This window comes from Nicotiana tomentosiformis, chromosome 5 (assembly GCF_000390325.3).
Source record: "Nicotiana tomentosiformis chromosome 5, ASM39032v3, whole genome shotgun sequence".
Lineage (NCBI taxonomy): Eukaryota > Viridiplantae > Streptophyta > Magnoliopsida > Solanales > Solanaceae > Nicotiana > Nicotiana tomentosiformis.
Window position 1 is genome coordinate 654,996 of NC_090816.1, and position 144,179 is coordinate 799,174.

The 144,179-nt window shown below is 38.6% G+C and overlaps 6 protein-coding genes and 1 non-coding gene across 9 annotated transcripts; 2 read left to right on the forward strand and 5 right to left on the reverse strand.

Moving 5' to 3' along the window:
- Window positions 1-17,366: 17,366 nt before the first annotated feature.
- On the reverse strand, window positions 17,367-26,004 carry LOC104101371 (probable protein S-acyltransferase 12). The gene is made up of 7 exons (XM_018772490.3): window positions 25,550-26,004; window positions 21,388-21,640; window positions 20,734-20,825; window positions 18,509-18,635; window positions 18,341-18,426; window positions 18,123-18,188; window positions 17,367-17,814 (listed from the first exon to the last, which is right to left on the reverse strand). Exons 1-7 carry the CDS (start codon window positions 25,724-25,726, stop codon window positions 17,698-17,700), a joined length of 918 nt encoding a protein of 305 aa, XP_018628006.1. The 5' UTR covers window positions 25,727-26,004; the 3' UTR covers window positions 17,367-17,697.
- Window positions 26,005-46,196: 20,192 nt separating this feature from the next.
- Window positions 46,197-49,495, forward strand: LOC104095361 (probable polygalacturonase). 2 transcript variants are annotated; one of them, XM_009601485.4, is made up of 6 exons: window positions 46,197-46,347; window positions 47,236-47,586; window positions 48,053-48,173; window positions 48,281-48,455; window positions 48,537-48,607; window positions 48,712-49,495. In XM_009601485.4, exons 1-6 carry the CDS (start codon window positions 46,312-46,314, stop codon window positions 49,416-49,418), a joined length of 1,461 nt encoding a protein of 486 aa, XP_009599780.1. In that variant the 5' UTR covers window positions 46,197-46,311; the 3' UTR covers window positions 49,419-49,495. The 2 variants fall into 2 exon arrangements, with proteins under 2 accessions (XP_009599780.1, XP_033511832.1); XM_033655941.2 differs by lacking the exon at window positions 46,197-46,347 and adding an exon at window positions 46,404-46,635.
- A 10,989-nt stretch (window positions 49,496-60,484) lies between these two features.
- On the reverse strand, window positions 60,485-64,886 carry LOC104119155 (mitogen-activated protein kinase homolog MMK2-like). Its single transcript, XM_009630584.4, has 6 exons — window positions 64,540-64,886; window positions 63,229-63,358; window positions 61,762-61,899; window positions 61,256-61,588; window positions 60,949-61,132; window positions 60,485-60,840 (listed from the first exon to the last, which is right to left on the reverse strand). The coding sequence occupies exons 1-6, from the start codon at window positions 64,704-64,706 to the stop codon at window positions 60,668-60,670; spliced, it is 1,125 nt and encodes a 374-aa protein (XP_009628879.1). The 5' UTR covers window positions 64,707-64,886; the 3' UTR covers window positions 60,485-60,667.
- A 1,525-nt stretch (window positions 64,887-66,411) lies between these two features.
- LOC104119154 (CAAX prenyl protease 1 homolog) lies at window positions 66,412-86,859 on the reverse strand. Of its 2 annotated transcripts, XR_691365.4 has the most exons (15): window positions 86,711-86,859; window positions 85,356-85,503; window positions 85,167-85,251; window positions 84,989-85,084; window positions 74,227-74,292; window positions 73,995-74,093; window positions 73,656-73,769; window positions 73,439-73,549; window positions 71,977-72,039; window positions 70,539-70,631; window positions 68,630-68,743; window positions 67,543-67,614; window positions 67,382-67,447; window positions 66,928-67,124; window positions 66,412-66,805 (listed from the first exon to the last, which is right to left on the reverse strand). XR_691365.4 is itself a non-coding variant. In XM_009630583.4 (14 exons), exons 1-14 carry the CDS (start codon window positions 86,739-86,741, stop codon window positions 67,008-67,010), a joined length of 1,275 nt encoding a protein of 424 aa, XP_009628878.1. In that variant the 5' UTR covers window positions 86,742-86,859; the 3' UTR covers window positions 66,620-67,007. The 2 variants fall into 2 exon arrangements, 1 of the variants encoding a protein (XP_009628878.1); XM_009630583.4 differs by having other exon boundaries at window positions 66,620-67,124.
- Window positions 86,860-87,854: 995 nt separating this feature from the next.
- On the forward strand, window positions 87,855-92,172 carry LOC104119153 (AT-rich interactive domain-containing protein 1-like). The gene is made up of 2 exons (XM_009630581.4): window positions 87,855-89,584; window positions 91,131-92,172. Exons 1-2 carry the CDS (start codon window positions 88,202-88,204, stop codon window positions 91,992-91,994), a joined length of 2,247 nt encoding a protein of 748 aa, XP_009628876.2. The 5' UTR covers window positions 87,855-88,201; the 3' UTR covers window positions 91,995-92,172.
- A 358-nt stretch (window positions 92,173-92,530) lies between these two features.
- On the reverse strand, window positions 92,531-96,808 carry LOC104119152 (rRNA 2'-O-methyltransferase fibrillarin 1-like). Its single transcript, XM_009630580.3, has 7 exons — window positions 96,659-96,808; window positions 96,060-96,382; window positions 95,857-95,952; window positions 95,658-95,735; window positions 95,190-95,366; window positions 93,516-93,584; window positions 92,531-92,983 (listed from the first exon to the last, which is right to left on the reverse strand). The coding sequence occupies exons 1-7, from the start codon at window positions 96,672-96,674 to the stop codon at window positions 92,807-92,809; spliced, it is 936 nt and encodes a 311-aa protein (XP_009628875.1). The 5' UTR covers window positions 96,675-96,808; the 3' UTR covers window positions 92,531-92,806.
- A 166-nt stretch (window positions 96,809-96,974) lies between these two features.
- TRNAY-GUA (transfer RNA tyrosine (anticodon GUA)) lies at window positions 96,975-97,060 on the reverse strand. The gene is given in 2 exon segments: window positions 96,975-97,010; window positions 97,024-97,060. It is a non-coding gene; the product is annotated as a tRNA-Tyr (tRNA).
- Window positions 97,061-144,179: the final 47,119 nt, after the last annotated feature.

Below are 144,179 nucleotides of genomic sequence, written 5' to 3' on the forward strand. Positions count from 1 at the left end.
TTCTACAAAGATATTCCCTCATGTTTTCTTGATACAAAAATTAGGGGAAGAGTTTTTTTTTTAAATGTAATTTACTTCTAGGTAGATATGGTCCTTTCGGGAAGAAATGAAACCGTAATGTTATTGTCTGATAATGTTTCTTGTAGATGCATATTGGTCATATAGAAATTTAAAGTTATTATTTGTGCCAATATATACATTCTGGTTTACCAATATTTTGTTATATTTTATTGATAAGAGTGTTCTTAGCTTTCTACACACACATATATATAGTTATACGTTTGTGATTTACAATGACAATTTATACCATCTTGAAATATTTGTACTATTTTGTATGAAATACACGTGCAAGGCAATACCCATTAATAGTTGGATGATCTTTTTAACCTTCAATCTATAATATTCTTTTCACTATTAGTGTACAAAAATGTAAATAATGTGTATTTCAATGTTTACGGTGGAATAAGGAATCGTAAGTTATCTATTGGCAAGACAACAAATGGATCCGTATTTATCTTGTACAGTAAATGTCACGACCCGAAATTTCCACCGTCGGGACCGTGATGACGCATAACATTTCACTTGCTAGGCAAGCCAACGTTAGAGAATTCATTAAACCAATTCTTATCCCATTCAGTAAATAACAACAAATTAACTAAGGTGAAATATAATAAGTGCGGAATAATATAAAAACTGCATTAATTACTACCACCTGGATCTGGAGTCACAATTCACGAGCATTCTAGAATTCACTACAAGTAATAGTCTGAGAGAAATACAATTGTTTGAATGAAAGAAACAGTAAAACAGAAGAGATAGACGGGGACTTCAAGGTCTGTGAACGCCGACAGATCTACCTTGAGTCTCCGTATAGCAGGTCCAACAGCTAAAGTCTCGATCAACCCGAACCGGTACCAAAATCTGCACAGAAAGTGCAGAGTGCAGTATCAGTACAACCGACCCCATATACTGGTAAGTGTCGAGCCTAACCTCGACGAAGTAGTAACGAGGCTAAGGCAAGGCACCTACAAATCAACCTGTACAGTTTAACAATGTATGTACAAATAACAGAAATGAAGAATTAGACAAGAGATATCAGGAGGGGAAAACATGCTAGGGGAAATACGAGATAAAGAACTACAGCAGAATGATAACTAGAACAACCAATATATTATGAATCAACAGGAACACGAATACAGTAAAGGAAAAATGTACGGCATCACCCTTCGTGCTTTTACTCTCAACCTCACCATAAAAATTAATAGAAACGGCATGAAATCACCCTTCGTGCATTAACTCTCATATCATGGCACGGCATCACCCTCCGTGCATTAACACTCACAATATGGCACGGCATCACTCTTTGTGTATTAACACTCACAATATGACATGGCATCACCCTTCGTGCTTTTACACTCACAATATGGCACAGCATCACTCTTCGTGTATTAACACTCTCCCTTACCATAATGCAATGCATAAATAATAACAGGGAGATAGAATAATAAGTACAAGCCTTACTTCAACATTTGGTTCCACAATATTAATCTCAACTTTAAAATAAATACTCAATTATCACCAGAAAATCCGTAAACATGATAAGAACGATCAATTTAACAACACTAGTATAAGCACGTAGCAATTAGGCATAAGAAAAGAGACAGTATAAGAAAAATGGAAGAAACATGGAAAACAGGTAAATTGACGGCGCATAAGTACTCGTCACCTCACATATACGCCGCTCACATGAATTTTACATAGCAAATAGTCTAAGGTTCCTAATTTCCTCAAGTCAGGGTTAGACACAACACTTACCTTGCTCCGAAGGCCACTTAATTCTCAATCAGACCTTTTCCTCTAGAATTCACCTCCAAACCACACGTATCTATTCAGAAAAATGACTCAATAATATCAAATATTGCTAAAGGAATCAATTATATTGCATAAATTAAATTTCTCAAATTTTCCTCCAAAAACTTAAAAATCGATCCTAGGCCCCCTTGGTCAAAACACGAGGTTCAGATCAAAATTCATTTACCCATTCACCCCCGAGCCCGGATATATAATTGGTTTTGGAATCCGAACTCAAATTGAGGTCTAAATCCCCAAATTTCCGAAATCCCTAGTTTCTATCCTAACCCCTAATTCTACCATGAAAGCTCTAGATTTTAGGTTGATAATTCAAAAAAAGGTAATGGCCAATTCTAGATTGGGGAAAAAAATAACTCGTGAAAATCACCTCTAGTCCGTTTGGTTTTTGAGAAAATAAAATAAATGGCCAATTCCCAATTTTGGATTCTGTTAAGTGCTGGGCGACAATGTTCATCGCGTTCGCGAAGGGTATAGGCTGCCAAGCCTTTGCGTTTGCGAGACCTTGTTCGTGTTCGCGTAGGCTACCACCCTGACCTTCGCGTTCACGAGACATCACTCGCATTCGCGAGAATTCACTGGCATTCGTGATGAAGGAAAGACTAACTCTCCCCCCCCCCCCCAAGTGCCTAACACTATGCGTTTGCAATGAGCTTGTCGCGTTCGCGAAGGGTAACGCCCCCATTGCTTCGCATTCGCGTTTAAGCCTTCGCTTTTGTGACGAAGAAAATTACAGCCTCATCAGTTTACTCTTCGCGTTTGTGGGAGTACCTTTGCGAACGCGAAGAAGGACATGCCAGAATACCTGCTGCAGCAAAATACCAGATTTTCCCAAGTTCAAAATATTCCGTGGCCTATCCGAAACTCACCTGAGCCATTGGGGCTCCAAACCAAACATGCACACAAGTCTAAAAATATCATACGAACTTGCTCGTGCAATCAAATTGCCAAAATAATACCTAGAACTACGAATTTAATACCAAATCAAATAAAATTCTCAAGAATACTTTAAAATTACTATCTTCTCAACTGGACGTCCGATCACGTCAAATCAACTCCGTTTCTCACCAAATTTCACTGATAAGTCATAAATATTATAATGAACCTGTACCGGGCTCCAGAATCAAAATACGGACCCAGTGCTAACAATGCCAAACATCAATCTATTCCTAAAAATATTAGATTTTCAAACTTTTAAGTTTCATCAAAAATTCATAACTCGAGCTAGGGACCTCCGAATTCGATTCCGGGCATACGCTCATGTCCCATAATTCGATACGGACCCATCGAGATCGTCAAAACACGAATCCTGACACATTTACCAAAAATATTGACCGAAGTCAACACAACTGAAGTTTTTAGGCAAAAATTCTTATTTTCTTCAATTTTTAACATAAAATCTTTTCGGAAACACGCCCGGACTGTGCACGCAAATTGAGGAGGGTAAAATGGGATTTTTAAGGCTTAAGAGCACAGAATTGAGTTCTAAAATATAAGATGACCTTTTGGGTTATCACATTCTCCATCTCTAAAACAATCGTTCGTCCTCGAAAGGACATAGAAAAATGCCTAAGCTGGTGAAAAGGTGGGGATATCTACTCCTCATATCAGACTCGGACTCCCAAGTAGCTGCCTCAACAGGCTGACCTCTCCACTGCACTCGAACCAAAGGGTAACTCTTTGATCTCAACTAGCAAACTTGCCGGGCTAGAATAGCCACCGGCTCCTCCTCGTAAGTCAAATCCTTGTCCAACTGGACAGAGCTGAAATCTAACACATGGCACGAATCGCCGTGATACTTTCGAAGCACGGACACGTGGAATACCGGATGAACAGCTGCTAAACTAGGTGGCAACGCAAGCCTGTAAGCCACCTCTCTTACCCTCTCTAGAATCTCAAAGGGTCCGATATACCTAGGGCTCAACTTGCCTTTCTTTCCAAACTTCATTACACCCTTAATGGGTGATACCAGAAGTAACACTCTCTCCCCAACCATGAATATAACATCACAAACTTTGCGGTCCAAATAACTCTTCTGCCTGGACTGAGCTATGCGAATTCGATCTTGAATAATCTTGACCTTATCCGAGGCATCATGTACTACGTCTGTGCCCAACAACCGAGCCTCCCCCGACTCGGACCACCCAACTGGAGACCGATACCGCCTACCATATAATGCCTCATAGGGAGCTATCTGCATGCTTGACTGGTAGCCGTTGTTGTAGGCAAACTCTGCAAAGGGCAAGAAATGATCTCATGATCCTCCGAAGTCTATAACACATGCGCGGGCATATCCTCCAAGATCTGAATAGTGCGCTCGGACTGCCCGTTCGTCTGAGGATGGAATGTTTTGCTCAAATCAACTCGCGTACCTAACTCACACTGTACTGCCCTCCAGAAGTGCGAGGTGAACTGTGTACCTCGATCAAAAATGATAGACATGGGCACACCGTGAAGACGGACAGTCTCATGAATGTAAATCTCTACCAACCGCTCTGAAGAATAGGTAACTGCCACAGGAATGAAGTGTGTTGACTTGGTCAGCCTATCCACAATGACCCAAACTACATCGAACTTCATTTGAGTCTGTGGGAGTCCAACAACAAAATCCATAGTGATACGCTCCCACTTCCACTCAGGAATCTCTATCTTCTGAAGCAAACCACCAGGTCTCTGATGCTCACAATTTACCTGCTGGAAATTTAGACACCGAGATACATTGCAACTATGTCTTTCTTCATTTGCCTCCACTAATAAAGCTGCTGCAAGTCCTGATACATCTTAGTGGCGCCTGAGTGAATAAAATACTAGGAACTGTGGGCCTCCTCAAGAATCAACTCACGAAGTCCATCCACATTAGGCACACAAATACGACCCTGCATCCTCAAAACTCCATCATCTCCAATAGTGATCTCCTTGGCACCACCGTGCCGTACTGTTTCTCTAAGGACAAGTAAATGAGGATCGTCATCCTGCCGATCTCTGATACGCTCAAACAAAGAAGACCGAGCAACTGTACAAGCTAGAACACGGTTGGGCTCAGAAACATCCAACCTCACGAACTGATTGGCAATGGCTTGAACATCCAATGCAAGCGGTCTCTCACCAACAGGAATATAAGCAAGGCTACCCATACTAGCTGACTTTTTACTCAAAGCATCGGCCACCACATTGGTCTTCCCGGGATGATACAATATGGTGATATCATAGTCTTTCAATAGATCCAACCACCTCCTCTGCCTCAAATTGAGTTCTTTCTGCTTGAATAAATATTGCAAGCTCCGATGATCCGTGAATACCTCTCATGACACACCATAAAGATAGTGCATCCAAATCTTCAGTGTGTGAACAATGGCTGCCAGCTCTGAATCATGAACAGGGTAATTCTTCTCGTGAACCTTCAACTGCCTCGAAGCATATGCAATAACCTTGCCACCCTGCATCAATTCCTCACCAAGACCAATACGAGATGCGTCACAATATATTATATAAGATCCTGAACATGTGGGTAACACCAATACCGGTGCCGAAGTCAAATTTATCTTGAGCTTCTGGAAGCTCGCCTCACACTCGTTTGACCACCTGAACGGGGCACCCTTCTGGGTCAACCTGGTCAATAGGGCTGCTATGGATGAAAACCCCTCCACAAATCGACGGTAGTACCCCGCCAAACCCAAGAAACTACGGATCTCTATAGCTGATGTGGGTCTAGGCCAGTTCTGGACTGCCTCAATCTTCTTAGGATCCACCTGAATACCCTGTGCTGATACAATGTGACCCAAGAAAGCAACTGAACTCAACCAAAACTTGCATTTTGAGAACTTAGCATATAACTGGCTATCTTTCGGAGTCTGAAGAACGATCCAAAGGTGCTGCTCATGCTCCTCTCGGCTGTGGGAGTATACCAAGATATCATCAATAAACACAATCACAAAGGAATCCAAGTAGGGCTTGAACAACCGGTTCTTCAAATCCATAAATGATGTTGTTGCATTTGTCATCCCAAATGACATAACTAGAAACTCGTAATGCCCATACCGAGTCCGGAAAGTTGTGTTAGGGGCATCGGATGCCCTAATACTCAACTGATGGTAGCCAAATCTCAAATCAATCTTTGAAAGCACCTAGGCACCCTGAAGCTGATCAAATAAATCATCAATCCTCGACATTGGATACATGTTCTTGATGGTGACTTTGTTCAACTGCCGATAATCTATGCACATCCTCATCGATCCATCTTTCTTCTTCACAAACAACACAGGTGCACCCCAGGGTGAGACACTAGATCTAATGAAGCCCTTATCAAGCAAATCTTGCAATTGTTCCTTCAATCCTTTCAACTCTGGCGGCGCCATGCGGTATGGCGGAATGGAAATGGGCTAAGTGCCCGGAGCCAAATCAATGCAGAAATCAATGTCCCTATCAGGTGGAATCCCCGTAGGTCTGCAGGAAACACTTCTGGAAACTCACGAACAATTGGCACTGAATCCATGGAAGGAACCTCCGCACTAGAATCACGGACATAACCAAATAAGCTAGACACCCCTTCTCGACCATATGCCGAGGCTTCATATAAGAGATAACCCTACTGGTAGAATGGACAAGAGTCCATCTCCACTCTAATCGAGGCAACCCCTGCAAGGCTAAGGTCACCGTCTTAGGGTGACAATCTAATATAGCATGATAGGGTGACAACCAATCCATACCCAGTATGACATCAAAATCAACCATATCGAAAAGTAGAAGATCTACACGAGTCTCAAGACTCCCAATGGTGACCACACATAAACAATAAACACAATCTACAACAATAGCATCCCCCAATAGTGTGGACACATACACAGGAGCACTCAGAGAATCACGAGGCACAACAAAATATGAAGCAAAATAGGATGATACATAGGAGTAAGTAGACACCGGATCAAATATAACTGAAGCATCTCTACTGCAAACTAAAATAGTATATATTATAACAGTGTCAGAAGACTCAGCCTCAGGCATGATAGGGAAAGCATAACATTGAGGCTGGGCCGCACCACCCTGAACTACGTCCCTAAGACTGCCTCTAACCGGCTGTTCTCCACCTCTAACGGCCTGACCTCCACCTCTAACAGTCTGGCCTCTACCTCTGGCTGCCTAACCCCTGCCTCTGGCTGGCTGAGCAGGTGGCGCAGCAACTGGTGTCGGAACCATGGCACGAGAACTCTGATGCTGTGAGCTACCCGTTGCCCGAGGGCAAAGTCTAGCAATGTGCCTCGGATCACCACAAGTATAACATAACCTCGGCTGTTGTGACTGTTAACCCTGAAACTAACCATGTCGACCTGAATAACAACTCTGATAACTCTAGAGTGGAGGTGCACTAATAGGAGCTGGTGGTGCACTGTAGGCTAGCTGGTTGAAATAATGCATCTAAGGGCCACGACCACCTGAGGCACAGTGGGATTCCTGGAGTGCTGAATGAAACGGCATGGGAGGATGGCCTCTACCAAAAGTGCCCCTGCCTCTAGATGAGGCACCACTGAACTCACCGGAATAACGAGGTCTCTTGTCAGACCCCTGAAAAGAAATCTCACTCCCAGTTTCCTTAACCATCTGCAATCTGATAGGTTGAGCAAGTCTATCAATAAACCTCCTCACTCTCTCCCTCTCAGTGGAAATCAGAAGAATATCATGACGGGCCAAATCTACAAAATGGGTCTCATACTGAGTAACAGTGAGAATGCCCTGCTAGAGACGCTGAAACTGACGGCGACACTCCTCTCTCAATGTGATAGGAAAAAACTTCTCTATGAAGAGCTGAGAGAACTGGTCCTAAGTAAGAGCAGGCGACCTAGCTAGTCTGGTCAACAAATAATCTCTCCACCATTTCTTGGCGGAACCAGTCATCTGAAATGCAGCAAAATCGACCCCATGGGTTTAGGTTTAATTTTCTTCAAATTTGTCTAGGTTAGTGTTATTTTTACAATAATATGTTTGAATTTTCGTTGTTATTGTTGTTTCGTTAGTTTTAAGTTTGATTTTCGTACTGTTAGTTTTAAAATATTTGTGGTATTTTAACATTTACGATTTTTTTTATCTGTTTAGTAGTTCGTCTTATTTCTAAAAATTTTGTCACTTTGTTATTAGTTTTATGTTGTAATGTTGTAATCGTTTCGTAATTTGTTTTGATAAGTATATTATATGATGTATGAGCTTTATTATATACTAAAGTTCTTTTATTTTGAAAATACTGCTTTTAATGATAATTTTTAGCTGTTTTTTTTGTTTTTGTTTTTTGCATGTTGTATTTGATTATGTTTTAAGGATAAACAAACAAAAGTATTTGTTTATGGAGTTTTATTTTTGTAATAAATTTGGTGTAGTATATTTATACGGGAAATATATCTTCTGAAGGCTTGTTTCCCAGTATTTTATAATGGATGGTTTTTGATTATGTTTTTTGTTTATGGAGTTTTGTAATAATTTTTATCCAGTATATTATACGGGAAGTCTGTCATCTGAATGTTTGTCCTCCAGTATGTTATACTGGATGATTATTATAATATATGTGAGTTTTGTTTGATTCCAGTATATTTTATGGGAATTCTTGTAATGACCCAGTCAGTCGTTTTAAATGTTGTAGCCCCATTCCCCTATTTACTGCTCATTCTATACTTTATAACTGATATATGACTTGCCGGAGTAATTGGTTTAGGTCCGGTGAGGCTTTGGAATGCCGACTTATATGAAAACGACCCCGGAATAAAATTTTGATGATTCCATCAGCTCCGTATGGTGATTTTGGGCTTAGGAGTGTGTTCGGCATTTTATTTGAAAGTCCGTAGTTAAATTAGGCTTGAAATGGCTAAAATAAGAAATTTAAATTAGGAAGTTTTAATCGGGGAGTTGACTTTTTGATATCGGGATAGGAATCCAGTTTTGAAAATTTTTATTGCTCCGTTACGCCATTTATGACTTGTGTGAAAAGTTTGAGGTCAATCGGACTTGATTTAATATGTTTCGGCATCGAATGTAGAAGTTAGAAATTCTTATGTTTCATTAAGCTTGAATTGGGGTGTGAATTGCGATTTTAGCATTTTTTGATGTAATTTGAGGTTTCAAATAAGTTCGTATGATGTTTTAGGACTTGTTGGTGTATTTAGTTGAGGTCCCACGGGCCTCGGGTGAGTTTCGGATGGTTAACGGATCAAAATTTTGACTTAAACAGATGCCGCAAAAGCTGCTCTAATTTTCTTCTGCTGGAAATACAGGATCGAAGCCCGGAAATGGAGCCCAGGATCGACGCCCGGAGTCGAAGGCCAGGATCGAGGCCAAGGTCGATGGCCAGGATCTAAGCCAGGATAGAGGGACATGATCGAAGGCTCAGGATCGAGGGCCATAATCGATGCTCAAGATCGAGGGCCATGATCGAAGTCTCAAGATCGAGGGCCATGATCGAAGTCCAGAATCGAGGGCCATGATCGAGGCCTAGGATCGAGGCAGGACTGAGGGCTGCCTAGACAGAATTATAAAACGGGGGATTTTGTCCCATTTGCCATTTTTGACGAATTGGACCTTGAGGAGAGGCGATTTTTGATAGATTTTCAAGGAAAAATATTTGGGTAAGTGATTCTAACTCGGATTTGGTCAATATACACGAATATATTTTCACTATTTAATTAGTGTATTGAGATGGAAATTTGGGAAAATTTTAGAAATCTCATAGAAACGAATTTTTGAGATTTCAGTGTCGATTCGGAGTCGGATTTGAGTGAAACTGGTATGGTTGGACTCGTAATTGAATGGGTTGTCGGATTTTGTGAGTTTCTCTAGATTCCGAGATGTGGACCCCACAGGCGATCTTTGAGTTAATTTCGGGTTTTTGTTGAAAAATGTAGTATTTTCTTATGAAATGGATTCCTATAATATTTGTTGATTGCATCGAATTATTTTGGCTAGATTCGAGCCATTCAGAGCTGGATAATCGAGGAAAAGGCCTACTAGTGGATTAAATTGGAGCAAGTCGAGGTAAGTGACTTGTCTAACCTTGTGTGGGGGGAATTTTCCCTAAGATTGGTATTGATGTGATAATTTTAATGTGATGAAAGTCGTGTACACGAGGTGACGGATGTGTACACGGGCTAAATATGAAAAATTATGTTTTAAATTGTGAAGATCACTGTTGCATATTAATTAAATTATTAATCTTGTTATATTCTCCCTCATTGATCTGATTTATATATATTAAATTTGCTTGACTTTCTCCTGCTAATTGTTTTTACATGTTTAGATGAAACTTGGTTTCTTTTATTCTGTGCATTATTTGAAGGTGGAATTTCTTTAATTTAAATATTATTAATATGAAGTATTTGAGATTTTAAATTTGGAACTGAGGCAACGTATATATAAAAAAAATTAAATATTATTTTTGCTGAGTTATTTATTCCTAAATATTTTGTGAGATTTTGTACTCATTGTGATTGAGCCGTGAATACCCTGTTGTGGAAAGTATTGTTGATGCTGTTTATTTTGGAAAATTGAAATATTTGGGCACTTGAGGTGCAAATTATGATATATTGTGATATTGATACACATGCGCTAGTATAAGGTCTGGGTGTTGAAACGTATGCGGTGAGATAAGGGTGGCTTGATACCCGTGGCTAGTAGGGGAACTACTAGAAGTAATGCGGTGTGATAAGGGTGGCTAAAACGCGGGATGCTATTTCGGAAAAATATTTTTCTTTAAAATTAAATGTGAAGGCTCCCGCGGTGATATAAGAAAATGAGATATTGTGAATTTATTTATGATTTGGGACTACGAGGTGGTACCTCGGGAGTGCCCTTGTTGATATTGATTTATGGCCGCAGTTGCCTTTGATTATTATTGTGATTTTCTTAAAGTTGAAAAGAATTCTATTTTGTTTTCACGAGGTATTATTTGCCATTATTTTGCGTAGTTAATTGGTGACATACTACTTACTTGATTCATTTCCATTGCCATTTTATTTTTATTATATTGTTAAATATTTCACCTTGTCTTTTATTATTCCACTAGGGACTGACCTGACCTCGTCACTACTCTACCGAGGTTAGGCTTGGCACTTAATGGGTACCGTTGTGGTGTACTTATACTACGCTTCTGCACATATTTTTGTGCAGATCCATGTACATCCTACCAGTCCAGATATCAGTGAGCTACCTGTGTACGGAGACTTCGAGGTATATCTGCCAGCATCCGCAGACTCCGGAGTCCTCTTCTATTATTATTATGATGCTTCCTTATTTTACTTAGACCATGATATATATAGATACATTGAGGATAAATTCTTAAAAGCTTGTGACTTATTCCTACTAGGTTAGGGAGTTGAAATTGTTAACTTACAGTTTTTATTTATTTGACTGTTAAGGATTAAATTTCAGTTATATTCTGCATTGATAGGCTTACCTAGTCTTAGAAACTAGGTGCCATCACGACATTCCTACGGAGGAAATTTGGGCCAGAGCACCTGCATGAGCTGCTGCAGCAGAGCCACCAGTAGCTCCAGTTGGAGAATAGGCACCTGAGACGCCTGTTACAACTCCTGCACTTCAGGACACCCTTGCCCAGTGTTTTAGCATGTTTGGCACTCTAGCTCAGGCAAGGTTGATTCCACTTGCTCCTGCCACATCTCAGGCCGGGGGAGGAGCACAGACTCCCGCCTCCCGTACCCCAGAGTCATGGGCCCAGGTTGACCATGCACCAGAGGTTATACCAGTGCAGTCAGTTATCTCATTTCGGCCCGAGGCTAGGGCAACAATTTCAGGGGGGGCAGCTCAGGCTCGATAGGTACAAAAAGTTTCATCCTCCCACTTTCAGCGGTTTAGCTTCAGAGGATGCTCAGGGTTTTCTAGAGGAATGTCACCGTATCCTCCGTACTATGGGTATTGTGGATTCCAGTGGGGTTTCTTTCATGACATTTCAGCTTAGAGGAGCAACTTACCAGTGGTGGCGGGCATATGAGTTGGATAGTCCGGCTGAGGCAGCTTCACTTACTTGGACTCAATTTTCAGATATGTTCTTAAATGAGTATGTTCCTTAGAGTCTTAGAGATGCATGGCGCATAGAGTTTGAGCAGATGCGCCAGGTTTCTATGACTGTGTCGGAATATGCGGTCTGATTCAGTGATTTAGCTAGGCATGCACCATCCTTAGTTGCTACTGTTCGAGAGTGGGTTCGCAAATTTATTGAGGGTCTCCACCCTAGTATCAGATTCAGTATGGCCCGAGAGCTAGAGATGGACATCACATACCAATAGGTGGTGTCAATTTCTAGGAGATTGGAAGGTATGCGGATCCTGGAGAGGGAAGCTAAGAGACCTAGAGATTCTGGCAGATATAATAATTCTCGTGCCCCAACTGCAACCCGTCATAGTAGAGGTTATGTGACCCGTCTTATTCATTCAGCACTTCCAGCTTCCAGTGGTATTCCGGCTACTCCCAAACCTCAGGTTCCATATTATGCACCGCCAGTGTCTTCTGTACCTCCTGTACGGGGTGCCTTCAGCGGGCAGTCTAGTCGATCAGGCCCGAGCCAGTCCCAGCAGCCACATCCTCTGAGGGCTTGTTTTAAGTGTGGTGATACTCTTCACATCATGAGGGATTTCCCCAGACTTAGGAGGGGTGCACCTCCACAAATTTCTCATGCCCCACCCATTCCACAGGGCCCTCAGGCTTCTCAGGACATGATTACTGCACAAGTTGCCACTCTACCTGCACAACCAGCTAGAGGTGGAGGTCGGACAGGTAGAGGTTGCCCTAGTAGGGGAGGCCAGGCCAAATATTATGCCCTTCTTACTAGGACAGAGGTTGTTGCATCCGATTCTGTTATCACACATTTTTAGTACGTTATGTCAGAGAGATCCATCAGTCTTATTTGATCCACTCTCCACTTATTCTTATGTGTCATCTTATTTTACCCCGTATTTTGGCGTATCTATGAATCCTTGAGTTCTTCTATTTATGTATCTACACCCGTAGCTGAATCTATTATTGTGGACCATGTGTATCGGTCGTGTTTAACTGTTATCAGTGGTTTTGAGACCAGGGCTGATTAATTATTGCTCAGTATGGTAGATTTCGATATTATTTTGGGCATGGACTGGTTGTGGACCTATCACTCTATTCTTAATTATTACGCCAAGACAGTGACGTTGGCTATGCCAGGTCTACCGTGGCTAGAGTGGAGAGGTACCTCGGATCATGTTCCTAGCAGGGTTGTTTCATTTCGTAAAGCTCAACGAATGGATAAGAAGGGGTGCGATGTGTATCTGTCCTATGTGAGAGATGTTAGTATTGATACTCCTACCGTGGAGTCAGTTCCAGTAGTAAGGGATTTTCCTGATGTATTTCCAGTGGATCTTTCGGGTACGCCACCCGATAGAGATATTGACTTTGGCATTGATTTGTTACCAGGCACTCAGCCCATTTTTATTCCACCATATCGTATGGCCCCAGCAGAGTTGAAAGAATTAAAATAACAGTTACATGAGTTGCTTGATAAGGGCTTCATTCGGCCCAGTGTATCACCTTGGGGTGCTCCTGTCTTATTTGTGAAGAAGAATGATGGTTCTATGCGGATGTGTTTCGATTACCGCCAGTAGAAGCTGTTGCCCTAACTTCGGGCTGAGCTGGAGCTACCGACTGCATTGGTACAATCTCTGGAACCTGGTCGACCTGAACCCGCTGCTCTGGAGTACCGGCGACGGGAGTCTGTGCTCCTCCCTCGGCCTGAGATGTGGCAGGAGAAAGTGGAATCAATCCAGCCTGAGCTAAGGTGCTGAACATGCTCAGAAACTGGGCTAGAGTCTCCTGGAAGGCTGGTGCAGAAACAGGTGCCTCAGGTGTCTGCCCTCCAGTTGGAGCTACTGGGGGCTCCTCTGTAGTAGCTCGTGCGGGAGCTCTTGCTGCACCACATGGACGTCCTCGGCCTCTACCCCTGCCCCGATCTCTCGCGACTCTATCAGGGGGCGCGGGTGTCTGGTTATCAGATCCGCTTGTACGTGTCCTCACCATCTATGAGAGAATAGAATACAGAAGTTCAGAATGTTTTTGAAGTCAACAATTTTTGCACGACAAGGAATCAAAGTAGTGAAATTTTCCTAACAGTTCCATAGCCTCCCGAAGATAAGAACAGATGTCTCTGTACCGATCCGCGAGACTTTAATAAACCGACTTGTGACTCATGACACCTATGAACCTAGAGCTATGATACCAACTTGTCACGACCCAATTTCCCCTCTGTATGACGTCGTGACGACACCTAGTCTCTATGACTAGGTAAGCCTAACATTTTGTGGAATAAATGAAATGAAAACAAAAATTTAACAACTAATTGTATCAATAACACTATAACTGAGTACCATGCCATTTTGCATGTACAATAACCAACTCCTCAATATACTACACAGCATTCCCAAAATCCGGAACATCGTGAATCATAAACTATAGGAGAAAAATTTAGTGTTTCTATACATCAGAGTCTATCAAAAGAAAATACAGAAGATAATGGACATAGGGAAGAGTAAAAGGAGACTTAGAGGTCTTCGGACGCGGTAGATATACCTTGAAGTTTCCAAAGCTATCTCGGCTCACTGATAGTGCGGCTGATAAGGAGTACCTAGATCTGCACATGAAAAACATGTGCAGAAGAGTAGCATGAGTACACCACAATCGGTACCCAGTAAGTGCCAAGCCTAACCTCGGTCGAGTAGTGACGAGGTCAGGTCAGGGCTCTACTAGTATATATATAATAACACAAGATAGAATGAAATACCGCAGTAAAATAAAGACTGAAATTTAACAAGAATGAAATCATAGAAGACAATAGCTCAGTACACAGAGATAACAACAGGGGATTTTCCGAGATACTGTCTCGTAGTCCCAACGAAAATGTGCAGAACAAGGTGATCTCCCGGAATACCGTTCCGTAGTCCCAAAGTAATTATGTAGTACAGGGGGATCTCCCGGAATACCGTTCTGTAGTCCCAAAGTAAATATGCAGTACATGGGGATCTCCCGAAAATACCGTTCTGTAGTCCCAAAGTAAATATACAGTACAAGGGGATATCGCGGAATACCGCTCTGTAGTCCCAGAGTAAATATGAAGCCAAACAATAGAATTCAATAGTTACGGCACGAAATTCTACAATTCAACCTAAGTACCAGTTAAGGAAAGACATGTAAATTCACTAAACATGTTGCACGTAGTTCAAGTAAATAGTTAGGGCAAGTAGTCATGCTATTCTAATCTAGCAGGATACTACACATGCTGATGAAACTCAAATAAGAATGAAATCAGGTTATTACTTAGTAGAAAAATCAGATATTTACACAATTAGCTCGTGTACGTACTCGTCCCCTCACGTACACGGCATTCATATATCAAAAATAGTACAAATCCTAAGGGGATTTCCGCCATACAAGGTTAGGCAAGCCACTTACCTCGAACCAAGCTCAATCAATCGGTAACAATGTCTTTTCCACAAATATCTGACACTGAATGGCCCAAATCTAGCCAAAATTAATTACATATCATAAATACAACTATAATAGACTAATCTAATTAATAAAATCGAGATTTTAATAAAAATTCTGAAATCCGTCTTAAAAAGTCGACTCGGGCCCACGTCTCGAAATCGGGTAAAAGTCACAGAATACGAACACTCATTCACTCACGAGTTCACTCGTACCAAAATTATCCAAATCCGATGTATAAATCCCAATCAAAACTCAGAAATTCGGTTAGGGAACTTTTCCCCCATTTTACCAACTTTTCAATCCAAATCTGAAATTAAATGGAGGAAACAACTATAAATTAATGAAATATAACCAAAGACGAGTTAGGAATCGTTACACCAAAGCTCTCTCTGAAAGTCCCTCGAATAATCGCCAATTTCCGAGCTCCCAAGTCCAAAAATAAAAAAATAAATCAAACCCTCGATTTTCCCTCTTTTCTGCCCAGAAATCTCGCTTCTGTGAGCCTTCAACCGCACCTGCGTACCGCACCTGCGTAAATTCCATCGCAAGTGTGAAATCACTTAAGGGGGACTGAGTCTGCATCTGCGAACAAGGGCCTCTTCTGCTAGCCCGCATCTGCGCTCCACTTCCGCTTCTGCACGTCCGCTACTGCAGATCTATGGCCGCACCTGCGGTCCCAGCTGGACAGGGTCAAAACCGCTTCTACGGCTCATGTCGACCGATCAAAGTACGTAGGTGCAGCAGCTCACACTACTAGAAATTCGGCAAAAACCGACCAATGTCGACCGATCAAAAAATTGACCAAAGATGGTCGGTTTTTTAAAATATTTTATTTTTTAATTTGTTTTTACGAAACCGACCAAAGTTTGGCGCAAAAATACAGGAAGCTATTTTTGAGTCCCGCGAAATTTATTTTTTGAGAAACCGACCAACTTTGGTTGGTTTTTCAATTAAAATAAATAAAAATTGATATTAAAAAAATGACCAAAATTGGTTGGTTAATTCGGCAGATATTAATTAACAAATGTCCAACATATTATACTGGCGTTTTATTCTGCATCATTTTATATTATTTTTTTGTGGTTTTGAATTAAAGATATCTCCAATACTATAGCATATGTTATTTTTTAAAGAACGGCATAAATTACTTGAAATTAAATTACATTTATATATTATACAATTAAGAACAGAATAAACGTTTCTCATATAAAATTTATAATAATATCAGAACATTGCAGATTAACGCATTGAGAAAATTCTAGATTATCACAGATGAAAGCATTGAGATGAAACCAGAAAATTAGAAGAATCAGAAAAATAATTGAGAGCTTACTTCAATCTGTAGATTACGCTGCAAGATTCTGCTGAAAACAGAGTGTGAGGTCGTGTTGCGCAAATTTATAAATATAGTAGGGTCATTTAGTCAATAACACATTCCCGTACTAATTTAGTGGCTAAATAAGGTTGACTTTTGTTTATGTGGCTAAATTTGATTGACCAGGCGTAAAAAGGGCTAGTTGTGAATTTTTCGTACAGCTGAAAATAAACGTGCAACGCATGTTCACAGAGACTAGTTACCTTAATTTATGGGAAGCACAAAATGATAGATGGCCGCTTGTCAGATAATAATGAGTTCAAATTTGTATAGTATCTAGCAAATCATATCATATTCCTTCTCATATATAAATCCTACATAAAAGAAAAGAGCAAAGACAATTATGAAAAAATTATTCAGTAAATCTATCAAGCTAGCAACAAGATGAAATTAGGGATGGCAAATGGGACGGAAGCGGTTTCGCCTTAACCTCCAAAATTTTCAACCCGCACCGCTTAGGCCCATGTAAGTTTTTTCACATTGACTAGTACATATTCAGTAATTAAGTTTGATTATGTCACCATTTTTAATATTTTTATTGTGTTTTCGTTATATGTTAGACCGGAATATCGCCATCTCAAGGAAACTTCACCTTGTAAATCTATCAGATTGAGAAGAGGGTACATGAGCAAACCTACACAGCATACATTAGAGGCTTAAATTAGAGTGTCCCGTCATTCTAGATACAGTACAATCCAATATTGATCATCCCATTATCAATATCTCCGATGTTACCACCACCGACAACTTAGGCTTTCACACAAAAACGTATTTCAGGATTACGTTACAGAACGTTTACATATACATAGACAAGTACAACCCACAAGCTCCTAATGAGAATTTGAAAATATCAATCAATGAATTGATGGTACTAGGAAACTGCCTACTCCTAACATCTGTTGTTGCATTGTCTTATGTAATGGACCAAAGTTCTATGTACGTCCCTGTATAAGAACTCATTCTTCAGTGTCTGAACGTGTCGGGAATTCCACTCCATAGAGTGCCGGTATGTTCTCCAAATCTTTCTTCGAGAACAATGGCAAAAACCATAATGCCTTATTAGCGCCAAAAACCTTTTAAAAAACAACCATTAGAAAACAATATTGGTCAAACCAAGGCACTCTCAGCAATTGCCTAAACAGTTCAACTACACCAATAACCAACAAATATCATTGATGGTAGAAATAATATCATACTCACTTAATAACACGACTCTCGTATTATAAATATTATAATTGACTGTTTATTGCATGATTGAAGAAATTATTCTTCAAGGTCTTAAACCTTTCCGGTCGCCTATAATTCCTGCTGCCATTGCTTAGAAGCCACTAAAAAGATGCATTATTAAAGCAAAAATAGAGGAGCGGCTTATGCATATCACCTGTTCAAAATTCCTTTTCCAGCCAAGGTCATACTTCCAGTGCACAGTTTTTTTCTTCTCATAAACCTAGAACACAGACAGACGAGGCAACTATAAGGTTACTACGAAAGGAAACATATTTCCTTTTTTCCTATCTATTTCTTGTCAATTTCATTCCTAGAGTTGAAGGAGAAGCATTAAAGTTGACATATAATGGACAATAACAACGTTTGACATACCTCCACTGAAGTGGTGTTGCTTGAGAGCAGAGATGCATGCATAATTACAAAACAAAGAAGACTGAGTGAAAAGGCTAGATTCAGAACTGCATCAACGTCAAATCTGTAAGAAACAAAGGAAATCATAACAATCAAGACTAAGTCATTAAGATAGTAGAGACTGCTTACCAAAGGCTAGAAAAACGACTGCAATGTTGTCCGGCGAGAATGAATGATTCTTGGCTTGTCGAAAGAATTTTATAAAACTGGGTAGCAGCACCAGAGTGTCCAATGTTGTTGTCAAAAATGTGTACATCTGCATAGATACTCAAATGCACAAGCTTAGTAAAGCACAATATAGATATCAGAGTGATAACTGATGACTTCAAGAAACTCTTTCCCACCAACAAGAAAAGAAACAGATATATAGGAGTGTACTTAGAAGCACGGAAATCAAACACTATGTCATCTAATTGACTCATATTTAGATCCAACATAAGCAAGTGACAGACACAAGCACACTCATATCCAAATGGACAAACACGAGTCTGCCATGTTGTTTTGATTTATTAAATTTTAGATACATGTAAGTCTATTTTGGCATCCGTGTCTCTGGTTTCGGAGACATGTCCAGAAAGGAGATACCAGGAGGACAATACCAAGTTCAAGCTATGTTGTTTTTGCAGTGCCATCTTGACACTTGCCTTGATAATATTGACTTATCAAAAAAATACCAAGTGCAAGATATGAATTTCGGAAAAAAACAGTTCATTCTTGTGTAATAATTGAAACTTATAAACACAATTCCGTAACCATGTAATCAACTCCTCAAAGCCATAGGATCTAAAAGAAGAAGAAAGCAAAAAAGAAAGTGCTGTTTAGCTTCCTCTCCTCCACCCCATTCCGTCCAAACCAGAGATTTCCTAAAACCCATACTTGTTTACTCTATTTGTGGACGAGTAAACTAATAGTACAGAGAAATGTTTCCTCCTACATGCTATTTGAATATAATATTATGTTAATAGCCAACTAGTCAATAAAAAGTTGTTAATACGAGGAAGCACCCAAGAAAACAGGGGTTTTAAGATAAGTAAAAGCATGGCATAATATACATATACCACAAGTTTGGCCGTATAAGAACAAAAGAATAAGTGAGATTTGATGCGATAATGGCATCTAAATTTAGACAATTCAAGTATCTATACACAATCTTCTAGGATGATGTAATTGTAACACACGATAAAATAGGATGGTTGAAATTGAGGAGTCCTATGAATACAATATTATAATGAGTGAACATTGGATCTAAGGCCCAACATATCCTCAAGATTAGAGTTGTAAAACTACCAATATTAAGATAGATGTGTGATCATACATGATTGGACAAGATGAACATGCTTACATAAGACAGCGGATGCAAATAGCACAAATAAAGGATTAAATTAGAAGTCATTTGAGATGATTTTGCTTCTCCTCCTTAGACATACAATGCACCGATATACTCCGACACTGTTGAAGGTGCTCAAATAGGACATAGTGAATCTAAAATTAAACTGAAGGAAGTTGATTTAAAAGATATACAAACTCTAGAAATCAATGCCGCTAAGAACAGAACTCAAAGGAAAGAAAGGATCTATATAGGTGATACCAACTAATTGAGATTAAAGAAAAAATATTTTGTTCCTACACTAAGATTATGTCCATTTGTTTACCAAAACGTGTTGGTCTAATTAGAGAATTGCATGTCGGTAATGCAACCGTGTCAGATTTATTGAACCTCTACTTATTGGAAACTGTGATTTAGTGAACCTCAACTTTAAGAAAAGACGCAATTTGCCTTAAAGACAAATTATGTACTGGTATTGAAAAGGACTGGGCCCGAAAGAGCAGAGTGGATATATGGATTTATATGACCAACTCCAATTGGTTTGTAATTGTGAATTGCAGTTGATTGAATGAGACAAATTGGCTTCTGTGCACTTACTACTTATTTGCAAGGTTAGAAAAGATACTCTTTTCAAGTTGTCTTATCGAAACTTTCCTCGTGCTCAAAAGTCAAGATAGCTTTAAAATTCATGAAAAGATCTTAGGGTCGATTTAGGTCACCAAGAGTGAAGTAGGCAAAGCCATGTAGAGGGAAAAGAAAGGCTCAAAATGGAGATAAGCAAGTGTTCAAAGTCACATCGAATTTCAATCTAAGATACCGTTATTTAACGAACGAAACATAACAACAGCGACAACAGCAAAAAATAATAACAAGAAGGCGGCGGCGGCTTTGGATTCCGCATATTTTGGCTATGAACATTTTCAGGACCACATTCACAGGCAAGAAAAGGTTGCAGGTATATATCTACTTGATTTTTCTGAAAAAAGCATTACACAAAAGCAAAAAGTATACAAAACTAACTCCATACCACAAAAAGGAGGAAAAACTTGTAGTTGCGGGACCCCACACAGTTGACAACCCATATGCAGTGATGATCCATCTTAAGAACACATCTTTGACCTACAGGACATGACAGAATTTCCAGTTCAGCAGATATCTGTTTTAGGTCTCATATAAGTGCCTAATTTCTGCAAATTGAGATACGCCATGATAGCCATAGAACAAAAGATCTTAAGGATAAATTAATGCAAATAATCATGTGACACTTCTAAGGCATGGTGCAGAGAGATAGAAATCACCATGCTTACTACTTCATGGCAAAATATACATACCCAAAATTAACCAGACTTTGACAGGAGAACTGCTTAAGAATATAGAGAAGAGATATGAAAACAACAATAAACCTTTCATCTCACACCCAACATGCCAGATAAGGATTAAGATAAAGATCTTAGGGGGCATTGCTCCAGCATGTGCAACTCCTTTGGGCTAGAGGCAGAAAATGGATAAAACAGTAACAAACACGCACGGTATAAATGGGTATGGGTGAAGATTTATACAACTCACATATAATCCATTTACCCACCTTGTCACCTATACCTCGACTGAAGGCAAGAGGATAACTTTATCTGGGCAATCGTAATTTGGATATAAGCATATAGTTAATTAGACTAGCACGTACAAACAGAACAATGATGACAACGAGGTGGCTTGCCATTTTGGCATTGACTGCAATAGCCTCTGAACTGTGACTGTCTTCTTTCTATCTGGTCAGTTGATACTGTTGGAGTAGGGTTCTCGATTGATGCATAATCAGTTAAAGCAACAGAGTTACCCTCCTCTATGTTCTGCTCAGATACTAGTTTCCAGTTTTCAGGGACCGAACCAGGGTCCTGAATTACTACCTTAATATAGCTCCACATTAGCAATACAAGCTGCAAGATGAATTACAGGTTTATATTAGGCTACTGAATCAAAGGTACAATCCTCAAAAGAAAATGATGCCTTCTCTAGGAAGTTTCCTGGTAATTGTGTACCAAGTCAAAAGTATAAAAGTAGGTATTGTTCCTGCGAATTTTCTATTTCAATAAGTGCAATTCATGTTTGCAACGTACAAATGATCTGCAACTCCAGACATATCAAAATTAGCAAAAGTGCAGTTTCTACATGATAAGGAAATGTCTGAGTCATGTATTTCATGAATCTCATGAACACAGCAAAACGGTAGTTTCTGAACAAATACAGAATGGTGGAGCCATGTTTATTAATGAATCTTTCGGACATGATAGGCAAAGCAAAGTTTCATTATAACATGGATCTTGAGTCTGGTAAATAGAACGACAAGAATTTATAAAGGAGTCGCGACAGCTCAGCAAAGTTACATCAAGTACTACATACTGCAGCCTGCAGGTTTGGAGAAGTGTGAATTAGATGGGAATTCTCAAAAGACATGAAGGCAAGTAGATATTCGCCAATGCTGCTGTATGCTTCAGATCTTAACAAGAATGCTAAGCATTTAGTCATCATTGTCTCATCAATCTCTTTGAGCAGTAAGGAATTATAGTTTCACTTCTCTCTTTACATGTTCTATGAGTTACATGAGCAGGCAAGCTAAGGAAGTGGGAGATTGTCTATCTACCTCATGCTTGAGTCACTAAAAGTAGCCACTACTCTTGCAAATGATATGCAAGACTTTGACTAGTTAGTAATATCATAGATAATCACAACTGGCATGACAGAAAAATTTAAGGACCAAATCTGGGCACTTGCTCAAATACTCTAACCCTTAAACTGCTAAAATTCCATGCTAGAAAAAATGACTTGTTTTCCAGTTTCAGTTTGGTCTATACCTTTCCTTTCCAGCTTGTAGGAAGATAATGGCTGACTCCGCTCAATGATAAATCTTCCCAAATATATCCTTCAATCCATTTTCCTTGATGGGATTACCTTTCAAATTTCTCTTGATTTTTTATATGACAGTCTTTCATCTACACAAGTTCGGATTGTCACACACTTTTACTACCTTTTCACATAAGTAAAAGTTTTAGCAATAGCAACAACCAGCACTATTCAGGAAAAAATGTGTATCCATTTTTCATGATATTACGCATGGATAAGGTATATCATGGCGAATTCTTTAGAAAAGTGTGGCTTCCACATTGGAACCTGACAAGTGAAACCCACAAGACACGATATAGAACTGTGATTTATATCTTCTTAATCTCCTGTTAGTCTACCGCCCAACGCCAAAAGAGTTCTTGTACTCTCAAGAAAATAGAGGAAAACTAATTAAGAGAGAAACAGTTTTGAATTGATTGTAGATACTATACCAGAGAGTTCATTATATCAGAGTTTAGCTACTAGAGGTACGGTAAATATAGACTACATTAATAACAAAGTTATTCGATAACAGAAATAACCTAAACGCTGAGATTCCTCATTATGACAGAATTAGGAGAATACTATTAACCTAAACAAGTGAACGAATCTAAAAAATTCTAACAACAAACAACAACATACCCAGTATATTCCCACAAGTGGGGTCTGGGGAGGGTGGTGAGTACGCAGACCTTACCCCTACCTTGTGCAGGTAGAGAGGTTGTTTCCGAGAGACCCTCGGGCTCAGTTAGGGGAATCTAGAAAATTCTAACATATAATTAAATTCATTCTCTTGACTTTCGACATGCCCCACAAATTCAAGGTAGTATAGCAACTTGAGTTTGCAAATCAAAACCGAAAAGACAAATCAAGTATGTCGGAAAAAGTTATTATTGAAGGAACAATGATCTGAATAGCATTGCCAGAACATTGCTGTTGGAATAGTGCACGCATTGGTGTCAAAGGCAAAAAGCATCAAAAGCCCCAAGGTCTGCAAGTCTTTAAGCACTTCAGTGAAGGAAGGCACAAATGAAGAGAAAGTAAAGAATCTTATATGCAATGTAAGAAAAATTACTCACTCTATTCCATTTTATATCACGCTCTTTCTTTTTAATTTTTTCTAAAAAGAATTATCTTTCTATATTTATTTATTTTTGAAAAGGTAACATTTGTATATAAATAATAAGACTACATAGAAACTGTGGAGTCATCCATAATTACAAGGTGAAACATAGGAGAAGCTCTCCTAATCCTTTTTCTTCTCATAAGGATTCTAATAAATCAAAAATAGATTCATGCTTTTCTAAGTATTCTCCTTTACACCAAAAAAATACAAGGTAGCACACCTATGGGAAGAAGAATAACTTGGTTAGGCACCCAAGGGTGTGGCCTCGCAGTCAATAACCGGAATGACTATAGGATATCAGGGTTCAAATCTCACCTAAAGCAAAAATGCTAGATGATTTCTTTCCACCTGTATGGACAGACTTCCCTTGTACATGTGCTATAAGGAGATAGCAGGCACCCCATGGATTAGTCGACGCGCACACAAGATGGCCCGAACATCATCGTTTTGCATCCAGCGGCGGGGACAAACATTTGATTTCCCAGTTAATGAAGGCTCTTCTGGACAAAAATTTCCAATATTTTAGCTTGAAGAGATACAGATGCTTCAATCATTGTTACTGTATCATAGGGGTCTTGAAGCTGCTTTCCAGAAGGGGTATACTCCAGCCAAGAGTTCTCAAATTTTCCAAGTATATTTGCAAATAAAGGAGGATAAAACGACTCCATCTGGTGAGTAACCTATGAGTTGTCGTCTATATAGCTGGAGTAGATCTCCCATTCTTTCTCGTGAGAATCTAGAGACATTAAAGTCACCACCCAAGTTATAACCATAGTCCTTCAGTACAGAAAGCTCAAACCTAGTCTTTCTATTCATTTCTAGCATTTCGTCCATATGCATCCGAGAAATCATTGAGAAATAATAAACAATATTTGAGAGAACAACAGAGATAAGAGTGACAACCACTTAAAATATCTTTACACGACCACCATCATTTATCTCATAGAATTAGGATTCCTCCACTTCTGTTAGTGGTCGGTAGGGAAAATAAACACCACCCAGCTTCACTTTGCCCAATGAATCTCCCCTTCCATTCTTCCATCTTAGATCTTTAAACCCCTCCCATTCTAGCTTACAATTTTATCTCCATTTGTCAACAATTAGATATGCCCTTCCTCTACTCCTATCACCCCATATCCGTAGATGATGTAGAAGCCTAGCTTCTTCAATTCTTTCTATTCCTAATCCAACATACAGTTTTTCCATGTATTAAGCTGTCTCAAATAAAGCTCACATTCTTATAAAGAAGCTTCTACCTCATATTATAGAACACCAAATGAAACACATATTAGCAAACTTTTATGCAACAATCCATTTAACCTTTCTTTCTTAATCTCTACTAATCAAAGGGAGTTATCCAATTTGGAGGCGAAGGATAACACAAAATGTTACCTGGTTTCACTGCTCCACTTGAAGAAATTTTTTTTCTTCGTACAATCTCTGAATAGCAATGAACTTAATTGTCACCCCAACATATTCTTGGTAACGGCAAAGAGTAAACATTGGCAACTTTGGTCCAAGTAGTAGAGTAACATTAGTTCAGATTGAGATGGAGATAGGAAGAAGGAACAATTATAACATGAAGAGCTATAAGATCTCCTGTAGGGTCCAGGTTTCGTAATTGATATCAATCCAATAAAGATTCTAAGTCTCATCTTAATGTGGTGTTAGAGCCAGTTGAATATTGGGATAGAGATAGGGACAAGAATAATTTAATTAATAGCGCACCCTCGCTATCTCCTTCCCATACTACCTTGCAATTCATTACTAGCCTTTTCCATAGTCCAACTACAAACATATCTATGCTCATAAGTAAAGGCAAAAGATAAGATGAACTTACAAGAATATGAAAGGTGAGGAAAGACAAGAAGGAGGTGAAGCTGCGAGTGTGAAGGAGGTGGGGAGCCAAGGTAAGAAGGACAACAGCATAATAGGAGAGAGCGACAATAGCGAAAACGATGAGGATCATGAAATAGCCCAGGACTTTGAGTCCCGAACATAGCCTGAAAGGGTTCATTGCAGGAGGCACAAGTTGTAGAACGGGCAAGGACGCCCTTCTGGATCGAGCTGGGAACAGGCGTCTCCAGTTATGGGAAGCCAGCTCGAAATAGTGAGAACGCCGGTCACCGAGATTATCGACCGGCCGAGAGGAGATTAATCTATCTCTGTCGGTGTGTTTTACTTTTACCACATCGAAATACACAGTCTCTCCTGTGTCTCAGATTGTTTAAAAATTTGACTCAACTTTGCCTTAGTCCAGGAAGAAGAATTTTTAATTTTTTATAATATGTGATTAGATCAAGGAAAAAGAATTAGATTGACGAACCCAAAAAAAGGGGGGGTAGAACGAATAAAACCAAAAAATAGAGGGCGAATACACATTTGACGTGAGCAAGCAAGAAATCATTACAATAATTAAGCTAGCGTTTGGCCATAGATTCTCAAATTTGTTCTGAAAAATTTAATTTGGGTGAAGTTTGGTTTGAACATAAAAATGTGTTTGGTCATCCGTTTTCAAAACATATTTTACAAATTTATTTTGGCAAAACATAAAACATGACTTATACCCACAAGTTCTAAAAACTATCACAAATACCCAATAGTACCATTATCAATAACACTCATTATATTATCGCAAACCATAGTCCTCAACATAAATAAATTTAATACAAATTTATTATTTTTATAATAAACTACATGATACACTATCAGATGACCGAGAAAACGAAGCAACATTGTTACAAAATAATAAATGGTGGGCTCTTTTATAAAATACAAAAGTTTGGGACAATTTTTAAAAAATTGTATTAGTGATATTTTGGACCATTAGCTGGTTTTGGGATTTAGGATTTTGCCAAAATGTAGGCAAAATCTATGGCCAAACATGCATTTACCAAATAAAACCCAAATTTATTTTGACAAAAATTATGGCCAAACGAGTCCTAAGTATAATATGAAAAGAAGAAAGGAGGAATTTTTGCCGATAGGATGGACTACAAAAAGAATTATGGCTCTAAATCGCCCAAAAAAAAAGAGAAACGGTCATGATAAAGCGATTGACTATTGTTTATTATGTCAATTTTTATGGGCACGCAAAAAATTTAGGAGATTCGGGGTCGGTCGCCCAAATTCATGCAGATGACGTGGACTATAGCACACGAGAATTTGGAAATCATCTTAAATTCCTATTTATGACCCTAGAACACCCAAAATAAGGAATGGTCATCGCGGAACAATGGCCATTGTTCATTAGGTCATTTTTTATAGACCCGCAAAATTTTAGAAGATTCGGAGTCGGTCGCCCGAACTAATACAAATGGCGTGGAGTGGACTATAGCAGATGAAATCTGTGAATCGTCCTGAATTCTCGTTTTATGGCCCTAAAATGCTTGAAAACGAGGACCATCCATAGTGAAACGATAACTATTAGTCATTAGGCCTTTTTTTGGGGCTCGCAAAATTTAAGGAGATTCGGAGTCGATCGTATGAATTCATGCATATGGTGTGGACTATAATACATGAAAATCTGGGAATCGTCCTAAATTCCCGTTTTATGGCCCTAAAATGCCAAAAAGTGAGAAACGATCATGGCAAAATAATGACTATTGTTCATTAGGTCATTTTTTATGGGCACTGCAAATTTTTAGGAGATTTGGAGTCGATCACCCGAATTCATGCAGATGACGTGGACTATGCACACAAAAATTTGGGAATCGTCCTGAATTCCTGTTTATAGCCTTATAATGTCACAAAATGAGGAACGGTCATGGCGAAGCGATGACTATTGATCATTAGATATTTTTTATGGACCCATAAAAATTTAAGAGATTCGGGGCCGGTTGTCCGAATTCATGCAGATAGCGTGGATTATAGCACACGAAAATATGAGAATCGTCTTGGATTCTTGTTTTTAGCTCTAAAATACCAAAAATCGAGGAACAGTCATGGCGAAGTGATGACTATAGTTTATTAGGTCATTTTTACGGGCCCGCAAAAATTTAGGAAATTTGGAGCCGGTCTCCCGAATTTATGTAGATGGTGTGGATTTTAGTACATGAAAATATGGAAATTGTCCTAATTTCCTGCTCTATGGCCCTAAAACGCCAAAAATTGAGGAACAAGCATGGCGAAGCAATGACTATTGTTCATTTGGTCATTTTTTATGGGCACGTAAAATTTTAGGAGATTCGGGGCTAGTCAACCGAATTCATGCAGATCTCGTGGACTATAACATACGATAATCTGGTAATCGTCCCGAATTTCTATTTTCTGACTCTAAAATGCTGAAAACGAAGAATGGACATGGCGAAGCGATATCTTTGTTTATTAGGACATTTTTTATGGGCCCACAAAACTTTAGAATATTCGGAGCCAGTCGCCCGAATTCATACAGATGGTGTGGACTATAGCACGCGAAAATTTGGAAATCGTCTTGAATTCCTATTTTATGGCCCTTAGACGCCAAAAAATAAGGAACAATCGTGACGAAGCAATGACTATTGTTCATTAGGTTGTTCCTAATTGGCCCGCAAAATTTTAAAAAATTCGGGGTCGGTCACCGAAATTCGCATATAGCTTGGACTATAGCACGCGAAAATCTGGGAATCGTCCATCCCTTGCCCGTTTTCCTCTCCCATGCATCCAATGCCCACAACCAATAAGAATTCTTCTAACCGCTTTCCTAGCATCTTCTCATTAGTCACTAAAGATTTTCCTCAATTACCCTTTAAGTTCTAGATATTTACCCTTTTAGCTTACTTTACCCCTCCCCTTCTAGCATCTTCCTCTTTTACCCTTTTCTTTTATCTTTTACTATGATTGACCTTAAAGAGGACTTGGGTCAAATATAAAGAGGCCATGAACCTAGGCTTGGTTGACATCTACCCGTCCTAGGAGCCCATACTACACTATCAATTCATCCCATTCTAGACTATAAATTCCTCTAGGCATGTTTCTCAAACAAACAAGTCTCATCCTTCTACAATACAGTCAGAAACGAAACCTAAAATCCAAATCAATACTCTTAAACTAAGGACCAATACCAAATTAACATAATTAAGCTAAACATAGACTGACACTTAAGCAAAACAAAAATATCTAAAAGCAACAACCTAAATAGACTTAATTAGACAAGCAACTAATTGGAATTAACGAACTAATATGGAATTAACTATCAATATAAAATACAGGAAATCAAAGGGGGAGGGGGAGTGGGGAGGGGGGAAGAGAGTTATACCATTCAAGGGCCTATCTTGCCAAAAGGGGTGGATCCTGGCAAGCGGAGACCGATTGCACGGGAGTACCCACCTTGAACTTTAGGATCCAGTAGGTGTTGATGTACAAGCGGACATTGCGAGCTGAATTCAGAAAAACCAAACTCGAGTTGGAGGTCAGAAAAGGGAAGGTCTTACAGTAGGGGGTAAGTATTTTGGTTGTTAAAGGCCATTGTTACATAATCATTTGCTTGATTTTGTCAATCGGCCAGTGGTACATGTAACAATGGCTTTTGATAGCCAAATGAAAGGTCATGGAGGCGGACTTAGTTAAAAATCATGAAACCCTAGCTGACAGGGGTCAATGACACTTGAGCAACGAACCTAAATCTTTATTCTACGAGTTGCTGCAAGTGATATTGGCTCCTAGTAGGCAATATCAGGAACAAAAGAGTACATGTGCCTTGACCACCAAGGGTCTTTGACCAACGAATACTAACTCAGACCTTTTAAGTCCGATAAGTACTTCATTGGCCAAAAATCTTTGAAGAATCTAGGCCGAAAAAAGAAAACTTAGGGAAAGAAGAAGGCGATTTAGGAGTTTCAGGCTGGTCAACGGTGAGTTGACGGGCGGCGGTGGGCGCGAAATAACATGAAACTAACCTCAATCAATAGATCTCATAGGGATCTATCGATTGTCGTTTGTTTCAAGAGATTTCAGTTGTTGGTTGAGTGGGAATCGGGGAAGGGCAGAAAGGTTAGGGTTTTGATTTTGGAGGTTTGATTTGGTGTTGAAGAGGTGAAGATCAAGGTTTGATCTTGGCAAGGAGGAGGAAAGGAGAAGAGTTAGAGTGGTTTGCAATTAATTCGTTAACTCCCGCCGGTGGAGAAGAGTTAGAGTGGTTTGCAATTGATTGGTTAACTCCGACCGGTAAAGACAATTTTTGGTCGGTGGTCAAAAGTGGAGGATTAGTGGTTTGAGAGTGGTGAGTGGCGGAGATGATTTCTTGCCACTCGGGAGAGAAAGAAAGAGGGCAGAATTGAAAGATTGACCTTTTCTTTAAAAAAGAAATTCAAGTGGAACGGCATAATTTCGATTCGAAACTACGTTGTTTGGAGGGGTCTGTGAGGTCAAGGGAATTGACCGTGCTGAGATTTGGACTGGGCAGGGAAATAGCATAACTGGGCCAGTGAAATGTTTGGCCCAGTTCTTCAACTGGAAGAGACGATCCATTTTTTTCTTCTTTTACTTTACACAATTAACCACTTGAACCTTAATTATCAAATGGCTTATTTCTTGCATTTCTAGCCCGTTTTTGTCTAATTAACATTAAATATCCTAACCAACTATTTATTTATGCAAATTACATCCAAAAATGCAAAATAAACGGCAATTAACATTTTTGTGATTTTGTGTATTTTAATGCGCAACTAAATGTAACTAAATGCAATGAAATGCAATTAATAAACGAAATGTAAAAACTAAAAAAGAATTAGAATTTCTGAAAAACCTATAAAGTTTGAAATAAATAAAGGACCTAATTAGAGCTTTAGGAATAATTTTTTTTTTAGCAAAAATCACATGCACATAGGCCTACCTCTGTCATGCCCCGAACCTGGGGGGCGAGACTAGCACCAGGTACCTCACCTAATCTAGCGTACCAACTTGCGACTAAGGGACTCTGAACATATAATGTCATAATTTGGCCATGGGGCTACATTGCAAGACAACTTGCGAAGAAATATATAAAACTGAACGAAAACTAGCGCTGATTAAACATCAATATAAAGCTGGGCCGATAAGGCCGTCATAACTACTATAACTGACAAACCAATAAAATATACATACCAGGCCTACAAGCCTAACATACTGCACTAACTATTAAGATATGTCTACAAGTCTCTACCGATGAATGTATTATGATCGGAACAGGGCCTCAACCTACCCATAACATATATACATACATATAGAAGATGTACACAAAACCCTAGACCTGGCAACTCCGAAGGACGTGGAGCTTACCGATCAGGCTAAACTCGGGAAACACCTACTGAGGAGGTCTACCCGTCTGTCTATCTTAACCTGCACGCATGAAATGCAGCGTCCCCAGAAAAGGGACGTCATTATGAAATATTGTACCGAGTATGTAAGGCAATAACATAACTAAAAGCTGAACTGATAATATAATAACTGAAAGTAACAGGGAGTTAAAGATGATCTGAAGATATACTTACCTGATGATACTAACTCAACTCTTTCAATATAGTAAGTAAAATAAATGTTCGGCCCTATAAGGCTCGGTACGTGTAATTGCTCGGTCGTAGTAGGCTCGCTCATAGGCGCTCGACCATACTAGGCTCTGTATCTCGGCCATCCTGGGCTCGCTCATAGGCGCTCGGCCACAGTAGGCTCGACATATAACTTACCATCTGATCAGAGGTTGCCCAATAGGGGCATGCCCACCGATTATAGCTCGATGGTGGTGAAAATACACTAATACCGTATGTATATATATATAGACCCTCTGCTCTCATGACTGGAAGAAGACAATACTTAACTGAATATAAAGTTCTGATAAGGGAGAATACTGTAACTTATGAAACTAGGATAATGTACATAAGTTCAGGAATACAAACTTCTCTTTATGCCTCATTATCAAACTCATGTAGTTACGGGATCATGCCAAAATGAAGAAAGGTTTAACCTTAACATACCTTATCACAATCTTTCCACTCACCAAGTTGAACTCGTCTCTTCGCACCTTAATCTATAACAACGATAATAATACTATCATTAAGTTACGAATGGTACAATTATCGCACAACGAACGACAAACTTATTTTGTATTAAAACAAGCAATATCTCCCCTATAATCCTTACTTCCTCCAAATTCAAGATAATACTAACAACACAAGAACGCAATAATAACAACATATATACATTATTTTCCAACCTTATATACACCACAAAATACTACAAAACAGCCCAACATACCTCAATCTCTTCATACACAAAACGATCACTGTAGTAGTGTCAAACAGCCCGAAAATGTTACGACAAATGACCAGCCCATCACCCTGCATTTATGTGGTGTTTCTCCACACCCTTCCTCCTCCAAAACTCCACAAAACAGTAGTAAAACACGTATCCCAATAATAACACAAACAAGTCCACAAAACAGTCTGCTACAAGCGAATAACTCGAACTCACGGCTTCCGATCACCATCCCATGAGTTCTTACAATATAGAATGACTTACCATGCTTTTACATCAGAAATAAATGGATTAAAGAGAGCAGTAAACTTACCTTATTTGTTGGATAACTCAGCTCCTATCTTGGTTCTTCAAACTCTAGTTTTTACCTCCAATTAGAACTTGAAAGGGAGAGTAAATCAATTAGGGTTTGTGGGCAATATTTGGGAGGATTTTTACAGAGCTTATGCCTGGTTATTATGACTTATTATTAGTCTAATATATGAAGGAGATAGGCCTTTAAAAATTCCTCTTTGGATGACCCGAAATGGCCCATTTTGGATGACCTGAACTGGCCCATTTTTGGAATCTCATTTAAGCAAGTAGGTGACAGTCTTATCGCAAAAATGCCCATATCCCTCTACTCCGCTATCATATTGACAAAAGGTGTAATGCGTTAGAAATAGACTCATAGATCTTCAATTTTATGGGTGGAACACCCATAACTCCAAGTATATCGGGAGAAAATTACAGTTACATTTGACCCAAAGTTTCAGTAAAACTTATGAACGTAACTTGTGATGACTTTCATCGACTTTTGTTTCACAACTCGCTTGACTTCAAAACATAACTCACGACTATCATACGACTAAAATAACTCATAACATAGCCTCCTTATCATATTAAGCACCCTAGTCTCACCCCAAAAGTACATGTTATAACATTCCCAACTTATCAACTTTCGACGAAATATTATTTTCTTCAATTCCTTTAACTTTTGAACCTTCCAACCTTCTTTGTACTTGTTGTTCATGATCTCCAATAGTTGTAACCTCCGAGGTAACATGAATAACTTACTTTGTATATTTTCAAAGATGATCTCATTTCTGGCCCTGCATTAGTTTGCTCACGACGCACGTTTACGCATGAAAATATAGAGTGTAACATCATTCCCCCCTTGGGAACATTCGTCCTTGAATGTTAACTCGTAAAGACTTTGGAAATTTTTTGGAGTCTCCTCTATACACTAAACTAAAACCAACCTACACGCAACTAGAAAACATACTATGCATGCCACATATGGCCAATGTATATAAATAGCAACACTTTTCCTCACACAGCCGTAAATCATAAATACTAAAAGGCAAGAAATAAGAGCTTACGTGATGACCTACTTGCCTGAATAAAGTTGTGTTGTATCATCCCATTGCGAGCCATATCTTCAGTTTGAAATAGATGAGGGTATTTAGACTTTATTTCTTCCTCCGCTTCCCATGTCATTTCTTCCACATTCTTGCTTCTCCATAAAACCTTCACGGAGGCTACCTCCTTATTTCGTAGCTTGCGGATTTGTCGGTCTAGGATGGCAACTGGAATTTCTTCGTATGACAAGTCCTCTATAATATGTACACCATCTGTGGGCACCACTCTGGTAGGATCGCCAATGCACTTCCATAGCATAGATACGTGAAAAATCGGATGGACTGACTCCAATTCTGAGGGAAATTCTAACTCATAAGCTACTTGGCCCACTCTCCAAATGATCCTACAAGTCCCAATATATTGTGGGCTGAGCTTGACTTTCTTGCCAAACCTCATCACGCCCTTCATAGGTGATACCTTTATACCCAGTCATTAACCCCGAACTCTAAGTCTCGTCGCCGCACGTCAGAATATGACTTCTGATGACTCTAAGATGCCAACAGTCGCTCCCGGATAAACTTTACTTTCTCTATGGCCTGCTGAACTACGTCTGGCCCATGTAACCCAGATTCTCCAATATCAAACCACCCTATAGGAGTTCTTCATGTACACTCATACATAGCCTCGTACGGAGCCATCTGAATACTGGAGTGATAAATGTTATTATATGCAAACTCGACAAGAGGTAGATGTTCGTCCCAACTTTTTTTAAAATCCAACACACATGCTCGTAACATATCCTCGAGCGTCTGAATTATGCGTTCGGTTTGTCCATCAGTCTGTGGATGAAAAGCTGTGCTGAGATTCACCTGAGTCCCTAGACCTCTCTGAAATGACCTCCAAAAATGTGCTGTAAATTGGTCCCTACGGTCAGATATAATAGATTCTAGTACTCCGTGTAGCCGCATTATCGCCTTAATATATAACTTTGCATAATCGTCTGATGTATATGTAGATCTGACCGGTAGTAAATGAGCTAATTTCGTGAGCCTATCGACTATCACCTATATAGAATAGAACTTACGATGAGAACACGGTAAACTCGTGACAAAGTCCATAATTATCGCCTCCCATTTCCACGTCAGGATCACTATAGTCTGCATTAGCCCTCCGGGCTTCTGATGCTCTACCTTCACCTGCTGGCAACTAGGATACTGGGCGACAAACTCAGCAATGTTCTTCTTCATACCGTTCCACCCGTACACATCCTTAATGTCATGATACATCTTCGTCAACCCATGATGAATGAAGTACCACGAATAATGTGCCTCTGACATAATCCTATCTCATAGCCCTACTACATCTGGAACATATAGATGACCCATGTATCTGAGAACCCATCTCCCTTGAGCTCTAACAACGGCTTCTTTTGTTGTGGAACTCGCTCTCTCAACTCGACTAACTAAAGGTCCCGTACTGCCTTTCCTTGACTTCAGCTATGAGAGATGATTTTCCAGTGTTTTGGAGTACAACTTCACCATCGTCAGAATCTACTAACTGAACCTTCAAATAAGCCAATTGATGAATCTCTCTAGTTAATTGTCTTTTCTCGGCCTCTACATGTGCTAAGCTACTCATAGATCGACGACTTAAGGCATCTGCTACAATATTAGTTTTCCCTGGATGGTAGAGAATGTTAACATCGTAGTCTTTCAATAACTCAAGTCATCACCTCTGTCGCAAATTCAACTCTTCTTGCTTGAAGATATATTGCAGGCTTTTATGATCTGTAAATACATCAACATGAACACCATATAAATAATGCCGTTGTATCTTAAGTGCATGGACAACCGCAGCTAACTCAATGTCATGGGTTGGATAATTCCTCTCGTGCTTCCTTAACTGCCTTGAAGCATACACAATTACCTTCCCATGTTGCATCAAGGCACATCCTAACCCGACACCTGAGGCATCACAATACACAGCATAACCTTCTGGACCCTCTGGAAGTGTTAGAACTGGCGTTGAGGTCAACCTGTTCTTAAGCTCTTGGAAACTCTGCTCGCAAGCCTCCGTCCACTAAAACTTAGTTGCTTTCTACGTCAACTTCGTCAATGGTGTCGAAAGGGAAAAAAACCCTCTTCGAACCTCCGGTAGTATCCTGCTAAGCCTAAAAAGCTACGAACCTCTGTCGGAGTGGTAGGTCTAGGCCAAGATTTCACGGCCTCAATGTTTTGAGTGTCTACCTTTATACCTTCATCGGATACAATATGCCCGAAGAATGCTACATACTTCAACCAGGACTCACATTTAGAAAACTTAGCATATAACTTACGATCACAGAGTACCACTCGCAGGTGGTCCGCATGCTCATCCTCTAAACTTGAATAAACCATAATATCATCAATAAATACTATCACGAACATATCTAAAAATGGCCGGAATAGGCTGTTCATCAAGTCCATAAATATGGCGGGTGCATTCGTCAACCCGAAGGACATGACAAGGAATTTGAAGTGGACATATCGGGTCCTGAAGGCTGTCTTCAGAATATCTTTCTCCCGAACTCTGACCTGGTGGTATCCCGACCTAAAATCTATCTTTGAAAAGAATCTACCCCCTGAAATTAATCAAACAAGTCATCGATCCTTGGAATTGGATACTTATTCTTAATAGTTACCTTGTTCAACTGCCTATAATCGATACACATCCTCAGCGAGTCATCTTTCTTCTGCACAAACAGTACCGGTGTACCCCAAGGTGAGGTACTGGGCCTGATAAAACCTTTCTCCAGTAAATCTTTTAACTGCTTCTTCAACTCCTTCAACTAGGCAGGTGCCATTCTATACGGATGGATGGATATTGGTTGAGTTCCTGGAAGAAAATCGATGCTAAAATCAATCTCTCGCTCTGGAGGAATACCTGGAAGCTCATCTGGAAACACATCTGCATACTCTTTGACTACGGGAATAGACTGAAGTGTAGGTATCTTAGCATCTGTATCTCTAACTCGCACACTATGATAAATGCACCCTTTTGCGACCATTTTTCTCGCCTTCAGATAGGAAATAAACCTACCTCTGGGTGTCGCTGTATTACCTACCCATTCAAGGACTAGCTCACCCGAAAATGAAATATGGTTGTCTTTGCTCGACAATCAACTGTGGCATAGCAAGCTGCCAACCAGTCCATGCCCATGATAGCATCAAAATCTATCATCTCTAGCTCAACTAGGTCGGATGAGGTCTGACGACTACAAACTGTCACCGTACAACCTCGGTAAACCCGTTTAGCAATAATCGGTTCTCCGACCAATGTAGCTACCGCAAAAGGATCACTTAGTATTTCAGGCACTATACTAAATTTCCCCGCGACAAATGAGGTAATATACGATAAAGTAGATCCTGGTCTATCAAGGCATAAGCATCGTGAGAGAAAATGGTCAATATACCTATCACAACGTCTGGTGAAGACTCCTGGTCCTGTCGACCCGCTAAAGCATAGATACGGTTCTAATTACCACTTGAACTAGAACCTCTACCTCTTCCTCGACCTCTACCAGCGAAGACTGAGACTCGCGCCCTGTTGATCCTGTTGCTGAACTCGTTGGTTGTGCCATACCCCCAGAATCTCTATTTGGGCAATCTCTCATCATATGCCCCGGATGCCCCACATGTATAACAAGCATCAGAACCTACTCGACATCGGCCCAAGTGTCCTCTACCATAGATGTCACACCGCGACGAAAATGACCATGTCTGCCTTGAATCTCACTATCGCTGCCAACCCGATGCGCATGGGCTCTCACCTAGACCTGACTGAGTATAGCGTTCATACCTGTAACCATGTAACTGAGGTGGGGGAGGCCTAGGTGGATGTCCAAAGTATTGGGGCCTATAACTACCCTGATACTGATCCTGAGACCTGGGAAATCTCATCCTCTTACGATGCCCTTGCTCAGTCCTCTCTGTACCCTGCTGTCGACGCCTACCCCTTTCTATATTCTGAGCGAATGCCTGAATCTGGGAGATATCCATACTATCCTGCATTGCATGCTTTGCAACGGTGGCACATGCCTCGGTCAACTCTGAGGCTAACCCTGCTATAAACTTGTAGATCCTGTCCCGCATAGTAGCAACTATGGATGGTGCATATATGGCCAATGAGTCAAAATGGAGACTACACTCTCAAACACTCATATTGCTCTGCTTGAGGGCTAGAAACTGATCGACCCGAGCTAGTCAGATCTTCCGCCGTAAGTACTGGTGAAGGAAGGCATCTGAAATTTTTTCCCAAATAGCTAGAGGTGCATCACGTCCCCTGGACCTCTCCCATCCCTCGTACCAAAGGATGGCTATATCTCGGAGTTAAAAAGCTACTAGCTCAACTACCTCTTTTCTTGTGGCATGCATAACCCGAAAGATCTTGTGAAGCTGATCTATGAAATCCTGCGGGTCCTCCCCTTGATCTGTCCCCGTGAACTCTGGGGGACTCAAAGAAATAAACTCTCGGACCCTTGAACTCCCAAACCCCTCAAAAGATCCTGCACTAGCTGGTGCCCTAGCTTGTTGCTGGGTAGCTATCAACTGTGTCAACAAATGCACCGCACTCCTTAAGCCCTGATCTGATGGAAGTGGAGGGGAAACTGGATGTGCGGTATCCCTAGGAATCTCCTCAAATGGTGGAGGAGCCGGTAATGGCTGAGTAGGGGTCTCGCCCTGGGCCCTATCTACTGGGGGTACCCTGCTGGTCCCCTCACCTACTGATGTATCTCCCTTCTGGCTAGCCATAGTCATCCTAGTCACCGCTATCTGTGTATGCAAAAACCAACACGTAAGTTTAACTCAAATTTCCTATAACTCAGTTCTACAACACTATTTAGATTTGAAAGAAGGGTAACCAACTCCTAAATGCCCTGTAGTTCCCTACTTATATAATGTGGTGCACAACATATCTATAAACAAGACCCTACTAGACACGACTTGTAGACTCCCTAGGACAGAACTGCTCTGATACCAAGTTTTTCACGCCCCGAACCTGGGGGGGAAGACGGGCACCGGGTACCTCACCTAACCTAGTATACCAAATTACGACTAAGGGACGCTGAACATATAATATCATAATTTGGCCATGGGGCCACATTGCAAGATAATTTGCGAAGAAAAATATAAAACTGAACGAAAACTAGCGCTGACTAAACATCAATATAAAGCTGGGCCGACAAGGCTGTCATAACTACTACAACTGACAAACCAACAAAATATGCATACCATGCCTACAAGCCCAACATATTGCACTAACTAACATGATATGTCTACAAGCCTTTACTGATGGATGTAATGTGATCGAAACAGGGCCCCGACCAACCCATAACATATATACATCTATATAGAAGATGTACACGAAACCCTAGACCCGACAACTCCGAAGTACGTGGAGCTTATAGATCAAGCTGAACTCGGGAAACACCTACTGAGGAGGTTTACCCGTCTGTCTGCCTGAACCTGCACGCATGAAATGCAGCATCCCCAGAAAAGGGACGTCAGTACGAAATATTGTACCGAGTATTTAAGGCAATAACATAACTAAAAGCTGAACTAATAATATAATAACTGAAAGTAACTGGGAGTCAAAAATGATCTGAAAATATACTTACCTAATGATACTGACTCAACTCTTTCAATATAGTAAGTAAAATAAATGCCCGACCCTATAAGGCTCGGTACGTGTAACTGCTCGGCCGTAATAGGCTCGCTCATAGGCGCTCGACCATACTAGGCTCTGTATCTCGGCCATCCTGGGCTCGCTCATACGCGCTCGGCCACAATAGGCTCAACATATAACTTACCATCTGATCAGAGGTTGCCCAATAGGGGCCTGCCCACATATTATAGCTCGATGGTGGTAAAAATACTCTAATACAATATATATATATATATATATATATATATATATATATATATATATATAGAGAGAGAGAGAGAGAGAGAGAGAGAGAGAGAGAGAGACCCTCTGCTCTCTTGACTGGAAGAAGACAATACTTAACTAAATATAAAGTCCCGATAAAAGAGAATACTGTAACTTATGAGACTGGGATAATGTACATAAGTTCAGGAATACGAACGTCTCTTTATGCCTCGTTATCAAACTCATGTAGTTACGGGATCATGCCAAAATGAAGAAAGGTTTAACCTTAATATACCTTATCACAATCTTTCCAATCACCAAGTTGAACTCGCCTCTTCGCACCGATAATAATACTATCATTAAGTTACGAAAGGTACAACTATCGCACAATGAACAACAAACTTATTTTGTATTAAAACGAGCAACATCTCCCGTATAATCCTTACTTCCTCCAAATTCAAGATAACACCAACAACACAAGAACGCAATAATAACAACATATATACATTATTTTTCAACCTTATATACACCACAAAATACTACAAAACAGCCCAACATACCCCAATCTCTTTATACACAAAACGACCACTATAGTAGTGTCAAACATCCCGAAAATATTACGACGAATGACCAGCCCACCACCCTGCATTTATGTTGTATTTCTACACACCCTTCCTCCTCCAAAATTTTACAAAACAGTAGTAAAATACGCAGCCCAACAACAACATAAAATAATCCACAAAACAGTCCGCTACAAGTGAATAACTCGAACTCACATCTTCCGATCACCGTCCTGTGAGTTCTTAAATATATAGAATGACTTACCATGCTTTTACAGCATAAAAAATGGATGAAAGAGAGCAGTAAGCGTATCTTATTTGTTGGATAACTCAGCTCCTATCTTGGTTCTTTAAACTCTAGGTTTTACCTCCAATTAGAACTTGAAAGGGAGAGAAAATCAATTAGGGTTTGTGGGAATTTTGGGGAGGATTTTTGTAGAGCTTATGTATGGTTATTATGACTTATTATCAATCTAATATATGAAGGATATAGGCCTTTAAAAAGTCCTCTTTGGACGACCCGAACTAGCCCATGTTTGAATTTTCATTTAAGCAAGTAGGTGACAGTCTGCGCTTGGGCTGATAAGTGGGCCGGTCCCGGGCCTAAACGGGCCAAGTGGGCCGGTCCAAACGGTCCCGGGCCGGTCCCAAATTAAACGGGCCAAACGGGCCCGGGCCTAAACGGGCTTTTTGTATGGACCGGTCCGGGACCGGGACCGTTTGGTCCCAGGCTAAACGGTCCTGACCCGCGGGCTAAACGGGCTAAGTGGGCCCAATATGTTTTTAAAAAAAAATAAAAATTAAATAGATATTAGAGATAAAAGGATGTTAAAAAATATATCTAAGGCAATGCTTTATAAATTTTATTATAGAATTGTGACATAAATTTTATTTAACATCCTAAATTTTAATATTCAATATTTAATATCGAATATATATAGTATATAACATGTATATATAGTATATCGATATAAGATATATATATATATATATATATATATATATATATATATATATTTTATATATAGTATAGAATATATATTAAATGTATTCACAAATTGTAACAATAAAGTAAGCAATAGTAGCAATTATAGAAGAAAATTAGAGAGAGATTGTGATAGATTGATAATTTTATAAGAAAAAATAAAAGAATGATGGGGTATTTATAGTTGAAAATAGGGAAAAAGTGTAATTATAAAAAGTTTGGGATTAAAACAAAGTTGGGGAGGTTAAATGGCTATTTTATAAATAGCCAATGACTATTTTTGACAGCCCAACGGCTATATTTAAAAAAAATAAAAAATTAGCCGTTGGGACCGTTTGGCCCGCTAAGGGACCGGGCCGGTCTCTGGCGGGCTAAACGGTCCCGGGCCTGACGGGCCCAAATCATAGGGCCGACCCACGAGACCGACCCAGGCTCGCTAAAATCGGGCCAAACGGTCCTGGCCCGTTTGGCCCGCGGTCCCGGGCCGGTCTCGGGCCTGGACCGGCCCACTTACCACCCTTAGTCTGCGCAGTCTCGCAAAATCGCTCATATCTCTCTACTACGATATCGTATTGACAAAAGGTTTAATGCGTTAGAAAATAGACTCATAGATATTCAATTTGATGGGTGGAACACCCCATAGCTCTAAGTATATTGGGTGAAAATTACAGTTACATTTGACCCAAAGTTTCAGTAAAACTTATGAACGTAACTTGTGACGACTTTCATTGACTTTTGTTTGACAACTCGCTTGACTTCAAAACAAAACACACGACTATCATACGACTAACATAACTCATAACATAACCTCCTTATCATATTAAGCACCCTAGTCTCACCCCAAAAGTACATGTTATAATATTCCCAACTTGTCGACTTTCGATGAAACATTATTTTCTTCAATTCTTTTAGCTTCTGAACCTTCCAACCCTCTTTGTACTTGTTGTTCATGATCTCCAATAGTTATAACCTCCGAGGTAATATGATTAACCTACTTTATATATTTTCAAAGATGATCTCATTTTTGGTCCTACATTAGTTTACTTTATAGTTTGCTCGAAATTTAGCCACTTTTCATGTAAAGATAAATCTGAACAAAAACATTGTTCAAAATCCAGAAATATTCTAGCATAATATGTTGTAGTTCAAATTTTTTACATATGAACTTCCGGTATAATATGCTGGAATTTCATAATATGCTCGAGTTCCAACATAATACGATGGAGTTTATGCACGGGAACTCCATAATCTAGTATATTATGCTGGAACTTTTCGTGTTACAGCAAAATAGCGGTTATTTTTTAATGACTTTGCGAACACTGACTATTTTTCAATTACCGGCCAGAAAATTAGCTATCCCATGCTATTTTCACGGTCACATGCTAACCAATTCTGGCCATAATAAAGACACTTGATCACCTCAACAACTCTGCCCATTGACACAACATCGTCAAGTACTCGACCTAAGACGTTAGAGTACATTATTCTTGCCTTTGCTTAGTGACCTCTCTTATTATGGAATCATGTAAAATTCTACTTCAGTGTTATCATACAGCAAATCAAGTATTTTGGGAACTTGGTTGAGAATATCAAAAGCACCACATGGATTGTAATATTGTAGTTCGTATATTCTTATTAGGAATACTTTATAAGCAAGCGGTTCTATGTCATGGTGTTTTCATGGCGGGTATTATACTGTTTATAAATATAGACGGAGCCAGAATTTAAAATTTATAAGTTCGAGATTCTAGTTCGTTTATGTTAGTGTGTTCTAAATTAATAATTTATACATATTCAATAAATTTTTTAAGACAAATTTATAGTTTAGACCAAAGTTACTGGATTCGGCCGAACCCGCAAATCCTATACTAGATTCGCCCCTATTTATTAAATGTTTTTATGGGACATTAGTTTGGTCAGCCAAAAACCAAAACAAGCACTCGTGAAGAAGTGGGCACTTTTGAGGATAAAGAGGAGGGCCACTAATGGCCAATGGGCTACTGAAAATACTATCATCATGTAAAATATTGTTTTATTTTACTATAATAAATAGCATATGAAAGGCAACAGAATCTTGTGTGTGGCTGTGAATGGAATTGAAGTATAAGCAAAAATACGCAACCATAAAGCAGAAAAGATTTATGGTCCTCCATCTCTTCTAGTTTCTGCGCATGCAAAGTGTAATCATAATATTAATACCGTCACTAGGATTGAACCACTCTAATATGGGGAGTTTTTTTTTTACTCGAAATATATAGCATTTTTTGTTATGTGCTCAAGGACTAAACTAAAAGAGAACCTTTTTTGGCTAATGAAATCTTGATCTAGCGATTAACAAGATAAGAGGAAATAGCTAATTACTGTAGTAATTCCATCAAAACTATGTGAGTGTGTGTACCTAACCTTAATAGACATTCTCCTTACTAATATGTGTTAGAGGGTGATGATTCCATGGTATAAAGTATTGATTATACACTTGTTCATTAGTTGTGTAAAGATTTTCAAAGGGATCTAATAATATCACTAAGGCTACTCATATATACGATGCAAAAGCGGCGAGGATGTAGCAAAAATTGGGGTTTCCTAGAGTAAAATTACATCAATTGCACCTCGGTGTCACAGAACCGTTTTTCTGAGGGTTCTGTGAGGGCAGCGAAGTTAGCCTGACTACTACTTAGCTTCAGCCCTAAACAATAAACATCACAATTATGCTGAAGTGATGACAATCACATGAAACAAGCAAGAAAGCTTATGAAAGAAAGACTAGGATTTGGGAGGCAAGTGCCCTTTTTTGTTGTATTATCAAATATCTACTGATTACAAAGAATGAGTCTAAAGCCTATTTATAAAAATTAAAATGGCTATATAAAGGGGGTGGTTGGCAGGGCTGGCAAGGCTATCCAGCAGCCTGGTGCATTCCAGCTTGGAAAGCTGCCTGGTGCATTCCAGCATGGCAAAGTTAGAAAGGCAGCCTACAAGGATCCTGCTATCTACCATGGCCCAGAATGTCAAAGATGCTCTCCCACTTTCGGCTGCTTGTCCCTTGGTCTGCTGACTTTCTGCCAAATGTGCCTTTTGATGGCATCTCATGATTTTTGTGAGGCTCCAAGTATTTTTCCACTGATGGCTGTCCAAGATTTGGGCTCGGGCAAGCCACGCCGTCACACCTGCCACCAAGTCGTATTTAATGATCTACCTTGAGGGGAAACCTCAAGGGCCTACCTGGATGACTCAAAGGAGTGTCTTAGGTATCCATACGAGTTAGGGAACTCTATAGACGACGCGACGCCTTCGGGCTAGCGTTGGGCACCAAAGTGGCATTGGAGGCTTGATGTGTAGGACGGCCTGCCCCGCGGGCAGCCAAAATGTTGGAGAGACCTCCGTGCCGATTGGATACTTGATGCACCTATATTAGGGGCATTATGTGTCGACCTGTGAGCATGGCTTGGGTTCAACCATGCGAGCAAGGGTCCGTTGGCCTACACATGCAGTTGTGGGGCGACACTGTACTAGACGGGATGGAAGTATGTCGCGAGTGCTATGTATGGGCATGGCACGAAAGATGCGCATGACAATGGCCAAGGACTAAAGGTTGCCTTACTCGGGCGAAGCACAAGCCAGTTGCGGATGCACTAGGCGAGTGTCAAGCTTGAGGATTGGGTTGTGAACGCGAGAACGATGCTCAGTCTTAGGCGAAGGACAAGACATGTCCTAAGCCAACCCCAGGGCGCGCATGGATTATGATTCTGAAACGAGAAGCGCCACGACATGTCTAGGGCCAAGTGCCTAGACATGCTACGAGCGGCACAAGTTGGAGCATGCCTTCCAGACAGGCTTCACCACAGGCACATGATCGTGCTTGAAAATTTAGGAAAGGAGATAGGCTGTCCTGCAGCGAGGGGAACTGCAGGCGCCGCACGGGCAATTCGGTGCCGCTGGCGAGCGTAAGGAAACGGGCCCATGACATCAGTCCCACATTATTTTTTATTGTCTATATGATTCTCAATATCCTGCTCTATTCATATTCATTGCAAAATATATTTGGTGTTTCTTTCATCAATAATTCGGATCTCGTCAGGTTTTATTTGATTTTTTGTGGATTGGATGACGGAAAATCAGCAAGCGCATCCCAGTTCGATACGTTTACTTTCCCTTTCTCACTCTTCATTACTACGGACCCTCTGCCATCCATTACAGGAGAGCGCATGGGCGAAGCTATGTTGACCACCATTCGCTAAAAAATTATACTACGTATAAGGTAAAATATTACTTATTATTGATTAAAAATAGATTTTGAACACCCTTGCATAGCCCACTGACAAAGGTTGTTCAAAATTTGAACACCCTTATTAAATTTCCTGGCTTCGCCACTGGCAGAGCGGTCTCATAATTGCCAGCGGAAAAGCATAACAATGGGGTTGAATGCAACTCTACGAAAACTCGTCTTCTTCTGCTGCGTAGCCGCGCTAACAGGTGCTATGAGTCCACTGTTCCACGCATTTAACCAGCTCGTGTAAAGAGGCGGATATTTTCCATGCTGCGTTTCTCTCCCATCCGTTCCCTGGTGATGAAAAAGAATTGTTTAAATTTTTCTTAGAAGAGCATTTTCTATTTGGTGCTATTTGTGTAATATTATAAAGAATGAAAAAAAATAAAAAAGTACTAAGAAAAAACCTTAAGATATGATAGCCAAAAAGGAACGCCCGTGAAGTGGGTCGGCAATAGTGCGGTAAAGGGTCACGAGACTGAATTATGGGGAAATCCCTTCTACTAAAAGCCAACACAAATGGGACCCCCACCAACTACTTTCCAACTGAAACGGCCAAGCACGAACCCACCCCCCCAACCCACCACTAAAAAGTGCACACTACTGATATTGAAAGGTAGTCACAGACCCACAGTTTCTTTCACCCCTCTTTGACCCTCCTTTGCCCCTTTTGTTGCTATACCGCCTAAGAGTTTGATGGAATGATTGGAATATAACTATTTTTGCTAGAAATCTCGGGTTACAACTTTGATAATAAAAAAATATTTCTTAGTAAGAAATATTGACACCACTCACATTTGGATTAGTCGAATTAGTAAGCTTCGACCAAAAAAATAATGTTATCATGTGTATACACTTAATAACCTACATTTTGGCTTGGTCTATAAACCATTCCTCAAGGCCTACTACAAACGAGGATTGACATCACTAAGATGTACTAAAACATAAACAGAGGACTTAATTGTTATTTAAAGAGTACGCTTAACTTCATCAAGAAAGTTGTTTAGACTATAATAGTAACGATAAATTAAGTAATCAACTTCTAATTGATGAGTCAATTTTTCGATGTCAAGGCTATTCCAGTAATCGATGATGTTTTAACTTGTTATATGTATGTAAAGCAAATAAAACAAAAACAAAAAACGGAAAAAAGGTGAAGAAAATTGTCCACTTCAGAGAATCATTTACCTCAATCCAAATATGTCACTGATTCAGAGTCTGAGACAAAAACGTTGCAGCAGTTCAGTTACAAAACTTTGTCTATATAATAGACCTATTTACATATTTGCATATTATACCACCAAACCAATTCCATACCATATTTCCACCAAGCAATGCATTCATTTCATAGAATCCCATTGCCATCTCAGGTAAGTGACATTCACACTATCTACTCTTTATTTCTCTTCTGTAGTTCAGTGTAGTGCCACAATAAACTAGAACCAAAACAAATGTTCATTCTTTCTTTACCAACTTTTATAACAAATGCTGCTTTAAAAAGAAAAAATTTCCCTTGAAAGTATGTCTTTTCTTCTTTAACATTGTGAAACATGTTCTAGAGCTGAGTTCTTGCTCTCTTCTTGCAAAGAGCAATTTTGACCGTCAAGGAACGTAGTGGAATTGATGGGATCCTCCACCCTCAACTAGAGTTCTATCGGGTTCGAGCCTTAAAGAATGAAAAAACTCCTAGTAGGAGCCTTCGCTTTAGTAGGCCCTACACAACGCAAACTCGAATTAGTCGTCTAGTGGTTTTCGGAGTCAAGACTCAAGAAACATGGCCTTAAAATTTTTTCTTTTTTGTGGTTCATCTTTTAAAAGTGTTGAATGAGGGACTTGGTGTAACTGATAAAGTTGCTGCCATATAACCAGGCGGTCACGCGTTCGGGTCATGCAAACAGTCTCTTGCAGAAATGCAGGGTAAGACTGCGTACAATAGACCCTTGTGGTCCGACCAGAGGCAGATGCAGTGTACTACCTATGGGTTCAACTGAACCCATAACTTTCGACGCGGAGTAAAAATTTGTATTTAAAAATTCATTAAAATTGCAAAAATAGTATATATGAACCCATAACTTTAAAAATATAATGGGTTCAATGTTAAAAACCTTAAAATTGAACCCATAAGATTTAAATCCTGGATCCGCCTTTGGGTCCGACCCTTCCCCGGATCCCACGCAGAGCGGGAGCTTAGTGTACCGGACTGTCCTTTTTATCTTTTAAAAGTATTTTTTCATAAGTGTGTTCTTGCTATGTTGCAGATGGAAAAGACAAGTTGGTTGCTAGTAGTGATATTAGTGGTGGTGCTTTTAGGAGGAGCAGAGGGAAGAAAATCAAGAATTCTTGATGAGTCTTCTTCTTATGAGTTAGAGTACAAAGCAATAAGTTGTAGAGCACACAGTGCATCTATAAAAGATTTTGGAGGAGTTGGAGATGGAAAAACACTCAACACAAAAGCATTTCAAGAAGCAGTGAATCAGTTGAGCCAATATGCATCAGATGGTGGATCACAACTTATAGTACCTGCTGGTCAATGGCTCACTGGTAGCTTCAATCTTACTAGTCATTTCACTCTCTTCCTTCAAAAAGATGCTGTTCTTCTTGCTTCTCAGGTACTCCCATTTTTTTTTAAAGTTCAGTTTCACCTTTTCAGTCCATTTCACTTTATGAGTTTATTAAAAGTTTTTTCTTTCTGTCTTGAAAGATACAAAAAGATATATTATGATGTATAGAAATGAAATAGACCTGAATAATGGATATAGATGATTTTTTTACTCCAATTAATTTAAATTAAGGCGTAATTGATTGATTGATTGATATAGTACGTAGCTTTAGTACTGGTCTAAATAGTCTTGGGGAAAAGACCTTTTTTTATTAAATCTTGAACATACCTATCAAAAATTTTGACTTCGCTCAATCAGGGGCAGAGTTTCAGCCGCTGAAGAATGGTCAGTGATCATGAAAAATTATGTTGTCTATATAGGTCAAAGTTACTTTAAATCCCTGGCGCCACTGGTGTTAATGTCAAAAACTAAATTTGTACTAGCTGTTATTGACTGTATAACTGAATTGGTCCAGGAAATAAATGAATGGGCAGTTATAGACCCATTACCATCATATGGTCACGGGAGAGATGCAGCAGGTGGAAGGTACATCAGTCTCTTATTTGGCACTAACCTTACTGATGTTATCATCACAGGTAAACTAGCATTCTACCAACAGTTATACAATTTTTATATACCTTTTATTTCTCAATGTATATACACTTCATAAAAATACTGATTCTTTTTTCTATACATGATTTAGGTGAGAATGGGACAATAGATGGGCAGGGTGCCCTTTGGTGGCAGAAATTCCACAGCAAAAAACTAAAATACACAAGACCTTACCTGATTGAACTTATGCATTCTGATAATATTCAAATATCAAATCTAACCCTTGTCAACTCTCCATCTTGGAATATCCATCCTGTTTATAGCAGGTGATTTTACTTGGCCAAAATCTTCATTCTTTCAATTACACTAAAGTTTATCAAGAATCTTTGGTTATTGTGAAATTTCAGCAATATCATTATCCAAGGCATCACTATTTTAGCTCCTGTAAAATCTCCAAACACTGATGGGATCAATCCAGGTTTGCTTTTCCTTTTATTCCTTTTTTCCTATATGTATTTTAATTAGAAAAAGCTCATGGTATATTGACCGATTTTTGACTTTCTTTTTCTTGGTTCTTTACAGATTCTTGCACAAACATAAGACTTGAAGATAATTACATTGTGTCTGGAGATGATTGTGTTGCAGTTAAAAGTGGTTGGGATGAATATGGTATAAAATATGGAATGCCAACAAGTCAATTGATTATCAGGCGCCTCACTTGTATTTCGCCTTATAGTGCTGCAATAGCACTAGGAAGTGAAATGTCAGGTGGGATTCAAGATGTAAGAGCGGAGGACATCACGGCCATCAACACGGAATCAGGGGTGAGGATCAAGACTGCTGTTGGCCGAGGCGGTTTTGTCAAAGATGTATATGTCAAAGGGATGACACTTCACACAATGAAATGGGTATTTTGGATGACTGGAAACTATGGATCACATGCTGACACTCATTGGGATCCTAATGCATTGCCTGAGATAAAAAGGATTAATTACCGCGATGTGGTGGCTGAGAACGTGTCGATGGCTGCTCGGCTAGAGGGAATTTCCGGGGATCCGTTCACTGGAATCTGCATGTCCAATGTGACAATAAGTATGGCAAAGAAGGCCAAGAAGTATCCTTGGACTTGCACTGATATTGAAGGAATTACCAGTGGTGTGCAGCCTACACCTTGTCAGTTGTTGCCTGATCAAGGCCCAGAGAAGAGTGAAATGTGTAATTTTCCTACAGAGAGTTTACCTATTGATAACATAGAGATGCAAAGATGTTCCTATATATTGAATTACTAATAAGCTCTTCCAAATGTATCAGCAGTATAAGTGTAATAAACTGTATGAAATATTAGTGCTTTCACCTTCAATGTAAACCCCGGAACGTCCAGCAAAATGTGCATAAACAACAACTACTATTGCTACTGCCCCTCAAATTCAAATGACTTTGGGTCGGCAATATGAATCCTACCAATATTATGCAAAATTAGATAAAATAAGAAGTATTAGAAGTACGCTATATTTTCTACTGCATAAATCTTTAACATCACTAGAAGACTTTTATCCAGCAAAATGTGCATATCTTACTAAATTTCCAAGGGTTTTATGTGATGCTAGAGTAGCTTCATTAAAAAGAAGCCAAATTAATATACTTAATAAAAAACAATTGACAATTAACCTAACACAACCCCAAAAGTTTCAGCAAAATGTGCATATCTTACTAAATTTCCAAGGTTTTTATGTGATGCTAGAGCAGCTTCATTAATAAGAAGCCAAATTAATATACTTAATAATAAAAAATTGACAATTAACCTAACACAACCCCAAAAGTTTGCTGAGGTGAGTATTGCTCAAGATAATATAAGGAGCCTAATATTTAATCCCACAAGCGATGTGAGAAACTAAACATCCCCTCCCCCCCCCCCCCCCCACAATACACCCAAGATTGGGACATCTAGAGCGTGAACAATGTTTGACCAAAAAATGTAGACCTTCGATTAAACTAATTAATTTTATATAAAAAGGGATGAAACCTAGTTAATAATAATATCTCCAGATTTATAACTAGTCGACTCAAATAAAATCAGACAGTGTTGGCGAAGGATTAAATGCTGCGTACATTCAATGTTTCGAGATCATTAATGATAGAATAATTTCATGTAATAAATAATAATGAATTACATTAACGTAAATAAGGAGAATGATTCACCCAATATTGAATGGGGTGGATGATTTCTCCTTCTGACAGTGATGAGTGATAGGCAAATATTGTAATATTGGAACTATTCTCGGATCTGATGAAAAAGTATGGAATAATATATAATTGAATCTTCTAAAAAAGGTAGTGTTTGAATCTTTTTTAGAGAGAAAGTCTTCCTCTCAAAAAGTTCTTATTAGCGTAATAATGACGCATGATGACATGACGTCACTCTGAAACGATGTGACCCTAGGTTGCGGCTCACGGAAGTCCACGTTTCCATCCCGTACGAAGCGCTACTACTCAACCTGCTCGCATAAAACTTCTCAACCCTAACTATCAGAGTCCGCTCATCAAGGTCGCTCAGGGTCGACATTAATAAGCGGAGGGACTAACTGTATATGTCAAAATTTGCCTCAGTGGGATTTAGCACGGAGCGGTATCGTGGAAAGCGATATGGTCGAGGTCAACTAGTAGATAACGGGGATAGTAGCCGAGCAGTCAATAACGACCGAGGTCGAGTATCAAGGGCAGTGCTAACGATTAGTTTTTGTAATAGGATATTCAAGAGAATATTTCATTGAATATTCTTGGTGTATATACTTTTAGGTTTGATTAGGTATGTCCCATATAAATAGAAAAGAGATATGGGGAAAGGGCATGTAACATTCTTCGTTTTCCCGATACCCTGTATTGTTTCCCGCGCCTCTGCCGTTTTGATTCTTAAGCTGGGCAATGACGGTTTTCTTCCTCGATATTGATGCCCTAACTCTTATAAATAGGAATACTCAATCCTTCGATTCACTCTTTGCATTCTAAAAATCGGGTTTTCATATCTTCTTCTTCCTTCCTCGATCAAAATCTCTGTTTTCTTGACCTTACGTCATACTACTGCCTTTACTGATTTTGGTGACTCCTGCTACTCTTGACTCTTCTGCGTTTACACCTTCTCTATTCAAAAACCAAAATAGTTAATGTGTTTTCCAGTTCTGGGGGAGGGGGAGGGGGAGGGGTAGGGTACTTGACCCTGTTCCTTTGGAAGTGTGCATGCCTCTCCATGATGGTGGGGCTGTCATTGTTGCAGAAGATGAAAGCTTTCATATGGTGGAGGAAATAATTCCCCGTAATGAGAAGGCTAGAACTGACTTCTCAAAGCTGCCCGAGGATGACCCTGATGTCGTAGAGTCTGAGATGGATGTGGTTGCCCTTACTAATTTCAGGGCGAAGTTCAAAATTCCAGTCCACATCGATCTGGTCCCGGCTGGACGCGATGTGGTGCAGATTCATCGCCCTGGATATTGCGCATTCTACGCATATCCATTCTATGTGGGCTACTATTTTCCCATTCTCCCATTGGCAGAGGAATTCTGCCCGACTCAGCTTTCTCCTTATATCTACAAGCTCATCCTCATGCTGACGAAGTACGCGGAACTGGCTGGCCGCAAGGTCTCTCTTCGCCACCCGATGCACCTTTTCGCGCTAAGTTTCCATAGAGGGACGATGTTGCACATTTTTCACCGTGGAGGCAAAAGCTTGGTAGTGAAGATGGACGATAAAGTAAATCATTGATTCTGGTTTAATTACTTCTATGTCAAGACTGAGAACGTGGTGGCGAACGCAAATGGATTTCCTGAGGCATGGAATTACGCCCGTAAGTATTTTTACTAAGTGCTCATTTTGCTCGTTTTGGTCGTAGTCTAACCATTCTGTCTTTCTCTCATTCAACCGAGACCGAGGCCCCTCCTTTGGTCGCGGATATTTATGATTGGGTTAGCCAGGTCTTGCCTCACACAATGGGGATTCGTGGGTGGCCGGCCTTTTTCCAAAAGTTCTGGCCCAAGCTTTCAGCGATCGATGAGTTTGTCCGTCCGTACTCATAGATAGTGACTGTTTACATATGCCGTCCTGAGCTTGTGGTCGCGTATTCGTCATGACTTTAAGAGTTGACGTTCTAATCTCTTTTGCAGGCCGAGCATCTTCGAGGAGGCAGAAAGCTCCTGCTCCGGCATTCCGTAAGAGGAAGGCTATTTCTGTTCCTGCTGCTGCGGTGAGACCTGCTCGGTCATCGACTATTGCGGCGGGTGTTTCCACTTTCCCTATGCGTCATCTAATTGACGAGGGTTGGTGAGGAAGGATCGTCACTGAATGATGATAATTTGCTCCCCCGTAAGAGGCAATCCGTTGATATCGATGAAGGAGGTTTCCGCGTGGGGAGTTCGGTGATGGAGGGTTTTGTCATCAAAGAAACAACGACCATAGATCTCGGAGTTGATGTCGAGTTGATGGAGGGATGTACATTGCTCCTAGAGGTCGAAACGGGTTTTGAAGGGTCATCGGCGCAAGTCTGTGACGCCTTATAAGGGGCTAAAACATCGACTTCGTTACCAATCGAGGATCCTTCCTCTCGGGTTAATACCAAGGGAAAAAGTGTTGCACATGCTGATTATAGCCCTGCTGCCTTTGATAAGGTACAACTTGACCTTGTGGCCGTACGCCTCCAGAATTGGGGTTGTGTTGTAGCAGGTTGGGTCTGTACTGCTGGTTTGGTGCTGGTCCCCATTGTTGCTCACCTTGCCTCTGACCTCCAAAATTATTGACATAATTCATGTCTTCTCTGAAGCCCTGGTTGTCATTCTCTCTACTCCACGAGCACACATATGACTGGTTTATGCAAGGAGTGTACAATCCTCCATTTGTTGTATCAATAATGTGCACTTGCTTTGTACCCATCTCATCAATTTTCTTTGTCAGTATTCTCATCTGAGTCATGAGAGTGGCTATGTTCTCTGCATGGGAATTGTTTGGGTCAAGAGCAACAGAATGCACTATTGGTGTAAGTGTCATACCTCTAGTCATCTAGCCTGAATTTTGAGCCATCTTGTCAAGAAGATCTTGCACTCTGTGAATATCTTGCTCAAAAATGCACCCCCAGCTGAAGCATCTACATTGGCCTTCAAACTGTTTGCTAAACCCATGTAGAATCTCTGTCCCAGCATCTGATCTGGAATGCCATGGTGTGGACATTTCACTAGCATACCCTTGAACCTCTACCGGGTTTCTTGCAAGGTCTCAGTTGGTTTCTGCCTGAACTGCAATATCTCATCAATCTTCCTTGCAGTCTTGTTGGGAGGATAAAACTTGTTTAAGAACTGTTTGACTAATTCTTCCCAAGTGGCAATGGAGTTTAAGAGGAGCGAATTCAGCCAAGTTTGAGCCTCTTCAGTCACAGAGAATGGAAACAGTAATAACTTGATGGCTTCAGGAGTCACACTCGACTGTCTTTGGGTCACACATATTGATAGGAAATTCTTCAGATGTTGTTGTGGGTCTTCAATGTATGATCCGGAGAATAGTCCCTTATTTTCCAACAGATGCAGCATGTTGTTGGTGATCTGGAATGTCTCCACTTTTATCTGAGGTACAGCAATGGCGGTGGCGAGGTTATCAGAAGCTGGTTGTGCCCAATCATAAAGAGCAGCTTCTGGCACAAGAGGTGCCACCACTCCATTGTTTGGGTCAACCCGATTATTCGATTGTTTCCGTTGACATCGTCCACGTTGTCCATTTCCATTTCGAGCGTGTGTTTTTGTTGTAACTGTTTGTTCTTCTTGTTGGCTCGATTTAATTCCCTGAATGATTTCTCGGGGTCTAAGAGTCCTTCAAAAATTTCACCAGTCCTCAAATAGCTTCTAGGCATACGCCTGAGTCACAGGAGAATTCAAACGTGAGAATTTCAATGGAAAAATTTAAACACTATAAGAAATTGATCTAAACTAAGAATCCTAGCAATTCTTCTAAGTTGTAATAAATAACACCGTTAGTTACCCGAGGGAGCTAACGAGTGTTTTGGAGTCAACATAGAGTGTGAAAGGCCAATCGAAGGTTAGCCCGATCAAAAAGGAGCAAGAAAAGAAAGCGAGACGACCCCTCCAGGTGCGCGGCCGCGAATTGGCCCGCAAACTCAAGGTAGTGAGGCAGTGGAAATTCGTGACCGGATCCGTGGTCGAATCTGTCACCGCGGACGGGCGGACGAAAGCCAAACACGCAGGGTTAATTATGTAATTTCCTAGGCGACTAACCTAAACTTATATGAAGCCTAAACTCGCCCAGAAGTCAGAGATAGCTGGTTTTAGAAGATTTTAGAGGCAAGAATAAGGGAGAGAAGACGGATAATTTTCTAAGAGTTTTCATCTTCTTCTTCATACTTCTATTTGTTGATTATGAATTATTTTAGTGATTTGTTTTCCATTAGTATGAGTAGCTAAATCTATTATCTAGGGTTGATGGAACCAATTATTGGATGAAGTCTTGACTCTATTTTGTTATAACTGAGCGGTGTTTGTTCTATGATTGTTCAACTACGTATTGTATTGTGGTTAATTGAAAGAGTCCTTGATTAATCGTGTCTAGTTACCTTGTGTTGCTTGAGAAAGAATACTTGGTTAGATTGTTGTTGAACAACACCAATTTTGGGTAAGTTAAGAGATTAATTACTTGAATTTAAAAGTGGCGTTAGAAATAACGAAGCTTTGGTGGAATAATTCTGAGTTGCATAAATTGGTAACTAGAGTAGTTCGAGAGAATGCTTCCAGTAAATTATCGTAATTGATCGAGAGATAATTACGGTAGCTCGGAACTCATAATCCTCATAGAGTATTACAGCGAGATTATAGCTAAAAAGTTAAGAATTAATCCGGCAATTGGGAAAATAAATAGCCCTAGATCCTTTTACCCTTGAATTCGACTTTAGTCTTGATTATTGCTAATTTTATTGTCATTTTTCCTTAGCTAAATAAACTCCACTGATTATTCATAAAAATCTTGCATCCGGAAATTGTCTGAGCTTATCATTAGCATTATTTAAAGTTGTAGTAAATATGTTAGTTCCTTGTGGGATTCGACTCCGGACTTGAACTGGGTTATATTTGCAGCGACCGCTTATGTCCTTTTTACAAGGCATAGTTGGGCGTGATTAATGACATATGTCTACAAGCCTCTAAGAGTACATACTTATCATAAAGGTCGGGACAGGTCCCTGCCATACCAAACAATACACGTCTAAATCATACTGATCAAAAATCAACTCCAGAGCAAATGGAGCGCACCAACATCTTCCGCTGAGCTGATAGCCTACTTGGAGGACTCTCGATCAGTCTATCGGGACCTGCGGGCATGAAACGTAGCATCCCCAGACAAAAGGGATGTTAGTACAAATAATGTACCGAGTATGTAAGGAATGAAAATCAATAAATAATAGACATGAGACAAACATAGAGTAAAAGACTCAACATGTAAGTATGAACAACTCTGTTAATCATTAATATTTACAATGTCATGCATATACGTATAAATGCCATACCATGCTCAGGTATATGCGTTCATATCATCATCAAGCCTCTGAGGGCATCCCATCATATCATCTCGGTCATTGTGGGTAAATCATCAACGTATACTAGCTGATCAGGTGGTAGTGCGTATATAACGCTGTAACTTTTTCCCATATCCCATATACGTATAATATACGCGTATATAACGCAATCTGGTCATGAGTCAATGTTCATATATAAATGAATGAAATGTATATGAAATACGTCAATAAAATTTCTCGGAACGTCATAGGACCATTATGCCTTTGATTAATGTCATGAAATAAACTTTATCAACTTAGATATTTTTGGAGACTCAAGAACTGATGATAGAATAATAAGACACATGGGGAATCAAGAATATAGACACCCCTAGTATTTCTATGAATAGAGTCATTTATGAAAGTTGCGTATTTTGCTCGTTTCATTTGTATCATTTGGACCATGCCAAAAGGAAAGAATGGATAGCCTTAACATACCTGAGTCGGTTCTCTTGATAATTCCTCTAACACAGGTCAATTGCAACAACACGTAACAGCAGATCGAAGTAGGGGGAAATTCGTATGATATTCTTGAGAAAAATTATACCGTACTCCCTTAGAATTGCAAAATCCCGTTATTATTATGCTAGGAAGTCTCGTATGAATCTCTTGCTGAAGCTATTTACGTTGCTATCAAGATAGATATATATCTTCTTTGAATTTGATCCTAATCTTGTATAACTTTTCTTTGCTGAAGTTCATCTGTCACTTTAGAAGATGCAAGTATCTTCATTTTGTGAATTCAAGAAGTCTTTTGTATTCGTGGGTGTGGGCCCCACACTTTTGATGACTTTGGCCACAAGTCCTCTAATTGTGCCACCAAATTACATGACTTAAGAGTCATTAATTTTGGCTTTAACTAGCTGCCACGTGGGTGGGGGGGGGGGGGGTAATCTTACCCAAATTCTTTAATTAACTAGGTAATCTCCCATTACCTAATTATTAATCAATTACCCACATAATTAAGAATTATCTCAAATTACTTAAAATACTACTCATTTTTAATACACTTTATACATCTTACTATCATGGTCATGTGGCACCTTGTATGACACTAGTCCATAATTACGGGGTATTATAGCTTGGACCATATTTTATCTCAAAATGACAACCCTCAACGAAACTCCTTTTTTTTTATTCGTTTACCTTCTAACCTTCACGAATTTACTTACCACTTGTTTTGAAATAACATATTACTTATAATCTCCAAATAATCTTGTCCTTGAACTGAGATCAATTATCTTAACGTACAATACTACAGGGTGTAACATCATCGTAATATAATACTGCGGAGCGTAACATCAACGTAATACTGCAGGACGTAACAATTTGGTACAAGCTGGAGGGGATAGCCCGCATGGCGTGTATCCAAGGTTGACCTATTATAGCGTTGTACAATGTATCCTGCTCCATGATGTGGAATGTGGTTTCCAGAGTGCCGCCGCCGGCTAGGACGAGAAGTGTAATTTCCCCGGACGTTCATTCAACTGCATTGTTAAAACCTATTAAGGTGATGCAGCGCGTCACTATCTTATCCTCAAGTTTCATTTGTGCAAGTACTCAAGGGTGGACAATGCGCGAGCCTTTCCCATCGTCCACCATAATGCGTCTTACATCTGTATCTAATATTCGTAAAGTGATAACAAGGGCATCATAGTGAGGGAAAACCAACTGTGTATCTGACTTATCGAAGATGATACTTTCTTCGAATTCGTCATATCGTTCATGAGTGATTGACCATTTGAGATTGTGGGTTTTGGTGAAATTTACGTTGTTGATCGAAACGTCATTGTCGCACCCGATGATCATTTGAGTGGTGCGAGTCGGTGAGGGTGGTTTCGGCGATCCCTGGTGTTGTTCACATCCTCGGGCAAAGTTGGTCCTCTCTCGATCGCTCAACAATTCTTTGAGGTGTCTTTGATGAAACATGTTCACGACCCCCTGCCTTAGGGCGATGCAATCCTCAGTATTGTGACCTCGCTCTTGGTGGAACTCGCAGAGGGTGTTTGACTTTCTAGTGCTTGGATCTGACCTCATCTTTTGCGGCCACTTTACTTTTGGTCCGAGCTTCTCCAATGCGTAGACTATTTCTGAGGGTGACACACAAAAATTGTGAGTGGATAATAAAAGGGGTAACTTTTTTCGTTCCGGTGAGTCCCTGTCCTTGGCATAGATGGGGCCTCTTCGTGGCGGGAGGGGGGCATGATGGCGCTTCTGACATATGGTTGATGTCTTTCTCGGTTGGATCGTGGAGCTGCAAGATCTCTCCTGGCATCATTTCTTCGATCCTTCCTAGTTTCGGCTTGTACCGAGGTCAATCGATGGGTTGGCCCATTCAGGTTGTCTTCATCTGCACGGACCTCGATACAGTAGGCGTTATGTATTTCATCCCAAGTGGTTGGAGGATATTTCATAAGCCGACTTAATAATTTTTTGGTCGCCCTTGAGCCATTCCTGTTCAGCCCGTTTTGGAAAGCTGCTACAACCATTCCTTCTGATACATTTGGTAAGGTCATCCTTACTCTGTTGAATCGAGCGAGAAAGTCCCTTAATCCCTCTCCGGGTGACTGTTTGATGGTAAATATATCGTTCACTCTTGCCTCCGCCTTTTAAGCCCCAGCATAGGCCGTTATGAACTTGTCGGCCATCTCTTCGAATGTTTCAATGGAGCGCGCGGGCAGCTGTGAATACCAAGTTAATGCTCCTCCAGTAAGGGTCTCGCCGAACGTTTTCAACAAGATGGAGGAGACTTGTTCTTTGGAGAGATCATTTCCCTCTACCGCAGTGACATGGTGAGTCACATGATCTTCGGGGTCAGTCGTACCGTCATAAATTTTCAGATAAGGCGACATCTTGAAGGTCTTGGGTATGGCATGTGGGGCGGCTTCATCACTGTAGGGTTGCTCAACGAACCAACCATCGTCTCTTTTTGGCAAGAGTTTTGGGGCACCCGGTATTTGTCGACTCTTTCTTGGTGTTCTCTCATTTGATCCCGAAGCATTTTGTTTTTATTTTCCATTTCTTCCATTTTCCTCAGAACGGTCGTGAGGGTTTTGTTACCTGCATTATTAATGTTATGAGTGATACATGTTACTGGAGGAGGAGAGCCGTGCTGCTCGGCCATTCTGGTGTAATGCAAGTCCTTGCATTTTCTCTAACTGCCTCCTAAGCGGGCTTGTCGAGGATGTCGGTCAGTGTATTTGTGAGCCAAGCCTCAAGTAGCTTCTTCACCGCTGGTGGCGCCTCTTCCGTTGTGGAAGTGGAAGCTCCTTTACCACGGGATGTTGTGATATTGCCGTGAAGGAGGGGAAGCCTACTTCGCCAGGGAGAGGCGTTAGGCGTTATGTCTTCGCCTTCTGTTTCGGAGACCTCATTGATGGTGTTTAAGAGGTTGGTAGTGAGATCAACCACTGCCTTCATTCTTTCTTCTCCATTACCTACCATGTCAGATCCGTGTGTACAAGGAAGTAGGAGCTTTGTTCCTTCTTTTTTTTTGTGAACTGTGCCAGTTATAGATCTAGAAGAAACTAAAAACTTAACTAGGTATCCCCACAAATGGCGCAAGATTGTTTGACCAAAAAATGTAGACCTTTGATTAAACTAATTAATTTTATATAAAAAAGGATTAAACTTAGTTAATAATAATATCTTCAGATTTATAACTAGTCGACTCAAATAAAAGCGGACAATGTTGGCAAAGGATTAAATGTTGCGTACATTCAATGTTTCCAGATCATTAATGATGGAATAATTTCATGTAATAAATAATAATGAATGACATTAACATAAATAAGTAAAATGATTCACCCAATATTGAATGAGGTGGATGATTTGGAACTATTCTCGAATTTGATGAAAAAGTGTAGAATAATATATAATCGAATCTTCTTAGAAATGTAGTGTTTGTATCTTTTTTAGAGGGAAAGTCCTCCTCTCAAAAGGTGTTCTTATCAGATAATGTTACATGCCCTTTCCCATATATCTTTTTCTATTTATATGGGACATATCCTAATCAACCCTAAAAGTACAGACACCAAGAATATTCAATGGAATATTCTCTTGAATATCCTATTACAAAAACTAGCCGTTAGCACTGCCCTTGATACTCGACCTCGACCATTATTGACTGCTCGACTACGAGCCCCGTTATCTACTAGTCGACCTCGACCATATCGCTTTCCACGATACCGCTCCGTGCTAAATCTCACTGAGGTAGAATTTTGACATATACAATCAACATAACATTGAGACCTAATAATAGGTAAACTAAGAATTGGGATGAATCTGGATCTGATACTATTATCAGAAATGGACATTGGTCTTACTCAAACCCCAAAAGCTAGTTCAGGTGTGAATTGCTTAAGAGTCAAAGACAATATAAGGAGCCTAATTTAATCCCACAATCGATGTGCGAAAGTCAACACCAGTCAAAAGTCAAACTATCAATAAAACACACTGATAAGAAGACGAAGCAAAGATTCTTATCAACATGCTGAACACTGCAGTTGAGCAAGAATGATGAGTGGATCAAGTAATCCTGGCAATTTCTTATAAACATGCATACAACTTTAAAAATTGTTCACTCACTGTCCATTCTCACATGAACGAATTCCATATAATGTCAAACCACTTGAATAGGTGAAATGTTCAGGAAAACAAGCAGTCAGCACTCAAGATTTCCTAGTTCTATCACCCAGCGAGAATCAGTATTTTGAACCATCTAATTGCAGGCTACCATTTAGCTTCCTTACACAACACCAATAAACCAGAACATAATAAGGGAATAAGTATCTGACTTAAGCCGCTAACAATTTCTTGAAACCCAACAGCTCCACCATATTTATTCAGTCATCATCACTAGGGAATATTACAAGTCTAATACAGTATATTAGAGAAGTTAAATAACCAAATTCTTATTGTATACATCATATAACCACATCTTTTTCAATGAGTTGGATCAGGATTAAATTTTACAGCTTCCCTCCAGATAAGCTCCTTGATATTATCTTCAGTGAAAGATGGCTGCTCAAAGTCCAAACTGAAAGGCCTAGGACAAACAGGCTCCTCGTTGATATCATGAAGCGGTGCCAAGTACGGATGCGAGAGAGCTTCATCAACTGCAATAATCCAGTAAAAAAGGTCATTAACTAGCAAATCTTGACAGAATATACTTAGTAGCATTTAGTAAATCTAGAAAGGAACAAAATCCCTCGTAAATTCTTTACCAGTAATACGCCTGCTTGGATCAAAGATGAGCATTTTTTCAAGCAAATCTACAGCTCGAGGAGATGAATTAGGGAATCTGGCAGAAAATTGTTGCCTCGGGTACCTTGGGAGCTGCCTAACGTATCTTCGGGCATTATTACTCCGGAGAAACCCAAGACTAGCATCATCAGGTGAGCCTATGAGCTATTTCAAAAGCAAAAATAGAGTGTCAGATTGAAACTATCTCAGCTCGAAGCCAAAATGAACTACTAACTGCATGCAAATCAAATAAATGCAGAAGTAACAAATTCTATCGACTAAATGTACCTCAGTGATAAGTCTCAACTGGTGTACATAATCTCTGCCGGGGAAAAGGGGTTGTCTTGTCAATATTTCACCAAGTATGCAGCCTACTGACCAAACATCAATTGCCGATGTATACTCTGAACAATTTAGTAGCAACTCTGGTGCACGATACCAGCGTGTAACACAATATTCCATCATGAAATCTGTCTCAGTTGTCGTCCTTGCAAGCCCAAAATCTCCAATCTTTAGGTCACATTTTGCATTCACGAGCAAATTGCTGGGTTTTAAATCACGATGCAAGATGTTGGCAGAGTGAATGTACTTAAGTCCTCGCAATACTTGGTACAGAAAATGCTACAAAATTAAAGATGGCGACCAATCACGTTATGATGTATAAGAATGCAGATAAATCCCAAACAAGTACAAAATTCAGAACTGCATCTTCAAATACTAATCCAGCTAGCTGGTTAGAGAAAAAGAATAATGAATATGGGAACTTGAAGTACATGACATGAAGTGTATCTTACTCGGCAGTGTTCATCAGTCAATTGTTGGTTGGAATGAATAATCTGATGAAGATCAGTGTCCATCAGTTCATAAACAATGTACACATCATTGAAATTCTTCTTTTGAGGGGGTCGTATAACATCCTTAATTGCAATAACCTGTGCATTTGAAAAAGTTGAATGTAAATCCATCATGTTGTGGGTTTGGGGTGGGGGTGTTAATAATACTAAACAAAAAATCCAACATAACCACAAAGATCAGCAATTAGTTACCATAAATGCAAGCACTTCCCAATTCTTAAGTAACAAATTCTACCATTAGAAATCAACACTTCATTTTACTCTTCGAAATGGTGTTGATTTGTTGAACTTACATAAAAAATAACATATTTTGAAAGAAGTAATCACTTCAAATTGTACTCTCAAGAATCTCTTGCAACTATTTAATAAAAGAGCTTAAGTTCTATGCACTGACAATATAAAAGATATTTATACAGTCATATCACTTATAAGGTAAAATTGTAGGTAAAGCTTTATGATAAACATTAATTTACAACCTGATAAAAGTGGTAACTAACCTGCTATCACATGTTAAAATACACTAATAGTGTAAAAAAATCTTTACACTTGCAGTGTATATAACTTAAATCCTTACTGAATTTTACCCTTAGAAAAATTTGCATTCACTTCAAACTGTACTCTTAGGCATCTGTTCTAACTATTTCCTAAGATTATGCTCTTAAGACAACTTAACTTTCATTTCCCCACCTCTGGCCAGCAAGACTCTAATTTTATTAGTCTCCATAATGAACAATCTCCTATTATAAACAAAAGCGTTTACTACTTCAGAGTCTGATATTCTCAGTCTTTTCTTTTAAATCTTCTTCTTCCTTTTTCTCTATATTATACATGCAAGCTATCTATGAGGTGAATAGAACTGGTGATAGACCAATTCTTATTGGCGCCAGAACCTTTGAAAATCAGTAATGTGCATAATCATATCAGTAAAAACAAGATAGTATCTTTAGGGGCTTCAAGTTCTTTTCTTTTACATTACCCCTCTTAGCCTACATCCTTTTCTTCAGCCTACTCAATTGATATAGTATACAACCTCCCCCCCCCCCCCCCAAAAAAAAAAAAAAAAAACCTTTGTTCCATTTTATATATGTGACACTATTTTCTTTTTAGTCTGTTTCAAAAGAACGACACCTTTTTATATTTGGAAACAATTTAGCTTTTGATCTTTCAGTTTACCTTAGTGACATGCTTTTATACCCACAGATAATGCCATGACAAGTTTAAAACCGTAATTTTCAAAAGTCTTCTCTTTTTTCTTAAATTTCATGACTAGTAAAAAAGTTACCACATAAACTAAAACGGAAGGAGTACATCCAGCAAAAAACAAGGAGAAAACCAGATGCAAAAGGACAAAGATGGATTGGTGTAAGGGGGCATGATTGCAGATATCTGGAGAGGTGCAATACTCACATTCTCATGATCCATGTGACTCAGAAGCTTTATCTCTCTTAATGTCCTTTTTGCATCTATTACATTATCAAATGCATTCCCTATCTTCTTAATTGCTACTTCCTCACGTGTCTCCGAGTTCATAGCAGCACTGCATGCATCAAATTAGAGAAAATTACTGTAAAATATTTCCTTCACATACTAATAAAATAGAGAAAAAAAAGTTTAACAGAAAGAACTCTTACAACAGTGAAAAGAAGTTAAACAGAGGACAAGTAGCATCACAGGATACATCACGTGAAAAGATAACATAGTGAACAACTTCAAAGGCTTGCTTTAGATTAGTGAGACATGTAGATACAAGACAAAGTAAGTTTGAGCAGATAATAGTCTTGCCCTTCGCCGGAAAATTAGACTATGTAGATAGGTAACAAAAAATATGTATATATACTTTATGTTAAATTGTCTTTGATTCTTATGTATTTACTTCTTTATATTTTGACTCCCCTGAAAATCATGATTCCGCCACTGATCGTGACAAGGGAAGCATAAAAGCAACCATACGCATATAGCATACATGGAGGCACTTTAAGACACATAAATGACAAGCATACATACTAACAACTTCAATTGTGCCAACAAACAATACATACTACCTTCAATGTCAAAAAGCTCAAAATTTAATGGAAACTATTCATAAGAGACCTGACCTATAGCCGTGTTATATCAGGAAATGACCAATTGAAGAAGTAAAACCTATTAGAATGATCTGATTCAGATGTCTTTACATATCAACCACAAAAAATCTTACAAATTCACTGGAACCAACTTCGATTAATATTCATGGTTAAAAACTTCCACTTTTGTACTAAGTGAAACTCCCTCGGTTTCATTGTATATCGTTGTGTTCAACTAGGCACGGAGCTTTTGAAAAAAATATAGATTATCGGTATATACAAAAGTACTCTTAGAACTCGCCGCCTTAAGATGTCATGATATTTATGTGACTATAACATAATACTATTATAGATAAAATAGAAAGTTTGAAGGTAAAGAGTTTTCAAATATTAAAAGATATCGATCTTTTGTTTAACGACTAATTAAAAACAAAAGAGTGAATCACAAAACGATGAGTAATAGTTAACCTCAAGGTAAACAACTCAATCTCCATGCAGGGGCAAGCTTTGCTCCTCTTCAGATCAGAGAGCACTATATATATGTACAACAGTTGGTAATACACACAAATATTCACAAACCTGTAACTATTAGAACTGAAGAAACAGAGCTTATAACCTATGCTATGCATATTAAAAAAAAGTAAAATTTTCTTACCAAACCATGCCATTAGCACCACGACCAATAGGTCTAATAGGAGGAACATATTTTCTTGAAACTTCAAAAAGACTACCATGCACATTATACTGCACATATCGACCCCCATGTGTTGGTACTCCTCTTATGTTACTACTATGATCACCTGAACTCGAATCAACAGACATATCTAAAACTCAAGAAATTAACAGAAATATTTAGACCAAAAAAGAAGAAGAGCCTTTGGACATTTCAGTTTGTTTTCTTATTTTGAACTTTCTCTTTAACTTTCAATTTTCTAGAGAGTAAGTTAGAGGAAAAGCATGTTAGATCATGTGTCAACTTTTGAACTGGATTGCATGCCATTTGTTGTTGCCCGTGAAGGAAATTGACTTCTCTTTGAGGGATGGGAGTTTGCTTTTTTTTTTTTTCCCTTTACTTTCTCTTTATTGTACTAGATGAGTCCTCTTAAATTTTTCACCACACAAGTGGGAAAAAATTGACTACATATGATGCTTCCATTACTTTCATTTTTTATTTTTATTTTACATGCGTAGGTAATATATAGAATTTTTGTGGCAGTGATTTTGTTTGCGACGAATGGGAGCCTTGGCGTAACTGGTAAAGTTGCTGCCATGTGACCTGGAGATCACGGGTTCAAGCCGTGAAAATAACCTCTTGTAGAAATGTAGGGTAAGGCTGCGTACAATAAACCCTTGTAATCCGGTCCTTTCCCGGACCCGCGCATAGCGAAATCTTAGTGTACCGGACTACCCTTTTGATTAAGAAAATTCTTATTTTGCCTATCGTTTGATACAAATCTCATCATAAAATTTCGCATAATATCACATTGTTTGGTTGGCTGCACAAGGAAAAAAAATAATCATATGCCCCCATTCTAATGCAGCATTTGGTTGGCAGTATTAAATAATATTGCATTAAGTTATGTAGAATCTATGTAATTTTAAGCAAAATAAATAGGTGTATACATGGATTAAATTATTCAAAGATAAAAAGTTTCCTTTTAAAGTTAGTAATTCATGTACAACAATCGCATTATAATAACTAGTTAACTAGTAGTACGCGAACTAGACGACCTTTTAAAGAGGAAATTACTCAAAATATCTATTACAGCATTAATCACTCACTTAAGGATAAACCAGACAAAATTTCAAAGTCAAACATTTAAACCCCCTACTAATTGCAAATACCTACGTAAATATAACAATTACGCATATACCCTATTCAAAATCAGACGCCAAAAAACACTACATATTGATGAAAATCATACAATATTGTGTAAAATTTTCATCGTATGGGAAGTTGTATACAAATTGATTACTAGAGGAGATCCAGATCACAAAGGAGTCACATGTGATCCTGACGGGCTTGAACCTTCCGCAATGAAGATAGGAAACCGCAATGAATAGGAAAAATGACAGTGTATAGCTGCTGTAAAAATAATAGCTGAAAAAATATATAAAATTTATATATTCTCTCTCTCTATATATATATATATATATATTATGTATGTTATATACAAAAAATTATTACAAATTTTATACACATTTTCGACTACCAGATGTAAATAATTTCAGGCGCGGACTAAAACTGATAATACCGATAAAGATAGTTGATTTGAAGTATAAATATTTAGAAAAGGGATCTGAACCAAAAACTACAAAGATACACGAGACTTTGCATTTATCATTTTATACGTGGAGGAAGAAAAAGAAAAAAAAGAGCAACAAGGTCAATTTTATAAAAATTGAAATAGATTTATCAATTCCTCCTATTGGCTATGCTGTGGTACTCGTTTACCTTCTTGAAATGAAATATACTTTTGGTCATCCTACGCGAATCTTGAATGACTTATTTTGGCTGTGAGAAATGTATCACGAATTAGTGATGCACATATAGCAAAATAGATGATCTGGTTACAGATAGGCACTCGACTATTGTATCTATAAGTCAATTCTAACATGCTAATTATGTTTAATGTAACATTCCTATTTATCTTTTTGGTTACACGCTTTTTTAACTTTTACGCAAATTCTTTTAAAGAAAACAATAATACTACTAATTAGTAAAAGAGAAGCACTGGCTGAAAAGGAAAAATATGCCCATAAATGCAGAGACGGGACCAAAAAACATTATTTTTGTCCCTCCAAAATACTAGGAAGTTCCTGCTACATCTCCTCGAGAGCTCGAATTGCCACCGTTTGATTATATAAACCCTAAATTTTGACCAACTTTATCAGCAAAGTCGAGCTGAAGCTCCCAACTTCTGTAAACAATACAATCAAACATAAAGTCATTCCTCCTTGAAGCTCCAGTAACCTTCCTAACTCAGCACTACAATGTGAATGTGACATCAACAATATCATGGCAACTGAAAGTAAATCACACCTATTGTTTGTTATGCTTGCAGTCTGTGGTGCAAAGTATAGAACCAACTCTATATTGAACAGCGGAACGCCCACGTGTTGTCAATCTGTCTTCTTATCGATTTCATCAATCGCAGTCAATCTTTCAACTAGAGGAGGGTGAGAATAATGATAAGCCGAATACCAGGGATCTGTGTTCATAGCCGACAAGTTTTCTTCCTGCAACATGTTGAACAAATTGGTATTACAGATATCTTGTTACAGGATTTGAAAGTTTCTTCTAAGTTGCAATGATTTGAAACCTAGAAATTACTATTATGGCTTTGAGTTCCAAAGAATTGTTCAGCGTTTAGATTTGGAAAATTTTCATTATCAACATTTTAAGAATCATCAATGAACATAGATGGTATATGCAAATGGCTCAATCGCAAAAAAGGATATCATGGAGACACATTTAGGATAGAAGGAACGGCAACCTGCAGTTTCACAAGACCAGCTCGAAGTGCTGCAGCATAACCAAGCTTCTTTGCAAAAGCATCAGCCTTGAGATAAAAAAAATTACAGTTCAAGTGAAAACATTTAGCATTAAAAAATAAGTCAAAATATAAAGATAAATCCATACAACATAACATGTTACCTGGAACTCAAAAGCACGGCTTACAAGATTAAGACCAAAGCTCACTAGGTGCTGGAGAGGTATGACAGTGTGCTGCAACCATGTTAAATTACATTGAATAAATTAGAATAAAATAGATTTTGCAATTGATAAATACCAGTTCTTATATTCTCAAGGCATGTCAAGTGACACAATATTGAACTTTGAACTGTTTGTATATGCACGATTCCTTAACGAAGAATAACAACCTTAATGTACAACCTTGATTGCCAATTCACAAGGTACGACACATCAATCACCATTACTTTATTATTGCCTTTGTCCAAAAAACATAATTTGCTCTCACGTTGAGCGGCATTTCAGTAGCATCCTGCTTAACCCAACGGCTAGATTGATCATTAACTATGGATAATATTGTATTAGTTCTTTTAAGCTTCAAATAATTCATCTTCTTATTTGGTATCAGTTGAGCCTGCCGTATGTCGACCAAATGGGAAATATAAAAGCTAGTAATATGTAGAACCTCAAATATATTAACTACAGATGAACAAAAACAATACTACCTAATTACAGATTCACTTGTGAAATATTGGCAAACCCAGTGAAGAAACTACCAATCAGTCTATCAACTACGCTTGAAACCCAAATCATTTGGCATCGACTATATGATCTATCTATTTACGGATTCTCTAAATCTCACGCTTACGCATACAAGTCGGTATCACCGATATTGGCATTTATGTTGTTTTATTCATAGGTAAATTTGCATTGACTGCATTGCTTCCAAAAGATTTTCACATCTTTGAGGGGAAAAAAATTATTAAATTCCAGAACAATGATATCAAGGACAATGTTAATACCATTAGTTCCAAAAGACCATGATAAGAGTAATTCAAAATCTGGAATGGAAGTCCCTTGAGTTAATAAACTACAGAGTGATCAATGTTCTTAGACCTATATAAAAGAAAAAAACCAGCCAATGATTTGAATAACATATAGGCTAGTAAATCTTCTGGATTTTGAAAATCAAATTACCACATCTAACCCTTCCCAATAGCCACACTGACCTACCAGATGTTTAATATAACCTTTCAAGAGCATATATTACCTGAAATATGATAAGTCCAATAAGAACTGGTTGGGTATCAAACCCAAAACTCTGAAACAAGTCCTTTGAATTCCTAACAAGAGTGTATCCTCCGAACTGCAATAATGTGAGGATCTGCAGAGAATAATACTCGTGTCAGAACAAGAAAAATATGATTTTACTGTCAGAATAAAGAATATAACTGTTTTCGAACAGAGCATTCTATCAAAACAGAACGGCATAGGTGTTTTGTTTTCCTAATGCTGTAAAGAAACAAGCAACAGATATTCTTGGGCCAATGCTGATATCCGGGGAGAAAAGGAAAAAGGAAACCCAACACAAAGAGGCATGGCAATCAGGTAAGGGAAAAAGCAGCCAGATATTTTTTCTTCTTTTGAGAAAGCTAACAGTAGCTGCCAGATATTCTTTTCTTCTTTTGAGAAAGCTAACAGTATACACATCAGCACAAAGAATGTACAGGCAACTAAGCAGCTAGATACTCTTTGGCCAAGTTAAATACATACCAAAAGTCAGACCAACAATATCCCCTAAACATAATAGATGAAGGATGAAGCACCAAGATAGCCATCGAATGTTGATGATAAAAAGAAGTCAACCATACCAGCATCTCTATTTCCTAATACTGTTACAACTGAGAATACAGCAGGTTTTTTGTAGCCTCACCAGACATCGGCATTCTACTTACCCTCAAATTTGAGGGTTGGTATAGCCACACCAAACATAGCCATTCTTCTTACCCTCAAATTGAAACCTAACTGTCTTGGCTATCCTCAAACTGAAGAGCCACTCCTCAAAAAAAACTGAAGAGCCACCCAAAATCCCAACAGTGTAACTACACCAATTTCCTTAAATTCCTTGCCTCAACCTAAAAGGGAAAGTCGAACTGACTCGAATCCTAGACCTAAATGTGAGATAGGTCCCCTGGAACGAATCGAGTGCTAACCTCCTGATTATCTCCTCTTCTTATCATTTTCCGATCTAATGCTGTATTACAACATTTTTCAGGTTCATTCTAGTCCAAATTTCCCAAATAATCATAGTAAAGGAACACATATTATATAAAATCAATGAGTACTTCTCACTTCTCCTTCCCCGTACCTTGGCAAGAGGGGAAGCATAACAAGAAGAGAGACTATGAGCTCTAGGCTGATCAAGGGCTATCTCTGTTATAAATGAAGAAATGAAGGATTGGAAAAAGAAGAAGAAGAGATTGGGTGGGAGGAGGAGAAGAAAGACAAAGATGCGGTGAAAGTAGGCATTGCGAGCAAGTGAAGAACAAATTGAGAGAGACTGAAGTCTGAGGGAGTGAAGATTGAGCTGATACCAGAGGAGAAGAATAGAACAAAATGGAGAAAAGAGGAAAGCAAACACCCTTCTCCTGGTTATATCGAGGAGGCAAAAGTGACAGTTTTATTGTTTTATGCGCCAGGCAGGTTATAATCCCCAGATAAATATCCCCTAATAAGATAGTGAAATCAGATGCATATTAGTAAAGTATCTCTGGGAGTTATATCAGGGTGTTTTTAACTTATCAAAAAAAGTTATATCAAGGTGATTCACATAGCTTGGATATATCAAACAGATGGGTCACATGTATAAATGATAATGGTACATACACTATTCACATGTTCAACAGATAAAAAATTGTTATTGCAAATGATAATAATGTGCATGCTATTCACGTTTCAACAGATCAAATTTATCAAAAAAGACTCAAGTTTCTGTTTCTGACAACTTTAGGAATTTCTTGTCTACCATCATAAATATAACAAGTCAAACTAGTCCCACGATCTCTTAAAGAGAAATAAACTACATCATATAAATGGAACAACGGCAACATCTACTTGAACTGAAAACAGAATAACTGTTTTGGTTTAATGGCACGGGCTGCATGAATTAATTTCCATACCTGGACAGCTATGAAGGAGTACATCGTGTGATTAAGTTTCCAGTGCCCCAGCTCATGCGCAATAACAGCAACAACCTCCTCATCATTCTTGCACTACATACCACCAGCAAATAAATTAGAGGAAAGAAATCAAACTGAGAAAATGTTTGTTATGTTAGAATTTGGGTATTAGCATTGTAGAGTAATATCTAAATCATGCAATCTAGCTATAAAGGATACCAGATGAGAGAAGCAGCCCTATCATATAATGCAGCAAAGTAAACACATATTATCCACGCTCTATCTCTTTGAATCACCAAGAACAACATTTTCTCGAAGTTAAAAAAGAAAAAATTGAAGAGCCTCCTAATAAACATAAACACCTATGTTCATGGCTCAAAAAATCGCTATATTTTAAGCTCAGATAATGGTCAAATGATAAAAAGGCTGTTACTCAATGTCTCAATCAAACAATCAACTAGGGTTATAGTAACCCATATGGATCCTCTACACCAATCCATGCTATTTAGGCATTACTAAAAAATAAGCATTGTAAGGCAAATTTGGGATTCTCTAAATCCCATACTTTCCCTACTGGATAACTAGTTAATGTCAACTAGTTTGTATCGCCAGTATGATCCTTTGCTTCCATTTTTTTAATTCTTAGAAACAATATAAAAACTTATACTTTGACGCGGAGGAGGGGGGGGGGGGGGAAGAAAACTACATTCAAACTTTATGCAAGAAGATAACAGAAATTGTTTCCTGCAGCAATTCCTTCTGTGCGGTGGAATAAAAATTACATTGTCAAAAAACTTTTTAACAGCTTCAATCTTTTTTTATAGATTTTAACAGCTACAAGTTTTCTCATATAGATGGCAATATGGCATACACTCCTCTCATAAGAACCTACACATAGGAAGAAGCCTACAAAGTCGTCACCGTTACAATTAATTAAGGTTGCATCTGCTGGAAACCCGTCATCATATATCTTTGCTTTTCACCAAATCATGACCACGTTAGAACAATCTTTGAATTATCATAAAACAGTCTTTAGGAATCTAGACAAGAGTGGGTTGCTCTAGTGGTGAGCACCCTCCATTTCCAACCAAGAGGTTATGAGTTCGAGTCACCCCAAGAGCAAGGTGGGGAGTTCTTGGAGGGAGGGAGCCGAGGGTCTATCGGAAACAGCCTCTCTACCCCAGGGTAGGGGTAAGGTCTGTGTACACACTACCCTCCCCAGACCCCACTAGTGGAATTATACTGGTTGTTGTTGTTGTTGTAGTCTTTAGGAATCTGTAAATGGAGAACTCCTAACTTAATCAACTAAACTACCTAACCCAAAAAATAAAATTAAAAAAAACAATTCATTAGCTAACAAACAGTGAACAGAATACAAAAAGGTAAAAGAGAAAAATGAAGGCAAGGTCACTTTAGTCGGATTTAATAGCCACCACACCTGCTGGATTAGTGTATCATAGAGGACAATCCGTTTGTTCTTGAAGAATCCATACATGTATGCCTAGCAAAATTTTCAAATACAAGATTAGCGCACAGGAGCAAGCGGGGTAAAATGCGAGGCAACAAGGCATAAGCACCTGGCTAAAAGTTGCATTCTAGTGACAAATTCACAAACAACATAATTCCAACAAATCAACGAAGAGGTAGATTTCCAACCAAAAAAGAAGGTTGATGCAGCCCTAGGGTTCACTGGGTAAATGAGCCCCTTAAATAAGCTTGTGTCTTCTGCAAAATCCTTTTTATTTACCTTTACACAGACTTTCAGTTTTGCTGATTCTATTAAATTGAACAAGTTTTCATAGAACGGGATGAAGATTTGGCTACCACTAACTAGTTAATTTTGTTAGCATATCCAGGATATCACTGATCAAAACCCAATAGTCTAAGTTCTTACCAATGTACCATAACTTGCTAAAAAAAGAATGAAGAGATCCACCTGCACTATGTATTTCTTTATTGAGGCAAAATTACTATTCATATATTCTTATTAGAACCTGTATTCATTGTCATACACTATGTGTTGTTTTTCATTTTTTACTTTACTTCCGAAAGTATATGGATAGCCTTTTCTGATCTATATGTTTTGAATAAGTCATTCTCTCACCTTCAACAACAAAAAACGAAAGGAGTTGGTTCACTGGCACATGAATAAAAAATAACTTATTATGTCAAATAATATCCTTGATTATTTGGAAAAAGTAGGCAGTTTTAGATCAAATGCCCATTAATAGCCACTATATAACCAGCCCATTCATCGCCCAATAGCTTTGGCGTACTCACTTTGCTGTCTCTAATTAAAGACAAGAGATCCATGAGAGCTTCTCAAACTTAATAACATAATCCAGAAAGAAAAGGAGAGATAACCCTATAGACACTTAATAACATAGTCCACAAAGAAAGTAGAGATAACTCCATAGAAATTTACCGCCAAAATAATTCCTACACATCAACAGTTGAGTATCATACTTAAGTTTGTGCAATAAGTATGTGCATGACCTTGACCTATTCTTTTCAACCAGGGGACAATCCAAACAGATTTGTCATTTAAAATATCATTCTGATCTTATAATGGCATCAATAAAAATGCAAAAAACTAAGAGAACTAGCATGTCAACCTACATCAACTGAGATTACAGAAAGAGATCATAGCACAATCAACTGAAATATGTGATTGGCTTTCCGCATAAAATATTGTAGAGAAATAAAAGATTTCCAAACTAGAGAGTTAAGTAACACTAGACAAATCCTAAAATTCAAATTATCTTCTCAAACCTAAGACCAGCCAACAACTGAAGACGTAGAATGTGTCAGGGTTTCTAAGTAGAATGGGTGAAATGAAACAAAGCACCTGTTTAACTACCATGAAGAGACCAACAGAATAAAAGAAAAGGAGTTCTCACATTGCTATGGCTCGACCTTGTTGACCCATCAACCACAAACAACTTCTTTAGGGGAAATTTAAGCGAGGAAGCCAGATTCTCAATCTTCGACCTAAGTTCTCCTTCCGGAAGCTGCTCATTCAATGAAACTTAATTATCAAATCAGGCTGCAGGAATTACTTTTCAATTTTCCTTTTCTTTGGGAGTTCTCTTCTTTAACGGTCGGTACATTACTTACCGGAGTGAACTTGTTGAAAAGCGGAGCAATCAGAATAGGGTAAAGAGTCATCATAACAAGAGACAGGACGAGCATAAATCCCCACAAGTAAATGGCCAAGTAAGGACCTCCCTTCTGCAAATCAAGAATCGATTTTATTGTTAGGGGAAACGGATACAATATCATCTCTTGCCTTTAAGATGGAGATATAAGAAATGTTCATGGTCAACGTAATTAGAATACTGATCCGAAACAACAGAAACATCTCAAACAGAAATGAACAACTACATCATGCTAAGATCTTGAATTTGAACCATAACCACAAAAAGGAAGTTCTTGTAGTACCAAAAACATGAGTACCTGTACTATAACAATGATGGCAGCAACAATGGGAGGACCAATTACAATTGCCAAAGCAATTCCTTTGATCATGTCTCTGAAGAATAACCATACTGTTTGCTGTATAAGAATGATAAATTCAAGTTCAAAATAGACAAGTTAACTGCCTAAATAAGTAGACATATGGAAAGTAAATAAAAGAGATAGTAGCTCCTTAAACTGGAAGAAAGTCCTGCTCATTTCCAAGATATACCTTGTTGAAACCATGGCGGGATTCGATCACAAAAGTTGAATACAACGAAAATGGCAAATCAGTGATCTGTAAAGAAAAAAAAAGTCTTACCACAAAATTATGAAGATGAGCACAAGTATAACTTTCTGAATGCTATCCAAACCACTTCAACATATGTGGACATAGATATCACCACACTGCCAAGTGCATCAATCTAAATGCTTCTCGGAATAAGTTTCAGCCTATTACTTGTGTCATTGCAAAAGAGGATTCCAACAAATATTCACCAGAAGAAATCAGTCTTTATTTAGCTGTCTAAATGAGCTCAGCTTGTAAAATTGCATCACCATTAAATCCATAAACTGAAAATACGGCAAGAGACTTGCCAATTGTTGCTAACAGTGTTTCAAATCACTAAGTTGGATGTCACTTAGAGTTTGCCAGGTCTTAAGCAGGTTCTAAATACCTGCGTCAACCATAAGAGCAAAAATCTCATGGAACTGAGCCCCCAAATAGGAAGAGCACTTTCCCCCATGCAAACCTTGCCCTAAAGCAATTTATTTTCTGAACCACAAAACATTTTCATCTTCTTTTTGGTTAAGAAAGATAACATCTTCTATTTTGATTTTCTAGGGATACAAGTATAATTTAATCCTCTGCGTTATTTACATGACACTATTACTATGTGACGAGTCAAAAAAACTTTTTCTTGTACTAAGCTTTTTCAAACAAGCTTTAGATATTTTAAAAAATAGAAATTATGATTTATAGAAATTTTTATGTAGCTTCTAAATATGTACATTTTATTTCAAAAAAATGACGAACCAATGCTCAAATACACATAAACAACTAGATGCTTGAATATGTGCACTTTTGTGAATATATATATATATATATATACAACAACAACAACAACGACCCAGTATAATCCCACTAGTAGGGTCTGGGGAGGGTAGTGTGTACGCAGACCTTACCCTACCCTGGGGTAGAGAGGCTGTTTCCGATAGACCCTCGGCTCCCTCCCTCCAAGAACTCCCCACCTTGCTCTTGGGGTGACTCGAACTCACAATCTCTTGGTTGGAAGTGGCAGTGTTTAAAAAATCTCGTCTTCTTGAAGAATTATGGATTCCTAAACCTAGTAAGGGAAAGCGATTCTACTCCAATTGCATTCATCAGTCGGATGAGAGTGAGAATAGAAAGGAAGCCGGGAGGAAGAATGGAGTATAGCATTACCTCTAGAGTACAACCCGGAGCCTTCTTTTCGTAAACCCTACTCCTGCGCCCCTCAATCCCATATCTACTACTTAGTCAAGCCCTTAACTACTTCTATATCTTAGAACAACCCTGCTCTCTGATCGACGTTTTATAGTCTGCATATCTATGGAAAGAGGAAGCTAGGAGAGGATTCTAAACAATTCTATCGAGCCGAACAACAAAAAGAGAAAGATAGAATACCTTTCTTAGCTAGCCTAGCGTGCTAGAAACCTACAGGGAACAAGAGCCAGATCGAAGACATTCCTTTCATTCTTTTATACCCCTCTCTTCTTAGTTGCTCCTCTTTCTAGGGATCTAATGGTCGTAGACCACCTTCTTGTGACTATGTTGAAGAATTCTTTCCCCCCTTTGAGTTCTCGAGTGAAAGGGTCCAAGCCATAGGAAAATATCCAGTTTCTCTCGCAACATATCTAGTTTATCCTGAAGCAGCATTTCTCGAAGTAGCATTCCCATAAGTAGAGGATGAAACCCTTGCTTGTTTATCCCGACGAGGGTTTATGAATCACTCAAACGAGCGCTTCGCTTCTCGCTTCTCGCTTTAAGCGAAATGGGGTTTGTCGCTTTTTCTCGCTTCACAACACTGGGAAGTGGAGGGTGCTTACCACTAGAGAAACCCACTCTTATATATATATATATATATATATTGAACTTTAAACAATTTTTTTATGTTTACATACTCATCCACACTGCTCTGCTATTTATTCTACAATTTCATTTTTCTTTATTGAAAAGGGTAGCTCGGTGCACTAAGCTCCCGCTATGCATTTCTGCAAGAGGCTGTTTCCACGGCTGGACCACAAGGGTCTATTGTACGCAGCTTTATCCTGCATTTTTACAAGAGGCTGTTTCCGCGGCTTGAACCCGTGACCTCCTGGTCACATGGCAACAACTTTATTATATATGGAAAATAAAAATTTGTAAGCTTATGCCTGCCTCAACACTAACATCTTGCCCATGATAGGTATACCACGCCATGCCCCCTAGACAGTGGTTGAAGAATAAAAAAGAACATCACGTTGAACTCCAAGGGGTGAAGCAGAGACAAATTAAACAACGTTGACAAAAGTCAACCCCGAAGGAGACGAGAGGATGGACCCAATGGCGAATGGTATAGAGTGAAGGATGCAAGGTACTCACATGGAAATCATGCAATATGAGGTTACCTAGAGAGAGGAATGTGTTTAAGGTCATACAAAGTATCAAGTGTCAAATAGGCTTCTTTTTCATATGGCGTGCAGTGTGGAATGCAGTTCTCGATTTCTCCGCTGATAAACTAAGAATAAGGAGACAGAGTAAGTTGATGTTGCATGTGCAAAAAGGATTAGATATATGCATATATGCGGTGCAAAGTTGCTTCACATTTGTGCGCCCTTGTTTTTGTTCTTTATCATCGAGTATTGTCAAGGAAGTAGGATGAGGCAAGTGCATCTATACTACGAAAGCGCAAGGAGAAAGAGGAGCACAACTTAGGAAGGTGGTGCCCGAAACTATGGAACGGAGGAACAGTAATTTTATCCAAAACAACAAGAAAGATGTGACTTGTGAGAAGCAAAAAAACTCATATATGTTTCAGTCATATTTTTGGAGTAAATACGCTCTGTGCGCCAGGCTGCCCTTTATATTATTGTATATAGAGTTGGGCAGAACGGATGGATATATCTATGCCAAAAATTACATATTTTTTATCAATATTTTCATGTACTATTTTTTTTTTGATAACCGTGGTGTCCGGGCCAGCTTGCGCGCACCACGACTAATTCCACGGGATACCTGCCACCTCCCACCAGCAACAGGTACCAGGTAACTCTATCCACCAAGGCTTGGATAGATGGGAAGAAATCACCTAGTATTTGTCTCCGCTGGGATTTGAACCTGAGGCCTCATGGTTCTCACCCACTTCATTGACCACTAGGCTACTATTAGTGAAATCACTTTTGATTAGTCAAAAATTCTAATTAGGAGTTGAATAAGGTCTTGTTTTCTTATAATATTTTGATAAAAGAGGTCCCGTTTTCTTATATTTTGATGGAAACATAGGGTGGTGTGTTTGGTGGAAAATGTTTTTCAATTTTCCCATGTTTGGTAGGCTTAAATGTTTTGAAGAACATTTTTCTCCAATTGAAGGAAAATGTTTTCACTATCAAGAGAATGGAAAACATTTTCCAAGCTCTTATTCAGCTTTCCCCACTTTATTCCCCATCCCCACCAACCCCCACACATATCCCACCCACCCATTAATCCTTTTTTTTTATAAGGTAAATTGTATTATTCAAAAAGGGAGAAAAAACTCCCGTATACAAGAAGTATACCAAAAAGTAGAGAATTTACATCAGAACATGATTCTCTACAAAAGACGTCCAATCTTCTACACAAGTAGGGACTATATGGGAGCACCAAAAAGCGATCAAAGATAAAAGACTATTCTTAAGATGTGAAAAAAGAGACTCAATCCCCTCAAAAACTCTCCTATTTCCCTCTTCCCAAACTGTCCACATGAGAGCTAACGGGGCGAATTTCCACGCCTTTTTTCTTCTACGGAAACCGGCCCAACTATATAGCATTTCCTTTACAGTGTTTGGCATCACCCTTGATTACCAAAAAGATTCAAGATTGCCCTCCACAAACCCAAGGACACAGGGCAATACAACAGAAGATGATCAACTTCTTCCCCTGAGCTTTTACACATGTAGCACCAAATAACAAGTATAATTCCTCTCTTTCGCAGATTTTCAACTGTCAAGATCACTCCCCTCGCCGCTAGCCATGGAAAAAAGCACACCTTCGTGGGCGCCTTAGGAATCCAAATCGAGGAGTATGGAAAAGTAGTCTCCTCTCTCACCAACATACTCTAGTAAAAGGGCTTTACGGTGAACAAACCATCGCCACGCAACCCCCATCTCCAAGAATCGTAAGATGGATGGGGCATGTCTTGCCCGTATAGCAATGCCCGCAAATTTTGGAGCTCCACAATCTCCCAATCTTGCATGTTCCTTCTAAAAGAGAGGTCCCATACTACCCCTTTCATGCTCTTTGCGAATCTGTTGGACCATCCATTCCTTCTGGTTTGAAACTTTGAAGACGTGGGGAAAGAGATCCTCAGAGTATCCTCTCCACACCACCTGTGATTCCATTCCAAAAGCTGATTCTCCTTCCATCTCCCACCCTGTAAGTGATGTTGCCATAGAAAGCTTCCCAGTTCTTCATGATGCTCCTCCACATGCCACACCCGAACGGTGCTGTGATTGCCTTGGTCCTCCAACCCCCTCCCGTGGAATCCAGTGTTGTGAAGAACGTGAAGCGAGAAAAAGCGACAAACCTCATTTCGCTTAAAGCGAGAAGCGAAGCGCTCACTTTTTTGAAGTGAAGCGAAATTTTAAAAAATATATATATATATATTGCATAGACAACACATGTAATTGTAAGCAAATGTTCAATTCTTCAATGTAAAAACTAAATAGTAGCATCAATCAAAGCACAAAATGAGCATCCTATTCTTCTACAAGATTGCCAAATTCTTGTATTCCACTATCATTATTATATTGCTCGTCATCTTCTTCAACTTCTTCTTCTTCATCAACTAGGGACAAAGTAGCTGCCTCTTTTCCCTTCCTCTGTGAACTTGAAGTTGAGGTACTCCCCCTCAAACCATAAATCCTCTCCCCAATTCCACGCGCTTCCGCAACATCACCCCAAGTGAAATCAGAAGTTTCCTCAAATACTTCTTCATCTGCATGATCTTTCGGGACTCCAGTTAGCCATTCATTAGCATCATCGATGTTGTCCAAACTAATTGGATCAATTACATTGCGAGCGTTGTAACGACGCCTCAATGTTCTATTGTACTTAATGAATACTAGATCATTGAGACGCTTCAAGGTTAGTTTGTTTCTTTTTTTGGTATGAATCTGCAAATAATAAGTAATTAGTAAGTTTAGGACAATTGAGATATAATTTAATTATCTCAATATACTAAATCTTTCTTCTTAGTTCTTACATGTTCAAACACGCTCTAATTCCTTTCACACCCGGATGAGCTACATGTTAGACTTAGAACCTTGATGGAAAACTTTTGTAAATCCGGAGTGGAATGGCCATATTGCTTCCACCATTCAACTGTAGAAGTAGAACAAATTTTCAAAACATAATATTGATAAAGAAATAACTTATTAACTATAAAACAACATATAAGCACTCGCTCACCTGGTGACTTCGTCTTTCTTTGTCTAATTGCCATGTTTTTTCCAAAAAGTTGCTCAGCATTCCTATAAATACTAAATTGCTCTGTTATTTTATCTTGCACGGATTCTTCGGGTATCAACTTCTCAATACATTCATAGTATCCATTCCACAAAGGTTCATCTCCTAGAATCCTTTCTTTATTGTCATAAAACAGTTTCGGGTTCAAAACAAGTCCAGCTGCATGCAAAGGGCTATGAAGCTTACTATCCCACCTTTTATCTATGATCTCAAAGACTCTTTTGTATTTTCTTTGATCACTAAACGAGACTTGAATAGCCTCATTTGCCCTATCCATTGCTTCGTACAGGTAGCCCATTGGTGGCCTTTGCTCCCCATCCACCAAACGAAGCACTTTAACTAAAGGACCACCAATCTTCAATGCATGAACCACATTGTTCCAGAATGAAGGAGAAAGTATAATATCTGCAGATTCTCTCCCTCGAGCTTCCCTTCCATAGGCACTGTTAGTGTACTCATCTGAAACAAACAACTTCTTCAAATTGCTTTTTTGCTCATACATCCTATGCAAAGTCAAGAAAGTAGTAGCAAATCTTGTCTTTGCGGGTTTCACCAAGCTTCTTTGTTTAGTGAATCTCTTCATCATATTCAATAACAAAGGCCTTTGAACAATATAGGAATGCACTCTAATTGCCTGATTAAAGATTGAACTAAAGGGTCTTTCCTTGAAAATGTCACCGAAGATCAAATTAATGGAATGTGCTGCACACGGAGTCCAATAAATATGCGGGTCCCCAGCAGACATCAAATCGCTAGCTTTAACATTTTCACTGGCGTTGTCCGTGACAACTTGAACAACATTTTCTGCTCCAATAGAGTCTATTGTACTCTTGAACAAGGAGTACATTTTGGTTGAATCAGTCGAAGAGTCGCTTGCATCAACAGACTCAAGAAACAGGCTTCCCTTAGGAGAATTCACCAAGATATTGATGATCATTTTTCCATTTCTCGCCGTCCACTTATCCATCATAATGGAACAACCAAACTTGTTCCATTCTACTTTGTGCTCCTCCACGATTTTGTTCACCTCTGCCACCTCTTTTTTTAGATATGGCCCTCTAACTTCATGATATGTTGGAGGCTTCATTCCTGGACCATATTGGCCTACGGCCTCAATAAAAGCAGAAAAAGTGTCAGTATAATTAACACAATTAAAAGGAAGACCTGCATCATACATCCACCGCGCAAACATTGTAATTGCACGATCCCTCAAAATCGTTTTGGCATCAATTTGAGGATTACCACTTTTTCCTTCCTTATCTCCAGATTTTTGCGAGAAGTAACAATCCATAGGACCTTTGGTCTTGCCAGTAGATCCACAGCTAGAAGACATTGGTTGCATCCTTCCCTGCTTTTGTGATTTTGGTGGAAGCGACGAAGCATCGTCACCTTCTTCTGTTTCATCATCGTCATCAAGATTATACAGTTCTTGTTCATGAATCAGTTGAGTCTTTAACTCTCTTTTTATGAAGGAATGCTTTCAAATCTTCCTTCACATGCGACAGAACTTTAGGACAAGATGCGACATGTGGATCACCGCCGATTAGATGCGCTTTTTGACGATAGATTCCTCCATTTGAAATCTTGTCACAAAAAAGACATCTAATTGCCATCTTGTTGGTCTCGCAAACTCTTTCAAAGTAAGCCCAAGCCGGATCTTTCCTATCTTCTTTTGGCGCCATTAAAAGAACAACTACATAACACATAAGAAAGGCAATAAGAACTAAGAATAAACTATAAAGGATATAAAAAATCATAGGAATTCTCTGTTAATAACTGGAAAAATTGGGCAGTAAAATTCTGGAAAAAATTCGCCAACATTTCGCTGCTTTTTGACGTTTAGAAAGAAAAAGAATAAGAAGAAGAAGAAGAATGGAAATCAGAAGTTCGGAACATACCTGTTGAAGTCTTGAAGTCTTGAACTTGAAGTTGAAGAAGAAGAACAACCCTAGTTGATGATTTGAGATTCTTTCAGAAATCAGAAGTGATGAAGAAGAAGTCGTTGCTGTTGGAAGTTGAAGAATACTAGTCGCTGTTGTTGAAGATCAGTGTTTAATCCAAAAAACTTATTTTTAATAAAATAGGGTTGGGTATTTTAATACAGAAAAGCGGACGCTTCTTCTCTTCGCTTCGCTTTCCCCGCTTCTCGCTTTTAACAGAGAAGCGGTCGCTTTTACTAACCTGAGTAGCGTTGTCTTTTACGCTTCGCCTCGCTTCTCGCTTAAAGCGATGAAGCGAGCGCTTTTTTAAACACTGGTGGAATCGTACTTTTCTACTATGACCTCCCCCCATAGGGCATGCTCTTCTACCCCGAATCTCCACAGCCACTTCCCCAGCAAAGCTCTGTTGAATACCCTAACATCTTTTACTACAAATCCACCCCACTTCTTTGGGGAAGTGACTGTCTGCCAATTCACTAGATGAAACTTTCTAGTTCCATCTGCCGCATCCCAAAGAAAATTCCTTTGAAGCCGCTTTAGTTTTTCTGTGATGCTCACAGGAGCTTGCCACAAGGACAAGTAATAGGTAGGGATACTCGACAAAGTGCTTTTGATAAGCACTTCCTTACCGCCTTTTGACAAGTACCGTTTCTGCCAGCCTGCTAATCTTTTTTCAACCCTTTCAATGACTGGATTCCAAACAGTAGTATCCATATGCAAAGCGCCCAATGGTATACCCAGGTAAGTAGTGGGAAGAGAGCCCAACTTACATCTGAGAACATGAGACAAAGCATCAATGTTAGCGACCTCACCCACAGGGAAAATCTCACATTTGCCGAGGTTGATTTTGAGTCCTGATACTACCTGGAACCACTGCAGGACCTGCTTCAGGCAGGTCAACTAGTCCATACGACATCACAGAAAACCAGGGTGTCATCCGCAAAAAGCAAATGAGAGACTCTTTGGGCACTGAGCACCTCGATCGGAGCTGAGAATCCTCTTAAGAAGCCTCCACCCGCCGCACGATCCATCATTTTGCTCAGAGCATCCATCACTAGAATGAATAGCATGGGGGATGGGGTCACCTTGCCTGAGACCCCTGGGGATGCCAAAGAAACCACACGGGCTACCATTAACCAGGACAGAGAATCTGACTGAGGAAATACAGAACTTGATTCATCCCCTCCATCTTTCCCCAAACCCCATCCGCATCATAATGAAATCCAGGAACTCCCAATTGACATGGTCGAAAGCCTTCTCAAGGTCCAACTTGCACAGTAAGCCAAGTTAATTTGCCACCAAAGCAGCATCCAGGATCTGCCTACCTTCAACAAACGCATTCTGGGAGGACGAGACAGACACGTCGAGAACCTTCTTGAGTCTGATGGAGAGCACTTTAGAAATATTTCTTGTAAATGCTCCCCACGAGACTGATAGGCCTGTAGTTTCTGATACAAGATGCGCCTTTTTTCTTAGGCACAATAGTGATAAAAAAAGCATTGATACCTCTCTCGAAAACACCATTCACGTGGAAGTATTCAATGGCTTCTATCAACTCCCCGGTAATCTCGCTTTCTCAGATTCATCTAGCTCCTCAGCCCCTTCCCCTCTCTCTAATTCCCCCAATTCATACATAAGCTCCTTCATTTTAACCTCTACCCTCCTAAAAACCTCCTTATTCCACCTAATAATATCTCCCTTGAGTAATTTGAGTTTCTTCGAAAAACGGAATGAAGGTGACCCTGATACCCCGTAGCTTGTCCACCATTCTTTCACTTTGTCACCAAATCCTGGCACTTTCAACTACATGTTCTAGAATCGGAAGGGAGCACGCACCCCCCTCACTCTGCATCCATCTAGCAAGATAGGCAAATGATCCGAAGTCAGCCTAGGTAAAGGAATTTGAAGCACATTCGGCACCAGCTCATTCTAGGAGGGCGATATCAGAAATCTATCAAGTCTAGACTTTGAGTTGGAATCCTCCACCCTGGCCCAAGTAAACCTTTCCCCTGGCAGAGGAAGATCAATGAGAAAGTGATCATTTGATGAAGTCAGAAAACTCCTTCATGGCCCTCAAAATCAAACTACACCTTAATCTCTCCTTCGGGAATCTAATAGTGTTAAAGTCTCCCCCTAGAACCCATGGAATGTCCTATTCCTCAATAATATTGGCCAGTTCCTCCCAGAAAAACACCTTGGACCCTTCCCCTACCGGTCCGTACACTCTCCCAAATCCCCACTCCACCCCACTCACTCTATCTTTGACGAGAGCTGCTAAAGAAAAAACTCACTCCTTAATCTTCTTTACCTCCAAGCTTCTATCATCCCACACAAGAAGAATGCCCCCGGCACTTCTCGCTGCTGGGACCCAGTCATATTTCACCCAATTACCTCCCCAAACACTTCTCACGATCGCCCTGGCCCAAACTAGGTTGGCACCCCACTCCCTAACTCCCACTTTGATAATGGCCCTTTTGTTTGGGTCATTCATCCCCCTCACATTCCATGAAAGAATCTTAACTTCATGGAATGTGAGGGGGACTAATCTTAACACATTAGTCCTTTTTGGGTTTGTGTGAATTTTTAAAAGAATAATTAAATTCTTGAAGAACATAGAGTCCTGAAAACGTTAGGTATTTAGAATTTTTTTTGGGGGGGGGGGGGGGAAGGGAGCACAAGAAAGATAGGGATTTGGGAGGAGGGGGTGTAGCATAAAAAATTATTTTTCTAAAATATATTTTCTACTCTCTACACAAACACTAAAAAATATTTTCCGGAAATTATTTTTCACTCATCAACCAAACATAGGAAAATAAGTGATAAAACCACTCATTTTTCAAGAAAATATTTTCTAGGAAAACATTTTCCTTCATACCAAACACCCATAGTCTATATATTTTCAGATGAACATATTTATACCAAAATAAGAAGGGAAAATACTAAAAGTACTCACCTAACATAATAGGTGGTTATCACATAGTTTGAAAAGTAGAAATTCAATAAAAATGTCTTTCAATGTAGAGTCCAAAAGCACATGTTTCAACTAATCATGGTTAAATGCTTAGTCATATATCACAAAGACCAAATTAAAGTTTTTCAATTAGGAATATCGAGGTTTTCTAATAATTAAGATGCCACAGCAAAAAAAATAAAAAATCATTTCCTAATATGCTGAAGGTTTTACTAAATTCAGTTTTGTCAAAGCCAAACATAATCATGGCGACAAAGGTCCAGTGAAACAATTCCAGGAAAACATCAACCATCCTATTTCCAGAGGGAGGGGGGAGCCAGATGAAAATATTCATATGCACCTGCGACCAAATCATAACTCCAGCTAAAAATGCTAGTGTGTGAAATATTTCATTCTCTGCATTGAGACCAAGGTATATCAAAAAGTCTCGTGATATCTGCGATCAAAAAAGAAACTCTAAGTCAACAATGAGCAGATAAGCAGAAACGGCTTCGCAAGAGAAAGGCTCAATCACTCACCTTCCAAAACCAAGGTAATATCCGGAAATATAGGATGGCAGAGTCCATCAGTATGGTAACAAACTCGTGGACAAAATGAAAATTACTGAAAAGAATTAAAATAACAAAAGAATTAAAAAAGATGGCCAAACAAGATAATGCAAGAATTCGTGAAGTTAGATAACATTCCATGAACAAAAGGAAGCATACCTTTTGTCGAGACTATACGCCTGGGACTTCTTGAATTTTTCCTGGCTGATCACTCCCTCCAGAGGTTTTGGAAGTGTTGGCAATTTAAGAGCCGCATGTTGTCGTAAATCAAGGTATGTCTCAAATATGTACATTAGTATCATGAAACCTGGAAAGTTCAAAAGCACAATAAGAGGGAAATCACAATGTTTCTTTAAAAAAAGGAGAAGATACATTACACCATATAATAAATAAATAAATAAACAAATAGAAGGAGAGTACAGAACAGAATGTGACAGCAAATAGCCAGTTAACTAATAAGAAATCCGAAATAAGGATCCAATTTATGGTGATGAAGACCACAAAGAGAATAACAAATTGAAGCCAAGCAAATTAACTTGCCAGCCAAATATTTAAAAGCAACAACGTCAATTAACTTGCCAACCAAATCAAGACAGGGATCCAGCATCAATCAATTAATAAATTAATAAAAACGAAACCACCATTATCTAATCCTAATTTCATACAAGCTTGATAATACCACTAAAAGGCATCCAAAATGGAAATAGAAGGAAAAAGTATCATAGCTTGAGGCAAATTGTAGATATCTAAAACGATTTTAAGGCAGAACTTCAGTTAAATTCGTCTCTATTATTCCAATTTTATCGTATTGTCCACGGAAGAATGTTTAGCACCATAGTAGTAATGATCCTGAAACCATCACTAGAAAATCACTAAGTTCATAAACTTCCAACTCAATTCCTTATGGAGTCTGATTAACCACTAATTCCTTCTCTGATAAGTGAAAAACGATTTTACCGCTCCCTGATATTAACTATAAGTGAAAATTAATGACGATTTACGCAAAACTACATCCCTATAATCTCTATATTTCTTGCTTTCAATTTTCATCAGATGAACAATTCAAGGTGAAGGTATATTTTACAAGATAACTCCAATTACCAAATATGCCGTATGTAGTTCAGTTTTCCTACTTCAAGTTCATTTGCCTTATGAATTCTATCAAAAGCAAGTACAGTTATTAAGCACTCAAATAATTGTACAATGTTGGATTATTTGAAAATCTAGCCCAGTATCAAGGGCGGATATAGTTAAGAACTAACTGTTAGTTCATCCTAAACCCAGTAGCTTCGGCTCGAAAAAAGAACTATATGTATATGTGTTACAAAGCCACTAAACAAGTACAAGCGAACGTATGTAGCCCTAAAGTGCAATAATCCTTCTATACAGGCTGATTGGAATGAATTTGTTAAATAAGTAAAACCTAAAAATTTGGAAATGCAAAAGCAAGAAGAATCAATGAATAGGTATTATGCGTGTGTATAGGGTAAGAGAGAGAAAGTTTGAGAGCATACCGACAACCGATTCCAAGTATGGGAATGCCATGGATGACTGACTCAGTCCAGCAACAAAGAAAAAGTGAGAGAGATGATACAGTGACGTTTTTTTGGGCGATATACAAATTTATATACAAATTGCTTTTGCTATAGCGAATACGGAGAAGTCGTTTTCAGCGACTAATTAATCGCATACCAAGATTGCGACTTATATATCGCATTTCTAAAGAAAAAGCTCAAAGTAGTCCCTAAGTTTGGGCTTAGACTCAAAAGCATCCCTGAAATATATACTAGAACAGTAATAGTCCCTATCATTTTCGAAAGTGGTGCACTTTTGGTTCTAATGGATGAAATCTGTTATAAATTAACATAACCCACCCCATACAAAAATAACCTTATGATTCTTTCGTATAGCGTGTATTAGTTGATGGTATGGTATTACCTAGGTATGCACTTAATTTAAATCTTGCTGTATTTTTTACTTTGCGCTATGATTATATATTAGACTAAATGTCTTAATCTAAATTTTAATCACAATTAAAATTTAACTAGAAGAAATTTGTATAGCAATGTAAGTATTATCGTTAATATATGAATTTATTATTTATTTTTGAAACACAAGTTAACAATAAAATAAAAAGCACATAAAAAAATCCTAATTAGGGCAATAATTTTTTTATTATAAATTTTGGTCAAATACTTAAAATTCATCTCTTGAAATCAGTGCTTGTAGATTTTCCCTAACTGGCCTTCAACCAACCATACTTCAAGATCCTCAAACACAATACTCTAATAAATAAAATATAATAAACCAATAACTCCAAATTACAGATTAAATAGATTTGGTTGCGTCTTGAAAACCTTTATTATAGAATTTATTTTCCTACGTTTCCCTCACAGCAAATTACAAAAACAAGCAACAATAACATACTCAATATTATCTCACACCGTGTGATGTGACGAGCATAGTATGTATAACTCTACCTTGTAAGGATAGAGATATTATTTTCAATAGCATTACGAGGATGATAAATATATTTTTAATTTTTTATCCCAAGTTTTGGATTTGACCTTTGAAAATAGAATTATTTTTGTTAATGAGTGATTTAACCCATAATGAGACATAAATTAATGGGACACCAAAGCGATTATAGATAATCAAATGTGAAATCCCAAAGAGAAAAAAGAGAGAGACCGTCCCCTCTCCCTTCACATTTCTCTGTGTAGACTGTAGAGGGAAGAAGGGCGGGTACTATAATTTCCCAAATTTTACAGTTAGGTCCCTGGCTAGATCCATATCTTCCCGCCCAAAATTCAGTGCCTAAAATCTTCCCTCTTTTTTTCTTAGTCGTTATACTAGTTTCACTTGTACAAAATAAAAATAAAAAAACATTTATTGCGTCTAAAAAAATTCGGTTTGATTTGTTTCTTATTTCTTTGTGTTTGATTGTGCATTTCTGGTATGTGTACGACTGATGAATTGTTCGTAGATTTTGAAATTGGAAAGCAATGACAGGGTGGTCGAAGAGAGTTGATGAATCAGGTATAGAGAGCTTCAGAAAACCCGAAACCGGCCCGGACCCGAAACAAGTTGTAAAGCCCGAAGTAGTAGATTACGGTAATGCTAAGCTGTTGTTTATAGAAATTTTAGCTCAATTCTTCAAAGAAGTTACTGGGCTTTTGTGTTACAGGCCATTGCCACCAAAGTTGGGTAATGGAAAATCAGTTGATTTGTTCAAGCTTTATTTGGTTGTTAGGGAAAAAGGTGGGTATGAGAGAGTTTGTGTGAATGGGTCATGGGGTTTAGTGGCTAAGGATTGTGGGTTTGATTTGAGTTATGGGTTGGGTTTGAAGTTGGTTTATGTTAAATATTTGGATGCATTAGAGAGATGGATGTTGAGACTTAAGAAAAAAAGGAGTACTAATGGTGTAATAAATAGTGAGGTGAGAAAATGTGATTTGGGTTCGGGTTTGGGTTCGGGCCAAGCTGGAGTTCCGGTGGATGTTGAGTTGGATCTGAAGGAGATTTTAATGAAAATTGCGGATGAAAAGGCCAACGGCAGTGAAAATAGAAGTGTTAATGGTGTTGAAGCTCGGGGTTTTGATGGCTTGTATGAATGTACTGAGAAATTTGATGGTAAAAGAAATTTGGATCACAGTGTGGTCACTGTAAAGGATATTGACGAAAATAGAAGTGTTAATGGTGAACAGCTGCGTGATGGTGTTGAGGCTCGGGATTTTGATGGCTTGAATGAATGTACTGAGACATTTGATCGTAAAAGAAATTTGGATCACAGTGTGGTCACTGTAAAGGATATTGACGAAAATAGAAGTGTTAATGGTGAACAGCTGCGTGATGGTGTTGAGGCTCGGGATTTTGATGGCTTGAATGAATGTACTGAGACATTTGATCGTAAAAGAAATTTGGATCACAGTGTGGTCACTGTAAAGGATATTGACGAAAATAGAAGTGTTACTGGTGAACAGTTGCGTGATGGTGTTGAGGCTCGGGATTTTGATGGCTTGAATGAATGTACCGAGACATTTGATGGTAAAAGAAATTTGGACCCCAATGCATTTACTGTAAATGATATTAATGAAAATATGAGTGTTAATTATGATGAAGAGCATTTGATGTGTGTCAGCGAAAGGGAAAGTGTCAAGGAAGATTGCATTAGTAGGAAGAGGAAGCGAGAATCGTACTTGGATACGGTGAGGTGGGTTAGTGAAGTCGCGAAGGATCCTTGTGATCCTGCTATTGGTTCTTTGCCGGAAAGGTCTAAGTGGGAGGATTATGGCGATGAAGTGGTTTGGAAGCAGGTTTTGTTGGTGCGAGCTGAAATGCTTTTAGAAAAGAATGTGGATACATGTGCTCAGTACTCGGCATGGCAGGTACTTCAGTTTTCACCTGGAGATTGATACTTCATAGCATTATGAATTACTAAATATTGTTGATAGTTTAGACGATGTGTATACCTTATTCATTCTCCTAGATAAAGTGTCTTATTTCTTCAGTTCAATAGCTCACCTCATTGTTATTATTTGTTGCTTTATGGGCATCTTGATGTGCGTGTGTGAGGGGGGTGGGGGTGGGGGTGGTACTGTTTGGCATGTGATGCATTTGTGTGACTGTGACATATCTTTCAGTTGAGTACATTTGCTTAGCATTTGTTTTGGAAGAACAAAGGCTGCATTCAGGTTTAACTTTCGATATGTCAAACAATTTTGCTAATTATTTCTTGATAGTCAAGCATGGCGTTGACCAAGAAAGTCACAGTTAGAGTTGCATTAGGAGGCATCATCAATGCAATGTGTGGGTTCTTATATGTAAGTCAATAGGGGCCATGAGATCCTCTAAACGAAGGTATAACAAAATATATTTCATAAGGATAGGAGCCATGTATTCTGTCAAATAAAGAAACAGTTTGGCATAGCGATGTGTCACCCTTCCTAATTGTGGTAGGTTGTTGAATGGACATGCTAAATAGAAGAGAACACAGGACATATGTGCTTCAACTTGGTAAAGATGGTCTAGACATAAATAGTGGAAATGTGAAATTGTGAAAATTAAAGAGGCTACCAACCTCTGGTTGTTAGAACTTTGTAGAAAAATGTCAAAAGAGTATTCATTGTCCCAGCATGTCAAAAGAGTATTCATTGTCCCAGCAGGAAAATACAATGGGAGTTTGATGAATCATAGATTCATAGGAAGTGATAAAAATGCATATGGCCTACTTAATCTGAGTTATTATTAGCTTTAACTATTAATCTAGACTAGAGAAAGCTCCTCAGGGTGAGATGGACCATAAATTTTTGGACGGAGGGGGAGAGAAATGGATGATTTACGCTAACTTTCCAAATAGTTTAGTGTATCATTATTTGTAAATGCTGTAGCCCCGAGAGGGTGGGTCTTCTTGATAAAGAAATACGGTATGAAATGAAAGTTCCATCTACTCTTTGAATGCCTTTGGTTATTTTTGTAGTATAATCTAAAATATACTGTGCTCTAATTTTTCGGAAAAACTCAGCTTGCTGTCCAGTGCTGATTGTGTTTGTCCACTTGCCAGTCTATGTAGCATCTTCCAGATTGATTAACCAATGCACTTCGATCATGTCCATCTTTTAATGGCATGTTTGTAACTGGGGAGAACTTCCTGCTTCCTGTTGCGATCATTTTATGCACAGCATGCCATTTTCACTAGATAAGTTGCTGTTTAGCAACCAATACAGCATCCCTTGGCTTTATGTGCATTTTTGTGACTCTGAAAGTGAAACTTCACTAATTGCACAGAGTGTCGTATCATTTTCCCTTCAGCTTCTCGTTTTATCCTAGCATTTACACTTATCTAGCAAGTGATGTTTACGTGAACATCCAAAAGTTATGGAAGATCACAATTTTTTTCCGGGCTTGGGTTAATTTAGAAATTTTTTTGCATAGATAAAACAGAAGATGCATCCATCTTTGTATGATGATGGTTCTGGTTCTGGAAGAGTAAGATGCAGCCAGCGAGTCCTATCTGCAAAAGATTCTTTGAAAAAGAGGCGTGCACCGCTGTTTTCAGTGTCATCATCACCAAGTTTTCATAGTGATGAGGATCAGATCGATGGACCAACTGCCTCTTCTGTAGAGTCAGTAGTTGATTTTTGGTGGAAGCAGCGGAAAAAGAGAATACCAGTTGGGCCACAGTTTCAAGCAGATATTCCCGAATGGATTGAGACAATTTATGAAAGCGACTCTAAATGGCTAGGCACCCGAATCTGGCCGCTAGGCAAACGAGGAAAAACAACAATTTTAAGTGAAAGAGATAAAAAAAGAGATCCTATTGGGAAAGGAAGGCAAGATATCTGTAGCTGCCAATCTCCAGGTTCTTATGACTGTGTCAAGTTTCATCTTCTCGAGAAAAGGAAGAAGATTGAGATTGAGTTGGGATCAGCCTATTATCAATGGAAATTTGACTCTATGGGTGAAGAAGTTGCACTTTCTTGGTCAAGAGAAGAAGAAGGGAAATTTCAGGATATAGTGAAGTTGAACCGTTTGACTGAGGACAAGAGTTTCTGGAATGAGATTTTCAAGTTCTTTCCAAACAATAGCAGGGAGTCTTTAGTAAGCTACTACTTCAATGTCTTCCTTCTCCGGCGCAGAGGCGACCAGAATAGAACTAATGCCAGTAATTTTGACAGTGATGATGATGAATCAGAATATGGACCTAGATTTAAATGTTTTGGGCGGGATGCTAAGTTCTCCATCTTTTGTTCCCCAAGGAAAAGCACATCTGGATCAGAGGTAGTACATGAATCTTGATTGTGGTCATGGCATTTTCCAGAACCGTAAATTGCTGGAGGTGCTTTTATTCGTGAAGCAAGTTATATTGGAAAGTATGTCTTTTACAACTGCAGATACAAGATTCCATCGTAGAATTGTATATTTTTTGGGTCAGTGAATTCTTTGCCCACACAGCAGCTTCTTCCCTCTGTTTTGACTTTTGACTACAAAACAAGTGTATGAATACTCCCCTTTACACTTCCAAGCTCTTGAGTTTTTACAAAGGAACAAGATTGCTAGGAATTCAGTCTCTTAACGGCAAATCTTTTTTCTGATATGCTCATAATGAGATAATATTTTCCTACTCTCCCTTAACTTTTGCTTCTGTGCACTTTCGAAGCCTTTGAATTGTCCATTTATTTACATTTTGGAACTCTATCTTCTGTGTGTTTAAAACAGAGCTGGAGCCTTTCTGGGCCAACAAGCATATCAAGATATCACAAGTTTATAAATATTTCAGCTGATCTGAGGGTACTTCTTTACCCCAAATTTTGTTATCCCTATGAAGCAATGCAGTCGAAATTCTATTCAGTTGTGGATGCAAAGTGAAAACCACTTGCAAGCCATGTGCCAAAAGGATTATATCAAACACAATTTATAATATGGAAGGGGGATGTCAACCTTTATAAATAATCTCATACTATATAAGTAGCAATATGTTCTGAAGCAATCTTTGCATAAGAAATATAAATCTCACTGAAGTTTACTAGTGCAATTTTAATATAAAAGATGCCTAATTAGAAGCATATATAAGGGATCCAGAGCTAGATAAAAGTAGAAACTTATATCAGCTAAGCAACAGGGTTCTTCTTTCTTGGAATTCGGTATCCTCCAATAACACAAGCATGGTGTCTTTGGTACTCGTCCATAGTAACTTGCTCAATAGGCTTGAATTGGTTGGCCTTCAGTTTCTGCACTTCTTGTTCATATACTTTGTCATCCGGAAGGGTAGAGTCTATGCAGTTGGCCTGCAAAACCAAAAGATAATTTTGACATCTCAGTGGCATCAGTATGATGACAGTATTTTAGTATATACTAAGGACAATATAAAGAACTTTTATACTATAAGTGCAAAAATAGGGTTGCTCAGTGCACAAAGCATCTCGCATTCACGGCTAATGCAAGCATTAGTGGCCGTTTCCATGGCTCGAAACCGTGACCTACAGGTCATACGAAGACAACTTTACCGTTGCTCCAAAGTTCCGTTTCTTATACTATAAGTGCATTTTAATATATTATAGCAAGTTAGTTATCATACTTGTTACTACAACAACAACAACAACATACCCAATATTATCCCACACCGTGAGCTTTGGGGAGGGTAGTACGCAGACCTTACCTCTACCTTGTGAGGATAGAGAGCATGTTTCCAATAGACCCTCGGCTCACGCAAATATAAGCACCACATTAATGAAAATGTAGACAAGACGGACAGTACCAAAAAGCCATATAAAAAAATACTTCCAAAACTGATGCTTTAATGTACCAAAATGGACTCACCTTGATTGACAGCACAAAATGACCTCCAACTTTGAGAAAATATGATGCATTCAAAGCTAAGATCCTTATCTGAAATGGGTAAAAAGTAAAACATAGCACTCAATAGATACTGGATCAGGGATGGGGGAGATATTAACATCTGAGGTCAAACATATGCAAGTCATACCAGCTCTTATAAACAATTGGAAAACATAACCTGTTAGTAACATTGTTTCATAAGATAACAAACAATAGTGCTTTTCTCTAAAGACTTCCACTATAATCTTCCACTGAAGGGAAGAAGCAAATTTTACCCAAATTAGCATAATGATCTCAAAATACCCTCATTATTAAAGGCATTTTAAGGGAGAAAATGGGATGACATTTTTTTCTGAACAAAATGGAATGAGGCTTCAAGTCATTCCTGTTGCACTTTACCTTCTTATAACATATAGAGAACATAACAAATGCAAGTACAGAGTAAATACTACACTAGAACACAATATATAAAAATTGTTGTTGTGGACCTACTATACGAGTATGTAGCAGATCCCATAATTTACACAGCTTACTTTTGTGATTTTACTATACCTATTGTATTGAATTATCATTTAGAAAGAAAGCATGAAGCGCGACCACATCAAGAAATTAAAAATGTTGTTGAAGAAACAAAACTAATTTAATTTTGTTGTTTAGGTAACAAACTCTGACTAAAAACTTGTATAGTATTGGGGCTTCAGCCTATCTCTCAATCTTTGTAATAACTGCACTGCTGCTTCTTACTTTATAATTAAAAGAAGGAAAATCAAAGACTTGCAATACTACTGAAGTTGACTGAAACATGCAAGTGTATATACTATAACGTAATCAGCCGTTTCAGGTGCAGGCAAAATGAAAGGCATTGTGCATTTACATACTTCGAGATTTCGAAATTTTGAAAAACAAAATTAGACAATTGAAAACCATCCGTGTCTGTACAGACTTTAAATAATTCATCACTTGCTATAAAATGTGAAAATAGTTATTATCCACTTTATCACTCAAAAGACAAAGAAAGTGGAAATAAGAGCAGCAATAAAAGTATTAACAAAATGAAAATAATAATAATAATAATAATAGCATCAGAAGCCTGGGAATCACCAAAGTATATGGAGAGACACCAGTTAATTCATCACATGCTTGATATATGCGAAACGAGTTTCCTTCACTTTATCCCCCAAATATATGGAGATATAAACTGGAAAATAACAAACAAACAAAAAAAAGGAAGAGAAAAATGAAAGAAACCTAGACAGGAAACAAAATGAGAAAACATGATCAAAAACGGCTTGGTTTGGCTACATGTATAAAAAACCTGACCACATGCAGCTTTCCAAGTCCATTAGCTATTAAAAGAAGGAACAGGAATTGAAGATAATGAACAAATAAGATGATTTCTTAGATTTTGCATCACTACTTGAATTAGTAAAAGATTAGCGACTAGCCACAATACTTAGAAAGTTGGGATTGACTATACTAATCTTCACCTTTCATCTCAAACCAATAATATTATATATAAAAAATATTAGAAGTTCTCTGAAATATAAATTTCCATGATGACTAAACGAATGATAAAACAACGTACTAAAATATATTTTCAACTAATTGACATCACGAAAAGTATATATGTAATATAAAGAAAATTAAGAATATGACCTGATCAGGCTGAGCAACATCAGAGAAGATGACATCCACCATACCAACCAACATTCTATATCTTGCCGGATGCCTAGCATCTTCAATTATGGGAATAACATTTGTTCTGTTCTTGGCCATGTTCAACAAGTCCCTCCCACTCCTGTTTGAGAATTCGACAGCATACACCACTCCACTCTAATTTGATAAACAATTCACAACTCAGTTATAATACTAGTATTAGTAATATTAAAAAAAAAAAAAGGACAGCCCGGTGCACAAAGCCTCCCGCGTTCCGGGAAAGGGTGCACGAAGATGCAGGGTTCGGGGAAGGGCCACAACCCTAGGAATGCAAACATTAATGGCTGACAGCTCGAACCCGTGACCTATAGCATGTAGGTCAAACTAAGGCAATTTTGCCGTTGGTCCAAGGGCTCTCCTTCAGTAATAATAATAATATTATACGAAGTAATTAAACGGATAGCTTACTGGTCCAACTATGTCAGAGACATGAGAAACAGAAGTTCCAGAAGCAGCTCCCAAGTATAGAACACGGTTTCCAGGTTTCTATTGTAACATTAGAAGAACGAAAAGAACACAATATTAACTGACTAAACAGCTTGGGGAAAATATAAAGTAGAGCATATATATGTAAGAATGTAATTCCATGAAACAAATATATACTCACAATCCAAGTATCATCTATGCCACACAAGACTGCAGCGCACAATTTCGAACGGTATGGATTCCAAACTCTATACTCAACCTTTGTTCCATCTTCACTCTGGTGAATGCAAAAGTAAATTAATCAAACATTGAGAATTTTCATCAACTTCATTAATTCCATGAATTGAATTAGAGGTAATTAAGATGAAATATTGAAGGAGGAACCTGAACAGATATGCGTTTCTCGTTGTAAACAGTAACACCAGGTACCAAGTTTTTAGTGACAAGAGCATCCTCCTTTGATTTGGCTAAAAATATACCTTCATGCCTGTGAGGAATGATCAACACATTCCCACCACCCCTCATTCCTCCTCCGCCACGACCACCACCTCTTCCTCTACCCCTTCCGGCAACGCCACCTCGACCACCACCACGACCGCCCCCACGTGCAATACCATGACCACCACCACGTCCACCACCACCTCTGCCTCTTGTAGCATTGGAGTGGTTATGGCCATTGAAGCCTCCTCTACCGCCACGTCCACGACCTGAGGTCAAGCAATAAATAAAATAAAAAAACAACAACAACAGATTCGGTGTAATCCCACAAAGTAGTGATTTAGAAGGATGGAGTGTAAGTAGACCTTACGAAGGTAGAGACACACAAATTAAAGATACAAATATTCGAAAAACTGAACAGATAATCTTAAAAATATAAAAGCTTCTACTATACACCATACTAATGCATATATACAATGATGGGCATATGTAACATATGCGAACACTACGTATTGATTTAATACACAATATTGACAAGTACATACCCATTGGAGCTCTCATTGTTAAGAGAAAAAAAAAAGTTTGTCTTCTGTGTTAAGGGTGGAGATTGTAAAGAAGTTGGGAGGCGGATTTTAATTTCATTGGGTGATAGTAGGGTTTTATAGGGAGGTAGATATTAGGGTTTTGGGTTGCACAAAGCCATAATGACGTGAAAGCCAAGTAACGTCAATTAAGGAAAATAAGGAATACGAACTGTTTACCATATTGGCTTTTATTAAGAAACGGCGTCGTCTTAAGAGGAGAAATAAACGCAAAACAAAACTAAAGGAAATAAAAAGAGAGAAAAACTAACAAAAATATTCCGACCTGCCGGATTCGAACCAGCGACCTAAGGATTTCAGCAGACACACTACAGTCCTCCGCTCTACCAACTGAGCTAAGGTCGGCCTACGGAAGGATAATTAATTATAAATTTATTTGTTAATTATCTTCTAAATCAAATATGGAGTAAAAGAAATTTTATATCACTCTGTAACAGAAAAGTTATTTAACTTGATAAAACGTACATGTACGATGATTACTATTTTTTCAAGAAATTATACACCAATTTACTAGCATTACTGAATTAGGAAATTGCATTTGATATATAGATAGTATAATTACAATTCCCACATTTTGAATTGCCAAATAACACCTAAAAGTGATGAAATGATAATGGAAGCTCATTGTTTTAGTTCAATTCCAAAAAATATTGCTCCTTTCAACAAAATAAAGTATAAAAATGAATGATGAGAGGAAGAGCACGAGAAAGAAAAAGCAAATCAAGTAACAAAAGATAATGGGTCAAATTAATTAGCAGCTTATAATTCAAAGTTCTTAGACTTCTTGCAACAAATTTTAACCTATTATATTTTTGTTAGTCACTTTCCGTCTAACTTTCAATTAGAATATAAAGTTGGCCTGCATAGTCAAAAGATGGAAAAAGGACTAATTAGAATTGTCTCTACTATTTGTCAGATGTATGAAATATAGTAGTAATACTTTTCCAGGAAGATTATTTTGTTGTCAGATAATAACTTCAACTTACCATAGTAAAGTAGTGTATACATTTTGTTGTCAGATGATAACTTGAACTTACCATAGTAAAGTAATCTACTTGTGTACGGTCAAAACCGATTGACTCAGTCGTACGGACTGGTCGAGACGATGATGTTTCGATCAAAGGGTATCTGCATGTCAAGCTTGGTCGAGGTCCGAAGTAAGGGCATCGAGCTTCGAGCTATAAGACTGATCAATGACAAGCTCGGTATCATTATCGAGCTCATATCCAAATCGAACTACGAGGCAAGGCGGAGATTATCGAAGATGCCTAGACCGACCAACACTCATTCCGAATATCGAGACCCCAAGTCAGAATCGAGCTCGAACCAAGACTGAGGGCTCGATCCAATACCGAGCTCGAGCCAGTATCGAGCTCGCAGACAAGAGCCGTTGCAACCACACTATGGGAGAGAATCTTGGCAGAAATCAAGGAAAAGACAATTCATCGTGAGACCTCCACTACATATTTTTATTATTATAGAAAAAGTAGGATCCCTCTAATATAAAAGGGGGATGTTAACATATTTACGGGGGCGGTTGCCTGGTTGATGAACATTTCCTTTTCTCTGTTTCATATTTCATTCTATTTTGCCAAGAAGAGAGATTTTTACATTTCACTCTACAATTTGTATCAAGTTATATCACGTGTCCTTAGAACCATACACAAATTCAACTCTATCCGATTTTCGGGTAAACAGTTTGGCGCCCACCGTGGGCCTAAGGATAACAGTGATTGTTTGATATAAATCTTCAGTACACACTAGTTTACAACGTCAAATCAGCAATGGCTTTACCTATCGACCACGAAGCCGGCCTTCAAAATGAAACCAACAACTTGACACCCGGGGCCGGAAGGCGGATTAACGATATCACCGAAGCTCGAGTCGAAGTACCGCTAGATATCAATTCACAAGTGGCTCTTGAGGCGAACCAACATTCCGAACCGAAAAAAGGCATTCAGGGCGGTACTCGATCCGTAGCTCGAGACACCCATAACATGGAGGAGATCGGAGTCAGCTTACGGATGATCTTCGAGATGTTACAAGTCCAACAAGTAGCGATAGCTCAGTTGCAGAATCAAACTCAGGCACAAAGCAGACTGGAGCACAATCCGCATCAAGAAATCACCCACAGAAAGAACCAGCCATATGGAAATCAAATAAGCAAGAATCGGGGACTACTCCCGAAATCACTAAAATGCTCGAGGAACTCACAAAACGAGTCAAAGCCAACGATAAAAAAGTAGAAACATATAATTCCAGGGTCGATCATATCTCGGGAACTCCACCAATGATAAAAGGGCTAGATTCGAAAAAATTCATTCAAAAGCCTTTTCCCTTTAGTGCAGCTCCAAAACCAATCCCCAAAAAATTTCGTATGCCCGAAATACCCAAATATAACGGAACGACCGACCCCAACGAGCATGTCACTTCTTACACGTGTGCCATTAAGGGCAATAATTTGGAAGATGATGAGATCGAATCTGTATTACTGAAAAAATTCGGTGAAACCCTGTCAAAGGGGGCAATGATATGGTATCATAATTTACCATCTAAATCTATTGATTCCTTTGCTATGCTTGCAGATTGCTTCGTAAAAGCACATGCCATAGCCATTAAGGTCGAAACTAGAAAGTCAGACTTGTTCAAGGTAATACAAAAAGATAACGAGATGTTGAGGGAGTTCGTATCTCATTTTCAAATGGAACGAATGGATCTGCTACCAGTCACAGACGATTGGGTTGTTCAAGCTTTCACTCAAGGTCTAAACAAGCGGATCTCGATGGCTTCACGGCGGCTGAAGCAAAATCTGACCGAATACCCTGCTATTACTTAGACCAATATGCACAATCGATATCAATCCAAAATAAGAGTCGAAGATGACCAGTTGATTTCTAGGTCCGTTACGAAAAGAACTACCAAGCAAAAATCGACCAGAGATCGATACCAGCCATATAGCAGAAACGATAACACTGATGAGTATCCAAGGCCTCTCTAAAATCAACCTCGTATACTAGGGGGCTTTATCATTGAACGCATCTGTGATGATTATCAAGTTCGGTGCAAAGGAAGTTACTTCGTTATTTCATGACAAACAATGTCTCAACATGAAACGTTGTAAGAGCCAAATGATCAAAACGAACCATGCTTATATAGTTGGCCCGAGCCCTGACGCAAAACAGGAACACATGTATAATGACTTGCAAAGACAATCTTCTTTACCGATATTCTATGTTCAAGATTTATTATGCAAATATGATCGAGTTCGAGCAAGCACTCACTCGACTGCTAAGCCTACGGGCTATTTTTACATCGAGTTCGAATCATTCACTCGGCTACTAAGCCCATGGTCTACTTTTATTTCGAGTTCGAGCAAGCACTTACTCGACCATTACGCCTACGGGCAATATTGCATCGAGTTCGAATCATTCACTCGACTGCTAAGCCTACGGGCTACTTTTATTTTGAGTTTGAGCAAGGACTCACTCGACTATTAAGCCTACGGGCTACTTTGACCATTACGCCTGCAAGCTACATTGCATTGAGTTCGAATCATTCACTCGATTGCTAAGCCTACGGGCTACTTTTATTTCGAGTTCGAGCAAGCACTCACTCGACCATTAAGCATACGGGCTACTTTGACTTTTACGCCTACGGGCTACACTGCATCGAGTTCAAATCATTCACTCGACTGCTAAGCCTACAGGCTACTTTTACATCGAGTTCGAATCATTCACTCGACTATTAAGCCCACAGGCTACCTTTATTTCGAGTTCTAGCAAGCACTCACTCGACCATTACGCCTACGGGTGACATGCATCGATTTCGAATCATTCTCTCGACTGCTAAGCCTACGGGCTACTTTTATTTTGAGTTCGAGCAAGCACTCACTCGACTATTAAGCCTACGGGCTACTTTGACTATTACGCCTACAGGCTACATTGCATCGAGTTCGAATCATTCACTCGACTGCTAAGCCTACGGGCTACTTTTATTTCGAGTTCGAGCAAGCATTCACTCGACCATTAACCCTACGGGCTACTTTGACTATTATGCCTATGGGCTACGTTGCATCGAGTTCGAATCATTCACTCGACTGCTAAGCCTATGGGCTAATTTTACATCGAGTTCGAATCATTCACTCAACTACTAAGCCCACGGGCTACTTTTATTTCGAGTTCGAGTAAGCACTCACTCGACCATTACGCCTACGAGCGACATTGCATCGATTTCGAATCATTCACTTGACTGCTAAGCCCACTGGCTACTTTTATTTTGAGTTCGAGCAAACACTCACTCGACCATTACGCATGCGGGCTACATTACTTCGAGTTCAAATTATTCACTAAACCTACATGCTACTTTTATTTCGAGTTTGAGCAAGCACTCACTCGACCATTACGCCTACGGGGTACTTTACTTCGAGTAAAATTACTCATTTCTTCGAATTCAAAATGAACACTTGACTATTTAAGGCTGAAGGATGTTCGAGCCCGATAAAGAAAAAGGGACTTGATTACGACTAGGTCGGGAATCCAAACTAGAGTAAGAATTTGAAAAGTAAATGCGGAAACAATAACAATAAAGAATTGAGCAACTAGAACTAAAGGGCAAAAAATAAAGGATATGGGAAAATTCAAGGAAAGAATTCCAAGAACTTCCAAGAACGCAAGTTCTATAGCCTTGACAAGATCAAAGCAATAACGTTTTGATTTATTGAAGAAATCAAACGCCTTTACTTAAAAGCAAATCAAAATAATAGATTCGGATCTTGACCGCTTTACGAGTAACTTGAGACAATAATTAATAACTAGTATTAATCGCCTTCTAAGAATATCACAAAGGAATCAAATATATCACAATAGAGAAGTAATCTTACTACATCAACTATGAACTAGTAAAGGTTGAAAGATAAATCTCAAAGCACAAGTAACAAAGGTTCAAAAGAACTCTCAAAGTATGATATGCTTAATCAATAATGAAGTGTCTCAATGAATGAGAAGAACTCCTTATTTATAGGAGTACTAAGGCACAAAAAAGTCCTTAAAATTAGGTAGGGTGGTTGCTAAGGCATAAAAAGTCATTACAATTAGGTAGGGTGATTGCTAAGGAGTAAGAAAAGTCATTACAATTAGGTGGGGGGAGGCCGAATCCCTTTAGGGCAGATTTGGACCTTAAAACTACTAGTTTGGGTCATTGATTTGGACTCCAATTGGGCTCCCTTTGAAACACCCCCTTTTGGACCTCTTTTAAGCTCATTTTTAGCCTTTTTGGTGGACTTCAAGGGCTGATTTGGTGGCCCAATCTTCCTCCTCTTGAACTTCAATTTGGATCACCAAATAATTGTAAAACTTGGATAATTCATCTACTTTGGGCTTGATCTCTTCCTCTACAATTAAAAGCTTCTTTATTTGCGATTGAAGTCCAGCAACCTTAGAGTGCAACTCTTTAGCTTGAGATCTTGTAAATAGCCTTGGAGCTTCCAAAATTCTATCCTTGTGCAACTTTGACTTCCTCTAGGACTTGAAATGGGCCATCTCCTCTAGGGTGCAACTTTGACTTCCTTTTGGAGGGAAGTCTCTCCTTTCTAAAGTGAACCCAAACTAAATTTCCAGGTTTAAAAATTACTTGTTTTCGACCCTTATTCTTTCTTAAGGTAGTTTGCTCATTTTTCTTCTCAATTGCAAGCCTTTTTTGTTCATAAATTTTCTTCATCATCTCAGCCTTTGTCCTACCATCAAGATTAACAATATCATTAGTAGGTAATGGTAATAAATCAAGGGGAGTGAAGGGATTAAAACCATAAACAACCTCAAAAGGAGACATACCTGTAGAAGAATGGATTGTTCTATTGTAAGCAAATTCAATCATAGGTAAGTGAGCCTCCCAAGAAATTAATTTACCTTTCAAAACAGCCCTCAACATGTTTCCTAAGGTTCTATTAACTACTTCAGTTTGTCCATCTGTTTGTGGGTGACAAGAAGTAGAAAACAACAATTTAGTGCCTAACTTCCCCCAAAATACACGCCAAAAGTGGCTCAAAAACTTAGCATCCTTATCACTAACAATAGTTATAGGTATACCATGCAATTTGACAACTTCTTTTACAAAAAGATAAGCAACATGTGAAGCATCATTAGTCTTTAAACAAGGAATAAAACGAGCCATTTTGGAGAACCTATCTACCACAACATATATACTATCCTTACCATACCTTGTTCTAGGCAAACCTAACACAAAATCCATTGAAATATCAATCCAAGGTGAAGTAGGAACAGGTAGTGGCGTGTAAAGACTATGTGGTAACACTTTATATTTAGCTTGTTTACATTCCAAATACTGTGCACACATTCTTTCAACATCTTTTCTCATTCCAGGCCAAAAGAAATTTTCAGCAAGTATGTCTAGCGTCTTTGGGACTCCAAAGTGACCCATAAGCCCTCCACAATGTGCTTCCCTTGCAAATACTTCCCGTAAAGAGCAATTAGGGATACACAACTTATTTTCCTTAAAGAGAAACCCATCTTGGAGGTTAAACCTCTCAAAAGAACCCAACTTACAATCTGCAAAAATCTTACCAAAATCAACATCATTAGCATAAAGTTCCTTGATTTGATCAAAACCCATCAATTTAGAAGTCAGGGTAGAAACTAAGACATACCTTCTTGAAAGTGCATCCGCAACAACATTCTCTTTCCCTTGTTTGTAAATTACATAAGAAAAAGTTTTAATGAATTCAACCCACTTAGCATGCCTTCTACTAAGCTTACCTTGACTCTTCAAGTATTTCAAGGATTCATGGTTAGTTTTAATGACAAACTCTCTTGGCCACAAGTAATGTTGCCATGTGGCTAAAGCCCTTGCCAAAGCATATAGCTCTTTGTCATAAGTAGAATAGTTCAATGTGGCTCCACTCAACTACTCACTAAAGTAGGCAATATGTTTAGAATCTTGCATCAAAACAGCACCTATTCCTTTGCCAGAAGCATCACATTCAATTTCAAAAGATTTAGAAAAATCAGGCAATTGTAACAATGGAGCAGAACATAACTTTTCTTTCAACAAGTTAAAAGCATCATCTTGTTCTTTTCCCCATGTAAAAATCTTATCATTTTTAATAACTTCAGTTAAAGGAGAAGAAATGGTGTTAAATCTCTCACAAACCTCCTATAAAAACTAGCAAGTCCATGAAAACTCCTAACTTCAGTTACACTCTTAGGTTTTGGCCATTCTTTTATTGCTTTAATTTTCTGTTCATCAACCTCAACTCCTTTAGAACTAACCACAAAACCCAAGAAAATCACACGATCCACACAAAAAGTACATTTTTTAAGATTAGCAAATAAGAGTTGCTTTCTAAGAACTTCAAAAACTTGTTTTAGGTGTTCTACATGCTCTTCTAAAGTGTTAGAAAAGATCAAGATATCATCGAAGTACACCACAACAAATTTTCCATGAAAATCCTTAAAGATATTATTCATTAATCTCATGAAAGTGCTAGGTGCATTAGTCAAGCGAAAAGGCATAACTAACCACTCATAAAGCCCATATTTGGTCTTAAAAGCAGTTTTCCATTCATCTCCAGGATTCATTCGAATCTGATGGTAACCACTTTTTAGATCAATTTTAGAAAAGATTTTGGATCCATGTAATTGATCCAACATATCATCAAGACGAGGAATAGGATGGCGATACTTTACCATTATCTTGTTGATTGCTCTACAATCCACGCACATCCTCCAAGTTCCATCCTTTTTGGGTACCAATAGGACGGGAACAGAGCAAAGGCTTATGCTCTCTCTCACACAGCCTTTCTCAAGCAGCTCCTCAACTTGCCTTTGAAGCTCTTTTGTCTCTTATGGATTACTCCTATAAGCCGACCTATTTGGGATTTGTGATCCAGGCACGAAATCAATTTGATGCTCAATGCCACGTAAAGGTGGAAATCCATTAGGAATATCTTCAGGAAAGACATCTTCAAAATCCTGCAAAAGAGAAGAAATACTACTTGGCAAAGAAGAAGTTAGTAACTCAGAATTAATCAAAACTTCTTTGTAAGTAAGTAGTATTATGGGCAGCCCCTCTTTTCTTGCATTTAAACACTCTTTGGCTTTTATATAAAAACTCTTTTTTTTTTTATTTCTTAGCCTCTTTCCTCTCACCAAGACTTTCTATTTTTTCATTCAAGCTCCTTTTTATCTCTTCTCTCAAATTGTTGCCCTCTCTCTCTTTCTCTCGGCCATCTCTCTTTTTTTCCAACTCTTGGCCTCCTTTCTTTTCTTTTTCCTCAAGATCACTTTTTGTCCCTCCCCTTGGTTTTCCTATTGTTTCCCTTAATCTCTTTTGATCTTCAAACACTTGAGAAGGAGATAAAAGTGCAAGAGTAAATTTCCTGCCATTTAGCTCAAGAGAATATCTATTCTTCCTTCCATCATGAAAAACATTCCTATCATACTGCCAAGGACGACCCAGTAAGATATGACAAGCTTGCATAGGGACTATGTCACAAAGAATATCATCCTCATATCTACCAGTATTGAATGAAATCATGCATTGTTTGTTTACCTTTAGTTCACCACTATCATTTAACCATTGGAGTCTATAGGGAGTAGGGTGTTTCATGCATGCAAGTCCTAATTTTTTCACAAAGTATGAACTCACCATATTAGCACAACTATCACTATCAATGATCATAGAACAAGTTTTCCCCTTTATCTCACACCTAGTATGGAATATATTCTCCCTTTGTTCTTCACTATTGCTTCCCAATGTCATAATCCTCCTAACTACCCCAATCATGCCATCATTAGGTAGTTCTATATCATCATCATTACTCACATCTCCCTCTTCTTCTCCCTCACTTTTTTCACTCTCATATCCTCCATCTTCTCTAAGAATGATGTTTCTTCTACTTGGACATTCATGCATCATATGTCCCCTTCCTTTACATTTATGACACTGAATAGAACTAGAAGGTGTAAAAGGTTTAGGGTTAAAGGTTTTACCTCCCTCTTTGTTCTCAAATTTACCTTTATCCTTGTCTTCTTGAGGTCTAGAAGAACTCTTCATCTCTTGATTCGACCATGGCTTCTTGAAGATGGTGTTTGACCGACCTTTCCATGAGCTAGCTTGCTTTCTTTTATTTTGATTTTCTACCTTTACAGACAAATCAACTAACTCATCTATTGTTACATATTGTTGTAATTCTACTACATCAGCTATTTCCTTATTTAAACCATTTAAAAACCTAGCCATTATAGCCTCTTATTCCTCCATACAATTAGCTTGGATCATAGCCATATCCATAGCCTTAAAGTACTCATCCGCAGACATGGACCCTTGCTTCAATGTTTGAAGGCATTGTTGTAGCTCTCTTTGAAAGTGTGATGGTATGAATCTCTTTCTCATTACCCTCTTCATCTCAGCCCAAGTAGCAATTGGTGCTTGTCCTTCTTGCAATCTATCCCTAGTAAGCTTTTTCCACCAAATAGCAGCATAGTCAGAAAACTCAACAATAGCAAGTTTAACCTTCTTACCCTCAGAGTAGTTGTGACAGTCAAATATGGCTTCAACCTTTCTCTCTCAATCAAGGTACAAGTCTGGATCCCTTGTTCCCTTGAAAGATGGCATCTTCATCTTTATACTGCTTATATTATCATCTTCTACTCTACCTCTTTGTCCCCTCCTATCTTTTCCCACCCAAAAGATGCCTTGGAAAAGGTAAAGTTGATTTAGGAGTGACTTCGTACAGCGCAGTCCAGACAAAAACGTTATGCAGATCAGAAAGCGCGTGATTTATCCTTTATGATACGAGAAAAAGTTCTCTTGAAGGTTTCGCCGATGAAGGGAATCATGAGATTTGGGGAAAAGGGGAAGTTGAGCCCAAGGTTTATAGGCCCATTTGAGGTGTTGAAATGAGTTGGGGAGGTAGCTTATGAGCTTGCATTGCCTCCCGGTCTATCGACAGTCATCCGGTTTTCCATGTATCTATGCTTCGGAAGTATCATGCCGACCTATCACATGTGTTAGACTTCAGCACATTTCAACTAGAAAATAGTTTCGGCTATGAAGAAGAACTGGTTGCCATTGTTGATAAACAGGTTCGCCAGTTGAGGTCCAAGAGGATTTCTGCAGTAAAGGTCCAGTGGAGGGGCCAACCAGTCGAGGAAGTGACTTGGGAAGCCGAGGAAAACATGCGGAGTAGATATCCACACTTATTCAGCACTCCAGGTACAATTCTAAACCCGTTCGAGGACGAACATTTATTTAAGAGATGGAGAATGTAATGACCCAACCGGTCATTTTTACTTTTAGAACCCTGTTCCCCTAAATAAAACTCTTTGTATGTGCTTTTATTAATTTATGATTTGCGGGGATGGTTGGTTCGGGATTTCGAAGTGTTCTGGTTGAAATAGGAACACTTGGTTCCTTAAGTTGGCCTTAAAATGCTAAGTTTGATTTCAGTCAACATTTTGAGAAAACGACCCCAGAATTGGGATTTGACGGTTCCAACAGATTCGTATGGTGATTTTGGACTTAGGAGCGCGTTCGGAATTTTATTTGAAAGTTCGTAGTTAAATTAGGCTTGAAATGGCTAAAACAAGAATTTAAGTTTGGAAGTTTGACAGGGGAGTTGACCTTTTGATATCGGGGTCAGAATCCAGTATCAAAAATTTTCATAGTTTCGTTATGTCATTTAAAACTTGCACGCAAAATTTGGTGTCATTTAGAGTAGTATAAATATGATTCAGCGCGTTCAGAGGAAGTTAGAAACTTGAAGTTCATAGTTTGATCCAATTTGGTTTTGGGGTGTGATTCTTGATTTTATTGTTGTTTTACGCATTTCGAGAGTTCGAGTAGGTCCGTATTATGATTTCAGACTTGTTGGTGCCTTTGTACGGGGTCCTGAGAGGCTCGGGTGTGTTTTTAACCATCCGAAGCTAAGTCGAAAAAATCAGAAAATTCCAGTTCTGGTTTCCTTCTTCGCGAATGCGTGAGTTCCCTCGCGTTCGCGTTGAAGGAAAATGGGACTGGGCAATTGCCCTTCGCGTTCGCGTGAAAGGCGACGCGTTCGCGAAGGCTTGGGTTTTTGCCTTTCGCGTTCGCAAGGCATGCAACACGTTCGCGAAAGAGGACTGGGACCAGATGAAATTTCCTTACGCGTTCGCGAAGGAGCTCACGCGTTCACGAAGAAGGCAAGCCAGGAGCCTTCGCGTTCGCGAAGGGTACCTGGGCACGTGGGCCCGGGGTGAATTTTAGGAATTTTAACATTTTGGGTTGAGTAATTTATTTAATAGCCTAAATTCGAATTATTGAACATGAATTAATTATTTTGTATAACATTTGGATAATTTCGGATTTTTCGGCATCAAATTGAGAATTTAGCGCGACGTGCAAATCGGAAAGTGGACTTTGAGATAAGGTAAGTCTCTTGTCTAATCTTGCGAGGGAGAAATTACCCCATAGGTAATTAAATTAATAATTGTTGCTAATTGTGGGGGCTACGTACGCACGAGGTGACGAGAGTCTGTGCGTAGCTACTATTAATGCTAAAGTCCGGGTAGTTTATGACTCAAAGCATGAATTACTTATGCAAGTTGTATTCTTTACTTAATTGAAATTATTTGATATATATATATATATATATATATATATATATATATATATATATATATATATATATATATGTGTGTATATATTGTGAATTGTTAGGTAAAAATATTAAAAGATGAAAAATCCCATATCCTTAATTTTCTGTTTAAATTAATTAATGGTTAAAAGAAATTGTTCATTCCTCTCGAATTGATCTTATAATAAATATACTCTCCTTCCGGAGGTACATAAGAAAATGTCCTCCTTTCTTGTGGAGCGGGCCGAACGCCTCGGCAGGATCGATGCATTTATGGATCACGCCGCACGTCCCTCGGTAGTGTACACGATACTCTGGAACGGGCCGTACGACCTCGGCAGAAATCGTGCCTAATAATAATAATAATAAATACACGATGTCTCGATGTTTTTAATTTGCAGCTTGTGAATTTAATTAATAGTTTGGAAGTTGTTGAAATTGAAAGAATTTAATTATTTCTGTTGATTTAGTAAAATTATTGTTAACCCTGTGAATCATGCTGATTTAAATAAATTCTATTTTATTCTATTTATTATTGTTGACCCTTAGTGAGTGTCAAAGTCGACCATCTCGTCTCTACCACTTCGAGATTAGGCTTGATACTTACTGGGTACACGTTGTTTACGTACTTATATTACACTTGCTGCACTTTTTGTGCAGGACCTGAGGCAAGTACTAGTGGATGACCTAACATCTTACACCCACGTTATCCAGAGGCGTAGTGATGAGCTGTCTTTCCGAGCCGTTCTGCAGCTACCAGTGTCTCTTCTTGTATTTACATTCTGTCTATTTTATTTCAGACATTATTTAGAGGTTTGTATAATCTACTAGATGCTATACACTTGTGACACCAGGTCTTGGCACACACATTAGTAGAATTTAGAAATTGGTATTTTTTTCTTGAATTTAAATTAATCGGTATCTTTTCTATTCTCCTTAATGTTGCTAGTAAAAGAATAAAATTACTTAGAAAATCATTCTGAAAATAATTGATATATATTTAATTTATTTATTGTCTTGCCTAGCTATAGTGTTGGGCGCCATCACGAGCTAAATGTGAAATTGGGTCGTGACATACAAGCAATAGTTTATTAAAGCCATGCCTTGTGATGTCCAATGTTAATTACAAATTTTATTTTATTTTCGCTTGATATAAAGACTGTCGTAACCTCAATCAGTTTATCTCGTATACATTCTATAATTTGGTCACTTATAAATTTTAATGTGGCATGCTTTTGATCAAATATTTTGACATCAACTGAGCATTCATGATTGTTCTAAAATTTTGTTATCTTCAAGAGTGTGGAATCTCTAGTACTTGTAGCATGTGCATTCCAACCACACCTCTCCTTTTACACTTTAGCTCATATTTCTTTGAGCATGATCTAACAACAATGAATTTAACTTTTTGCTTGATTTACAGTTTGTAGAAGAATTTAGTTATGCTCTTCTTGTTAATAAAAAAAGAGATTCTTTGGCCTTTCTCCTTGCCCTTTTACTGAATTTCTTAGCAGTTGAAGTTTTAATAATTTCTTTAATTATCATTGCTATTGCAGGTGCAGTCTATGTATGGTCTTGATCTTGATTGTTACATATCATTTGGAGGAGATAAGAACAAACTCCGTCGCATGATGTGTTGGTTGTCTATTTTTATTACTAGTTGTAATTCTTGTTAACCTCCAGCAGAGTAGTATGAATCAGTTACAGGGTTAGAAAATCCTTGCAATATTCCAGATTTCGAAGGAGGTGTAGTGTCAGGAAATCCTTATCCTTCTTCACTGATGAAATGTCTATTCTTGAAAGCTAAATCATTAGTCAGTGAATGTATACAGTTTCTGAGTTCGTCATCTGAAGTTACAAGCATCCCTTTACTTGTCTTTATTTTTATGTCAAACTATACTTTTAGTTCATACTTGTTTTCATTAAAATTTTTAACTTCACTAATCTTTTTTCAGAATAGTGTTGAATAATTAACTAGAACAAGTTTTGTTTCATGATTTAAGTACTTATAATCTAAGGTCCATCTCACCTAGAAAGTAGTAACAAGGCAAATTGTACCCATCATGCGCTTAAATGAATGACTAAAATATATCATATCAAAAGTGTTTTCAGTTCAGGTTAACACAGGCTGAAGTTAGTTTCTATATGTTTGGAAATACAAACTCATTTAGTCTGAAGTTTCTTGGAAAATACTACCTATTACTTTCTTGAATGTTTTGATGGTTTTGGCGATTTTAATTATTAAATCTGATATTTTAAATTTTTTTTGAAGCTTTTTATGTTATGATATCTTAAGTTTTAATTTTCAAATAACTAAATATGATTCCTAACGAATTCTAAGTAGCATAAAATTATTTAAAACTTATATTTCATACTCGTTTTCATTTGTTAAACTTTAAAAATAAAATTTGATTCATTTAACTAATAGTAACATGAAGCTCAATCCACCGCAGAAATAATATGAAATCTGAAGTGGTTAATAAAATCTCGATCAACTGCAAAAATAATACGTAATAAATAGATGCACGAAAGATACTCATAATGAAACTGTAATTTTGGATCTGAATTAATTTTTAATGAAGCTACCATAAGTTTTTGGGTTTTTGATGAGGCTACCATAAGTTTTTGGGTTCTCAATGAAGCTATTGAGCTAAAACAGTGGAGATTTTGACGATGGAAGTAGCAGATCACGAGATCTATGTTGGATGCAACTCTTATAACGTTGGTCAAGAATATTTTCTGTCACGACCCGGAATCTCAACCTCGGAGACGTGATAACGGCTAACGTCCACTTGCTAGGCAAGCTAACTTTAGTACACCATTAATCACTTTAAAACCTACTTATCCAGATGCGATTAATCCTTGCTTGTAAATCACACAGTTTTTCCATGCATACTTCCATGATATAGCCATTCCCCATTCATGTGGGGGATTGTTGAGGTTTTAATTTAAGATGTAATATTCTTAAAATGAGGGTGAATGGGAAATGGAGGGAAAATGAAATTTTGAGTAAAATTTTAAGTTTCCCCCTCTTAACAATGAGACATTGTCCCATATTGGAAGTGGAAGACATTTTTGGTGGGTATATATATAATTGCTCTTCTTGTAGATCTTAAAGAGTTAAGAAGAAAGCAAGCCTCGCGCCGTCGTCGTCGTCGCTCGCTCGGCTCGGCTTCGGCTACGGCTACGGCTACGGCTACGGCTTCGGCTTCGGCTTCGGCTTCGGCTTCGGATTCGGATTTGGATTTGGATTTGGATTTGGATTTGGTCAAATGATCGATTGATTGATTAATTTTTTGGACCAAATTTATTTGTTAATAGTAAATATTAACGTAAGATTATCCGTATTTGTAACGGATATTTTCCAATCCGTGTATTTGATCATTGGCAGCCGGATAATGGTCTTCCCACCATGAAGTGCTTGCTCCACCATGAAGTGCTTGCTCCACCATGAATGTAATGCTTGCTCCACCATGAAGGGTGGACGTTTGGCTTGCACTCCCTCTTGGTTGCTATAAATAGGAGCAGCAAATGTTGAAGTGAAACACTCGGAACTCAACTGAAATTACCAAGAACTCAACATACAATTGGCTATACATTGCACTCCTTCCTCTCAGAACTTCCATACGTTCTTCTGAGTATATACTCCTTCGTTCTGCATTGTTTTTAACTTCAAACAAAGCAACTGTAAGTGTGATTTGCTACCGAACTTTGTGTTCGCTGAAACACTGGGGTTTGAAGTACCGCTACACCAGTGTGTTATTCGTTCTATCCTGGAAGGAAATAATCCATTACCTTGGGTACTAGGAGGGGATTAAATTCCTTAAGGAAACACTGTGAATTCAGTGGTTTGATTCAGGAGCCACTCGCCATGTTTGTGCAGTTAGAGAGGCTTTTGCTACCTATGCTCTTGCTGAACCCGGAGAGACAGTTTATATGGGAAATGCTTCAACAGCAAAAGTTGAAGGATATGGGAAGGTATTTCTAAAAATGACTTCTGGCAAGGTCATGACTTTGAACAATGTCCTTCATGTTCCCGAAATGAGAAAGAATTTAGTCTCTACTGGACTTCTTGTTACGCACGGTTTTAAGTGCGTTTTTGTATCCAACAAGGTTGTAATTAGTAAGAATGGAATATTTGTGGGAAAAGGTTACCTCACCGAGGGCCTTTTCAACCTAAATGTAATGGTTGTTGAAAATAATAATAATATTTCAGCTTCTTCTTACTTACTTGAGTCAAATGATTTATGGCATGTACGTTTGGGTCATGTCAATTATAAAACCTTGCGAAAAATGATTAACTTGGAAGTACTGCCCAAGTTTGAATGCGAAAAATTAAGATGTCAAATATGTGTGGAATCTAAGTATGTCAAACATCCTTATAAGTCAGTTGAAAGGAATTCAAATCCTTTAGACTTAATTCACACAGATATTTGTGACATGAAGTCAATACCATCTCGCGGTGGAAAGAAGTATTTCATAACTTTTATTGACGATGGTACTCGATATTGCTATGTTTACTTACTGAATAGTAAAGATGAAGCAATAGACGCATTCAGGCAATACAAAAATGAAGTTGAAACGCAACTTAACAAGAAAGTAAAAATGATAAGAAGTGATAGGGGTGGTGAATATGAATCTCCTTTTGAAGAAATATGTTTAGAATATGGAATTATTCATCAAACAACAGCCCCTTACACGCCCCAATCTAATGGGATTGCGGAAAGAAAGAATCGCACATTAAAGGAGATGATGAATGCGTTGTTGATAAGTTCTGGTTTGCCACAGAACTTGTGGGGGAAGCCATTCTTACGGCTAATCGAATATTAAATCGAGTGCCCCATAGCAAAACACAATCCATTCCATATGAACAATGGAAAGGAAGGAAGCCCAACTTGAATTATTTTAAAGTGTGGGGGTGTTTGGCAAAAGTGCAAGTTCCTAAACCCAAAAGGGTAAAGATAGGACCGAAAACCGTTGATTGTGTTTTCATAGGATATGCGACAAATAGTAAAGCATATCGATTTCTGGTTCATAAATCAGAAAATCCCGACATTCATAATAATACGGTTATAGAATCAGATAATGCTGAGTTCTTTGAAAATATATATCCGTATAAAAAGGAATATGAGTCGGTTGGTGAAGGATCTAAACGATCTCGGGAAGAAACAAAAGAAAGTACATATAATCAGGAGGATCCAAGACGCAGTAAACGTCAAAGGACGTCTACTTCATTTGGACCAGATTTTGTGACTTTCTTATTGGAGAATGAGCCTCAAACATTTAAAGAAGCTATGACTTCTTCGGAATCATTGTTTTGGAAAGAGGCAGTCAATAGTGAAATAGAATCCATATTGAATAACCATACATGGGAATTGGTTGATCTTCCTCCTGGAAATAAACCTTTGGGTTCTAAATGGATTTTTAAGAGAAAAATCAAAGATGATGGAACTATTGATAAATTCAAGGCAAGGCTCGTAGTCAAAGGGTATAGACAACGAGAAGGTCTAGACTACTTTGATACGTACTCTCCAGTTACAAGAATTACGTCCATACGGATGTTAATAGCATTAGCTGCAGTGTATGGTCTTGAAATTCATCAAATGGATGTTAAGACGGCCTTCTTAAATGGAGAGTTGGAGGAAGAAATTTACATGGAACAACCTGAAGGGTTTGTGGTTCCAGGTAAAGAAAAGAAGGTATGTAGACTTGTTAAGTCTCTTTACGGACTAAAACAAGCACCCAAACAATGGCATGCGAAATTTGACCAAACAATGTTGTCAAATGGTTTTAAGATAAATGAATGTGATAAATGCGTGTACATTAAAAATGTTCCAAATCACATAGTCATTGTTTGCTTATATGTGGATGATATGTTGATAATGAGTAATGACATTGCCAACATAAATGCTACAAAGCGTATGCTCAATAGCAAGTTTGATATGAAAGACTTGGGAGTTGCTGATTTAATTCTGGGAATTAAGATCAATAAAACTCCTCAAGGTCTGGCATTGTCACAATCTCATTATATTAAGACAGTACTTGAAAAATTCAAGCACTTGGGCTTTAAAGTTGCAAAGACTCCAATTGACGTGAATCTTGCATTAGCAAAGAACAAAGGCCAAAGCATATCACAATTGGATTATGCTCGTGTATTGGGATGCTTAATGTATATCATGAATTGTACACGACCAGATATAGCTTGTGCTATAAGTAAACTGAGTCGATATACGAGCAATCCAGGCCAATCTCATTGGATGGCAATGAAACGAGTTTTGGGATATTTAGAACATACCCAAAACTTTGAATTGCACTACAGTAATTTCCCTGCGGTGATTGAGGGATACTGTGATGCAAATTGGATCACCGGTTCAACTGATTCTAAGTCCACAAGTGGATATGTATTCACTATTGGTGGAGGAGCGGTATCTTGGAAGTCGTCCAAACAAACATGTATTGCCCGCTCTACAATGGAGGCTGAATTCATAGCCTTAGATAAAGCCGGTGAAGAAGCTGAATGGCTCCGGAATTTCTTGGAAGACATTCCATTTTGGCCCAAACCGTTGGCACCAATATGCATACATTGTGATAGTCAAGCGGCAATTGGAAGGGCTGGGAGCGTTATGTATAACGGTAAATCTCGTCATATACGACGAAGACATAAAACCGTTAGGCAATTACTCTCTAGAGGAATTATCACGATTGACTATGTAAAGTCAAGTGATAATGTGTCGGATCCACTTACAAAAGGCCTAACTAGAGAGGTAGTTGAGAAATCATCAAGGGGAATGGGGCTATGGCCGAGAACAAGTCATTGTGGCGGTAACTCTACCTAGAAGACTGGAGATCCCAAGATCTAGGTTCAAGGAGATCAAACAAAGTCATTAATGACGGTTCAACATTGTCAAATAAAATTTTAGTCCATTCTCGAGATGAGACAATGTTCAGTATCAAGGATAAAGCATTAAGGCTTTTTAATGATTTCTAAATTTGATACGGGGTATATCAAATAGTGTATCTACAGGATGACACGTTTAGGAATCACCTATGTAAGTGTGAAGTGTTAGCCGCTTCAAGGAGAACTTTGTAAGGCCAGTTCTCTACGCACTTATGAAACCAGGCGGTGTTCATGGCTGAAACGAACACAACAATGAGAACCAAAGACGGTTAAGGGTTGATTGTGTGACTTATGGTTGTCTAGGTATACACCAAAGATCGACGGTTCAAAGATATCAAATCTACCGATTGACCGAGTATATCCGACATAAGTTTACTACGGAAAGTTCAAAGGGAAACCTACTTATCCAGATGCGATTAATCCTTGCTTGTAAATCACACAGTTTTTCCATGCATACTTCCATGATATAGCCATTCCCCATTCATGTGGGGGATTGTTGAGGTTTTAATTTAAGATGTAATATTCTTAAAATGAGGGTGAATGGGAAATGGAGGGAAAATGAAATTTTGAGTAAAATTTTAAGTTTCCCCCTCTTAACAATGAGACATTGTCCCATATTGGAAGTGGAAGACATTTTTGGTGGGTATATATATAATTGCTCTTCTTGTAGATCTTAAAGAGTTAAGAAGAAAGCAAGCCTCGCGCCGTCGTCGTCGTCGCTCGCTCGGCTCGGCTTCGGCTACGGCTACGGCTACGGCTTCGGCTTCGGCTTCGGCTTCGGATTTGGATTTGGATTTGGATTTGGATTTGGTCAAATGATCGATTGATTGATTAATTTTTTGGACCAAATTTATTTGTTAATAGTAAATATTAACGTAAGATTATCCGTATTTGTAACGGATATTTTCCAATCCGTGTATTTGATCATTGGCAGCCGGATAATGGTCTTCCCACCATGAAGTGCTTGCTCCACCATGAAGTGCTTGCTCCACCATGAATGTAATGCTTGCTCCACCATGAAGGGTGGACGTTTGGCTTGCACTCCCTCTTGGTTGCTATAAATAGGAGCAGCAAATGTTGAAGTGAAACACTCGGAACTCAACTGAAATTACCAAGAACTCAACATACAATTGGCTATACATTGCACTCCTTCCTCTCAGAACTTCCATACGTTCTTCTGAGTATATACTCCTTCGTTCTGCATTGTTTTTAACTTCAAACAAAGCAACTGTAAGTGTGATTTGCTACCGAACTTTGTGTTCGCTGAAACACTGGGGTTTGAAGTACCGCTACACCAGTGTGTTATTCGTTCTATCCTGGAAGGAAATAATCCATTACCTTGGGTACTAGGAGGGGATTAAATTCCTTAAGGAAACACTGTGAATTCAGTGGTTTGATTCAGGAGCCACTCGCCATGTTTGTGCAGTTAGAGAGGCTTTTGCTACCTATGCTCTTGCTGAACCCGGAGAGACAGTTTATATGGGAAATGCTTCAACAGCAAAAGTTGAAGGATATGGGAAGGTATTTCTAAAAATGACTTCTGGCAAGGTCATGACTTTGAACAATGTCCTTCATGTTCCCGAAATGAGAAAGAATTTAGTCTCTACTGGACTTCTTGTTACGCACGGTTTTAAGTGCGTTTTTGTATCCAACAAGGTTGTAATTAGTAAGAATGGAATATTTGTGGGAAAAGGTTACCTCACCGAGGGCCTTTTCAACCTAAATGTAATGGTTGTTGAAAATAATAATAATATTTCAGCTTCTTCTTACTTACTTGAGTCAAATGATTTATGGCATGTACGTTTGGGTCATGTCAATTATAAAACCTTGCGAAAAATGATTAACTTGGAAGTACTGCCCAAGTTTGAATGCGAAAAATTAAGATGTCAAATATGTGTGGAATCTAAGTATGTCAAACATCCTTATAAGTCAGTTGAAAGGAATTCAAATCCTTTAGACTTAATTCACACAGATATTTGTGACATGAAGTCAATACCATCTCGCGGTGGAAAGAAGTATTTCATAACTTTTATTGACGATGGTACTCGATATTGCTATGTTTACTTACTGAATAGTAAAGATGAAGCAATAGACGCATTCAGGCAATACAAAAATGAAGTTGAAACGCAACTTAACAAGAAAGTAAAAATGATAAGAAGTGATAGGGGTGGTGAATATGAATCTCCTTTTGAAGAAATATGTTTAGAATATGGAATTATTCATCAAACAACAGCCCCTTACACGCCCCAATCTAATGGGATTGCGGAAAGAAAGAATCGCACATTAAAGGAGATGATGAATGCGTTGTTGATAAGTTCTGGTTTGCCACAGAACTTGTGGGGGAAGCCATTCTTACGGCTAATCGAATATTAAATCGAGTGCCCCATAGCAAAACACAATCCATTCCATATGAACAATGGAAAGGAAGGAAGCCCAACTTGAATTATTTTAAAGTGTGGGGGTGTTTGGCAAAAGTGCAAGTTCCTAAACCCAAAAGGGTAAAGATAGGACCGAAAACCGTTGATTGTGTTTTCATAGGATATGCGACAAATAGTAAAGCATATCGATTTCTGGTTCATAAATCAGAAAATCCCGACATTCATAATAATACGGTTATAGAATCAGATAATGCTGAGTTCTTTGAAAATATATATCCGTATAAAAAGGAATATGAGTCGGTTGGTGAAGGATCTAAACGATCTCGGGAAGAAACAAAAGAAAGTACATATAATCAGGAGGATCCAAGACGCAGTAAACGTCAAAGGACGTCTACTTCATTTGGACCAGATTTTGTGACTTTCTTATTGGAGAATGAGCCTCAAACATTTAAAGAAGCTATGACTTCTTCGGAATCATTGTTTTGGAAAGAGGCAGTCAATAGTGAAATAGAATCCATATTGAATAACCATACATGGGAATTGGTTGATCTTCCTCCTGGAAATAAACCTTTGGGTTCTAAATGGATTTTTAAGAGAAAAATCAAAGATGATGGAACTATTGATAAATTCAAGGCAAGGCTCGTAGTCAAAGGGTATAGACAACGAGAAGGTCTAGACTACTTTGATACGTACTCTCCAGTTACAAGAATTACGTCCATACGGATGTTAATAGCATTAGCTGCAGTGTATGGTCTTGAAATTCATCAAATGGATGTTAAGACGGCCTTCTTAAATGGAGAGTTGGAGGAAGAAATTTACATGGAACAACCTGAAGGGTTTGTGGTTCCAGGTAAAGAAAAGAAGGTATGTAGACTTGTTAAGTCTCTTTACGGACTAAAACAAGCACCCAAACAATGGCATGCGAAATTTGACCAAACAATGTTGTCAAATGGTTTTAAGATAAATGAATGTGATAAATGCGTGTACATTAAAAATGTTCCAAATCACATAGTCATTGTTTGCTTATATGTGGATGATATGTTGATAATGAGTAATGACATTGCCAACATAAATGCTACAAAGCGTATGCTCAATAGCAAGTTTGATATGAAAGACTTGGGAGTTGCTGATTTAATTCTGGGAATTAAGATCAATAAAACTCCTCAAGGTCTGGCATTGTCACAATCTCATTATATTAAGACAGTACTTGAAAAATTCAAGCACTTGGGCTTTAAAGTTGCAAAGACTCCAATTGACGTGAATCTTGCATTAGCAAAGAACAAAGGCCAAAGCATATCACAATTGGATTATGCTCGTGTATTGGGATGCTTAATGTATATCATGAATTGTACACGACCAGATATAGCTTGTGCTATAAGTAAACTGAGTCGATATACGAGCAATCCAGGCCAATCTCATTGGATGGCAATGAAACGAGTTTTGGGATATTTAGAACATACCCAAAACTTTGAATTGCACTACAGTAATTTCCCTGCGGTGATTGAGGGATACTGTGATGCAAATTGGATCACCGGTTCAACTGATTCTAAGTCCACAAGTGGATATGTATTCACTATTGGTGGAGGAGCGGTATCTTGGAAGTCGTCCAAACAAACATGTATTGCCCGCTCTACAATGGAGGCTGAATTCATAGCCTTAGATAAAGCCGGTGAAGAAGCTGAATGGCTCCGGAATTTCTTGGAAGACATTCCATTTTGGCCCAAACCGTTGGCACCAATATGCATACATTGTGATAGTCAAGCGGCAATTGGAAGGGCTGGGAGCGTTATGTATAACGGTAAATCTCGTCATATACGACGAAGACATAAAACCGTTAGGCAATTACTCTCTAGAGGAATTATCACGATTGACTATGTAAAGTCAAGTGATAATGTGTCGGATCCACTTACAAAAGGCCTAACTAGAGAGGTAGTTGAGAAATCATCAAGGGGAATGGGGCTATGGCCGAGAACAAGTCATTGTGGCGGTAACTCTACCTAGAAGACTGGAGATCCCAAGATCTAGGTTCAAGGAGATCAAACAAAGTCATTAATGACGGTTCAACATTGTCAAATAAAATTTTAGTCCATTCTCGAGATGAGACAATGTTCAGTATCAAGGATAAAGCATTAAGGCTTTTTAATGATTTCTAAATTTGATACGGGGTATATCAAATAGTGTATCTACAGGATGACACGTTTAGGAATCACCTATGTAAGTGTGAAGTGTTAGCCGCTTCAAGGAGAACTTTGTAAGGCCAGTTCTCTACGCACTTATGAAACCAGGCGGTGTTCATGGCTGAAACGAACACAACAATGAGAACCAAAGACGGTTAAGGGTTGATTGTGTGACTTATGGTTGTCTAGGTATACACCAAAGATCGACGGTTCAAAGATATCAAATCTACCGATTGACCGAGTATATCCGACATAAGTTTACTACGGAAAGTTCAAAGGGAAACCTACTTATCCAGATGCGATTAATCCTTGCTTGTAAATCACACAGTTTTTCCATGCATACTTCCATGATATAGCCATTCCCCATTCATGTGGGGGATTGTTGAGGTTTTAATTTAAGATGTAATATTCTTAAAATGAGGGTGAATGGGAAATGGAGGGAAAATGAAATTTTGAGTAAAATTTTAAGTTTCCCCCTCTTAACAATGAGACATTGTCCCATATTGGAAGTGGAAGACATTTTTGGTGGGTATATATATAATTGCTCTTCTTGTAGATCTTAAAGAGTTAAGAAGAAAGCAAGCCTCGCGCCGTCGTCGTCGTCGCTCGCTCGGCTCGGCTTCGGCTACGGCTACGGCTACGGCTTCGGCTTCGGCTTCGGCTTCGAATTTGGATTTGGATTTGGATTTGGATTTGGATTTGGATTTGGATTTGGTCAAATGATCGATTGATTGATTAATTTTTTGGACCAAATTTATTTGTTAATAGTAAATATTAACGTAAGATTATCCGTATTTGTAACGGATATTTTCCAATCCGTGTATTTGATCATTGGCAGCCGGATAATGGTCTTCCCACCATGAAGTGCTTGCTCCACCATGAAGTGCTTGCTCCACCATGAATGTAATGCTTGCTCCACCATGAAGGGTGGACGTTTGGCTTGCACTCCCTCTTGGTTGCTATAAATAGGAGCAGCAAATGTTGAAGTGAAACACTCGGAACTCAACTGAAATTACCAAGAACTCAACATACAATTGGCTATACATTGCACTCCTTCCTCTCAGAACTTCCATACGTTCTTCTGAGTATATACTCCTTCGTTCTGCATTGTTTTTAACTTCAAACAAAGCAACTGTAAGTGTGATTTGCTACCGAACTTTGTGTTCGCTGAAACACTGGGGTTTGAAGTACCGCTACACCAGTGTGTTATTCGTTCTATCCTGGAAGGAAATAATCCATTACCTTGGGTACTAGGAGGGGATTAAATTCCTTAAGGAAACACTGTGAATTCAGTGGTTTGATTCAGGAGCCACTCGCCATGTTTGTGCAGTTAGAGAGGCTTTTGCTACCTATGCTCTTGCTGAACCCGGAGAGACAGTTTATATGGGAAATGCTTCAACAGCAAAAGTTGAAGGATATGGGAAGGTATTTCTAAAAATGACTTCTGGCAAGGTCATGACTTTGAACAATGTCCTTCATGTTCCCGAAATGAGAAAGAATTTAGTCTCTACTGGACTTCTTGTTACGCACGGTTTTAAGTGCGTTTTTGTATCCAACAAGGTTGTAATTAGTAAGAATGGAATATTTGTGGGAAAAGGTTACCTCACCGAGGGCCTTTTCAACCTAAATGTAATGGTTGTTGAAAATAATAATAATATTTCAGCTTCTTCTTACTTACTTGAGTCAAATGATTTATGGCATGTACGTTTGGGTCATGTCAATTATAAAACCTTGCGAAAAATGATTAACTTGGAAGTACTGCCCAAGTTTGAATGCGAAAAATTAAGATGTCAAATATGTGTGGAATCTAAGTATGTCAAACATCCTTATAAGTCAGTTGAAAGGAATTCAAATCCTTTAGACTTAATTCACACAGATATTTGTGACATGAAGTCAATACCATCTCGCGGTGGAAAGAAGTATTTCATAACTTTTATTGACGATGGTACTCGATATTGCTATGTTTACTTACTGAATAGTAAAGATGAAGCAATAGACGCATTCAGGCAATACAAAAATGAAGTTGAAACGCAACTTAACAAGAAAGTAAAAATGATAAGAAGTGATAGGGGTGGTGAATATGAATCTCCTTTTGAAGAAATATGTTTAGAATATGGAATTATTCATCAAACAACAGCCCCTTACACGCCCCAATCTAATGGGATTGCGGAAAGAAAGAATCGCACATTAAAGGAGATGATGAATGCGTTGTTGATAAGTTCTGGTTTGCCACAGAACTTGTGGGGGAAGCCATTCTTACGGCTAATCGAATATTAAATCGAGTGCCCCATAGCAAAACACAATCCATTCCATATGAACAATGGAAAGGAAGGAAGCCCAACTTGAATTATTTTAAAGTGTGGGGGTGTTTGGCAAAAGTGCAAGTTCCTAAACCCAAAAGGGTAAAGATAGGACCGAAAACCGTTGATTGTGTTTTCATAGGATATGCGACAAATAGTAAAGCATATCGATTTCTGGTTCATAAATCAGAAAATCCCGACATTCATAATAATACGGTTATAGAATCAGATAATGCTGAGTTCTTTGAAAATATATATCCGTATAAAAAGGAATATGAGTCGGTTGGTGAAGGATCTAAACGATCTCGGGAAGAAACAAAAGAAAGTACATATAATCAGGAGGATCCAAGACGCAGTAAACGTCAAAGGACGTCTACTTCATTTGGACCAGATTTTGTGACTTTCTTATTGGAGAATGAGCCTCAAACATTTAAAGAAGCTATGACTTCTTCGGAATCATTGTTTTGGAAAGAGGCAGTCAATAGTGAAATAGAATCCATATTGAATAACCATACATGGGAATTGGTTGATCTTCCTCCTGGAAATAAACCTTTGGGTTCTAAATGGATTTTTAAGAGAAAAATCAAAGATGATGGAACTATTGATAAATTCAAGGCAAGGCTCGTAGTCAAAGGGTATAGACAACGAGAAGGTCTAGACTACTTTGATACGTACTCTCCAGTTACAAGAATTACGTCCATACGGATGTTAATAGCATTAGCTGCAGTGTATGGTCTTGAAATTCATCAAATGGATGTTAAGACGGCCTTCTTAAATGGAGAGTTGGAGGAAGAAATTTACATGGAACAACCTGAAGGGTTTGTGGTTCCAGGTAAAGAAAAGAAGGTATGTAGACTTGTTAAGTCTCTTTACGGACTAAAACAAGCACCCAAACAATGGCATGCGAAATTTGACCAAACAATGTTGTCAAATGGTTTTAAGATAAATGAATGTGATAAATGCGTGTACATTAAAAATGTTCCAAATCACATAGTCATTGTTTGCTTATATGTGGATGATATGTTGATAATGAGTAATGACATTGCCAACATAAATGCTACAAAGCGTATGCTCAATAGCAAGTTTGATATGAAAGACTTGGGAGTTGCTGATTTAATTCTGGGAATTAAGATCAATAAAACTCCTCAAGGTCTGGCATTGTCACAATCTCATTATATTAAGACAGTACTTGAAAAATTCAAGCACTTGGGCTTTAAAGTTGCAAAGACTCCAATTGACGTGAATCTTGCATTAGCAAAGAACAAAGGCCAAAGCATATCACAATTGGATTATGCTCGTGTATTGGGATGCTTAATGTATATCATGAATTGTACACGACCAGATATAGCTTGTGCTATAAGTAAACTGAGTCGATATACGAGCAATCCAGGCCAATCTCATTGGATGGCAATGAAACGAGTTTTGGGATATTTAGAACATACCCAAAACTTTGAATTGCACTACAGTAATTTCCCTGCGGTGATTGAGGGATACTGTGATGCAAATTGGATCACCGGTTCAACTGATTCTAAGTCCACAAGTGGATATGTATTCACTATTGGTGGAGGAGCGGTATCTTGGAAGTCGTCCAAACAAACATGTATTGCCCGCTCTACAATGGAGGCTGAATTCATAGCCTTAGATAAAGCCGGTGAAGAAGCTGAATGGCTCCGGAATTTCTTGGAAGACATTCCATTTTGGCCCAAACCGTTGGCACCAATATGCATACATTGTGATAGTCAAGCGGCAATTGGAAGGGCTGGGAGCGTTATGTATAACGGTAAATCTCGTCATATACGACGAAGACATAAAACCGTTAGGCAATTACTCTCTAGAGGAATTATCACGATTGACTATGTAAAGTCAAGTGATAATGTGTCGGATCCACTTACAAAAGGCCTAACTAGAGAGGTAGTTGAGAAATCATCAAGGGGAATGGGGCTATGGCCGAGAACAAGTCATTGTGGCGGTAACTCTACCTAGAAGACTGGAGATCCCAAGATCTAGGTTCAAGGAGATCAAACAAAGTCATTAATGACGGTTCAACATTGTCAAATAAAATTTTAGTCCATTCTCGAGATGAGACAATGTTCAGTATCAAGGATAAAGCATTAAGGCTTTTTAATGATTTCTAAATTTGATACGGGGTATATCAAATAGTGTATCTACAGGATGACACGTTTAGGAATCACCTATGTAAGTGTGAAGTGTTAGCCGCTTCAAGGAGAACTTTGTAAGGCCAGTTCTCTACGCACTTATGAAACCAGGCGGTGTTCATGGCTGAAACGAACACAACAATGAGAACCAAAGACGGTTAAGGGTTGATTGTGTGACTTATGGTTGTCTAGGTATACACCAAAGATCGACGGTTCAAAGATATCAAATCTACCGATTGACCGAGTATATCCGACATAAGTTTACTACGGAAAGTTCAAAGGGAAACCTACTTATCCAGATGCGATTAATCCTTGCTTGTAAATCACACAGTTTTTCCATGCATACTTCCATGATATAGCCATTCCCCATTCATGTGGGGGATTGTTGAGGTTTTAATTTAAGATGTAATATTCTTAAAATGAGGGTGAATGGGAAATGGAGGGAAAATGAAATTTTGAGTAAAATTTTAAGTTTCCCCCTCTTAACAATGAGACATTGTCCCATATTGGAAGTGGAAGACATTTTTGGTGGGTATATATATAATTGCTCTTCTTGTAGATCTTAAAGAGTTAAGAAGAAAGCAAGCCTCGCGCCGTCGTCGTCGTCGCTCGCTCGGCTCGGCTTCGGCTACGGCTACGGCTACGGCTTCGGCTTCGGCTTCGGCTTCGGATTTGGATTTGGATTTGGATTTGGATTTGGATTTGGATTTGGATTTGGTCAAATGATCGATTGATTGATTAATTTTTTGGACCAAATTTATTTGTTAATAGTAAATATTAACGTAAGATTATCCGTATTTGTAACGGATATTTTCCAATCCGTGTATTTGATCATTGGCAGCCGGATAATGGTCTTCCCACCATGAAGTGCTTGCTCCACCATGAAGTGCTTGCTCCACCATGAATGTAATGCTTGCTCCACCATGAAGGGTGGACGTTTGGCTTGCACTCCCTCTTGGTTGCTATAAATAGGAGCAGCAAATGTTGAAGTGAAACACTCGGAACTCAACTGAAATTACCAAGAACTCAACATACAATTGGCTATACATTGCACTCCTTCCTCTCAGAACTTCCATACGTTCTTCTGAGTATATACTCCTTCGTTCTGCATTGTTTTTAACTTCAAACAAAGCAACTGTAAGTGTGATTTGCTACCGAACTTTGTGTTCGCTGAAACACTGGGGTTTGAAGTACCGCTACACCAGTGTGTTATTCGTTCTATCCTGGAAGGAAATAATCCATTACCTTGGGTACTAGGAGGGGATTAAATTCCTTAAGGAAACACTGTGAATTCAGTGGTTTGATTCAGGAGCCACTCGCCATGTTTGTGCAGTTAGAGAGGCTTTTGCTACCTATGCTCTTGCTGAACCCGGAGAGACAGTTTATATGGGAAATGCTTCAACAGCAAAAGTTGAAGGATATGGGAAGGTATTTCTAAAAATGACTTCTGGCAAGGTCATGACTTTGAACAATGTCCTTCATGTTCCCGAAATGAGAAAGAATTTAGTCTCTACTGGACTTCTTGTTACGCACGGTTTTAAGTGCGTTTTTGTATCCAACAAGGTTGTAATTAGTAAGAATGGAATATTTGTGGGAAAAGGTTACCTCACCGAGGGCCTTTTCAACCTAAATGTAATGGTTGTTGAAAATAATAATAATATTTCAGCTTCTTCTTACTTACTTGAGTCAAATGATTTATGGCATGTACGTTTGGGTCATGTCAATTATAAAACCTTGCGAAAAATGATTAACTTGGAAGTACTGCCCAAGTTTGAATGCGAAAAATTAAGATGTCAAATATGTGTGGAATCTAAGTATGTCAAACATCCTTATAAGTCAGTTGAAAGGAATTCAAATCCTTTAGACTTAATTCACACAGATATTTGTGACATGAAGTCAATACCATCTCGCGGTGGAAAGAAGTATTTCATAACTTTTATTGACGATGGTACTCGATATTGCTATGTTTACTTACTGAATAGTAAAGATGAAGCAATAGACGCATTCAGGCAATACAAAAATGAAGTTGAAACGCAACTTAACAAGAAAGTAAAAATGATAAGAAGTGATAGGGGTGGTGAATATGAATCTCCTTTTGAAGAAATATGTTTAGAATATGGAATTATTCATCAAACAACAGCCCCTTACACGCCCCAATCTAATGGGATTGCGGAAAGAAAGAATCGCACATTAAAGGAGATGATGAATGCGTTGTTGATAAGTTCTGGTTTGCCACAGAACTTGTGGGGGAAGCCATTCTTACGGCTAATCGAATATTAAATCGAGTGCCCCATAGCAAAACACAATCCATTCCATATGAACAATGGAAAGGAAGGAAGCCCAACTTGAATTATTTTAAAGTGTGGGGGTGTTTGGCAAAAGTGCAAGTTCCTAAACCCAAAAGGGTAAAGATAGGACCGAAAACCGTTGATTGTGTTTTCATAGGATATGCGACAAATAGTAAAGCATATCGATTTCTGGTTCATAAATCAGAAAATCCCGACATTCATAATAATACGGTTATAGAATCAGATAATGCTGAGTTCTTTGAAAATATATATCCGTATAAAAAGGAATATGAGTCGGTTGGTGAAGGATCTAAACGATCTCGGGAAGAAACAAAAGAAAGTACATATAATCAGGAGGATCCAAGACGCAGTAAACGTCAAAGGACGTCTACTTCATTTGGACCAGATTTTGTGACTTTCTTATTGGAGAATGAGCCTCAAACATTTAAAGAAGCTATGACTTCTTCGGAATCATTGTTTTGGAAAGAGGCAGTCAATAGTGAAATAGAATCCATATTGAATAACCATACATGGGAATTGGTTGATCTTCCTCCTGGAAATAAACCTTTGGGTTCTAAATGGATTTTTAAGAGAAAAATCAAAGATGATGGAACTATTGATAAATTCAAGGCAAGGCTCGTAGTCAAAGGGTATAGACAACGAGAAGGTCTAGACTACTTTGATACGTACTCTCCAGTTACAAGAATTACGTCCATACGGATGTTAATAGCATTAGCTGCAGTGTATGGTCTTGAAATTCATCAAATGGATGTTAAGACGGCCTTCTTAAATGGAGAGTTGGAGGAAGAAATTTACATGGAACAACCTGAAGGGTTTGTGGTTCCAGGTAAAGAAAAGAAGGTATGTAGACTTGTTAAGTCTCTTTACGGACTAAAACAAGCACCCAAACAATGGCATGCGAAATTTGACCAAACAATGTTGTCAAATGGTTTTAAGATAAATGAATGTGATAAATGCGTGTACATTAAAAATGTTCCAAATCACATAGTCATTGTTTGCTTATATGTGGATGATATGTTGATAATGAGTAATGACATTGCCAACATAAATGCTACAAAGCGTATGCTCAATAGCAAGTTTGATATGAAAGACTTGGGAGTTGCTGATTTAATTCTGGGAATTAAGATCAATAAAACTCCTCAAGGTCTGGCATTGTCACAATCTCATTATATTAAGACAGTACTTGAAAAATTCAAGCACTTGGGCTTTAAAGTTGCAAAGACTCCAATTGACGTGAATCTTGCATTAGCAAAGAACAAAGGCCAAAGCATATCACAATTGGATTATGCTCGTGTATTGGGATGCTTAATGTATATCATGAATTGTACACGACCAGATATAGCTTGTGCTATAAGTAAACTGAGTCGATATACGAGCAATCCAGGCCAATCTCATTGGATGGCAATGAAACGAGTTTTGGGATATTTAGAACATACCCAAAACTTTGAATTGCACTACAGTAATTTCCCTGCGGTGATTGAGGGATACTGTGATGCAAATTGGATCACCGGTTCAACTGATTCTAAGTCCACAAGTGGATATGTATTCACTATTGGTGGAGGAGCGGTATCTTGGAAGTCGTCCAAACAAACATGTATTGCCCGCTCTACAATGGAGGCTGAATTCATAGCCTTAGATAAAGCCGGTGAAGAAGCTGAATGGCTCCGGAATTTCTTGGAAGACATTCCATTTTGGCCCAAACCGTTGGCACCAATATGCATACATTGTGATAGTCAAGCGGCAATTGGAAGGGCTGGGAGCGTTATGTATAACGGTAAATCTCGTCATATACGACGAAGACATAAAACCGTTAGGCAATTACTCTCTAGAGGAATTATCACGATTGACTATGTAAAGTCAAGTGATAATGTGTCGGATCCACTTACAAAAGGCCTAACTAGAGAGGTAGTTGAGAAATCATCAAGGGGAATGGGGCTATGGCCGAGAACAAGTCATTGTGGCGGTAACTCTACCTAGAAGACTGGAGATCCCAAGATCTAGGTTCAAGGAGATCAAACAAAGTCATTAATGACGGTTCAACATTGTCAAATAAAATTTTAGTCCATTCTCGAGATGAGACAATGTTCAGTATCAAGGATAAAGCATTAAGGCTTTTTAATGATTTCTAAATTTGATACGGGGTATATCAAATAGTGTATCTACAGGATGACACGTTTAGGAATCACCTATGTAAGTGTGAAGTGTTAGCCGCTTCAAGGAGAACTTTGTAAGGCCAGTTCTCTACGCACTTATGAAACCAGGCGGTGTTCATGGCTGAAACGAACACAACAATGAGAACCAAAGACGGTTAAGGGTTGATTGTGTGACTTATGGTTGTCTAGGTATACACCAAAGATCGACGGTTCAAAGATATCAAATCTACCGATTGACCGAGTATATCCGACATAAGTTTACTACGGAAAGTTCAAAGGGAAACCTACTTATCCAGATGCGATTAATCCTTGCTTGTAAATCACACAGTTTTTCCATGCATACTTCCATGATATAGCCATTCCCCATTCATGTGGGGGATTGTTGAGGTTTTAATTTAAGATGTAATATTCTTAAAATGAGGGTGAATGGGAAATGGAGGGAAAATGAAATTTTGAGTAAAATTTTAAGTTTCCCCCTCTTAACAATGAGACATTGTCCCATATTGGAAGTGGAAGACATTTTTGGTGGGTATATATATAATTGCTCTTCTTGTAGATCTTAAAGAGTTAAGAAGAAAGCAAGCCTCGCGCCGTCGTCGTCGTCGCTCGCTCGGCTCGGCTTCGGCTACGGCTACGGCTACGGCTTCGGCTTCGGCTTCGGCTTCGGATTTGGATTTGGATTTGGATTTGGATTTGGATTTGGATTTGGATTTGGTCAAATGATCGATTGATTGATTAATTTTTTGGACCAAATTTATTTGTTAATAGTAAATATTAACGTAAGATTATCCGTATTTGTAACGGATATTTTCCAATCCGTGTATTTGATCATTGGCAGCCGGATAATGGTCTTCCCACCATGAAGTGCTTGCTCCACCATGAAGTGCTTGCTCCACCATGAATGTAATGCTTGCTCCACCATGAAGGGTGGACGTTTGGCTTGCACTCCCTCTTGGTTGCTATAAATAGGAGCAGCAAATGTTGAAGTGAAACACTCGGAACTCAACTGAAATTACCAAGAACTCAACATACAATTGGCTATACATTGCACTCCTTCCTCTCAGAACTTCCATACGTTCTTCTGAGTATATACTCCTTCGTTCTGCATTGTTTTTAACTTCAAACAAAGCAACTGTAAGTGTGATTTGCTACCGAACTTTGTGTTCGCTGAAACACTGGGGTTTGAAGTACCGCTACACCAGTGTGTTATTCGTTCTATCCTGGAAGGAAATAATCCATTACCTTGGGTACTAGGAGGGGATTAAATTCCTTAAGGAAACACTGTGAATTCAGTGGTTTGATTCAGGAGCCACTCGCCATGTTTGTGCAGTTAGAGAGGCTTTTGCTACCTATGCTCTTGCTGAACCCGGAGAGACAGTTTATATGGGAAATGCTTCAACAGCAAAAGTTGAAGGATATGGGAAGGTATTTCTAAAAATGACTTCTGGCAAGGTCATGACTTTGAACAATGTCCTTCATGTTCCCGAAATGAGAAAGAATTTAGTCTCTACTGGACTTCTTGTTACGCACGGTTTTAAGTGCGTTTTTGTATCCAACAAGGTTGTAATTAGTAAGAATGGAATATTTGTGGGAAAAGGTTACCTCACCGAGGGCCTTTTCAACCTAAATGTAATGGTTGTTGAAAATAATAATAATATTTCAGCTTCTTCTTACTTACTTGAGTCAAATGATTTATGGCATGTACGTTTGGGTCATGTCAATTATAAAACCTTGCGAAAAATGATTAACTTGGAAGTACTGCCCAAGTTTGAATGCGAAAAATTAAGATGTCAAATATGTGTGGAATCTAAGTATGTCAAACATCCTTATAAGTCAGTTGAAAGGAATTCAAATCCTTTAGACTTAATTCACACAGATATTTGTGACATGAAGTCAATACCATCTCGCGGTGGAAAGAAGTATTTCATAACTTTTATTGACGATGGTACTCGATATTGCTATGTTTACTTACTGAATAGTAAAGATGAAGCAATAGACGCATTCAGGCAATACAAAAATGAAGTTGAAACGCAACTTAACAAGAAAGTAAAAATGATAAGAAGTGATAGGGGTGGTGAATATGAATCTCCTTTTGAAGAAATATGTTTAGAATATGGAATTATTCATCAAACAACAGCCCCTTACACGCCCCAATCTAATGGGATTGCGGAAAGAAAGAATCGCACATTAAAGGAGATGATGAATGCGTTGTTGATAAGTTCTGGTTTGCCACAGAACTTGTGGGGGAAGCCATTCTTACGGCTAATCGAATATTAAATCGAGTGCCCCATAGCAAAACACAATCCATTCCATATGAACAATGGAAAGGAAGGAAGCCCAACTTGAATTATTTTAAAGTGTGGGGGTGTTTGGCAAAAGTGCAAGTTCCTAAACCCAAAAGGGTAAAGATAGGACCGAAAACCGTTGATTGTGTTTTCATAGGATATGCGACAAATAGTAAAGCATATCGATTTCTGGTTCATAAATCAGAAAATCCCGACATTCATAATAATACGGTTATAGAATCAGATAATGCTGAGTTCTTTGAAAATATATATCCGTATAAAAAGGAATATGAGTCGGTTGGTGAAGGATCTAAACGATCTCGGGAAGAAACAAAAGAAAGTACATATAATCAGGAGGATCCAAGACGCAGTAAACGTCAAAGGACGTCTACTTCATTTGGACCAGATTTTGTGACTTTCTTATTGGAGAATGAGCCTCAAACATTTAAAGAAGCTATGACTTCTTCGGAATCATTGTTTTGGAAAGAGGCAGTCAATAGTGAAATAGAATCCATATTGAATAACCATACATGGGAATTGGTTGATCTTCCTCCTGGAAATAAACCTTTGGGTTCTAAATGGATTTTTAAGAGAAAAATCAAAGATGATGGAACTATTGATAAATTCAAGGCAAGGCTCGTAGTCAAAGGGTATAGACAACGAGAAGGTCTAGACTACTTTGATACGTACTCTCCAGTTACAAGAATTACGTCCATACGGATGTTAATAGCATTAGCTGCAGTGTATGGTCTTGAAATTCATCAAATGGATGTTAAGACGGCCTTCTTAAATGGAGAGTTGGAGGAAGAAATTTACATGGAACAACCTGAAGGGTTTGTGGTTCCAGGTAAAGAAAAGAAGGTATGTAGACTTGTTAAGTCTCTTTACGGACTAAAACAAGCACCCAAACAATGGCATGCGAAATTTGACCAAACAATGTTGTCAAATGGTTTTAAGATAAATGAATGTGATAAATGCGTGTACATTAAAAATGTTCCAAATCACATAGTCATTGTTTGCTTATATGTGGATGATATGTTGATAATGAGTAATGACATTGCCAACATAAATGCTACAAAGCGTATGCTCAATAGCAAGTTTGATATGAAAGACTTGGGAGTTGCTGATTTAATTCTGGGAATTAAGATCAATAAAACTCCTCAAGGTCTGGCATTGTCACAATCTCATTATATTAAGACAGTACTTGAAAAATTCAAGCACTTGGGCTTTAAAGTTGCAAAGACTCCAATTGACGTGAATCTTGCATTAGCAAAGAACAAAGGCCAAAGCATATCACAATTGGATTATGCTCGTGTATTGGGATGCTTAATGTATATCATGAATTGTACACGACCAGATATAGCTTGTGCTATAAGTAAACTGAGTCGATATACGAGCAATCCAGGCCAATCTCATTGGATGGCAATGAAACGAGTTTTGGGATATTTAGAACATACCCAAAACTTTGAATTGCACTACAGTAATTTCCCTGCGGTGATTGAGGGATACTGTGATGCAAATTGGATCACCGGTTCAACTGATTCTAAGTCCACAAGTGGATATGTATTCACTATTGGTGGAGGAGCGGTATCTTGGAAGTCGTCCAAACAAACATGTATTGCCCGCTCTACAATGGAGGCTGAATTCATAGCCTTAGATAAAGCCGGTGAAGAAGCTGAATGGCTCCGGAATTTCTTGGAAGACATTCCATTTTGGCCCAAACCGTTGGCACCAATATGCATACATTGTGATAGTCAAGCGGCAATTGGAAGGGCTGGGAGCGTTATGTATAACGGTAAATCTCGTCATATACGACGAAGACATAAAACCGTTAGGCAATTACTCTCTAGAGGAATTATCACGATTGACTATGTAAAGTCAAGTGATAATGTGTCGGATCCACTTACAAAAGGCCTAACTAGAGAGGTAGTTGAGAAATCATCAAGGGGAATGGGGCTATGGCCGAGAACAAGTCATTGTGGCGGTAACTCTACCTAGAAGACTGGAGATCCCAAGATCTAGGTTCAAGGAGATCAAACAAAGTCATTAATGACGGTTCAACATTGTCAAATAAAATTTTAGTCCATTCTCGAGATGAGACAATGTTCAGTATCAAGGATAAAGCATTAAGGCTTTTTAATGATTTCTAAATTTGATACGGGGTATATCAAATAGTGTATCTACAGGATGACACGTTTAGGAATCACCTATGTAAGTGTGAAGTGTTAGCCGCTTCAAGGAGAACTTTGTAAGGCCAGTTCTCTACGCACTTATGAAACCAGGCGGTGTTCATGGCTGAAACGAACACAACAATGAGAACCAAAGACGGTTAAGGGTTGATTGTGTGACTTATGGTTGTCTAGGTATACACCAAAGATCGACGGTTCAAAGATATCAAATCTACCGATTGACCGAGTATATCCGACATAAGTTTACTACGGAAAGTTCAAAGGGAAACCTACTTATCCAGATGCGATTAATCCTTGCTTGTAAATCACACAGTTTTTCCATGCATACTTCCATGATATAGCCATTCCCCATTCATGTGGGGGATTGTTGAGGTTTTAATTTAAGATGTAATATTCTTAAAATGAGGGTGAATGGGAAATGGAGGGAAAATGAAATTTTGAGTAAAATTTTAAGTTTCCCCCTCTTAACAATGAGACATTGTCCCATATTGGAAGTGGAAGACATTTTTGGTGGGTATATATATAATTGCTCTTCTTGTAGATCTTAAAGAGTTAAGAAGAAAGCAAGCCTCGCGCCGTCGTCGTCGTCGCTCGCTCGGCTCGGCTTCGGCTACGGCTACGGCTACGGCTTCGGCTTCGGCTTCGGCTTCGGATTTGGATTTGGATTTGGATTTGGATTTGGATTTGGATTTGGATTTGGTCAAATGATCGATTGATTGATTAATTTTTTGGACCAAATTTATTTGTTAATAGTAAATATTAACGTAAGATTATCCGTATTTGTAACGGATATTTTCCAATCCGTGTATTTGATCATTGGCAGCCGGATAATGGTCTTCCCACCATGAAGTGCTTGCTCCACCATGAAGTGCTTGCTCCACCATGAATGTAATGCTTGCTCCACCATGAAGGGTGGACGTTTGGCTTGCACTCCCTCTTGGTTGCTATAAATAGGAGCAGCAAATGTTGAAGTGAAACACTCGGAACTCAACTGAAATTACCAAGAACTCAACATACAATTGGCTATACATTGCACTCCTTCCTCTCAGAACTTCCATACGTTCTTCTGAGTATATACTCCTTCGTTCTGCATTGTTTTTAACTTCAAACAAAGCAACTGTAAGTGTGATTTGCTACCGAACTTTGTGTTCGCTGAAACACTGGGGTTTGAAGTACCGCTACACCAGTGTGTTATTCGTTCTATCCTGGAAGGAAATAATCCATTACCTTGGGTACTAGGAGGGGATTAAATTCCTTAAGGAAACACTGTGAATTCAGTGGTTTGATTCAGGAGCCACTCGCCATGTTTGTGCAGTTAGAGAGGCTTTTGCTACCTATGCTCTTGCTGAACCCGGAGAGACAGTTTATATGGGAAATGCTTCAACAGCAAAAGTTGAAGGATATGGGAAGGTATTTCTAAAAATGACTTCTGGCAAGGTCATGACTTTGAACAATGTCCTTCATGTTCCCGAAATGAGAAAGAATTTAGTCTCTACTGGACTTCTTGTTACGCACGGTTTTAAGTGCGTTTTTGTATCCAACAAGGTTGTAATTAGTAAGAATGGAATATTTGTGGGAAAAGGTTACCTCACCGAGGGCCTTTTCAACCTAAATGTAATGGTTGTTGAAAATAATAATAATATTTCAGCTTCTTCTTACTTACTTGAGTCAAATGATTTATGGCATGTACGTTTGGGTCATGTCAATTATAAAACCTTGCGAAAAATGATTAACTTGGAAGTACTGCCCAAGTTTGAATGCGAAAAATTAAGATGTCAAATATGTGTGGAATCTAAGTATGTCAAACATCCTTATAAGTCAGTTGAAAGGAATTCAAATCCTTTAGACTTAATTCACACAGATATTTGTGACATGAAGTCAATACCATCTCGCGGTGGAAAGAAGTATTTCATAACTTTTATTGACGATGGTACTCGATATTGCTATGTTTACTTACTGAATAGTAAAGATGAAGCAATAGACGCATTCAGGCAATACAAAAATGAAGTTGAAACGCAACTTAACAAGAAAGTAAAAATGATAAGAAGTGATAGGGGTGGTGAATATGAATCTCCTTTTGAAGAAATATGTTTAGAATATGGAATTATTCATCAAACAACAGCCCTTACACGCCCCAATCTAATGGGATTGCGGAAAGAAAGAATCGCACATTAAAGGAGATGATGAATGCGTTGTTGATAAGTTCTGGTTTGCCACAGAACTTGTGGGGGGAAGCCATTCTTACGGCTAATCGAATATTAAATCGAGTGCCCCATAGCAAAACACAATCCATTCCATATGAACAATGGAAAGGAAGGAAGCCCAACTTGAATTATTTTAAAGTGTGGGGGTGTTTGGCAAAAGTGCAAGTTCCTAAACCCAAAAGGGTAAAGATAGGACCGAAAACCGTTGATTGTGTTTTCATAGGATATGCGACAAATAGTAAAGCATATCGATTTCTGGTTCATAAATCAGAAAATCCCGACATTCATAATAATACGGTTATAGAATCAGATAATGCTGAGTTCTTTGAAAATATATATCCGTATAAAAAGGAATATGAGTCGGTTGGTGAAGGATCTAAACGATCTCGGGAAGAAACAAAAGAAAGTACATATAATCAGGAGGATCCAAGACGCAGTAAACGTCAAAGGACGTCTACTTCATTTGGACCAGATTTTGTGACTTTCTTATTGGAGAATGAGCCTCAAACATTTAAAGAAGCTATGACTTCTTCGGAATCATTGTTTTGGAAAGAGGCAGTCAATAGTGAAATAGAATCCATATTGAATAACCATACATGGGAATTGGTTGATCTTCCTCCTGGAAATAAACCTTTGGGTTCTAAATGGATTTTTAAGAGAAAAATCAAAGATGATGGAACTATTGATAAATTCAAGGCAAGGCTCGTAGTCAAAGGGTATAGACAACGAGAAGGTCTAGACTACTTTGATACGTACTCTCCAGTTACAAGAATTACGTCCATACGGATGTTAATAGCATTAGCTGCAGTGTATGGTCTTGAAATTCATCAAATGGATGTTAAGACGGCCTTCTTAAATGGAGAGTTGGAGGAAGAAATTTACATGGAACAACCTGAAGGGTTTGTGGTTCCAGGTAAAGAAAAGAAGGTATGTAGACTTGTTAAGTCTCTTTACGGACTAAAACAAGCACCCAAACAATGGCATGCGAAATTTGACCAAACAATGTTGTCAAATGGTTTTAAGATAAATGAATGTGATAAATGCGTGTACATTAAAAATGTTCCAAATCACATAGTCATTGTTTGCTTATATGTGGATGATATGTTGATAATGAGTAATGACATTGCCAACATAAATGCTACAAAGCGTATGCTCAATAGCAAGTTTGATATGAAAGACTTGGGAGTTGCTGATTTAATTCTGGGAATTAAGATCAATAAAACTCCTCAAGGTCTGGCATTGTCACAATCTCATTATATTAAGACAGTACTTGAAAAATTCAAGCACTTGGGCTTTAAAGTTGCAAAGACTCCAATTGACGTGAATCTTGCATTAGCAAAGAACAAAGGCCAAAGCATATCACAATTGGATTATGCTCGTGTATTGGGATGCTTAATGTATATCATGAATTGTACACGACCAGATATAGCTTGTGCTATAAGTAAACTGAGTCGATATACGAGCAATCCAGGCCAATCTCATTGGATGGCAATGAAACGAGTTTTGGGATATTTAGAACATACCCAAAACTTTGAATTGCACTACAGTAATTTCCCTGCGGTGATTGAGGGATACTGTGATGCAAATTGGATCACCGGTTCAACTGATTCTAAGTCCACAAGTGGATATGTATTCACTATTGGTGGAGGAGCGGTATCTTGGAAGTCGTCCAAACAAACATGTATTGCCCGCTCTACAATGGAGGCTGAATTCATAGCCTTAGATAAAGCCGGTGAAGAAGCTGAATGGCTCCGGAATTTCTTGGAAGACATTCCATTTTGGCCCAAACCGTTGGCACCAATATGCATACATTGTGATAGTCAAGCGGCAATTGGAAGGGCTGGGAGCGTTATGTATAACGGTAAATCTCGTCATATACGACGAAGACATAAAACCGTTAGGCAATTACTCTCTAGAGGAATTATCACGATTGACTATGTAAAGTCAAGTGATAATGTGTCGGATCCACTTACAAAAGGCCTAACTAGAGAGGTAGTTGAGAAATCATCAAGGGGAATGGGGCTATGGCCGAGAACAAGTCATTGTGGCGGTAACTCTACCTAGAAGACTGGAGATCCCAAGATCTAGGTTCAAGGAGATCAAACAAAGTCATTAATGACGGTTCAACATTGTCAAATAAAATTTTAGTCCATTCTCGAGATGAGACAATGTTCAGTATCAAGGATAAAGCATTAAGGCTTTTTAATGATTTCTAAATTTGATACGGGGTATATCAAATAGTGTATCTACAGGATGACACGTTTAGGAATCACCTATGTAAGTGTGAAGTGTTAGCCGCTTCAAGGAGAACTTTGTAAGGCCAGTTCTCTACGCACTTATGAAACCAGGCGGTGTTCATGGCTGAAACGAACACAACAATGAGAACCAAAGACGGTTAAGGGTTGATTGTGTGACTTATGGTTGTCTAGGTATACACCAAAGATCGACGGTTCAAAGATATCAAATCTACCGATTGACCGAGTATATCCGACATAAGTTTACTACGGAAAGTTCAAAGGGAAACCTACTTATCCAGATGCGATTAATCCTTGCTTGTAAATCACACAGTTTTTCCATGCATACTTCCATGATATAGCCATTCCCCATTCATGTGGGGGATTGTTGAGGTTTTAATTTAAGATGTAATATTCTTAAAATGAGGGTGAATGGGAAATGGAGGGAAAATGAAATTTTGAGTAAAATTTTAAGTTTCCCCCTCTTAACAATGAGACATTGTCCCATATTGGAAGTGGAAGACATTTTTGGTGGGTATATATATAATTGCTCTTCTTGTAGATCTTAAAGAGTTAAGAAGAAAGCAAGCCTCGCGCCGTCGTCGTCGTCGCTCGCTCGGCTCGGCTTCGGCTACGGCTACGGCTACGGCTTCGGCTTCGGCTTCGGCTTCGGATTTGGATTTGGATTTGGATTTGGATTTGGATTTGGATTTGGATTTGGTCAAATGATCGATTGATTGATTAATTTTTTGGACCAAATTTATTTGTTAATAGTAAATATTAACGTAAGATTATCCGTATTTGTAACGGATATTTTCCAATCCGTGTATTTGATCATTGGCAGCCGGATAATGGTCTTCCCACCATGAAGTGCTTGCTCCACCATGAAGTGCTTGCTCCACCATGAATGTAATGCTTGCTCCACCATGAAGGGTGGACGTTTGGCTTGCACTCCCTCTTGGTTGCTATAAATAGGAGCAGCAAATGTTGAAGTGAAACACTCGGAACTCAACTGAAATTACCAAGAACTCAACATACAATTGGCTATACATTGCACTCCTTCCTCTCAGAACTTCCATACGTTCTTCTGAGTATATACTCCTTCGTTCTGCATTGTTTTTAACTTCAAACAAAGCAACTGTAAGTGTGATTTGCTACCGAACTTTGTGTTCGCTGAAACACTGGGGTTTGAAGTACCGCTACACCAGTGTGTTATTCGTTCTATCCTGGAAGGAAATAATCCATTACCTTGGGTACTAGGAGGGGATTAAATTCCTTAAGGAAACACTGTGAATTCAGTGGTTTGATTCAGGAGCCACTCGCCATGTTTGTGCAGTTAGAGAGGCTTTTGCTACCTATGCTCTTGCTGAACCCGGAGAGACAGTTTATATGGGAAATGCTTCAACAGCAAAAGTTGAAGGATATGGGAAGGTATTTCTAAAAATGACTTCTGGCAAGGTCATGACTTTGAACAATGTCCTTCATGTTCCCGAAATGAGAAAGAATTTAGTCTCTACTGGACTTCTTGTTACGCACGGTTTTAAGTGCGTTTTTGTATCCAACAAGGTTGTAATTAGTAAGAATGGAATATTTGTGGGAAAAGGTTACCTCACCGAGGGCCTTTTCAACCTAAATGTAATGGTTGTTGAAAATAATAATAATATTTCAGCTTCTTCTTACTTACTTGAGTCAAATGATTTATGGCATGTACGTTTGGGTCATGTCAATTATAAAACCTTGCGAAAAATGATTAACTTGGAAGTACTGCCCAAGTTTGAATGCGAAAAATTAAGATGTCAAATATGTGTGGAATCTAAGTATGTCAAACATCCTTATAAGTCAGTTGAAAGGAATTCAAATCCTTTAGACTTAATTCACACAGATATTTGTGACATGAAGTCAATACCATCTCGCGGTGGAAAGAAGTATTTCATAACTTTTATTGACGATGGTACTCGATATTGCTATGTTTACTTACTGAATAGTAAAGATGAAGCAATAGACGCATTCAGGCAATACAAAAATGAAGTTGAAACGCAACTTAACAAGAAAGTAAAAATGATAAGAAGTGATAGGGGTGGTGAATATGAATCTCCTTTTGAAGAAATATGTTTAGAATATGGAATTATTCATCAAACAACAGCCCCTTACACGCCCCAATCTAATGGGATTGCGGAAAGAAAGAATCGCACATTAAAGGAGATGATGAATGCGTTGTTGATAAGTTCTGGTTTGCCACAGAACTTGTGGGGGGAAGCCATTCTTACGGCTAATCGAATATTAAATCGAGTGCCCCATAGCAAAACACAATCCATTCCATATGAACAATGGAAAGGAAGGAAGCCCAACTTGAATTATTTTAAAGTGTGGGGGTGTTTGGCAAAAGTGCAAGTTCCTAAACCCAAAAGGGTAAAGATAGGACCGAAAACCGTTGATTGTGTTTTCATAGGATATGCGACAAATAGTAAAGCATATCGATTTCTGGTTCATAAATCAGAAAATCCCGACATTCATAATAATACGGTTATAGAATCAGATAATGCTGAGTTCTTTGAAAATATATATCCGTATAAAAAGGAATATGAGTCGGTTGGTGAAGGATCTAAACGATCTCGGGAAGAAACAAAAGAAAGTACATATAATCAGGAGGATCCAAGACGCAGTAAACGTCAAAGGACGTCTACTTCATTTGGACCAGATTTTGTGACTTTCTTATTGGAGAATGAGCCTCAAACATTTAAAGAAGCTATGACTTCTTCGGAATCATTGTTTTGGAAAGAGGCAGTCAATAGTGAAATAGAATCCATATTGAATAACCATACATGGGAATTGGTTGATCTTCCTCCTGGAAATAAACCTTTGGGTTCTAAATGGATTTTTAAGAGAAAAATCAAAGATGATGGAACTATTGATAAATTCAAGGCAAGGCTCGTAGTCAAAGGGTATAGACAACGAGAAGGTCTAGACTACTTTGATACGTACTCTCCAGTTACAAGAATTACGTCCATACGGATGTTAATAGCATTAGCTGCAGTGTATGGTCTTGAAATTCATCAAATGGATGTTAAGACGGCCTTCTTAAATGGAGAGTTGGAGGAAGAAATTTACATGGAACAACCTGAAGGGTTTGTGGTTCCAGGTAAAGAAAAGAAGGTATGTAGACTTGTTAAGTCTCTTTACGGACTAAAACAAGCACCCAAACAATGGCATGCGAAATTTGACCAAACAATGTTGTCAAATGGTTTTAAGATAAATGAATGTGATAAATGCGTGTACATTAAAAATGTTCCAAATCACATAGTCATTGTTTGCTTATATGTGGATGATATGTTGATAATGAGTAATGACATTGCCAACATAAATGCTACAAAGCGTATGCTCAATAGCAAGTTTGATATGAAAGACTTGGGAGTTGCTGATTTAATTCTGGGAATTAAGATCAATAAAACTCCTCAAGGTCTGGCATTGTCACAATCTCATTATATTAAGATAGTACTTGAAAAATTCAAGCACTTGGGCTTTAAAGTTGCAAAGACTCCAATTGACGTGAATCTTGCATTAGCAAAGAACAAAGGCCAAAGCATATCACAATTGGATTATGCTCGTGTATTGGGATGCTTAATGTATATCATGAATTGTACACGACCAGATATAGCTTGTGCTATAAGTAAACTGAGTCGATATACGAGCAATCCAGGCCAATCTCATTGGATGGCAATGAAACGAGTTTTGGGATATTTAGAACATACCCAAAACTTTGAATTGCACTACAGTAATTTCCCTGCGGTGATTGAGGGATACTGTGATGCAAATTGGATCACCGGTTCAACTGATTCTAAGTCCACAAGTGGATATGTATTCACTATTGGTGGAGGAGCGGTATCTTGGAAGTCGTCCAAACAAACATGTATTGCCCGCTCTACAATGGAGGCTGAATTCATAGCCTTAGATAAAGCCGGTGAAGAAGCTGAATGGCTCCGGAATTTCTTGGAAGACATTCCATTTTGGCCCAAACCGTTGGCACCAATATGCATACATTGTGATAGTCAAGCGGCAATTGGAAGGGCTGGGAGCGTTATGTATAACGGTAAATCTCGTCATATACGACGAAGACATAAAACCGTTAGGCAATTACTCTCTAGAGGAATTATCACGATTGACTATGTAAAGTCAAGTGATAATGTGTCGGATCCACTTACAAAAGGCCTAACTAGAGAGGTAGTTGAGAAATCATCAAGGGGAATGGGGCTATGGCCGAGAACAAGTCATTGTGGCGGTAACTCTACCTAGAAGACTGGAGATCCCAAGATCTAGGTTCAAGGAGATCAAACAAAGTCATTAATGACGGTTCAACATTGTCAAATAAAATTTTAGTCCATTCTCGAGATGAGACAATGTTCAGTATCAAGGATAAAGCATTAAGGCTTTTTAATGATTTCTAAATTTGATACGGGGTATATCAAATAGTGTATCTACAGGATGACACGTTTAGGAATCACCTATGTAAGTGTGAAGTGTTAGCCGCTTCAAGGAGAACTTTGTAAGGCCAGTTCTCTACGCACTTATGAAACCAGGCGGTGTTCATGGCTGAAACGAACACAACAATGAGAACCAAAGACGGTTAAGGGTTGATTGTGTGACTTATGGTTGTCTAGGTATACACCAAAGATCGACGGTTCAAAGATATCAAATCTACCGATTGACCGAGTATATCCGACATAAGTTTACTACGGAAAGTTCAAAGGGAAACCTACTTATCCAGATGCGATTAATCCTTGCTTGTAAATCACACAGTTTTTCCATGCATACTTCCATGATATAGCCATTCCCCATTCATGTGGGGGATTGTTGAGGTTTTAATTTAAGATGTAATATTCTTAAAATGAGGGTGAATGGGAAATGGAGGGAAAATGAAATTTTGAGTAAAATTTTAAGTTTCCCCCTCTTAACAATGAGACATTGTCCCATATTGGAAGTGGAAGACATTTTTGGTGGGTATATATATAATTGCTCTTCTTGTAGATCTTAAAGAGTTAAGAAGAAAGCAAGCCTCGCGCCGTCGTCGTCGTCGCTCGCTCGGCTCGGCTTCGGCTACGGCTACGGCTACGGCTTCGGCTTCGGCTTCGGCTTCGGATTTGGATTTGGATTTGGATTTGGATTTGGATTTGGATTTGGATTTGGTCAAATGATCGATTGATTGATTAATTTTTTGGACCAAATTTATTTGTTAATAGTAAATATTAACGTAAGATTATCCGTATTTGTAACGGATATTTTCCAATCCGTGTATTTGATCATTGGCAGCCGGATAATGGTCTTCCCACCATGAAGTGCTTGCTCCACCATGAAGTGCTTGCTCCACCATGAATGTAATGCTTGCTCCACCATGAAGGGTGGACGTTTGGCTTGCACTCCCTCTTGGTTGCTATAAATAGGAGCAGCAAATGTTGAAGTGAAACACTCGGAACTCAACTGAAATTACCAAGAACTCAACATACAATTGGCTATACATTGCACTCCTTCCTCTCAGAACTTCCATACGTTCTTCTGAGTATATACTCCTTCGTTCTGCATTGTTTTTAACTTCAAACAAAGCAACTGTAAGTGTGATTTGCTACCGAACTTTGTGTTCGCTGAAACACTGGGGTTTGAAGTACCGCTACACCAGTGTGTTATTCGTTCTATCCTGGAAGGAAATAATCCATTACCTTGGGTACTAGGAGGGGATTAAATTCCTTAAGGAAACACTGTGAATTCAGTGGTTTGATTCAGGAGCCACTCGCCATGTTTGTGCAGTTAGAGAGGCTTTTGCTACCTATGCTCTTGCTGAACCCGGAGAGACAGTTTATATGGGAAATGCTTCAACAGCAAAAGTTGAAGGATATGGGAAGGTATTTCTAAAAATGACTTCTGGCAAGGTCATGACTTTGAACAATGTCCTTCATGTTCCCGAAATGAGAAAGAATTTAGTCTCTACTGGACTTCTTGTTACGCACGGTTTTAAGTGCGTTTTTGTATCCAACAAGGTTGTAATTAGTAAGAATGGAATATTTGTGGGAAAAGGTTACCTCACCGAGGGCCTTTTCAACCTAAATGTAATGGTTGTTGAAAATAATAATAATATTTCAGCTTCTTCTTACTTACTTGAGTCAAATGATTTATGGCATGTACGTTTGGGTCATGTCAATTATAAAACCTTGCGAAAAATGATTAACTTGGAAGTACTGCCCAAGTTTGAATGCGAAAAATTAAGATGTCAAATATGTGTGGAATCTAAGTATGTCAAACATCCTTATAAGTCAGTTGAAAGGAATTCAAATCCTTTAGACTTAATTCACACAGATATTTGTGACATGAAGTCAATACCATCTCGCGGTGGAAAGAAGTATTTCATAACTTTTATTGACGATGGTACTCGATATTGCTATGTTTACTTACTGAATAGTAAAGATGAAGCAATAGACGCATTCAGGCAATACAAAAATGAAGTTGAAACGCAACTTAACAAGAAAGTAAAAATGATAAGAAGTGATAGGGGTGGTGAATATGAAT

Coding starts and splice junctions, on each gene's coding strand:
- LOC104119152 (XM_009630580.3), bottom strand. Junction 95,367..95,657: donor TCTCTGACATAGTTGGACCA/GTAAGCTATCCG, acceptor TTATCAAATTAG/AGTGGAGTGGTGTATGCTGT. Junction 93,585..95,189: donor ATGTTGCTCAGCCTGATCAG/GTCATATTCTTA, acceptor TACCCATTTCAG/ATAAGGATCTTAGCTTTGAA.
- LOC104119153 (XM_009630581.4), top strand. CDS start 88,202: ATGACAGGGTGGTCGAAGAGAGTTGATGAATCAGGTATAGAGAGCTTC. Junction 89,585..91,130: donor CTCAGTACTCGGCATGGCAG/GTACTTCAGTTT, acceptor TTTTTTGCATAG/ATAAAACAGAAGATGCATCC.
- LOC104119154 (XM_009630583.4), bottom strand. CDS start 86,741: ATGGCATTCCCATACTTGGAATCGGTTGTCG. Junction 85,252..85,355: donor GCGTATAGTCTCGACAAAAG/GTATGCTTCCTT, acceptor AATTCTTTTCAG/TAATTTTCATTTTGTCCACG. Junction 73,550..73,655: donor TTTTCAACAAGTTCACTCCG/GTAAGTAATGTA, acceptor TTGAATGAGCAG/CTTCCGGAAGGAGAACTTAG.
- LOC104119155 (XM_009630584.4), bottom strand. CDS start 64,706: ATGTCTGTTGATTCGAGTTCAGGTGATCATAGTAGTAACATAAGAGGA. Junction 61,589..61,761: donor TGACTGATGAACACTGCCGA/GTAAGATACACT, acceptor TTAATTTTGTAG/CATTTTCTGTACCAAGTATT. Junction 60,841..60,948: donor TCCAAGCAGGCGTATTACTG/GTAAAGAATTTA, acceptor GGATTATTGCAG/TTGATGAAGCTCTCTCGCAT.
- LOC104095361 (XM_009601485.4), top strand. CDS start 46,312: ATGCATTCATTTCATAGAATCCCATTGCCATCTCAG. Junction 48,456..48,536: donor ATCCATCCTGTTTATAGCAG/GTGATTTTACTT, acceptor GTGAAATTTCAG/CAATATCATTATCCAAGGCA. Junction 48,608..48,711: donor CACTGATGGGATCAATCCAG/GTTTGCTTTTCC, acceptor GGTTCTTTACAG/ATTCTTGCACAAACATAAGA.
- LOC104101371 (XM_018772490.3), bottom strand. CDS start 25,726: ATGAACCCTTTCAGGCTATGTTCGGGACTCAAAGTCCTGGGCTATTTC. Junction 20,826..21,387: donor TTGTCATCATTGTTCTGTTT/GTACGTGCTAGT, acceptor CATGTCCTGTAG/GTCAAAGATGTGTTCTTAAG. Junction 18,636..20,733: donor AGTTTTTCCTCCTTTTTGTG/GTATGGAGTTAG, acceptor GTATCTATGCAG/ATGTACACATTTTTGACAAC.